This window comes from Malaclemys terrapin, chromosome 1 (genome assembly GCF_027887155.1).
Source record: "Malaclemys terrapin pileata isolate rMalTer1 chromosome 1, rMalTer1.hap1, whole genome shotgun sequence".
In the NCBI taxonomy this organism is placed as follows: domain Eukaryota; kingdom Metazoa; phylum Chordata; order Testudines; family Emydidae; genus Malaclemys; species Malaclemys terrapin.
Genome location: NC_071505.1, coordinates 141,938,432 through 142,077,620, shown reverse-complemented (window position 1 = coordinate 142,077,620; position 139,189 = coordinate 141,938,432). Strand labels below are relative to the sequence as shown.

The window sequence follows — 139,189 nt, the reverse complement described above, 5'->3', positions numbered from 1 at the left end:
GTAGACACTGCATGAGCTGTGTTAGCCCTAACCATCCTCCAGCAACTGTCCCAAAATGCCCCATTCCCTGTGACCGGGACTGCTCTATTCACAATTGTATCTGCCCCATCCCCTGTCCAGCGGTCACAGAGACTGTAAGCCAATCCCTGAGTTTATTTGAAATGCCTGCTCCTGGCAAGCATACCTAGCTGCACTCCTGCCTGGAGCAAACAGGAGGTATTGGATTTCCTGGGCCTGTGGGGAGGCTGTGTAAGCTCAGCTACAGACAAGCTGGAGCAACATGGATCGCTACAAACAGATTGCATGGGGGATGCAGGTAAAGGGGTACCCCAGGGATCAGCAGCAGTGCCGTACAAATGCAAAGGGACTGTGCCAGGGATACCACAAAGCCAGGGAGGCCAACAATCAATCTGAAGCTGAGCTACAGACCTTCTGCTTTTCCAACGAGCTGCATGCCATGCTTGGTGGAGACCCCCATCAGCAGCCTGCACACCACTATGGCTAACACGGAGGAACCCAAGTCAGAGGCCCCTGCCATGAATAGCAATGCGGGGGGATGGGTGTTTGGAATTCAGCCACATCACGAGCCTGTTCAAGACTCTGCCACACTCTACCCAGTCCTGCCAGCCAACCATGAACAAGCCTGAAGAAGGGGAAGGGTCCTCCAGTAAGTGTGTGCATTTAAAAATGACACTTGGCCCAGGATTTTCACTGTTACTTGTACTAGAAGAGGTAGTGGTACAGCAAACAGTGGTAGAGTTATCTGCTTTTCATGCTCTGTAGGGCTAGGAAGGGGGCGGAGGCTGGTGGAGCAGTTTGTTTATGTACATAGACATATATATATGTATATATATCTTCCTACTGTATTTTTCCACTGCATGCATCAGATGAAGTGGGTTTCAGCCCATGAACGCTTATGCTCAAATAAATTTGTTACTCTCTAAGGGTAGGTCTATACTTACCTCCGGGTCCGGCGGTAAGTAATCGATCTGGGATCGATCCTGGAAGTGCTCGCCGTCGATTCCGGTACTCCTGCTCCACGAGAGGAGTACGCAGAGTCGACGGTGGAGCCTGGACCCGCGGTAAGTTTGAACTTAAGGTACTTCGACTTCAGCTACGTTATTCACGTAGCTGAAGTTGCGTGTCTTAGTTCGAAGTGGGGGGTTAGTGTGGACCAGCCCTAAGGTGCCACTAGGGTCTGGTCTATACTACCCGCCTGAATCGACAGGTAGAAATCGACCTCTCGGGGATCGATTTATCGCGTCCCATCGGGACGCGACAATTGATCCCCGAATCGGCGCTCTAACTCCACCAGCGGAGGTGGTAGTAAGCGCCGCCGACAAAAAGCAGCAGAAGTCGATTTTTCCGCCGTCCTCACAACGGGGTAAGTCGGCTGCAATACGTCGAATTCAGCTACGCTATTCACGTAGCTGAATTTGCGTATCTTAAATCGACTCCCCGCTGTAGTGTAGATGTACCCTAGTACTCCTGTTCTTTTTGCTGCTTCAGGGCTGGTCTACACTTAGTCCGGACTTCGGACTAAGGTACGCAAATTCAGCTACGTTAATAACGTAGCTGAATTCGAAGTACCTTACTCCGGACTTACCGCGGTCCAGACGCGGCCGGAAGTCTCCCCCCGTCGACGCCGCGTACTCCTCTCGGCGAGCTGGAGTACCGGCGTCGATTGTGAGCACTTCCGGGATCGATTTATCGTGTCTTAACCAGACGCGATAAATCGATCCCAGAACATCGATGGCGTGCCTCCAGACCAGCCGGTAAGTGAAGACTAGGCCACAGAGTAACAGGCTGCTACTCTGAAATACATCAGCTGTGGTTCTCACAGATCAGTGTACGTGTAGCCACAAGAGACTACATTTGTGCACTGAAACAGTTGTTTGCCAACTTTCCAATTTTAAAGTTTTGTTCCGTTAATTTATGTTAAACGTTTGTATTGCATTGTCTGTTGTTTTTTGCACATTGTTTTCTGCAGTGTTTTTGCCGCTCAATAAAGTTCTATTTTTAAAAACAAAATTATCTTTATTAGTTCACAAGACATATTGCAGAATGCATAGCCATACTCAAAGTACACAATACTACTAACTACATAACTATTGTTTAAATTAGCCTCTGTACCCGATGTAACACTGATTTTTAAAAAAGACTCCATAGGCAATCCTAGCAATTACAGGCCAGAGCCTGGACTTTAAGACCCTGAGATGTGGTCCCAAATGTATGCGCCACAATTATACAGCCTTAGGCTAAACCACAGGCCAGCTGCAGGTGTCTAATTGTAATATAGACCTGCACAAAGGTATCTCACAAAAGTGGGTCATTGAGCAACAAAATGGCAGACAAAATTCAATGTTGATAAACGCAACAAAATAATTCCAACTATACATACAAAATTATGAGGTCTAAGTTGGTTATCATCACTCAAAAAAAAAAAGAGATTTTGAAATATTCATAGATAGTTCTCTGAAAATATCTACACCAGCAGTCAAAAATGCTACTAGAACATTAGGAACCATGAGGAAAAGGGATAGGTAAAACAGAAAATATAATAATGCCATGAGATAATTCAATGGTATGCCCACATCTCAAATACATTGTGCAGTTCTGGTCGCCCCAGCTCAAAAAAAGAGATAGTAGCATGTAAAAAGGTTCAGAGAAAGACAACAAAAAGTATTAGACTGTTCAGCCTGGAAAAGAGATGAGAGGATATGATAAAGGTCTATAAAATCATGAATGATGTGGAGAATGTGAATAAGGAAGTGCTATTTACCCCTTCACTTAACACAAGAATGAGGAGGTCACCTAATGAAATTAATAGGCAGCAGGTTTAAAACAAACATCAAGAAGTGCTTTTTCACGCAATACAGAATCAATTTGTGGAACTCCTTGCCTAGGGATGTTGCAAATGACAGAAGTATAACTGGATTTAAAAAATAGATAAGTTCATAGAGGATAGGTCCAGCAATGGTTATTAACCAAGTTGGTCATGGGATGCAAACCCACATTCTGGGTGTCCCTAAAGCGCTGAATACCAGAAGTTGGGAGTGGATGACATAGGATGAATCACTCAATAATTGCCCTGTTTCCTTCTGAAGCATCTGGCACCAGCCACTGTTGGAGACAGGATACTGGGCCAGGGGGAACCACAGTCCATTCTTATGTTGTAAATGGAGAGCCCCACAGAAATCATAAGATCAGAAACACACCCATTTTATTTCTGTGTTCAGTAAGCACTACACAATTCCTAACCGTACCCAAAGCTTCAGGACAGTCCAGTACAGAATACTACTGTGGCTAATCATTAACGTACCCTTTCAAAACTCTGCTCAGCCACAAAGTTCCACACTGAATTTTTGTAATGTCTAGCTGTTAAAAGTCAGGCGATAGCTGCACAGCCTCCGTCCGTCACCCTGATAGCAGCTGTTCCCCCTTTGCCTCACAGGACATATGCAGGACATAGCAAGCAGTTATAATCTTTCGGAAGGTTTTTTCACTGAGCTCCAATCTATTGAGTAAACGTAACCAATGTATCAAAAGCACATTCAACAGTAATTCGGCACCTGCTGAACTGGTAGTTGAATGTATCTTTGGTGCTGTTGAGCTGTCCAGTGTCCAGTTTCATGAGCCAAGGGAACAAGGGGTTGGCTGGGTCCTGCAGAATTACTACTGGCATTTCCTTCTCACCAATCTGTTGGGAAAGAAGGACCCTGCTTAAACTTTCTGAACTGGTCTATGTTCTTAAAGATACTGCATACACCTTCTCTGACCAGCCCAAACTGATGAAAGTACATTTTCTCTGGTGAGCCAACAATGCTTGCTTAACCCTAGAAGAGGGGATTTTTTGTTGATGTACTCCGTGACAAGGTGGGTTGGTGTCAAAATAAAGAACTGCAGTTTGCAACAAATTCATCCACTGTGTCCTTGTACATTGCCAAATGTCACAGTCCTATGTAGCAGGAGTTGATTAAATGGCCCTTCACACTTACATGACAATGGCCCCTGGTGTGGGTTTTCCAATCCCAAAAATCTGGCACTGGAAGTTTTCAGAGTGCAATTGCCACTCGCTTCGCCACTGTTGGTGTAGCTCTCATTCTGGTGTCCCTGATCTGGCGGGCTGAGGTGAGTTCAGCACATAGCTCCAGGAATGTGGCCTTTCATATCTGAAAGTTTTGTTGCCATATAGTTCTTCCCAAACCTACATACAATGCAATCCTTCTAGTCAGTGTTTGTTTCGCCCAGAAGCAGTGCTCTACCGTCAGCAGCTGCTCCATGAATGCTACAAACAACTTTGAATTGTTTTTTTGCTGTGTCCCTCAGCAAACTGTCCTCCAAGAAATCAGCAAGTCCCCTTTTGTTGTGGTACTTCCTGTGGCTCTGTAAATGCAGGAAAACAATTGATCACAGTCCTCTCAATAACCGCCCTTTACATTTTTGAAGACTAAATAGGGCCAGTTTCTTTAACCAGTCCCCATCGGCCATGTTTTCTAAACCTTTTATATTTCTGTTATTCTTCTCTGGACACTGTAATTTGGCCACATCTTTCCTAATGCCAAATAGAGCAGGACAATTACTTCCTGTATCTTACATATGATACTCCTGTTAATTCAGCCCAAAATTATATTAGCTGTCTAATGAAAGCTCATGTCATCATTATTGTGAGATCTATGTTTAGGTGATGGTTAAGGAGTTATGTATGTGTGCTGAAAGAGCTGTTCATAAAATATGTTTTAGAGGCAGAGTTGACAAACAATTTCTCTGTCAGACGTAGGATGTTTATTCTCCTGCCTCCATTCATATGTAAATTCAGAATTGTACAGCCAATATAATGGAAGCCCTAGTTTCATATGAAAGTCAAGAGGAAAAACAGGTCATTGGGGGAATGTGAAAGAAACAGGACACCGAGAAGATAGTTTGGAACCAGCACCAAAGGAAGGATTCTGTCTTTGAGCATCAATGAGTTTAGGAAAAATGAGGAGAAACAAAATGACATTTTGTCATCCATTTAGGTAGGAAACTCCTTGAAGGCCATGGGGTGTTCATGAAAACTTGGATACTGGTTCTGATTACTAACCATCACCTCTGCCAAAGAGTGACTCCTTGGGAGATAATCTACTCTATTGAAAATATAACCCTTCTGCCAGGTGGAGCAGGCAGCAACCAGGGCCTGGTACAATATCTGGGGGCGGGGGGAGGAGTTCCTGTTCAACAATACAGCACAGAACCGGCTCACGCCCTCAACTCAGTGAACTGTGGAAATTACACACTACCCCAGGCACCTCTGAGAGGCAATACTTCCCCACTCAAAAGCACAGCATCTAGAAAATAAACTTTTAATGAAAGGTGGGAATCACTTGACATTAGGGAAAATGCCACAAGAAGGAGTCATAATCATAAAATTGTGAGTAGGACACCCCCGCTGCAGAGTGTGTGGGGCAGTACCTTCTGCCTCATGTGCATGTGGTCTACAACTGTTTCATTTTCTGTGCCCCGCTCTGCTCTCTCATCACACCCCACTGACAGCGGTTGTTCTGGGTCAGTGAGGACCAAGGATTCAGACGTACAGCTGTGTGACTTCACCTCTCACCCAGGAAGACGACACCTTGCTTGTTCTGCCATATAAGCAACTGCTCAGGCTGGCTGCCACACCCACTGCAATTCATCACTGCCAGTCACCCTGCCATCCACGTTCGTTTCCAACAGCCAACGTGCTGCTCACTGCCTCAAAAGCCACCATTCTACTTGCTGCTCACCTTCTGCCACCTGGCTCTCTGCCGTGACCTCTACAGGTCAGTACATTAAGGTTCCACCCAGTTCTTAGTGCTTTTCAGCTCCCATGTCTACACTACGTAATTAATCCGAATTTATATAATTCGAATTTTGGAAACAGATTATATAAAGTCCACACTAAGCACATTAATTCGGCGGTGTTCGTCCATGTACTGGGGCTAGCATCGATTTCCGGAGACTCAAAGGTCTCCAGTGAGCCCTCACAGGTCAGACTCGGTAATGCGCGTGTCCTTTCTCAGATTGTGACTCGATTCCATGAGTTTTTTTTGCGGGGGGGGGGGGGGGGCGGGGGGGGTTTATGCAGTATAGATATACCCCACCAGGAAAAAAACAGGTGGTTCCAAGTCAGGGCACTTATTAAGATGAAAGAGAGAGCGATAGCGAGCGAGACAGAGAAAGCGCAACAGAAAGGAAGGAAGAAAACATGAAAGAAAGTATAAAAGAGACAAAGCGAGAATGAAAATTGGAGAGGTGGAGATAAAGCGAAAAAAAAAAAAAGAAAAGAAAAGATGACAGTGACCTTCCAGCTGCAAAACACTGGAGTAATCGTACACTATTCTAGGCTGAGATCTCAGTTCCTTATTAATTGAACTGACACGACATGCACTGACGCTCTTACATCTGGGAATTCCTAAATAGTTGTAGATCCAGCAATCTCAAGTGGAGACCTTATTCTTACCCACAAAGCCTTGCTCTTCACTAGTTCTCTCTGTCCATCCCAGAGACTCAAACATGGTCTCTTGTGAGCCACTCACAGGTCAGCTTCGGTTTACGCGTGTGCTTTCTCAGTTTGCCAAGCTGCGCCTGCCTTCCCCCATCCATCTCCCGGGAACACTCGGACAGTACCTGGGGCCCAGAGGAGCAGTGCTAAGATCAGGAGATGTCTCCACCTGGTGGCATGTTTCTCCTGCGCTGTCTCCTCTATACTCTGTGTTGGCTTCTCTCTCTTCCTCAAGGGAGGGAGCCAGAAGAGCAAATACACTACTCAGCAGGAGAGGAAACTCGACGGTGTTATTTCACAGGCGAGATTTACCAGTTTTCCACATCGATCCTCACTGTACTTTCTTACTTGTCACTTTCATGAATGTCCTTGACACTGAGGTCTGTGCCCCCTTCTCCTGGCTGGCACGTGTCATTAGCCCACCACCACTGAGATCACAGATGTTAGAACAGCTCCATTCCGGTCACTGTGGACTATGGAGCTTGAAGGAAATTGCTCGAAGCTATTTTTGGTGGCCTGCATTGGAGAGTGCTATTGAAGAGCAGGCAAGAGCTTGTATGTCATGTCACGGTGTGAGGAATGCACCCCAGTGGGCTCCCCTCCATGTATGGGCCTGGTCCGAAAACCCGTGGCAACGTAGTCACGTTGACTTCGCTGGCCCCCTTGAAGGACGCGTGTTCTTTGGTGGTGGTAGACGCCCCTTCTAAATGGCTATAATGCAGTCCACTACTGCAGAGAGTCCTAGCCAAAAACTTTCGGTCTGCCAGAACAAGTTGTGAGTGACAAGGAACCGCAGTTCGTGTCTCAAGAGTTTCAAAAGTTTAGGAAGGCAAACGAGATACACCACAAAGCTTCATCACCTCAGGCGAGACAGCGAATCAAGCATCACCAAGAGTCACCTGTTCCTGACTTTTCCCCTCCATTACTACCAGCAGCAGAGAAACCCCACTGCCCGGCACACGCTGATACCCCTATCCTCACCCAATCGCTCTACGAACCCTGAGCCCAGTTTCAAGCCCGCGACTCTTTTGGGTGCAACAGCACCAGAAGTCCGCCTTAATCCACCTAGACACAGAAGTCCTCCTCGTCGGCTGACTCTTTAGCCAGGGCGAACCGATGTTTACGGGGAGGCAGTCTAGCCGCCTTCTCAAGTTTAGTGGTTGCTTTATTTAAGGGACATGGTAATCGAATCTTGTGTTGTATGGCAAGTGATTTAGATAAATAGGGGCTAGGCCAGACGGTTTTGGCTGGCTGTTGGTTAGTTCTGTGGGTGGCAATAAATGGCTGCTTCAGGGTTTACGGCACTCTGTATCGCCAGTGATTTCTTCCTAAAACTATTGCCCCCAAGGATATAACACCTTAGACTCACTGCCAAGGTTATTTATTTATTTGCTGTGTTTCTTGTTGCCTTCCAGTTGTGGGTCCCACCTACACAGAGCAGCCACCCTTCTTCACAAATAAAATGTGAAGGTCAGGTCCACAGGGCTACTCTTGATTTACAGCAGAGACATGCATAAAGAGAGAAAGCCAGAAACATGCCGACAGAAACTCACAAATGGAAACGCAAGTGGGGAAAGGAAGCCCCGCTCCTTCTAGAATGTATAGGCCCATCTCCTGCACTCCCCCTAAAGCACAGACAGATGACATCTCACAGCATGGAGCAAACATAATTGGTGGCAACTACTGCTGGGATGTGGCGACATCCTCTCCTCCTTGTGCTGATCAGCTGGGTCGGAGGGATCAGCTGACCAATGCAAGGACTGGGGGATAGGAAAAGTAGGTGCAGAGTCCCTTGTCCAGAAGACACACTCATCTCTGAGACTGAGCGGTAGGGGCTGTCTGGAACTTCTTTCTCGCTTTATCTCCACACACACTAAGCTGTCACGTAGGGCATCATTTAACAGCACTTTAAATGCACGGTTTTCTGCAAGCTTTCTCAAAGTTGCTACAAATTATACAACTGTTTCGTTTTCTTTCTGGTCTCTTTTGTGGAACCGATATCTTTCAGCAATTACCAGTGGTTTTGGAGATGGGACACCGGGATTTCCACAATGGCTCTGTAAGCGTTAGTCGCTGGCTTAACTGTCTTAGTCCCCTACAACACTTAAGAATATTGGCACCTTCTTCTCTTCTGTAATGTCATTTGCAAGAACAAACTGCTCAAAACGATGAGCATATACATGCCATTGCGCTGTAGTCTCCTCAAAAGATTGCAGTACCCCTTCAAGTGGAGCCATGGTTTTAGTTTCAGTTTGCACAGTCAGGGCAAAGAAGCCAGTTCTCACCCCCTTCCACAGCAAAGAAGGGGTTTTTTTTTTGTACCTTAACTTCTTCTTTTGTTGCTCGAGCAGCACAGAGATCCCACCCTCGTCACCACGTTGTTATATCCTTGGAGGGCGGGGGGGCAACAGTTCGAGGAAGAAATCACTGGAGACACAGTAAACATTGAAGCAGCCACCCACAAAACTGGCTGGGCTATCCCCGAATAATCTAACTCAGTTGCCATAGAAACACAAGATTCTATTACCACAACAACCAACTACACAACATCAGAGCCTGGCTCAACCGACTCAGGCTTGTGGGATTAGTACTATAGGGCTGAAAACTTCACTGCAGATCATCCCACTCAGCCTGGAAGCTGGACTCCAAAATTCATCCGGAGACTAAATATACACACCGCTCTTTTTAGCGCTGAAGCACAAAGCTTGCGGTTCTGGGCCTGCCTGTCCCATCCATCTCCCGGGATCACTCGGACAGTACCTGGGGCCCAGAGGAGCAGTGCTAAGATCAGGAGATGTCTCCACCTGGTGGCATCTTTCTCCTGCGCTGGCTCCTCTATACTCTGTGTTGGTTTCTCTCTCTACCTCAAGGGAGGGAGCCAGAAGAGCAAATACACTACTCAGCAGGAGAGGAAACTCGATGGTGTTAATTCACAGGCGAGATTTACCAGTTTTCCACATCGATCCTCACTGAGATCAGCAGTTGGATCGAGTACCGCTCCTTCTCGTCATCGTGTCCAGATCACGAGATCGGCACCAGCACGACCGTAGATGCTCCCGTCGCTTCTATGGCATCGTGTAGTCAACGGCGACCTCGGCCTTGGCACCCAGCCGCCCGTCCCCGAGCCGCTCCAGGCCCCAAGAACAGCCTGCATCACTCAGCACCCAAGGCAGGCTAGGGGCGCCATGGCAGGGCCAATGGTGTCAATGGGCATCGTGTCCACTATTGCCAACTCAGTCAATATCCCGCTCGGTAGCAGGGGCATCCCAGACCCATTCGGTGTCCCCCACTCTACAGAGTCCGAAGTCGCCGGGTACCAAACCAGAGGCACCGGCCTGGACTCGGTTTTGGGAGTCGAACCAGCGTTACCCCCCACGCTCTGGTAGCCAGACCAGACCTCTCACTGGCACCGGAGGATACCATAGTGGCACTTCCGTCCGTTTTTACAAGAGGACTTTAAAGCTCACTAGGAGCTCCTGAAAAAGATAGCCTCAAATCTCCAACTCCAGGCTGAGGAGATGGAGGAGCCGTCGGACACCCTTTTCAATGTTCTGTCCTCCTTGGCACCAGGCCGTGTGGCCTTACCCCTTCACCTAGGTGTGGCCAACATATCGACTGCCCTGTGGCAGACCCCAGCTTCCTTGGTGCCAGGGCCAGCTCCAGGCACCAGCCCACCAAGCTTCTGCTTGGGGCGGCACTTGGAGGGGGCGGCGCGGCGCTCCGGCCCCCGGGGAGAGCAGGACCACGGCCGGGCTTACCGCCCAGCCCCCGGCGCTCTTACCGCCGCGGGGAGATCGGAGCCCCCGCCGGGGCTCGCCGCCCTCCTCCCAGGGCTCCGGCCCCCCTCCCCCCGGCCGCCGGGGGGTTGCCGCCCTCCTCCCAGGGGTCCGGCCGCTCTCCCCCCAGCCGCCGGGAGGTGGGGGCTCGTCGCCCTCTCCCCCCCCCCCGCGGGGGCGGGCGGCCGGCGGCTTTTTTGCCTGGGGCGGCAAAAAAGCCAGAGCCGGCCCTGCTTGGTGCCCATCGCCAAGAAAGCAGAAAAAAAGTACCTTGTTCCGGCTAAGGGACATGAGTACATACTCCCACCCGGCACCTAACTTCCTGGTGGTGGAGTCAGTCAACCATCGGGAACACCACGGCCAGCCTGCACCCACCCCAAGGACAAAGACGCCAAGAGACTTGATTCTTTTGGCAGGAAGTTTATTCTTCTGCTAGTTTTCAACTTCGGGTGGCCAATCACCAAGCCCTGTTGAGCTGCTATGATTTTAACTTGTGGGGGTCTCTACCGAAGCTTGAGCCTCTTCTCCCGTAGCGGGACAAAAAAGAGTTCAAGGCTCTGGTGGAGGAAGGGATAGCAGCGGCGAAAGCAGCCCTCCAAGCCACCTCGGACGCGGTGGACCCGAAAGCCCGTTCTTTGCCATCTACCGTATCCATGCGAAAGGCATCGTGACTTCTCCTGTCTGGTCTGTCTGCAGAGTCAGTCTCACCTTCCCTTCGACAGGAAAGCACTGTTTGGGGACCAAATTGAGGTTTGCCTGCAAGGGATGAAAGACTCCCGTACCACCCTGCAAACTCTGGGCCTATATGTCCCTCCAGCAAAGGACAAACCTAGGCCGCAGACCTCCGCTCCCCCCGCTAGGGGTAGATATGAACCCCCTCCTAAGCAACCGAGGGAGCAGAGATGCAGGTCTCAGCGTCAGTTGCGCTCAGACCCGCGACCAGGCCCCTCGAAGGGCAAGAGGCAGGAGAAGAGGCGGTTTTGACTCTTTGCGGGGTGCCACTGGGCCTGTTGTCATGGATGCCCCCCCAGTTAATAAAGTTTGTGTTCTGCAACCGTTTATCTGCGTTCTGAGTGCAGTGGTCCAGTATAATGCCAGACCAGTGGGTCCTCAGCCCGATTTCCAGGGGCTACACATTGCAGTTCACCTCACCCTCCCTCCATACTCACCGCCCCGGGAGGACCTCGGGGATGAGGAACATGCCACCCTCCTAAACCAAGAGGTGGCGCTCCTTCTCAACCTGGATGCGGTGGAGAGGGTACCGGCGGAATTTCAGGGCAAGGGGTTTTATTCCTGGTACTTCCTGATCCCAAAGGTAAAAGGTGGGCTCCGGCCCATCCTCGACCTGCGGAACCTCAACAGGTCCACTACAAGTTCCGCATGGTATCCCTGACCTCCATCATCCCCTCCCTAGACCCGGGGGATTGGTTTGTGTCCCTGGACTTCGAGGACGTGTATTTCCACATCCATATTTTCGAGGGTCACAGGCACTTCCTCCGCTTCCTGGTAGGGTTGGAGCATTACCAGTTTGCGGTCCTCCCCTTCGGCCTTTCCACGGCCCCCAGGGTTTTTACAAAAATCATGGCAGTGGTGGCAGCCCACCCCCGGAGGAACGGGCTCCAAATTTTCCCTTACGTGGATGATTGGCTCCTCAAGGGCAGCTCTCAGTCCCAGGTGCAGGCCCAGATGCAATTCCTGCTGTCCATGTGCACGGGTCTGGGCCTTGTGGTGAACGAGGCCAAGTCCATATTGGTACCGGCCCAGCGCTTACACTTCATAGGGGCTCTGTTAGCCTCCTTAGAGGCCACAGCCTGTCTTCCCCAGGACAGATTCAAGACACTCAAAAGTCTCGTAGTCTCAGTCACAACCTTTCCCGTGACGACAGTGTGATGCTGTGCAGTCTATATGGTCTTATAAAAATATAAGTGAATATAATGTAACTGGAATATGCTTCATGCAAAAGGTCTCTTGTTAGGTATCATTACAAAGTTTATAATCTACTGAGTATTATCATGCTATTTGTATAAATGTACCACTCTTGTATCTAAAACTAGAAATATAAAACATAACTCTGAGGGCCTATTGTAATTATGTAAAGTGTGGGCCATTAAGGATGGTTTGGAATCTTGATGACTCCCATTGTCTGCAGATGGCTATAGTTACCTGTGAGTCTTCCTGTATATGTGTGTGCTGGCAAGTAAGTAATGAAGTCTTGCAGTGACATGTGATCATGTCACCTGAACTGGAATCCATCTTTAACCTGATGCTTTTCCAGTGAGGGGGGGGTGGAAACCCAGAGGGACAAAGGGTTCCCGCCTTATGCAAAAGATATATAAAGGGGTGGAAGAGAACAAGGGAGAGAGGAGCCAGCATTCTGTTCCATGGTTAAACCAGGAGGAGGGAAGGTATTTGGAGGATGTGTGACGAATCCTGCTGGAGAGCAGAAAGCCATCCACACAGTGGATGTACCTTACCAAATGGTCTAGGTTCTCCAGATGGACGGGGGAGCGGGACGCCTCCCCGTCATCCACATCCCTCCAGCTTATTCTCAATTATCTCATGTCCCTTAGGACCCAAGGGCTAGCTCCTGCCTCCGTCAGGGTTCATTTAGCGGCCATTTCGGCCTTCCACCCTCCGGTGCAAGGTCAATCGGTGTTCTCCCACCAGATGCCCTCCTGTTTTTTAAAGGGACTAGATCATGCATTCCCATATGCCAGGGCCCTGGTCCCGCAATGGGATCTGAAGCTAGTGTTATCCCGCCTCACGGGTCCTCCCTTTGAACCCTTGGCCACGTGTTCCTGGTCCCACCTATCCTGGAAAGTGGCTTTCTTGGTGGCTTTCACCTCAGCCCGTCGGGTCTCGGAGCTTAGGGCATTGAACTTGGAACCCCTGTATACGGTTTTCCACAAAGATAAGGTCCAGCTTCGCCCACACTCCGCTTTTCTCCTTAAGGTGGTCTCCGCCTTCCATATGGATCAAGACATTTTCCTACCGGTACTCTGTCCTAAGCCCCATTCCTCCAATGTACGTAGAGCACTGACCTTCTACCTGGACCGAACCAGGCCGTTCAGAAAGTCCTCACAACTATTCGTTTCATCGGCCGAGCGGATGAGGGAGCAACCAGTTTCCACCGAGCGCATTTCCCGCTGGATCACCTCGTGCATACGCACATGTTACGACTTGGCAGGGGTTCCCCCGCCGCCTATAGTGAAGGTGCATTCTACCAGAACGCAAGACTCGTCGGCTGCCTATGTAGCCCACGTCCCTATCCAGGTCATATGTAGGGCTGCCACGTGGTCCTCTGTCCACACCTTTTCCTCGCACTATGTGATCGTCTCCCAAGCACGGGATGATGCCGGGTTTGGTAGGGTGGTACTCTGTCCCGGTAATCCTTAAACTCCTAACCACCTCCATCAGATATAGCTTGGAGGCACCTACTGTGGAATACACAGGAGCAATCACTTGAAGAAGAAAGGACAGTTACCTGTTCTGTAACTGGCGTTCTTCAAGATGTGTTGCTCCTGTCTATTCCACATCCCGCCCTCCTTCCCCTCTATCGGAGTTGTCTGGCAAGAAGGAAGTGAGGGTGGGGGGAGTCTGCAGCTCCCCTTATAGCGCGCTATAAAGGCGCCACTCCAGGAGTTGCAGCGGTGCTCTGCCACTACGGGTACTGCTAAGGGAAAAACTTCCAGCACCGGTGCACGTGGTGAGCACGCACGTCTACTGTGGAATAGACAGGAGCAACACATCTCGAAGAATGCCAGTTACGGAACAGGTAACTGTCCTTTTTATGTCTAGATTTCTTTCCTGTAGTAACAGAACTGGTGATACGAAAGCAGGAAGAGAGAGAGAGAGGTGTGTGTGTGTGTGTGTGTGTGTATGGGCTGGTCTACACTGGGGGGGGAACGATCCAAGATACGCAACTTCAGCTACGTGAATAGCGTAGCTGAAGTCGAAGTATCTTGGATCGAATTACCTGGGGTCCACACGGCGCGGGATCGACGGCCGCAGCTCCCCCGTCGACTGCGTTACCGCCGCTCGCTCTGGTGGAGTTCCGGAGTCGACGGTGAGCGCGTTTGGGGATCGATATATCGCGTCTTAACGAGATGCGATATATCGATCCTGGATAAATTGATTGCTACTCGCCAATACGGCGGGTAGTGAAGACGTACCCTGTGTGTGTCTTAAGTTGGTTAAATAGCCTAACTTTCAGTACTCAGTGTTTCAAAAATGTTAGACTGCCAACCTGTGTCGTAGAGATGTCTTCTGTTTTAAAAAAAACCCTTGAATAAAGGGAAATTACTGCTTTGTCCCCAAAGCGCTATGAGATCTTTGCTCACCAATTCTCATAAAACTTGTATTTTTAATGCCTTTTTGGTGACTTTAGTATTAATATCTATTATAAATAAAGTGCATTTCATTGATTGATTTTAAAATGAAATTGGTAACTGGAAAAAATGGCCAGTATTTTTTTTAAACCTGTGACAATTATAAACTACTGTATTCTGTCATTTACTTTCTAAAATCGAAAGTATATCTAAGTATAATCTAAAGTTCTCCTGCAAAATGGCGGCTGTGCAAACCCTTCTGTGGCTGGATCGTTCTTGTGTTTTTATTTTAAGTACAAAATAAATATGTATAACGAATTTAAAAGTATGTAATTAGTAATTTGATATGTTGGGTGGTGCCTTGTTTTATGTGTTTGCTCCCCTGATGTTAGAACCTGGCTATGCCGCCGCTGCTGTAGGGGGCTCATCACCCAGCAGCTGGAGGCCACCATGCGGGCTCGGCAGGGCTGCTGGCCACAGGGCCAATGGGTGTGGTTGGGCTGGGTGGGATCTCGGGAGTCATGTCTCAGGGATCTGCCCCGCTCCCCAGCACTGCTCCAGCTCTGAGCTGTCTCCCCTGCCTGGGCCCTATGGGGCCCCACCTGCCTCCCCGGGGGAATAGCCACCTGGCACTGGTGCAGAGGCTGGGGCAGTCTCAGCCAGTCACAGGGGACAGTGGGGGGTGGGGTAAGAGGCTCATCTGGGTCCTGAGGGAGCCTGGCCCGGGTAGGCTCTGCTCCTGCTCCAGCCTAGCTGATTGCACCACTCCCAAGGGGCCGGAGTTATCCTGCTCCAGGACCAGCTCTGGCTGTGCTGCTGGCTCAGCCTGGCAGACACAGTCACCTCCCATCAGGGCAGGTGTATCAGCACGAAACACAACCCTCCCCTTTTGCAACTGGGTGCGGTTTCTGCCGCGCAACGTAGCAGTTTGGTAAACTGTTTGTTAACTTGCTACTGCCTGTCCATGGGGTTGCGAATCAGGAGGGGATGGGGGTATGTGGTCAAAAACGATCCCGAGCTGCTTCCTGACCAGAGTGGCCACTTTCATTGAATTTGTGAAAGGGGAGGTAGGATTTGTGGGTATGGAGCGTGCCCCTGAGCCCAAGTTGAGACCACAGTGGCCCCTTTCATTTTTCCCACTGGAGAGATGGGGTATGCAATGAACATATTTTCGTTTGTAATGTCTCAGTAACCCAGAAGAGAAAAGCATATTGTGAAATCATTGATCAATTCATTACAAAATGTATTCTTCCAAGTTACACTCACAACATAACTTGACAGTAGCATTTTATTTTTAACATTCACATTCCACTTTTATTTGCATGCACTGAACTCACTGAAAACCCACAACATGGGAAATTATATCACTGCTACCATAGTTGGGTTACAAATGTAGATCAATCTCTGATAATTTTCATATGACTTTACATTGTGCCTCTTCATATAACCTTGTGGTGGGTCTACCCACATGTGATCTCTGTTTTCATGGAACTTTGTATCAAAGCCTCATTTAAAAACTTTGCATTGCCCTTGGTATAATATTATAGCCCCTAAGGATAGAATAAGATAGAAGAAAAATTTCTGTTTGCTAGCAGTAGAACAAGAGCTCTTCCCCCCCCCCCACACACTCTTAATCAATTGCCCTGTTGAATGAATGAGGTGTGGATGAGCAAGGCATGGAAGGCAGCACCTCCAGACAGCCTCAACTGTTGGAGAGGGGCTGGGAGCCAGACCCAAGGACATTAAAACGTGTCAAGTGGGCTCATTAAAGACAAGCAGACATACGACGGCCTCGGGGGTTAGAAGCAAGCACCTTCTTTTGGAAACACCCTCTTTGCAGCATTGGGACAACACTCAAAAAAAAGCAGCACAAAGGACCAATGAACACAGACACAGAGTTTAAATCTGGTATAAATTTGCATAAGAGGAAAGCTGCTATAAAAGTGAGGTGTCTTGCAGAGGACCCCGGGTCTCGTCTTGTCAACATGGGAGCATCGATCCGGAACGGCAGAAGCCCGGCTTCACCCCCTTCCCCATCTAACTCACCTGGCCAGTGAAGTTAAGGGGAGCAACTAATTGGTAACAACAAGACGGAATGTGTTTGTGTGTGTGTGTGAGTGTAAGTGTAATATATTATATGCATATAATACAGTGTTAATGAATACATGTATTACTAATAAATGTGGCGTTCTGCCTTATTCCCCCTGAAAAGATCCTGCCCAGTACTTTAAGTACAACACAAATCTCTCATTTATTATAACATTTATTGACCATAATCCACAACTGCAATACAAAACATCTTACCGCAAGAACCCAATGACCTGGTGTGTGGTAAGGAAGCAATAATATATCATTTTGAAGTAATTCACTCAGTACTTATTAAAAAAAATAATTAGAAATGCAATTATAGTTTCCATTGAAGCAAACAATGAAATGTACATTATACTGTATTTCCCAGTTTCATTATATGCATTGTTATTAGACTACTCCTCCACATCAAACACACCATTGTATTTGCTGTTTCACACTGTGTTTAACTCAATGAATGAAATTGTGCTTTACTCATGCTATGTATGAAAGTGTGTTAGCATTTACCTTCACTTTAATTTGTGGAGCTCTGCCTGAGAGAATGACAGTAGAAACTACTGATGAGATGGCTTGTACCTGTTGACATTCAACAAAGTTATTAATGCATTAATAATTGTGACACATGAAGAACATAATGAATGTAATATAGACAGACATGCAAGGGATTCTTAGTGTTACAAATCAGATATGTATATATAAGAGAGTTCTATAAAAAAAAAGATTTGTAATCAATGTGCTCTGTCTTACTTAATGTAAAAACAAACTAAGCTGTTCGCATACTTGTGTTCAATTAATGGACCCACTGAACTGTACAGCAAAACTAATGTGGCCCTGTATTGTATGTCCGATATGTACCTCCAAATACATTTCAGTAAATGTTTGGCAACAGTAAATACACAGAAATGTTGCAATTTCAGGTTTATTTTGATATTTCAAGGATATTTGGTCTTCAATATGTTGTGCCACATATTCACGTGATTGTTTACTTACTGGATCTATGTATACTTTCATGTACCATCACAGTAAGTAGCCTACCTTTCCATCTGCTTTCTCGACCACACAGCTCAAATATGCATCAATAACCTACAACATATGATGAAAGAAAAGGCACAATTTCAATAATATTTGATGAGTTAATCCCATTAACAAATACATGTTTAGTGTTACTTAAATGTACCTCATCACTTATCCAGCTTCTCGGTTTCAGGCAATGAAATGAGGAGCCATACAATTTTATGTTTCTCACTTTGGCCTCCAGTCTCTCTGTGTGTTTGTCGGTCATTACAAATTTGACTAGGAAAAACATATTAACACATATTACATGCATGGTAATACAGTTTCCTTTTTCTGTTTTACTACTGTGAATGCCACCATTTTGTACATGAAAACCTTTAAAATAGTTCTATTTATGAAGTGTTTTAATCTGTTTAAGAAATGTGCAGTAACCAATTACCTTTCAGAATCCATTGCTTGTTTTCCACGTTCTCCATAAGCATGTCATCAAAATGTCATCCGCATCACTTGTATCATTCTTTGAAACATCTTGCCCTATATACTCCTTTTCTTCCATTGCTGTGACCTCTATGTTTTTTAATGTGCTGTCGTGAGATACAGTACCAACCACTTTTCTAATTTCTTCTGTGGGTATTTCTGGTTCAGTGTCACCAACTGCAATTTCAGTTCAGAGTTTTCCCTCTTATGTGCTTTCAGCAGCTAATGTGGGTGGCTCTTTGAATGGTTTTAAGTGTGCAATACTGTACATGGTTCCTAACTGTTTCCCTGAGACGGTTTCTAATTTCACTCTCTTACCCTCAACGGTCATAATTTTGTATGGTCCCCGATAGTTAGATTCCAGTACTGCTCCTTTTCTTGTTCTCTTTCTAACGTTCAGTAACAGAACAGAGTCACCAATAGCAAAGGTTATTTCCTCATATTTAGAAATCTTTCTTTTAGCATAATTTCTTTGTTGTTTTTCTTGTGCTTTAGAAATGTTACTTAGGGCCAGTGCAATGTCAGCCTCATGTCTTGATTTCCTATTGATGCTGTAGTCTTTGCAGCAATCTTCCTCAAGTGTATCCAGATCTGGGAATCTTTGGAAAATTATGGAGAAGGGGTTGTATTTGTAAAATGAAGACACAGTTAATGCCATGTGTACATGAAAGGTGCTGGTAATAACATACACTTACCGTGTAATTCTCTGAGACTTCTTTTGGAAACCGTGGGTCTTCACAAAACATTAGTGGAAAGGTGAAATTTTTGTTGATTTAGTCCTCAAAGAAAACAAAATGGGGTCAAGTAATTTATCCCAATTACTCCCGTTGTCATCAACCATCTTTCGCAATGCTCTGTAACAAATGCAAATTGATTTGATTAAAAAAAAAAGGAACAAGTACAGTCTTGGTTGAAACATATCATACATAATCCAAAAGGTGTAATACATAATGAAAAATACATTCAAGGCAACACATTGATTTTGAAGATTTTTTTGTGAATTGCATCTTCTAACATTGGACACTCTACTTGCCATTAGTTCTGTAATATTCCCACCCATTCACTTACCTTTTTATGGATTTATTAGCGTTTTCAACCGATCCATTGGTTTGTGGGTGGTACGGGCTGGTGAAGCTACGTTCTATTCCCAATCTTTCACAAAGATTCTTGTTTAACTGAAAGAAAATAAGTTACACCATAAACTTACATATAGACTTGTGTTAAGGAATGTTCCTTTTCGTATTTGCCACTACTTTTATATGTAATTAGCAACCGGAATAGCCCATGTTTTCATATTTGTTTTGGAAACAAGTAGTTGTGTGTTTCTTTGTTAGACACCAAAAAATAATGTTATAGCAACACTGACGGTGACCATTAGCAGTTTATAAAAAAAAAGGTTGGTGATTGTTTGAGATCAATGAGTGACCTGATAATGAGTTTGACTACATAGTACAAATAACCAGAAAAAAACCAGTCATTACCTTATTATTGAATTCCTAACCCTGATCTGTCAGTATCCGCTCTGGACATCCATGTCGAACAATCAATTTGTACATGTTCTCTACCACCTCGTATGCTGACTTACTTCTAAGTGGAAAGGCTTCCACCCATCTTGACAGATAATCTATGACTGTCAGTATATACTGGTATCCATCCTTTGTTACTGGTAATGGTCTTATTAAATCCATTCCCAACAATTCCCAGATCCGAGTGACCTACATACAAGGGTACCAGTTACAGTCATATTACACATGTTTATTACTAAATGTTCTCAATAAACCCATATGTCATAAGCATAGTACACAGTGTAATATGGTTACAACAGCCATAGAATTAGAATGAAAGCCCACTCTTAAATACAGAAGAGAAAGAAAGAAAACAAACAAACCAAAAGAAGTACAGGAATGGGTTATGGAAAACAATACAAGAGTAAAGCTGAAGACATATCCCCAGCCAGTGCAAAGGCGCATTAGAGGTAATTGCGGCACTATGCTGCGCCACTTGTACGCATTGGACTCGTTTCAAAATCAAAGCCTCATTGTATTGCAGAAATAACAATGGATAATGATAAACAATAATGTGTCCGATTTCAAAATTCACCTTTATGCTTTTCAAGGTGGTATCTATATTTAATTGCTTTCCCTGTTTGTGGCAAGTAAGACATCGTGCAATCTGTTTTTGATGGAAAAATATGATGACATGAACATTTCGTTATGGAAATAGTATCGCAAGGGAACTGAGTTAACATTTGCACACCAAATATACTTTTATATTTCTTTTATACATTTTGAACTTCTATTTCAATTGTAAATAGCATTCTTCAGGATTAAGTTTCATTACTTTACATACCCAATTGGCAATGTCTCTTGTCATCCCTGGCCAATAGTATTTTGATGTCAGCAAATTCCTCGTATTGAATATTTCTAGATGTCCACCCAATGGACTGTCATGGTAAGTTGCAAAGAGTTGTAGGGATTCTTTCACAGTATGCACAATGACAACCTTTCTTCCTTTTGCTGAATGGAACAATGTCCCCTCTGTTGATCATAGAAGATGGAGCACGGAGGATGATTGAGGTTTATTGGGGCCCTGGGTCAGAGCAATTGTTGGGCCCCTACCCACCCTGTCCGCTGGCTGCACCACATATGGCCCTATCCCTTTAGTCCTCTTCCCCAGGATCTCTGCCATGTTCCATGTAGGCTCCCCAACATTTTGCCTGCCCCACAACTCCTTTGCTCATTTCCCACCCACCCCGCTCTTCCACACAGCACCAGGACTGGAGAAGCTCTGTCTCTGTGTCACGGCCCCAGGGCTGTACCAGGGAGTGAGAGCAGCTCCAGTACCAGGGCTGTGGCAGGGTTTTGGATGCTGCGGTTCTTTAGGGGACCAGAAGCGGGGTGCTGTGGATTCTCCTGCCCCACCAGGCACTTCTGCTGGGGTTCGGGCATAGGGGCTTCCCATGCTGCCACGTGCCTTCTGCCAGGGCTGGGGTGGGGGCAACGTGTTGCACTTAAGATATAACCGGTTATTTGCAAAGCCATTCATTAATTATAAGGCATATGCCTATCAAAGACATATATATACAGTATGGTTCATAATCCCTTGAGTACAAGGATTACATTTCAGTGTATAGTTAGAAATTTTTGCTCATTGAACATATAGTGATTGTTGGTGGTGCTTGCAGCAGACGATAACATACTTAAGAAATGAAGCAAAGTCATGTGGGTTTTTTTTGGTAAAATTTATAGTAATTTCTCATATAACTGCAAAGCACACTACATTTCTTGCACCACTGGCATAGATATCAAGGGAGATTTTCTGGAAAATTTCATTAAAACTAGAGATCTCAATTCCGGTCCCATTGAAGGTAAGGTTAAAACTCCAAATAATCTCAGTGTTGGGACACACAGGCTGAAGTTTCTTGTGTAATAGATTCACAGATTCAAGGACTGGAAGGGACCCCGAGAGGTCATCGAGTCCAGTATCTGCAAGTATCTGCATTTCAGTGCATCCCATAGCTATAGCCGTTTGCATACAGATCACTGCTGTTCCTAGAACACTCCGGCCCTTGATCTATGATCATTACAGTACAGTAGTTGTTGTCATTGTAGGGCACAGGTGATCTGTTGTAAACAAACCAAACAATTTGTTATAACCAGGTGAGTATAACTAAAATCATTATGTAGGAGTACCAGTATCAATAACAAAACTTAATACCGTAACAAAATGCTTAGAGAACCTAACAAAAAATAAACCTGAGGCATTGGGGACCAAAGTCTTTTGGACACAAGTGGTGATTGATAAGTTGGATGGACATGGGGGAAGTAGAGAGAGGAAAAGACATTTGCCCTGTCTAGTGTAGTATCTCCTCTTTCTCTGGACCCAATGCTAGCACAGGACACCACTAGAGACAGACATAGAACATGCAACACAGAACACTGAACACAGACTTTGTCGCGACACTATAACCATTGTATTTTATAACTCTTCAGCTGGCACCAGCTCTCCTGATGTTCTGGTTCAGATCCTGAAAGATAGAATCTTGGAAACAAATTAGCTCAGCTGGGCCTCCAGGTCACCAGGTTGCCGGGGTATCCATTCTCCAGGCCATCGGCTGGGTCCCCAAGTCCTCTCTCCGGTCCTCTGCAAAACACACTCCCTCTCCCCGCACCTTGTTAAACCAGTAACACCCAGGGAAACTGAGTCCCACCCCCCTCCGCATGCAAACCATTGAAACTCCACAGAAAACAAGAAACCCCCCACTTCGTCAGACATGCATCAGAAATATTACTGGAGAGTCAGTATATGGTTTTGTAGAGAAAATTGCTTGAAGAGAGGAGACTAGATTTGTTTATGGGTAAACTAATGACTCAAGGAATTTCTTTAGGATAGACAATAGGAGCTGGTCACTCCTACCTATGGCTGATGTTACTTCAGGGTGCTGACAATGAACTTCGTCTCCTTCAGTATTTTGGATATCAATGCAAGTTTCACTACTAGAATTGGTCTAACTGATGTGGATGAGGGTGTGGATGAGGATAAGGGAGTAGCCAGAAACTTGTCAGCAGGGATATAGGTGTGTCTCACACCTCCATTTAATGCTGTATGCAAGTTTTTTCAAAGATCATTTTTTGTTCAAGCAGTGTGTGTTTGTATGTGTGTGTGTGCGTCTTGCAGACTGGATACTGTGCCCTGATTCCCCAAGAAGACCGTTATTATCTGTGACTGCAGAGATCTTAACACAGCATTGAGCATAAAATGAGCTTTAACAATATGTTGTGACTACTTACATTAAAGAAATCCAGTCCACCTTGGTTTAGGAGAGAGACCACTGATTGACCAATAAGAATCGGTTGTTGCAGATCCCCATAGTGCAATTTTTTTTTCTTTTCCATTGTCAGTGCAGCTTTTATTTTGGTGAGTTTTGCACACAGATGCAGAAATGTGGACTTGCGCATCCAAAAGTTCTGCAGCCACGGTTATGAGCCCAAGCCTTCATTGTTTCAGAAGATTGTTTGCCCTTGGGAAGGATGTAAGATGACACCATATAATACACTACACTGAATATTTGTGAATCAGCTTCTACACACAAGTCCAGCACACAGGCCTTGCTGTCTTTTCACTGCAGTCCTTGATCTTGGTGACAAATCTGTAGAGAATTACTGGAACCATAAACTCCCTGAACATTAAATCTCACCAAATGAGGGTCAATCCATCCTCATCATTATATCTACTCATTATACTCCACACCCGTACGTAGCCACTATATGAACTTCATACCCTCATATCTCAATGCCTGTACTTTGACCCATCAACCTTTTACCCCCAATCGGGGATATTGCAGATTATGTATTCAATTTGCCCCAAGCCCCGGGGGCCCCGCAGGGGCCGCCATGAATATGTCGGAGGCTCCCCCTGCATCCGTCTTGCCCCATCCCCCGGCGTCTCAGTGCGCCGTGTCCGGGAGTGGTCCTGGCGCGCTGCAGCTAAGCAGCTGGTATACATACCATTAAAGCATTTAATGTTTTTAAATAATGTATTTAGTGTATTTTCAAATTATTACAAAGCAAAGCAATTTTTGGGGCCCCTTCCATAAAAAAAAGTTGCAATACTATGGTAACATGTATTTGGAAATGTAAAAAATAACCAGTGAAATACATTTAAAAATTAATTTGTAATAATTTGAAAATACACTAAATCCAGCATTTGAAAACATTAAATGCTTTAATGGGATGTAGAAGTTTGCAGTTACATAATGGGCTGTCGCAGGGTGATGGTGATGGTTGGTGCAAATGGGCTGTCGCTGCCTGGGGGTGGTGCTGCTGTTGCCCAGGGCTCCGGGGGGAGCTGGGCTCTGGGTTGGGGGGTGCCCGGCTCACAGGGGCTGGGCTCAGGGATGTGGGGAGATGGGGTCAGGGGGTGTCCGGCTCAGAGGGGCTGGGCTCCGAGCTGGTGGTTTGGGCTGTGGAGGGGATGGATGGGGTCTGGAGGTGTCCGGCTCAGAGGGGCTGGGCTCGGAGCTGGGGGTCATGGCTGTCGGGGGATGGGGTCAGGGGGTTGTCCGGCCCCTCCCTTACCATGCCGCTTACCCCCTCTACCGGAGCCTCAGCGTGCCACATCCAGGACGCCGGGGGATGGGATGGGGGAAGACGGAAGTGTGGGGAGTCTCCGACATACTCCGGGCCTGGGGCAAATTGCCCCACTTGCCCCCCCCCCACCCCCGGGCGGACCTGCTGAATAGTGGTGACTGGGAATGGGCCGGGGGGGGGGGGGGGGAGGGTAGCAGATGACAATTTGAGGTGAATATTCTCTTGGCCAGATTCTACTGGGTTTATGGTGCTGTGTGCTATGGACTGGAGCAAAGTGGCTGGTGAATAACCAAGAATCTGGTTAATAATTATTCTCTAAATTCAGCTTTCTTCTTTCTCTCTCTGTGAATTATCACTAATTCAAAATAGTGGTGTGCAAGTTGACTGGATCATGCTAATAGCATAATCTCTTGTAAACCCTACTACCTGATTTTTATATAATACACTCACTATACATAATACAAGAAATCCCTGATGTTAGAACCTGGCTATGCCGCTGCTGTAGGGGGCTCATCACCCAGCAGCTGGGGGCCACCATGTGGGCTCGGCAGGGCTGCTGGCCACGGGGCCAATGGGTGTGGGTGGATCTCAGGAGTCATGTCCCAGGGATATGCCCCACTCCCCAGCACTGCTCCAGCTCTGAGCTGTCTCCACTGCCACTGCCTGGAACCTGTGGGGCCCCACCTGCCTCCCCAGAGAAAGAGCCATCTAGGATTGGTGCAGAGGCTGGGTCAGTCTCAGCCAGTCCCAGAGGACGGCTGGGGGAGGGGGAGAGTGTGGGAGGCTCAGCTGGGTCCTGCCAGGCATGTGGGTCCTGAGGGAGCCTGGCCCGGGTAGGCCCTGCTCCTGCTCCAGCCTGGCTGATTGCACCCCCAAGGGGCCGGAGTTATCCTGCCCCAGGACAAGCTCTGGCTGCGCTGCCAGCTCAGCCTGGCAGACACAGTCACCTCCCATCAGGGCCGGGTATTGTGGCTGGGGGTTAGGGTGTGGGAGAGTAGGTCTCTAGTGGGTCTGGGGGGGGGGTGCTGTGCAGTGGGGGGTGGGGAGATCTGTGTGTGTTGGGGCACTGGGAAGTGTGCAGGGGTCTGGGTGGGGCACTGTGCAGTTGTGGGAGGGCTGTGGGGGGTCTACAGCTAGGGGGCACTGGGCAGTGAGAGGATCTGGGGGGGGTTGGAGTGGTCTGTGGGAGGGCACTGGACATGGCGGTTTGTGGGGGTCTTTTCATGTATTCACACACAAAAACGTGAAACAGCGCGCCTCAATTGTCCAATAGATCAATTTGGCACATTAGCCAGGAGGAAGCAGACTGTGAGTGTTTTTGACCACAAACCCCATCCCTCCTGATTCGCAACCCCATGGACCACTGACAGGTGCATGAGCAGACAAGTCATTGGAAATAAGGAAGGCGGAAGCCAGTGGAAAAAATGAAAGGGGCCACTCTGGTATGACCTTGGGCTCAGGGGCATGCTAGCCAGGAGGAAGCAGATCGATGAAAGGGGCCAATCTGGTCTCACCTTGGGGTCATGGGCCCGCCCCGAAGGGGAAGAAGCATGATGGGAGCACAGGGCCGGGCTGGCCAGTGTGCGTCTGGCAGCTCCCGGTTTGTAAACAGTGCCATTGTACTGGGCTGGGTGGAGCAGGGTTGTCCCTGCCGTGCCATGACCCATCTCCCATTGCCCCCGGCCAGCCCGTCGCTCTGAGGACTCTGCCCCCCATGCCCCATGTCCCCATTTCCCCCCTTGGGGACCACAAATATATTTAGCACCAGGCCCACAAAAAGTTAATCCAGCCCTTTTTGGGGTGCAGGCTCTGGGATGGAGTTGGGATGCAGGAGAGTTGCAGGCTATGGGTAGTTTGAGTGAGGGGTGCAGACTCTGACCTGGGGCATGGGATTGGGGTACAGGAGGGGGTGCAGACATGTGGGCTCTGGGAGGGAGTTAGCAACTCAGCATGTTATATAAGAGAAATGAGCTGCAGTGATTTCATATAGGCATAGAAACTGATAGAATAACCGCATTTGCTCCAATCCCTCAGATAGAGATAAGCACCTACAAGAGCTCTATCAAGCATTCTTAAAACTACAATACCCACCTGCTGAAGTGAAAAAACAGATTGACAGAGCCAGACGAGTACTCAGAAGTCACCTCCTACAAGACAGGCCCAACAAAGAAAATAACAGAACACCACTAGCTGTCACCTTCAGCCCCCAACTAAAACCTCTCCAGTGCATCATCAGAGATCTACAACCTCTCCTGAAAGATGATCCTTTACTCTCACAGATCTTGGGAGACAGACCTGTCCTCGCTTACAGACAACCCCCCAACCTAAAGCAAATACTCACCAGCAACCACACATCACTGAACAAAACCACTAACCCAGGAACCTATCCTTGTAACAAACCCCGATGCCAACTCTGTGCACATATCTATTCAAGTGACATCATCATAGGACCTAATCACATCAGCCATACCATCAGGGGCTCATTCACCTGCACATCTACCAATGTGATATATGCCATCATGTGCCAGCAACGCCCCTCTGCCATGTACATTGGCCAAACCGGACAGTCTCTACGCAAAAGAATTAATGGACACAAATCTGACATCAGGAATCATAATACTCAAAAACCAGTGGGAGAACACTTTAACCTGTCTGGTCATTCAGTGACAGACCTGCGGGTGGCTATATTACAACAGAAAAACTTCAAAAACAGACTCCAATGAGAGACTGCTGAGCTGGAATTGATATGCAAACTAGACACAATCAACTCAGGATTGAATAAGGACTGGGAATGGCTGAGCCATTACAAACATTGAATCTATCTCCCCTTGTAAGTATTCTCACACTTCTTATCAAACTGTCTGTACTGGGCTATCTTGATTATAACTTCAAAAATATTTTTTCTCTTACTTAATTGGCCTCTCAGAGTTGGTAAGACTACTCCCACCTGTTTATGCTCTCTGTATGTGTGTGTATATATATCCTCAATATATGTTCCATTCTATATGCATCCGAAGAAGTGGGCTGTAGTCCACGAAAGCTTATGCTCTAATAAATTTGTTAGTCTCTAAGGTGCCACAAATACTCCTGTTCTTTAAACTGATAGAAGACACTTTTACATATTCAAAATGTGAGAGGCAGAGTTGGAGGGAGGGAGTGTCTGTACAATATTTCACCGCATTCAGTCTCCTGGCTGGATCAGTAACGTAGCCGTGTACAGGGCCGCCCAGAGGATTCAGGGGGCCTGGGGCAAAGCAATTTTGGGGGCCCCTTCCATAAAAAAAGTTGCAATACTATAGTAACATGTATTTGGAAATGTAAAAAATAACCAGTGACATACATTCAAAAATTAATTTGTAATAATTTGAAAATACACTAAATACATTATTTAAAAACATTAAATGCTTTAATGGTATGTATACATTTGCAATTACATAATGGGCTGTTGCTGGGTGATGGTGATGGTTAGGATGGGGTCGGGGCCCCACCCCTTACCATGGTGCTTACCCCCTCTCCTGGAGCCTCAGCGTGCTGCGACCAGGAGCGGCCCCGGACAGTGTTGGAGCCACCGCGCTGCAGTGCGCCAGGGCCGCTCCCGGACGCGGCACGCTGAGACACCGGGGGAAGATGGAGGCAGGGGCAGCCTCTGACATATTCGTAGGGGCCCCTGCGGAAAATTGCCCCACTTGGCCCCCCCATCTGGGCGGCCCTGGCCCTGCAACACTTGTATAGGATAGAGAGGAGCTGCGGTGATTAAGCTTTGACAGGCTAGGAATTGGAGGCCTGTGCCTTTAAGACCCCAGTCCCAGGAACCTGCCCCCTGCTCTGAGGCTGACATGCAGCGTCCCTGTGAGAACAACAAAAACAGCCTCTGCCCCTCCCACACCCCTAGATTAGCGAGCACAGTGGGTGGCTCATCCCACGGGGGGTCACTGTTCCCCCTCCCTAAACGGGGGTTTTGTACCCGCACGGGGTCTGGCAGTGTCTCCCCCCCGCCGGCTTAATCCCGGCTTTCACCCCCCACCACCGATTTTTGCCCTTCAGCCCCTCTTCTGCCGCTAGCTACAGTAGCTTGAACCCCCCAGGCCAGTAAAATTCTGCCCCTTGCTCAGACCCTGACAGCCCCCCGCTGCGATTTGCCCCCCTTAATCCTTTTAACCCCCCCCAAAGAGGAGGCAGCAAATCGTAAGTAGAAGTAAGGGCAGAGGCAACAGCAAAGGTTACTGGGCATGCTCAGTTTGGGTAAGCATGCTCAGTACACCCAAAGTAGGGAATTGGGAGCAGGGGTTGTTTGTGTCGTTTCACCGGAGTGATTGCAGTGAATCCACCCGCGCCCTTCGGGCCGAGCGGCGCCCCGGGGGAGCTGGGCAATGGCAGCAGCAGTGGGAGGCTTCGGCGGCCGCAAGAAACTGGTGGAAATCTTCTATGACGTGGTGTCTCCGTATTCCTGGCTTGGATTCGAGGTGAGGGGGGAGAGGCACAGACAGAGAGAAATGCAGGGAGAGGGATGTGGGCAGTAGGGGCTGGGAGGAATAGACTTTAGGCCTGTGGAAGTCCTAGGGCTTCCTCGGTGTTTCCTGAGTCACGGAGCCCCCAGGACCTGCCTTATGTCAGGTGCTTCCCCTCCATGTCATTGCTGAATTTTTCCCTGGCTGGCAGCAGGCTGTAGAAATGGGAGATCATTTCTCCCCTGTCCCCACGCTCCTCTTCAGCCAGAAGTGTTTATAGTAAGAATAGTTTGGAAGGTCACAGCTCCTACCTGTGTGTACTTGCAGCTGGTCATTTAAAGGGCCTCTGTTGGCCAGCTCTCGCTTAGTTTGTTTCATACAGGATTACATCTATTGTTTTCTTTTATAGAGGTAGGTTTGTGTTCTCATACTGACTGTGTTGTGCCTTGCCTGGAACAACTGAAGTTAGTACAATTGGATAAAAGCCAGTGAAGGGTGCTGACTATTCAGTAAAGAAAGTTAGTCATGACTTAAAGAAGATTCATAGAACATCAGGCTTGGAAGGGACCTCAGGAGGTCATCTAGTCCAACTCCCTGCTCAAAGCAGGACTAATCGCCAGATAGATTTTTGTCCCAGATCCCTAAATGGCCCCCTCAAGGATTGAACTCACAACCCTGGGTTTAGCAGGCCAATGCTCAAACCACTGAGCTATCCCCTCCACTGTTCTACAGTTATTACTGGAGCATAGGTTATGAGCCTGATCTTAATCTTAATTACAGGATGGACTAAATTCTGCCCCATGGAATCCCAGTGAAATCAATATCGTTTCAGGAACATGAGGAGCTTCGACCTTATGCCTAAAGCTAGCTGGAACATGCTAATATTTTTTTTTAATTTGAAACAATTTTCATTCCACACATTTTGAAGAGGAACCAGGTTTTGGGAGTGGGTTGTCTTTGTTGTTTTTGGTTGGTTGAAAATGTTGTACACTTTTTAGTTTGTAAAAAGAACAGGAGTACTTGTGGCACCTTAGAGACTAACAAATTTATTAGAGCATAAGCTTTTGTGGGCTACTGCCCACTTCTTCAGATGCATACAGAGTGGAACATATATTGAGGAGATATATATACACACATACAGAGAGCATGAACAGGTGGGAGTTGTCTTACCAACTCTGAGAGGCCAATGAAGTAAGAGAGAAATTTTTTTTGAAGTGATAATCAAGCTAGCCCAGTACAAACAGTTTGATAAGAAGTGTGAGAATACTTACAAGGGGAGATAGATTCAATGTTTGTAATGGCTCAGCCATTCCCAGTCCTTATTCAATCCTGAGTTGATTGTATCTAGTTTGCATATTAATTCCAGCTCAGCAGTCTGCTCTAATAAATTTGTTAGTCTCTAAGGTGCCACAAGTACTCCTGTTCTTTTTGCGGATACAGATTAACACGGCTGCTACTCTGAAACCTGTTTTTAGTTTGTGTTTTCCCCCATTTCTCTCAACTATTTCCTGTTTCCATTTTGGCCAATGAAAGTGGGAGGAAAAGAGAGGAGAAAGGGGCAAGGAAACACATGTTAACAACAAAGCCAAAAAATTCTCACTTTGGTCAAAAATTGAAAATTGCAAAAAAAAAAAAAAAAATTGCAGTAACTTTCATTTTTTTAAAATGGCCTTTTTTGTCAACATTTCAAATGGAAAATTTCAACCCACTCTATTTGTACAAGACTTACAAGGGGGATACACACATTTACATCATACCTGACTAACCTCTGGTTTTTCAGGAATTTCTCAAGACCAATGGTGATGTTTCCAAAGATCTCAGGATTTTTTTTTTATTCGTGTGCATTGGGTGGCATGTATGTTGCTACCATGGAAATGCCTTAATTTTGCCTTGGTTTTAATATCAATCTGAGGCTGCAGATAGACTTCACAAGTGGTCCTTCGTGGTTCTACCCTTATGCCATGGCTCCACCCTTATTTCCGTGCCCCATCCCCCCTAGAGGTGGGAGCAAGCTTCATATTTAAGATGCAATGGCAATTCACACCTTTTGAAGCTACTATTTCAAACTCTCTGTATGCTGTTATCATTGCATTACATGTGTCTATGAGGGAGAGACAAATTTGTAACCCAGATTTAGACCACGCCTACATTAGCAAGCTTACAGCAGCAAAGCTGTACCAATGCAACTGCACTACAGTAAGTTCAGTTGTGTAGCTGCTCTATGCTGGCGGGAGAGAGCTCTCCTGTCACCATAATAAAATCACTTCCAAGAGCAGCAGTAGCAATGTCGGCTCTCCCGCCGGCATAGCGCTTGTCCACACTGGCAGTGCTCAGGGGTGATGGTGCTCAGGGGTGATGGTGGTTGTTTTTTTCACAACCCTGTGTGACATAAGTTATACTGACAAAAGTGGTAGTGTAGACATTGCGCTCTCTCTCCAGTGGCTGGACCATTGAGAAGTTTATATATTGTTTATAGCTTTTGAGCTATTAGTTATGTCTCAAGCAATAGATCCAACTAACCTGGGTTCAGTCTCCACTGCCAGTGACATACCTGGGGCATCACATTACACACTTTTTAAAATAAAAATTGAGATTCTCATTTTATCACATGACTCCATAGCTGGATCCTATAGCATCTATAGCCTTATCTGGTCCTGGATGAAATAGATTAGAGCAGCAATAGACAGAGTTGTTCTGGGAGACAGGCCCAGAGGAAATAGATCTCATTTATACTCATGAAGTGCTTAAAGAAAGGGGAGATGCTATTATTTTCCTGATTTAAAATAAATAAATCTGATGTGTCATTTCTTCTTCCTGCTCCAGAGAGAAACCTGGGTGCAGCGGCACATTTATCTCCATGGCTATCATTGGAGTGCATTTCACAGGGGCTTAGGGCTGCTTGATATTTTAATCCCTGGTCCCTCTGTAGTAATTTACAAACCTTCCCCTCAGTATCGCTGGCATGAAGACCTGAGCTGCCCTGCTGATCCCAGGGTTGATTTCTAATGGTCTCAGACAGATCAGGCTTTATCTGATAGATGTATTTTAGTGCCTAGATTCTGGTTCTGTCAGGCACTGGGCCCCTGGTCCTCATTGCGGGTCTTAGGCGTTGTTTATCCATTATTATTTGTCCCATTGCAGGTGCTTTGCCGGTACCGGCAACACTGGAGCATTGAGTTACGTTTTCGTCCTGCTTTCCTTGGAGGCATAATGAAGGAGACTGGTAGGTGTTCCACTGCTCCTAACCCCCAACAGAGAACATCTGGAACCCACTGCAGTGTGGGGCTATGAGTGTGGCTTGCACTCGGGCTCTGGCAGGGCACTGCTGTGAGGGAGCTCACCACAGACCCCAAAATGGATGCTATGGGGAATATCACAGACCACTGAGACTCCCTGCTGTCATTAGCCAGGCATTGCTGAAGCCCTGCCATTCTACTCAGAGATCTAAGGCTTTGTCTACTCTAGCACTTTTGTTGGTCAGGAAACCCTCCCAACCCCCCCCCCCCCGACAAGTTTCACTGACAACAGCACTGGTGTGGACAGTGCTATGTTGGCGGGAGTGGCTCTCCCACGGACATAGCTACTGCCGGTCGTTAGGGGTGGTTTAATTATGCTAGTAGGAGAGCTCTGTCATGAGTTCTGTTCTGGCTCTGTTGGAGACTTGATTTGACTGAAATTGCAAAGCACTTCATCTTGCTGTGCCTCAGTTTCTCACTTTTAAAATAGGAATAATGATCATCATAAAGCACTTTATTAAGGAGGGTGAGGAACAGCACTTTATCTGTACCCAAAAGTTTATTTATCTTTAAAAACTGATTTAGCTGGTGCAAACCCCTTTGTGGACATTCTTATTGGTTTAAAACTGGTTATGTCAGTTTAGCACCTGCAAATTTACTGATGCAAGTAAAACTGAAGTAAGCCAGGTTTAAACTGATATAACAGTGTCCTCACACAAAGTTGCAACTGTTTTACTAAATCAATATAAAATTACACTTTTAGTTAGACTAGTTTAAATTTGTGTGTAGACCAGGCCTACATTATAACTGGAATCTTCATCTTGTAATTTCACCTTTTCTGTAAGGTAACCAGCCCCCAGCAATGGTGCCAAAACGTGGGGAATACATGATGAAGGATATAAAGAGGATGGCAAAATATTACCAGGTCCCAATGCAGATCCCCAAGGATTTCCTTGGGAGTGTTATCAGAAAAGGTAAGTAGAGGAGGCTGCTTGGTCAGTGAGTTGACCTTTCACCTTAAGGAGATCTGGGTCCAAATCTTACATGACATTGAAGGGGGGAAAATGAGATTAGATGTTCTCTGCTTCTTCCTCCATTTGTGATTTGTATGAAGTCCGTGCATAGCTTCACATGAGTGGAAATTCCTACTCAGGAAAGGGCTGAGAGTGGGATAGCATAGGAGTTTCTGCAGATCGTGACTGAGGTGCTTTGGCAGAGCTGGGAGGGGGAACAGCTCAGAGTAGGAGGCAAGGAGGTAGGAGGCAAGCCAACAAGCTCTGGCACTGTAATATTTTTCATCACTGAATTACATGAGGCACAGATTGTGTTTAAAAATAGCAAATAGTTTTGCAAATAAAAACATTGGGTTCAGATCAGTCCTATTCACAGGATCATGTTATTTGTGACTGTTCAGACGACTGCCAGAAATTCATGACAATGTTCACAAATGCTGAAAATCTCAAATATTCACACAAACAAGTTATTCAATCAAAAATTAATACAGGAAAGTATGTTCTTCATTATTTACAGGGTGGATTTGATTTAAATCACTAGTCAGGAAGACTTGATTTAATCATTAATTTTTACATAAAAGTGCATTCTTGTTGGTTGTTATAACCTTGATACATATTCTTCACAACTCAGAGATTGATGTAGGTTTCATTTTTAAAAGGTACACACTATACATTTTAAAGTGATTTGAAAAAATTTCAGATTAGTTTTACAGCTATATCAGAAAATGAATGATTATTTGGTTATTTCATTTACCTTTGGTAAATGAAGCAGATATTTATGAAGTCATTGGGAGGTGAACTATCTCCAATTCGACAGGTTATTCGTTAATATTTGGAGGATTTTCTTGCCATGCTGTACTAGGAGGAGAACATCACCAGACATTTACATTGTTTTATTTAACTAAAACAACATTATGTCTTCTGGATTTTTTTTTTCTTCAACAGCAAACACATAATATTTTGACAAAACAAGCATATGAATTTTTGAATTTAGTTGAACATTGAAGTTTTTTAATATCAGGTTTGTTTTTGTTAAAATTGTTTTTAACTAAACTAGTTAAATGAAATATTAAAAAAAAAAAAAAACACACACACAAAAATTAGACTATGTCAGCCAGGTCAACATGAGAAACTTAAAATATTGGCTTCTGAAGCTAACTTGGTTGTCTTCACCTTCATTTTCCTGTTTGTTCATAATCTGGAAAAGAAAAACAAGCTTTCCTGCTTTTTCAGGTCCAGAACGTTTTCTCAATTTGGAATGAATTGGTCCAAAGGAAGAAAATATTCTTTCTACACTGGCAGAAGCAGCTACTGCTGTTAAAAGTGAGATTATCCCTTCAACAGTCTCAGAATCCAAGTGTTTAAGTGACTTCCACCAGTTCACCAGTGTGACTTTCTTTAAAACATCATCATAAAACATATATTTCTTGAATGGTTCACCCTTAGCTCTGAAGTTTTATTATAGTTGGCATTATGGAGGGATGATTGCTGGATGTCCATGTCATAGCCAACTCCTCTTCAGCAGTTTAAGGTTTGACCCTGGGACTGAGTATTGAGAATATTTGCAAGAAAATGAGCTGGAAATAGTGCTTGTCCAAGATGTGTGGTTTTTTTTTTTTTTTTTTTTTTAATGCTTGTAATTTAACTCGATCATTGCATATTTCTCTTTTTAAGATCTCACTCAGTTCCTTCTAAATTTCAACAGCGTCAGCAATAAAACAGCTATTTCCCTGCATTTTGTTCAAGGCTGCAGAAATAGGCTTCAGGGTACTCAGCATGTGTTCATTTCTCTTAAGCCCAGTGTTGAACTTTGGCTGTGACAGTGCCATCTATTTTTTCACAATTTTGTTCACAAACTGTCATCAAATTAGGCCAGTTCTTGATATAGTGCTCAAAACAGTCTACAACTGAGTTCCAGCCCACATCTTGTGGGAGGAACCAAGCTAACTCTCCCACTTTTTTTTCAGAGCAGCTGCTGCAAAGTGGTTGTTATGGAAGTATTTTGCAATTTCACAACATTAGCCTTCATTTCTGGAACACTGAAGTCTTTGGCTAGGAGGTGCATCAAATGAGCACTGCAACTGTATGTTATTAGCTTTGGACTCTCTTCTAAATAATCTCTTATCATCTTGGATACATTTGCAGCATTGTCTGTGACCAAGCTGCGTACTAGACGTGTTCTCCCCCCCCCCCCCCGCTCCCTCCCTGCTGTTTCTTATAGCTTTTACTGCTACTTTTGTAAGTATTCTGCTGTGTGTGCATTTCCTGATGTATCAATTGTTTCTGTAAGGAAGACATTCCCTTCTTCTGTTGTCACACAAGCATGTACAACAGGATCATTGTGGACATTGCTCCACCCATCAAGACTCAGGTTAACAATTTTACCCTCTAGACCTTTTGCGCACTGCTCGATTTCTTTCATACACTTCATCCAGCAATTTGCCTGCGACATCTGCTCTGTTGGGTGGACTGTATCCCGGTCTTAGTGACTGAACCATGTTAATGAAGTGTGGGTTCTCAATCATACGGAAAGAAGAATTTGTAAACAAACTGGACAATTTTTTCATCAATTACTACTTTTTGTAATCTGCTGGTTCTTATCACAAACTTATCTATGGTTGTTTCTGGATGATGGATTTTTTTTTCTTTTTTGCTACAGGTGATATATTGTGGCTATGTGATATACATGATGTGATTGAAACACTATCATTGGCAGATAACTCTGAAACTATAGAAAATGATGGTGATCTTGAAGGTGAATAGTCTTCAGAATCCTGTATGTTGAGGGTGGATTCTCCTAAACAAAATAAGTCAATGCAGTTATTTAATTATTACCATACTGCTCATCTAGTATTACTCATTGCATTCACTGACACTCAGTACTACTTTAAAGGTGAAATTGTAAAAGGAAGATCTGCCTATTTCAGCTTTTTTTTTTTTTCCACAGCTGCATCTAAAATGATAGTACCATAGAGTAACAACTATATTTTTTTGTTCAAACGTGGAAATTCAAGAATAGTCCAGAAGGAAGGCAGGCTGTTCTTAAGAAAGAAGTCTGAAATAAAAAAGTTTACCAACCTGAAGATCCTGCATGTTCCGACATGTTCCTTTCATCCTCTTCAACGCAGCTTCCTCCTGAGAAGGAATACTTCTCATGTTTCATTTAAGCAACTAGGCCTTGCATTTATTTGTTGCACACATGCCTGTCTTACCCACAGATAGAGAAACTTCATTAAAATATTCCCAAATTGGCTCTCTCTTACAGCCTGCTGCCATTATAAGTTTTCCCTTCTAGTGAGAGAACGGTATGGTAGATTTCAAATCAATGAAAGCTACACTCAGAAAGACCTCAAGACCTCTGGAATATACTGCTCAAACAGTTTCACTTTTGTTTCTACTGCCTGTCCCTCCCTTCTCACATTTATCTCTAAACATATTCTCCTTGTCCAGATCTATTCTGCCCCCAACAATCTTCTATCCATTGAACTTTTTGAAACTTTGTACTTTTAGAGAGAACTAAGGGAATGACTCCGTGTACATAAATTTGCAGAGGGACAGTAGGGTTGAGGGCTGTTATTTCTCATCTCTATATATTATTTAAAAACATTTTTGCTGTTAACAAGCATGTTATCTCTGGAAACACAAATCCACAGTTTGAGAACTGCAAAAGGAAGAATCTCTGATGGTATCTTCTAGACTGAGCACTGAATCCCATTGGGTAAATAGACAGATTAACCTAAATAATCTATACAGAAGCCCCTGGAACCTCATAAAATTGGGTCCCTAATCCATGAACTATTGGAACTCATTTACAAACCTTTTCTTAAACATTACATGAATATATGGTCTCATACTATAGAATTTATAATCCCTATTCCATGATGAGACAATATAGCTCAAAGATATTCTTAAATAAAACTATATTTAGATAAAATGCTTTTTGAGGAAAATCTGATTTAAATAAAAAATCCAATTCCCCCCCCCCCCATAAAAGTCATTGATTTTTATCCACCCTGGCTATTTATTATACTGCTGCTTTAAAAAAGTTTCCATCAAAGCAGAGTGCAGAACCAATTCCATGTGACTTAGGTGACCAACCACACATAACAGAAACAAATTGCAATTGACTGAAGTGAACAGTTCACAACAACCCTCCATAGGCTGAACATTCTTTATCAAGTTTATTGATTATTTAGAAATAGTGAATAGATCAGTGGGAATCAGGATGGGTTCTTGAATGAGTCACTCAACAGAAATGGGTCTGAATTCAAAACAAGTATTACTGGCAATGAATAGTTTGACCTGCACTAATAGGGTTAAGACCCCAAGGACTGGTTCGTGGACATCCACGAATATAACTAGTGTTCAAGATATTAATACTGCTACTTCTTAGCACTTGTATGAACTGCACATGGCAGATTTCAAGTTATTAGTGAGCTAGTGCCAAATGTGCAGAGAAGCTGAGCACCCACAATTCTGGTTAAAATCAGTGGAATTGAGGGTGTTGAGCACCTCTGAATATCAGGTCCTACTTGTCTCTAGTTGGGCTTCCAATGTTGGAGGCCCCAGAACTAGAAGCAACTCTTGAAAGTTTGGCCCATGATGTTTTTGGCCATAACAAAATTAGAGTCCGCTCTCCATCTGAGACCAGTGCAGACTGTTCAGCAAGCCATTCCCATAGGTGAATCCCAACTAAGTCCCTTTCCTAGAGAACCCTCTCCCTGTTTAGACCCTGCTGCAGGCTTAAGTAGCTAACTCCCTGGGACAGTCCCAAGGAAATCCCATACAGAAGTAGTCTTCTTATGAACATTGGCAAGAGTTTCATTAATGACCTCTACACCTTGGGGATATTCCCAGAGCAGTGGCAGACTAAAAGCCCTGTCCTGGTGTGACATTAGTGCAGACTTCATTGATTGATGCTGTTCCTATACCTCCTCAATGTGTCTTTCTGTCTTTCACACCAAACCCAGGCAGCCTTTCTGCCATGCGCTTTATCACAGCCGTGGATATGACACAGCCACAGTTCCTGGAGCCTGTGTCCAGAGAGCTTTGGATGCGCATCTGGTTCCGGGTGAGTACTTATGCATATCCCCCGTCCAGCTCCTTTCCCCATCTTCCTGCCCCTCCTCTGCCCTCAGTCAAACATGTAGTAGGAGGATTGAAATCTGTGGTTCAGGGTCCAATCCAAGGAAAGCACTAAAGTCCAAGTCAATTTCGCCTTCTTCTGTTCCTTTCAGTGTGTGGCTGCTGCACCAATAGTTAATTCCAGAATCCACATAATCCAGTTCCAGTTTGGGTGAATGGGATCTTTTCCTCTTTCCTGTGGGAAATTCTCCAATGGGATCCCGGTCCTCAGCTGAGCTTTTCTGACTACGTCCCTGCAGGAAGACAGGGTCACTGTGAGAAATTATCTTTGTAGATTCAGCATCTTGTTCATAAACATTTAATCATTTGATTTCCTCCTCCTCCTCTCACCAGGATGAAGATATCACCCAACCAGAGAGTATATTGGCAGTAAGTTTCTCCCTGTTACTACTGCCCCCGCCCTCCCCTGGCACTAGGCCTGGCTGGGGGCACCCTGTGTGTCTGGGGAAAGGCTCATTCCTCACCCAGCCTCCGTCCCCCGGCCAGGGTCCCTCCAGCATTGGGCACGTGTCACCAGCCCCCACCCCACCCCAGGAGGCTGCTGGCGATCTGCAGCCGCTTGCAGCCCCCCAGGGCCATTCCCAGCCCCTCCTCCCAGGCTGGTGGCAGCAGAGAGAGACCCTGGGGTTGCTCCTGGCACTGGGACGCCCCCACGGGATCAGCTGGAGCAGGGGGGGTGGTGCTCTCCCGGGGCGGGCAAGGGCACACTCACTGGGGCGGGGCGCAGGCGGGGGCACGCTCACTGGGGCAGGGCGGGGGGCGCTCTCCCGGGGCGGATGGGGGCACACTCACTGGAGTGGGGGGGGGCTCTCCCGGGGCGGACGGGGGCACACTCACTGGAGCGGGGCAGTGGGGGCTCTCCCGGGGCAGGCGAGGGCACACTCACTGGAGCGCGGTGGGGGGCGGGCGGGGGCACACTCACCGGGGCGGGGTGCGCTCTCCCGGAGCGGGTGGGGGGGGGGGGACACTCACCGGGGGGGGCTCTCCCAGGGCGGGGGAGGGGCACACTCACTGGAGTGGGGTGGGGCTCTCCCGGGGCTGGGGGCGCTCTCCTGGGACGGGGCGGGGGGCACACTCACTGGAGTGGGGGGGCTCTCCAGGGGTGGGGGGACACACTCACTGGAGCGCGGTGGGGGGCGGCTGGGGGCACACTCACCAGGGCAGGGTGTGCTCTCCCGGGGCGGGTGGGGGCACACTCACTGGAGCAGGGCGGTGGGGACTCTTCCGGAGCAGGCGGGGCACACTCACTGGAGTGGGGGGGGGCTCTCCTGGGGCGGGGGGGGGCACACTCACCGGGGCAGGGCAGGGGGCACTCTTTTCATTCATTTGCTGTGATTTATTGGATGTGGGTCTTAGGGTTACCGTCTATGGAGGCAACTTAAATAATTTTCACTGGTTGTGGATTTTTTTAAGGGATCATTTGGAGTTATCAGGAAATTCCCTTAGGGAAAATATGACTCCCATGTCAGTGACTCAATCCCCCAAGTCTGTGGAAATGTGGGGGTAATTTCCCAAGTAACTTTGGTGCATTTTATTGCCAGGCCTATGGTGGATATTTAAGTCACGGTGCCTTCCCTAGCAGGATGCCCCAGAATAGGCAGTGGATACACTATTAATTATATTTTAATTAACAGTAATAAAGCCAGGAGCAATGTTCAGGAGTGAGCTCAGGGAAGGGGATGGGTTTGCTTCTATAAAAGGTTTTTAACTTGAGTTAAAATTTGATTCTGAAGGCAGACTGTGGAGGGGACAGTGGTGGTGTGCCTTTCTTTGAAGTTGCTTTGGAATAGTGTCCGTTCTTCTTTTCCTCAGTTCCACTGTCGGCATCCTGCCTCTTCTCCTTGTTAGATCTCTGGCTATAATGCAGAGATAGGCAGAAGACAGTGTTCAGATTTGAACCACGATTAGTTTTGGGGTTTGTGTTTGAGGCCAAATCAAGGCCACAGTTCCAATTTGATCCCAAACTAGGGTCTCATATTCTAGCCCTAGATGGTAGCCAAGTATTAGCCCCCACCTTAATTTTACAAATACTATTATTACTACTACTACTAATTTTATATAGCACTTTTCATCAGTATATCGCAAAGCAGAGAGGTTGCACAAGATTATTTTAGGCAGTGTTAGCATGAGAATCCATATCTCTGAAAGTCTTAGGCTATGTCTACACTGCCAAGTTTTTTCACCAAAAGTTATGCCACTTTTATTTAAGCGCTTTCATTAAACCGCTGTTGCATGTCCACACTGTGCTCCTTGTGTCACCGGAGCGCATCCAAACTAGCAGCTCTTGCAAAGACGAGAGCAGTGCACTGTGGGTAGCTATCCCACTGTGCAAATGGCTGGGTGCTTTGGGAAGGGTTTGCAGTGCCTCATGGGGCAGGTACAGTGTCACATGATGCAGGTTTCTCAAGCCCATTATTCCATAGGCATCCTAATAGGTTGCCAGTCACTTTTCAACTGATGTGTGGAGGGTAGGGAAGTGTGTGTGTGTGTGGGGGGGAGGGGGAGACAGTGTGTGTTGGGGCAGAGTGAGTGTATCCGCATGCTGTCTCGTAAATTCAGACAGCCGCCAGAAGCAACCAGTCCTGGGGGAGGGCGAAACCCAACATCAGCCCCGCCTCCCACTCTGTGACACACAGAGACACACCCAACCGTGCCTGCCTGCCTCTGTGTTTAGTGTGGGAGACAGCAGGAGCATTCCATGTTAATGATTTGCTCTTTGTTTCCCTGGAGCAGAGCAGCACAGCATGCTGGTTGTCAGAATGGAGCTTTGAAAGGGGAGGGGTGCATGCCTGCAGGGGTACTGAGTTCTAAACAATGAGCAGAGCAGTTACTTCAGGCATTCTGGGACACCTCCAGAGGCCAATTACAGCGATAAAAGCAAGCAAAGTGTTTACACTGGCACTTCGGCGATAAAACCTTTGCGCAAAAAGCCTCATCACTCTCATCTAAGGGCAGGTCTTCACTACGGGGGGGGGGGGGGGTGTCGATTTAAGATACGCAAATTTGACCTATCGGAGCCAACTTACCCCGCTGTGAGGATGGCGGCAAAATCGACCTCCGCGGCTCCCCGTCGACAGCGCTTACTCCCACCTCCGCTGGTGGAGTAAGACCGTCGATTCGGGGATCGATTGTCGCGTCCCGACGAGACGCGATAATTCGATCCCCGAGAGATCGATTTCTACCCGCCGATTCAGGCGGGTAGTGTAGACCTAGCCTAGGTGGTTTTATTGAAGTGCTGCAACTGAGTTTTGTCTCAAAAAGTGGCTTTGCAGTATGTACACCTCTGTTGTTTCATCGCCAAAAGCTGCCTTTTGGTCAAAAAACTTGGCAATGCAGACCAGCCCTTAGCCACGCAGTCACACTACCTTTCAGAATAAATATTCTAGGTATATGTTCTTTGGCTTGTCCTGTCTGTAATCCCTCTCACCCTCCTCCCCTCTTAGACCAGAGCCAGAACTCAGAACCTCAGCTCTCCAATACTGCTACTTCCTAGCAAATGTGAATCCACTGGGAAAAGATGTGTCAAGGCCCCTCTTAGGCCTGGTCTACATTGGGGGGTGGTGGTGTTGATCTAAGATATGCAACTTCAGCTATGAGAATAGTGTAGCTGAAGTCAACATATCTTAGATTGAATTAAAATTACTTATTTTGCGTCCTCGTGGCGCTGGATCGATAGCCGCGGCTCCCCTGTTGACTTTGCTTCCACTTCTCGCACTGCTGGAGTTCAGCAATTGACGGGAGAGCGATCAGGGATCAATTTATCGTGTCTACACTACACGCAATAAATCAATCCCCGATGGATCGATCGCTACCTGCCGATCCAGCGGGTAGTGTAGACGTACCCTCAATGGCTGGACCACATAGTAGTTAGCAGTTACTCCTGTAGCTCAAGCGGTAAAGCTATGTGCTGTTGAACTGAGGCTTTAACTATGTGAGAAAGTTGCACCAGTTAAATATAAGGTGTGAATTTAAAATAAAGTAGCTAAATTGGAGCAAACCCCTGTCTAGACACTTATTTTTGGTTTAGCATTAATTGATTGGGAACAGGTTTAAGCGATTCTCAGAATGAAATAAGTGTCCCCAGATTGGGGAGTTGCACCAGTTTTACTACATTTGGTTTACAAACCAATTTACATTCAACTGGTGCAGCTTATTTGTATAGACAAGACCTGAATGTCCAGGTTCAACCCTGCTGATGGTCCATTTTATGGACTTTTTGGTTACATGTGAGAATTTGTTCTTTTCTTTTTTTTAAAATGAGGTTCTTTCATTGACACAGCGAGATTTTATAGTAAAGATCTTTATAATCTGTACATTATGGTGTGACACAGTAAGATACGTGTGTCCCACATTTGGGCCCTATGTCTCACATTTTGATTGTTGGCATCACACAGTGGCAGATTTGAAGGTTGAGAAGTTCAACAAGGGATGAAGAGCCTCTTTTTATCTCCAATGAAGTAGAACATGCGCTGCCCTTCTGTACCAACATTCCAGTTCTGAAGATCACCCACCAACTTCCAGTTAGGCTTACTGAGTTTGCTCTCTGTCATGCAGTGTCACTCCTTGTTCCTCTATTGCTGTGTTTGGCAGGCTCCTTCCAATACTGTTTAGACACTTTAATACATTAATACTCTTATCTTCTATTCCACTACAGCACTTCATCTGTCTTAGTTCATATGTTGAAAGAGTTAACTTGAACTAAGCATAAACTCCCTTTCCCCCTTTTGCTAGCTAATTGAAAGCCCACCTAACAAGAGCTGCATATTTTGAGCCTGGGAGGTGATATCCCTTCAGCTTCATATTCAGAAGTCACTCAGAATAGATGATATAACCAGGCAATGGGAGAAAGAAGGCCAGACTGTCCTGCCAGAGAAATGTCCTAGGAGGAGTATTTTGTTATCGTTTGACAACAGACCTTCAAGCAATGAAGCTGCATGTAATTATTATGTAACTATCATGATAACAGTGGCTGTTCTTATTTTCTGTCTGTCTGTCTCCTCAGGCTGCTGAGGAGGCTGGGCTACCCTCAGTGCTGGCCCAGAAGCTACTGGCAATGACCTCGACCCCTGAGGTGAAGAATCGTCTGAAGGAGACAACAGAGGAGGCACTGAAATATGGGGTGAGACGCTCCCATTGCCACGTGGGGTTAGAGCTGTGTGTTCCTTTCCCAGCAGTGATATTGTGGGTCAAGGCAGGATGAAAGGGTAGATCAGTATACACAAGGATCCCATTGCTCTCAGACTTTTTTGTATTTTAAACACATCTTGCAAGCCAACTCAATACCCTAAGTATTAGTACAGGAAACTATCTTTTGGGAAAGCCAGGTCTGATTCCTGGCACATTCCAAGGGAGGTGTCAGAGGACCGGTGTGCCAGAGACCAGAGCTAGTGCCTGGGGTCACTGCTCTCCACTACCATGCATGAAGCCCTGGTTAGATTCTGATTCCTTTTCGCTCAGTCCCATAGGATGACAGGGTCATAAGAGTTCTGCAGAATCCAGGCTTGGTGCATGGGACCCAGATTTGAGATAGAGAAAGAAGAAAAGGTAAAGGGAAAAAGAAAGTGAGAGTGCGAGGGAGAAAGAAAAGTGATACAGTTGTTCTTTGTAAAAGTTTCTCTTAGAACTGGTCTTGTGCTTATTCGTCTCTTTGTGACTCTCCCTGTTTTGTCTCCCTGGGGGCATTAGGCATTTGGAATGCCAGCAGTTGTGGCCCATGTTAATGGTGAAGCTCACCTCTTCTTTGGCTCTGATCGTTTAGAGCTACTGGGCAATGTTATAGGTGAGTGTTTCTAGTAACGTTTTCTTCTATTTTTTCTCCCTGGTAATTATCCATCTGCTCTAATGGGATGTGTAATGTGACAAACAAATTAACACTCTGGGGGTATGTCTACATCTACAGTTAAAAACCTGTGGCTGGCATGTGCCAGCTGGCTCAGGCTAAGGGACTGTTTAATTACAGTGTAGACATTCGGGCTCGGACTAGGAACCTGCAAAGGGGGAGATCCCAGACCTTGGGCTGTAGCCTAAGCCCAAGCCCAAATGTCTGCACCACAATTAAACTGTGCTTAACCTGAGCCCTAGTCAGGTGGCATAGGTCAGCCGTGAATGTCTAATTGCAGTGTAGACATATTCAAAGACTCAGAAACTCCTTCCCTCTTGGGCCAGGGGAAGGGAGAGCTATATCTTCGTATCATCTGCATGTTACCAATTATTTTTCACTTTCTTCCAGATCATTGATCAAAATATTAAATCGTATTAGACCAAGAACTGATCCCTGAAGGAGCCCAGTGAAGGCACCCCAAGTACTTAAGTCTCAGTTAGTAACTACATGTTGAAACCTGTCAGTTACCCAGCTTTTAACCCATTGAGCCATATTGATTTTGAATAGCACTCATGTTTGAATCAGAATATCAGGTGGTATTAATTCAAATGTCTTGCATCTCCACAGAGTTACCTTTATCTACCAGACTTGAAATCATTTCAAAGAATTATATAAAATTTGTTTGACAGGATGCTCCATTATTTTTGCCTGGGCTTTGTTAGGCTGAGTAGCCCTTAATTATCCAGGTCATCCTATTTACCCTTTTTAAGTATTGGTCTGACAGTGGCTTTCTTCCACTTCTGTCCCTTTCTAGTTTTCCTAGGGTTCTTAAAAATTAACGTCAGTGGACCAAAGAGCGCCTTGATAAGCTCTTATAAAACTCTTGGTTGCAAATCATCCAGATCAGCTGATTTTACGTTTCACATTAGTAGAAGTTGTGTAACATCCTCCTTAGTTACCACTGTAAAAGAAGGCATGCTTGTCTGATTAACTCCACTTCGGTGGCAAATGCTCCTTTTCCCCATGCCAGCCCCCTCCCCGGTGATGAGGTTACATGTTGAGCTCTCTCTCTGCTGGCAGAATGTCTGGAGACTGACAACCAGATGCTCAGCTGCTGTAAATGGTGCAGCTACACACTATGGGGTAAATCCCCAGCTAAAGATCCAGCCTTTTATTAAAAATAAATAAATAGAAGCCTTCCCAGTCACCTGATGTCCTGTTTTAAGACTGTCGGAATCTCAGAGGTGCCATTCTCACACTACTGTAGCTGATTAATGCGGAATTTTGAAAACTAATTGTAGGTGCTGGACAGTAAATTGCAACTAACTAAGTCAAGCAAAGTTTATTTTTTGGTATGAAGTGGGAAAAAAATTGAGCTCAGGTATTTATTGTATTTATTGGGTGTAATAGCTGTCCAACTCATTTCAAATCTGACAGAAAAATATACCTCAATCCTAGACCTATCCTAGTAAAGGGAAATCAGCCTAAAACTTGTTTATGGATTTTAGCAAGGAGAAAGAGAACAAATTCAGGATTACAATGGAGACCTACTACTACTAGGACTTCATAATCCTACTATAACTAAGCTGAGAGGGGTTCTAGTTACGTTTCCATAGCAGACAGTTCAGCTGGATGTGTATTCTGCTTAGCTTATAGTTTTGTGATTTCTTTTAAAATTTTTGTTCTAAAATAACTTTGATTTTAATTACGAGAACTGGCATAGGTTGTGGTGACTGTTAAAAACAGCATTACCCACTGTTTGATGAGCCAGAAAAAAGGAAACTGAATTTCAACCTCAGATTTGGCAGTGTTTGGGGAGTGGCGTGTCAGTCATGGGAAATGAGTTCATGATCCCTTTTCGACCTAGCCCTGTGAGGAAACTGGCTAAGGAATGCCAGGCTTGATTACAGGCTCCATAGCTCATCCTTAACCCCCAGATCTGTGAGCAGATTTTAAAATTCAAGCTAATCTTTGGTGCTGGGCAGTACATCTCAGCTAGCAGAGTCCAGTAGTCTAGATGTGAAAAGCTCTGTGTCCCATTAATTATATTCCCATTTCAGCACAATTACCCATTCCATGAGGGGGAAGGGCAGCCTTACCCTGCAACCCACCCCCAGTATCAGGATTTAATTTGTTAGCTTTTCTTACAGGAGAGAAATGGCTGGGACCAGTTCCTGCAGCTTCAAAACCCAGGATGTGAGAAATTCAGCTGCACTATGAAACAAGAAGAAAATAAGTGACTAAAATGTGAATGAAGCAGTAACGTCCATGCCTGAGAAATGGCATCTAGGGTCCCAGAGGGGCTGGGAGGAGAGCAGTGATGTTCCCCTGGAATCCTCTGTCAGGACTCCAGTTCTACTCCAGTTCCCGTGATAGACTGAGACTGATTTTTCACTTTTTTCACAATACAGATAGATTTTTTCCAGGCAGGATGGGGGTGACACTTTGGTGAGTGAAATGTTAATACAGGGTCATGGGCAATGGCAGAGCTCTGGCTGGCTGATAAGGGTGATTGAAATCTTGTCTCACTTGTGGTCTGCAGTCTGGAAGCGCGCTACTGAGAATGACTGAATTTGTTTCACCCTGTGAAGTGTAAATGCTTGTCAGGTTTTTTGTCTCCGTCTACCCAAAGTGGGCAGTATTTGGTGATCAGTGGGAACTGCTAAGGGAACTACAGCTGTAAGTTTTTTATATATGCAAAAAAGTCCTGCCCTGGCTACAGGAAATTGTTTTCAGGCTGAGAGCTCAGAGCAGGGTCTGAGTCCTGTCTGTGTCAGTGCCTTGCAGCTCAGCCCATATTGCCAGTCCCCTCATTATCCCTGCATTGCCCTGCACTTCGAATGCCTCTTTGGTTGTCGTATAATGTAATTCTCTCTCTCATATTATCTGAATCCTGCACTTGGAATAAATTTAATCTGATTGTTAGCCTGGACATTTTGCATTGTGGGGACACACTGGCTGATTATCTCCCCCCCTCCCCCCAGTGCAATTTATTCTACTCTGAAAAATGACATTTGAGCTAGATCCCTGCAGCCTAGTGGAATTCTCAGCCCTGAGTTAGGTGCCCGTACAATGCACAAAATAAGTAGGTGCCTCACAAAATAAGAAACAAATACAGCAATATATCAGAACAGATCGATATCTCAAGCGGCACAGTGACTTGTCTGTCTCAGACCCTTGGGCCATTTAACTTGGAATTCTGCCTGAACAGTACCCCAGTAGCTGGTATAAACAAACACAAAGCTAGCCTATTGTCCCATGTTGTACCTGTGTGTGTGGTAGGCAGGGCTAGAGGGAGAGAAAAGCAGGGACTGAAGACTGACATAATTTCTATTACTTTCCCAGGTAATACAGTCACCCCCAGTTGGGGCTAAGCTGGAAGAAGCCTTGATGGGTGAGGCTGTGCTTGTGCTGAAGTAAGAGCTGTGCTAGTGTCTTGGCTGGCAGAGAGAACTCCTAGCAGATTGGTTAGGGAGATATGTTAAATATCTCAACTCTAGGAGTCACCACCTCCTTGGCTGAACATGTTTGGGCTAGGAGACAGCTCTCCCTGGCATGAGTGTGACTTGTCTGGGGCCAGAACTGCCTGGGTGACTGATTTTTCGATCTCCTGGGCAATCTGGGAGATGGGACACATACCAGGGTTGGGGAAAGACTGTTGCTTTGGAATTGGGGACTAGCACTGTGAGAAGTCACCTTTCGTGGGTGGAGCAAGCTCTCGTTCTCTCCTCCTTTCTCACCTCTCTACCCCCCCCCCCCTGCAATGACAACAAAATAAACACTGGCCTAGCATCATGAGTATTTCTAGAGGACTGTAGCGTGAAGGTGAGCGCAACAGCCTCACAGCGCCCAGGGTTGGTTGGTCATAATCTCCTTTTATTGCAAGCCAAGATGCCACACAGACACCACAAGCATGGAGCGAGGGTCAGAGATTCACATTTACACATCCTTCTACTGCAGGGTGCAGAGAGAGAAAAGGGAGACGATAAAGAGGGAAAATGAAATCCTCAAGGACAAGGCTGCGGAACTCATCAGTTACCGTAAAAAGAATGACTCCTAACGGGACAGTGTTTCCTACACTAAGTTTGCAGTGTGATGGAAGATGGGGGAAGGAGAGACCTTCATGTACACACATTCTGAGGGGACAGGCATAGCCCTCAATGGGTTCAGGGCCTGGACCTCTTTTTAATGACAGGGTTACAGTAATGCCCTTGGAGGTCAATGGCAAATTCCATGTCAATTCATAGGGCAGAAATCATGAACTGGATTTCTCTGCCTCAAGAATGGACTCTTAAGTGCTGCCTTCCCAAGAAGAGAAGACCATGAACAGGCTATCTGAACCCTTCTGCACTGGACTCAATGGGGAAAGTTTTATACCAGGAATAAAAACAAACTGGAAGTGCTCCCTTTTCACTCTCTCTCCTCCACGGGATTGTATGGAAATCCCCTAGTGGAATAGCTTGTTCCTGGCCCCAGAGATGGCTGAGCTGGAATGATATACTTGGATGAATTAACGTCACATTTGGTTTCGTGGTTGGTTTTCTGGTTGCTTTTGACACAACCATCACTGGAGGAAGCAGAAGGGCCAGCAGTCTTGGGAATCCAGCTTTTCTCCTCTGAATCTCTAAGGTAAGGAGTAGCCAGGCCCTTCACTTCAGCAGCAAGTCCTGAGAGAGAGACAATCAAACACATAGTAAAAGCAAGTTCCCCTCACCCAAATCTTACAGCTACCACTCTTCTGAAGGGACCATCTGGCCTCACTTGCTCTGTCTACTCCTCAACCTGACCACCTCCCTCCACCCAGAGCTGATCCCTGCCCTAAAGATCTTCGTCTACGTAATGTTTCGTTTAGACATTTTCAAAATGAAATATTTAGATATTTCAATTCTAAATGACTTTGTGCTGACGTATACTTCGACTTTATTTTTAAAAATTGACAAACATTAAAAAAACTCAAAAGCCAGATGAAATGGTTTGTTGAACATGAAACAATTTTTTTTCTGACTTTTCAGAAGGGCCAGCAAACTGAAACTCAGGTATTTGCTCTAAATGCACTGTACTTCCTTCCTTATGGGTACTTCCTCTGCTGCCCATCTTCCCCATGGTTCTATTGCTAAGTCTGCAGTCCCTGGGGGGAGTGTGTCACAGTCTGACATCCACATCACCCATGGGGCACTGTGCTACTTCGCTGTCAAGTCAGAGAGAGGAAGTTTGTCACCTGGATAACTCACTCACCAAGACATTAACAAAACCAGAGAAACTGCTCCCATTGCATCTCAGAACCCCTAGAGACCCTGCTGCTCAGAGTGCTCCCTCTAGCCCTGCCACCACTCACCCCATTATAACTTTGTCTAGTAGCTCATAGTCACATTATGCCTATCTGAATAAGCTGTAACACTGCCACAGAGAAGCACATTCCACCAGTGGACAGACATGGAGACAGACACAAAACTAGCCAGCGAGCAAGAGATGGTTCAGCAAAATAAAACCCTGGGAACCACGGGGCATGTCTGAGCAAAGTGGGAAACTTAAAGAGCATTTTGGGGGGAAAGGGGACAGCGCTAAGAAGGGGCCAGAGTCCGATGAGGCAGGGAGAGGTGGTTGGGAAGGTTATGTTGTTGAGTGGGGTGCAAAGAAGTTCCCAGAAAAGGGGGCTCAGCTAGATGTGTAGGGGCACAGAGAGTTGGCCATGGAAGGGGTGGGAACCACTAGGATGTTGCTTCACTGTGACTCTGCCTCATGGAGGGGTGGGGATGGGGAAAAGGCCCCTTCTCATCCTTCACAGTTCAGCCACCTGTCTCCAACCCTCCATCCATGTGGGCAGGGGACTGGACTCGATGACCTCTCGAGGTCCCTTCCCGTCCTAGAATCTATGAATCCAGGGGCATGAAGGCTCCTAGTGTGTCAGTTACCTGTACATTACCCAGCATGCACCGTGACACCCCTCCAGCGATGACATCACACACAACACAAAATGGAGGCCTGTAGAACAAGGAAATGGCAGTTCTTTAAGCTTCCCTGAAGCATTGTCCCCATGCACCCTGAGCATACAAAGCCCCCTGCACTAAGACCATCTCCTCCCTACCCCATCATCATCTGGGTGGTGGTGAGGATGGAAGCACATGGAGGCCTGGCACATACCGGGCTGTAACGCTGAGCATCTGCCTTGCTGCCTTTCCCCTTCTCCATGGAGCTTGCAGTGTTGCTAGAAGGGAGCAGTCGGGTTACTAGAAGAGAGCCAAGCACACAAGAAAATGAGCTCTTCCAGGAATAGGAAAAGCAGTTCTGTCACCCCAATCTGTGATCCATAATCTGTCTCAACCCTTTAGCCATCACCCCCAGCTGTCTGATCCCTACAACCTCTTGCATTGTCTGGTAAGTTTGCCTGCATGTGGCAAAGCTGCTCTCCAAGAGTTCTTAATTTGATCCAGGGCTTGCTAGAGTTGAACTCCGGCACCTCTAAGCTTGATAGTTCATATCCCCAGCAACTGTGAGGTTGCTGTGTCAGTTATGAAAGTATAAACATTGCTTGAACCCTGGCACTTTTCATTACAAATTAAGCACTGTCTCCAACTACTCCAAATGTGCATAGTTCTGTCCCCTCATTTCAACCCCACTACCCCTGTGTCTCTGTAATAGTATTACACACAGAAAACTATTTTAAAAGAACATTGTTAAAGTTGTAAAGTCAAGCACTTGAAAGTGAGGAAATGCTAGAAGTAAGGCTGCCTGTGCAGCCTTAGTTCAGCCTCCTAGCGCATATGCATAATTATTTAATTACATATTATTTTTTCCACAGGACCCTTGCCTCTTTCAGTACACAGGACAGACAGTGCTCAGTTAATGTTTTGTTTTCTCTGTGTTGTTCAGTGTGTGGCCCCAGGGCTTATTTACTGCTCACTACTCAAACACTGTTCTGAATTCAAAATTATTAATTTCTTCAGGGGCTTTTCTATGGTGTTCTTCACTATAGTACCTGAGTGCCTCACAGACTTTAATCAATTTATCTTTATGATACCCCTGTGAGGTTGTGGGGTGATATTAGCCCCATTTTAGATACTGGGAACTGAGGCACAAAGAGAATAGTCAGAATTGTCCATTAATTTTGGCAGCCCAATTTGAGACTCTTAGCATTATATAGCAGTTCATATGTTCAAAGCACAGCTCTTATAGATTTTAGCCCTTCTGCAAATCAGACCCCAGGATCTCACACTGGGCACCTAGAAAATGAGCAACACACAATCAGTGACCACCTGGGAAAAGTTTGGTTTAAGTGACTTGCCCAGTGTGGGGGAATAGGCCTGGCTGGCCTCCCTTGCACCGATCAGAACATCGGCGAAGAATCGTCATATAGGCCCGCCCTGCAGGTCACAAGCCTGAACTAGGCTAAGTGACACAGCCTCCTGCCAAACTCGGTCAAGAGTCATGACCGGGGGGGTGGGGGTGGGGCAAGGAGGGAAATAATAAAAAGCCCCAGCAGCAGCACTAATGAAATATGTTCATGGCTGATGAAATATAATAACCGCTTGTGTGAAGCAATAGGTAACTTTAGCTGAATGCAAACTGACTAAATGCAGCTTCTCCTTTGGGTGCTCTGTAACACGCCCCCCCTCCGAATTTCTAGCTAAATGCAAACTTCTCCTGTGAGCACCCTGTAATTCCAGCTAAATGCAAAACTAGCCAATTAGATACCTTCTTTGAGCGTCCTGTCAACCCCTCCCTGGTACACTGACCGTAACACCCCGGAAGGTACTATGCACCCTGCCGAGAATATACCCCGAATGAATGCCAAGTCCTGACCAGAATCGGAAACCACCAAAAGCCCTCCACCTAATATGCACCCAATTCTCGGAAAATAATAAGAAAGGTGCCGGGAAACGGAACACCCTAACTCTTTATTTTTTGTAAATGACGTGTAACTTGTAATATGTTTGCGGTTTATAAGAATAAAAAGGAGCCTGCGAGCTCTGCTCAGGGGTGTAGTTTCCAACTGCAACCCCCAACGCTTTGGTATGTATTGCAATAAATTGGCCTCAGGCTTGAGTCTGTGAACTAAAATCAATGCGTTGGTGACTTTTTCCACGACACCAGTATGAAATAGGACAATAATTCCTATAGCATAGCTTTAAAAAAAAAAAAATACAATCTTGGTTTAAAGATTGCCAGTGACGGAGACTCTACTACAACCTTTGGGAAATTGTTCCCATGGTTAATGTTAAAGATTTATGCCTTATTTCCAGTCTGAATTTGTCTAGCTAAAACATCCAGGCATTGGAGCATATTATACCTGTGTCTGCTAAACTGAAGAGCTTATTATTAAATATACAAAAAGTAATTTTCCCTCTGCTGATATTCACACCTTCTTGTCAACGGTTGGAAATGGGCCACCTTGATTGCATTGTTAGCACTACAAAAATAATTTCCCCTCCCTTGTTATTCACCCCTTCTTGTCAACTGTTGAGAATAGATCACTTCCACCTTAACTGAATTGGCTCGTTAGCACTGGCCCCCCACTTGGTAAGGCAACTCCCATCTTTTCATGTACTATAATATATATTCTGCTTATTGTTTTTTTCACTCCATGCATCTGATGAATAAATTTGTTAGTCGCTAAGGTGCCACAAGAACTCCTCACGGTTTTTAATTAAATATTTGTATCCCAAGTAGATACATATAGATTGTGATCAAGTCATCCATTAATCTTATCTTTGTTAAGTTAAATAAATTGAGCTCCTTAAGTCTATCACTATACGGGATGTTTTCTAATATCATTCAAGTGGCACTTCTCTGAACCATCTCCAATTTATCAGCATCCTTCTTGAATTGTGGACACCAGAACAGGACACAGTATTCCAACAGCAGTAGCACCTGTGCCAAATACAGAGGTAAAACAACCTCTCTACCCCTACTCGAGATCCATAGAAGAATCATAGAAGATGAGAGTTGGACAAAACCTCAGGAGATCATCTAGTCCAACACCCTGCTCAAAGTAGGACCAACCCCAACTAAATCACCCCTGCCAGGCCTTCGTCAAGCCAGGCCTTAAAAACCTCTAAGGATGGAGATTCCACCATCTCCCCAGGTAACCCATTCCAGTGCTTCACTGCCCTCCTAGTGAAATAGTTTTTCCTAATAGCCAACCTAGACCTCCACCACTGCAACTTGAGACCATCACTCCTTGTTCTGTCATCTGCCACCACTGAGAACAGCTTAGCTCCATCCTCTTTGGAAACCCCCTTCAGGTAGTTGAAGGTTGCTATCAAATCCCCCCTCACTCTTCTCTTCTGCAGACTAAATAACCCCAGTTCCCTCAGCCTCTCCTCATAAGTCATGTGCTCCACCCCCCTAATCATTTTCATTGCCCTCCGCTGGACTCCCTCCAATTTGTCCCCTGTTTATACATCCCCAGGATTGCATTAGCTCTTTTTGGCCACAGCATTGCACTGGGAGCTCACGTTCAGCTGATTATCCACCCCACCCCCAAATCTTTTTCAGAGTCACTGCTTCCCAGGATAGAGTCACCCATCCTATAAGTATGGCCTACATTCTTTGTTATTAGATGTATACATTTACATTCAGCCATTTTAAAACACATACTGTTTGCTTGCACTCAGCTTACTAAGTGATCCAGACCACTCTCTATCAGTGACCTTCATTATTCCCTTCATTATTTTCCATTCCCCCAATTTTTGTGTTATCTGAAAACTTTATCAGTGATCATTTTATGTTTTCTTCCAAGTCATTAATAAAAATGTTAAATAGCATAGGGCCAAGAACTAATACCTGTGGGACTCCACTAGAAACACACCCGTTCAATGATGATTCCCCATTTACAATTACGTTTTGAGACATATCAGTTAGCCAGCTTTTACTCCATTTAACGTGCACCAGTTTAATTTTATATTTTTCCAGTTTTTTAATCAAAATGTCATGTGGTACCAAGTCAAGTGCCTTACAGAAGTCTGTTACATCAACACTATTACATTTATCAACCAAACTTGTAATCTTATAAATAAAAGATATCAAGTTAGTTAGTTTAACTGGATCTGTTTTCCATAACCCATGTTGATTGGCATTAATTACATTACCCTCCTTTAATTCTTTATGAGGCCTCTATCAGACACTCCATTATCTTGCCTAGGATCACTGTCAGACTAGAATCACCCAAGTCATCCCGTTTACCCTTTTTATTTAATGGCACGTTAGTTTTCTTCCAGTCTTCTGGAACTTTCTCAGTGTTCCAAGACGTTTTGAAAATAAACATTAACAGTCCAGCAAGCTCCTCCGCCAGCTCTTTTAAAACTCTTGCATGAAAGTTATCTGGGCCTGTTGATTTAAAAATGTCCAACTTTAGTAGCCTCTGTTTAAAATCCTCCTGAGATACTAATGGACTGTGAAGTGTGTTATCATATGATATGACTGAATACACCACCCAAATAGAGAACAAATATATTTGAACACTTCTGCCTTTTCTGCATTATTATTGATAATAATCATGATAAGTTATTGTCCTTAATTCTGCTGGCCATAGATTTTTCTTTGTGTCCCTTTGCTTACCTTATCAATTTTCTATATTTGCTAGATTCTGATTTATATTCATTACTGTGAATGTCCCCTTTCTTTCATTATTAATCGCTGCCTTCATTTCCCCTCTAAACCATGTCAGTTTTTTAACCAATATGGTCTTCCTTGTTTGTTGGATTGTGGCTTTTTGGGCATCTAGTAAGGTGTTCTTAAACAATTCCCAATTATAATTCATATTTCTGATTAAACTATTTCTCCCAGCTATTTCTCTCATAATCGTTTTCTGCTTTGTGAAATTGGCCATCTAAAAGCACCAAATATATATTGGACTTTACTCTGTTTGCATATTCTAAATATGATCAAGTCATGATCACTTGTACCTAAAAAGCAACAGAGGGTCTTGCATCTGAAGAAGTGAGGTTCTTACCCACGAAAGCTTATGCTCCCAATACTTCTGTTAGTCTTAAAGGTGCCACAGGACCCTCTGTTGCTTTTTACAGATTCAGACTAACACGGCTACCCCTCTGATACTTGTACCTAAGTTACCATTCATTTTTTAGTTTTGTGATCAATTCTTCATTATCTCTCAAAAGGAGGTCTAATATAGAACTCCCCAGTGTTGGATGCAACACTTTTTAAGTTAGGAAATTGTCATCTATAATATCTAGAAATTCCAGGGATATTTTAGTACTGGCAGTATGAGACCCATAGCATATGTCACTCAAATTGAAATCCCCCATTATCACACAGACTTTTTTCCTCCTACACATTATACATTGGTGTATAAGGAACCAATCGTCCTGTTCCTTATTGTGATTTGGTGGTCTGTAGCAGACACCTACTAATACTCCATCTCATGCTTTACCAGTTAGGACATTCATCCATAAGCACGCAAGATCACTTTCTTTTGAGGTATCAGTGAATTGGAAACAAGTGCCATTTTTGACAGAATGCCACTCCCCCCTCCCCTTTTGCCCACTTAATCATTCCTAAATAGGTTATAACCATCGATTTTTAACATTCCAATTATGGGAATCATCCCACCACATTTCAGTAACATAGTGCTCAGTTTTGGTATAAGTACATCACGCCTGTAACATGGAATATGCTGAATTACTAATATGTGCTCTCAACCTTATCTTTATTTTAATGTCATTTTGTCTGGGAATATTAAATTGTACTGATGCACTCAGGGTATTTTTGTGATGTATTTTTTATGTTCTGTCAAGAGCACCATGTGCTGTTTTTAATCACTTGCATAAATCTAAATAACCCTGCCCCAGTTTTCTCCCCACACTCCCTAGGAAAAGCCCTTCCCCCACTTTTGTTTACTCCCAATCTCAATCTCAAACCCCTCCAGCATCTCTAGGAAAGGCCCCATCCATCCCCAAAAGGTTCAACCCATCCCACAGACCCTTCCTTTCCTTCCTTTCTGCACTATCCTCTATTGCTGTGACAAGACTCAGACTGTTGGGGTGATGACATCACAGATCCTTTTCTGTTTTAATGGAGTCTGCAATCAACAGTCTGCCCCCAGGGACCATTTCTCTCCTGCTTCTGGAGCTATCATTTTTATTATCATTTGGCTGTGATAAGGTCTGCAGGGTTTCCCCGTTTTAACCTTGGATCTCTAATGGTGCAAGGCAACGACTGAGGTACAAATCTGCATTCCCTTCTGCACTTTCACACTGGCTTTCCTGTTCTCTATCTTTTTTACAAACTGTCACTAAATAAGGGAACAAGGTCAGGAGCTGCCTTTAAGACCAAGGATGAGTTCTGAAGTGGTACTAGATCACTGGCCCCTTAGCATGCAGTTGCTAGGTATGGCCACCCATCCCCAGCCAGCAGGAGGGAAATCTCAAAGAAAGTCTTGAGCTGAACATTACCATTAACCATGGAGTGTCTAATCCTGACTGCAAATGTTGGGGCATGATCCACCAGCTTCTGAGAGATTTATCTCTACACAAACAGAGATGGCCAGTGAGTCAACTGACAGGGGACCTACTTGGCCATAGAAGCAGAAACCACTGAAAAAATCTCTGCTTCCACTCCCCTGCTATACGGTCTGAGAGAGGAGCAGGTAAGCAAGACAGCCTGGCTCTTGTTGGCGGAAGGAGATATTGGGTGACAGAGGCTTCCCCAAGTGGGAGGATCAGACAGAGTTGGGCCTGGACAGCCCCATATTCAGGTGTGGTTTGGATCTGAACTTCAGGGCTCTGGCTCAGCGCTAGGATGGGACCAAAGTGAATATGATGAGGCAGCAGGGTATAAAGGAGAGAAGGGGAGATAAATGAGGAGTCTGCAGCAGTTTAATAAAAAGGCTGCTTGGTTGGATGGGACAAGTTCTGCGAGGCAAGAATAGAGGCTGGCTGCGGGGAGGTGACCTGGCTGGATGAAATGGTTGATCCTATTCACTCCCCCTCTGGAAGCAAGGAGGAGTGGGGTTAGTAAAATCATTTCTTCTGCACTGTCCAGGAGTCCTGGACTGTCCACAGATACCACAAGGCCCAGGGAAGAGTCAGGATCACATTTAACCCTAAGGTGCTGGTGCTTTTACTGCCTACACAATACACCTACTGCTCACACAACAAAATTCACTACAAAAGTGAAGTGGGTTAATCAGCTCTTACCCTGGTTCCTCAGTCCCCATGTGTGTCTGTCTCCCCCTGTGGGTGCAGAAATCCCACCAGTTTCCAAACCTTCCTCCTGGGGAGCCAACACCGGGCGGGCCCCTACTCCCTGCCACTTGTGCAGAGGCAGTGTTGACGTACTTAGGGTGTGGCAGGGAGAAGCCTCCTGTCACCTGGGCCAGTTTGGATGCTTTAGAGACCTGCCATGGAGGCACAGTGAAAGCCCTGCCTCCATCAGGTACCAAGAGGGTTCACACTTCTGTGGTGCCTGATACCAAGTCTGAGGGCAGCCACCCCATCTCTCCATGGGGTTAGGGCTTGGCTTCCTGGTGGCCTTCCCAAGCCACAGAGAGCTCCTATATAGCCCTGCAAGGAGGGATGTTTGCCTGCTGTTCTGTCCTTCAGGCCTGACCCTACACATGGCATTGACCTAATTTCTGAGATCCCATGTAGCCCTGTATGGTGGCATGCTGTGTGGGTCCTGGCTCCAACCTCTGTTGATATTGGTGCTGGGCTCCTACATAGACTTGCATGAAGGGATGAACTACTGCTTCAGCAAACATAACACCTGGTTCTAACCTTTCTAGTCCCCAATATCCTGGCTGAGAGAAATGCTTGACTACCGGGAAGAGTCTGGGATCCAAATCCAGAATTCATTCATTGCCATGATGCACTAGGTTAATGGTGTGCTGCCACCTCTGCCACAGAGCACTTGAAGCCTCATTCTACCCCAGTATTAACATTAGGGCCAGATTCCTCTATGCCCCTCCAGGAGGGGATATTTTCCTGCTGTTGATTCCTTGAGGACACATGGAATTGATTCTGTACACATGGAATTGACCTAATTCCTGGGCTCCTTACATAGTCCTGTAGGACGGGATGCTCTGGAGACCCTGCAGCCTGACTCCATCACTGAAAGTGATATGTGGGTTCCTAGCTGGCTGCTGAGGGGAATGTGCTGTTGTGGTAGTTGCTAATTACTCCTAGTCCTCATGTTGCTGCTGGAACTATCCACCACCCCCTCCTATCTGTTGAACTTCAGGGCAGAGGAGAAGAATTAAACAAACAAAACAAAAAATACCCAACCATGAAATTGGCATTTGGAACTGCTCCCCACTTCATCCCTTTGGGGCACCAATCTGCTTGTTTGTTATTGCACTGGAAATCTCTGCCTTGTTTTTCAGTAAAATGTTACTTCCTTTTCCCTCTTAAGGACTCTGCACTGACTGGGATGGGATGGAAGTCCCTAGCTTGTGTTGTATATTTCCCAGACAATCACTGAATTACAATGGAGTAAGGGTTGCAGAGAAGCATTTTAGGGTGAAAAAATATTATAGAGATGATATAATTATCTCCAAAACATTATGTCCCTAGCAGGTTCAGAGTTCAAGTTAAACTTCAAAGACATGCAAACATGTTAAGATCTGAGAATGCTAAATTAGGACTCCCAAACAACTTTAATTCTGCCCTATAGAGAGACACCAGAGGAAACAATATGGAAAAAACTGTCTCCAAAAGTCAGTTTAGTCTAATGTGGGATCACAAACTCTGCTAGGCATCCATCTTAATTGTATGTTTGCTGCATGGCATCACTAGAGGGCAGAATTACTATTCTCTGGGGCTTTACATGAACCAAATCCTACAAAAACTGGTCCACACCATCCCAGTATGAGCTGACACCATGGAGTTTCAGACTTTTACACACTGAATTGTTGACCTACAAATTGGAGTAGTTGTAATAGATCACTAATAGCTCTAGTTTCTCAGGTTCTCCTGCGCCTCCATGTTCTGGAACACCAGCCCCTGTACAAGTCTGTTTTCCTGCCACACATCTCACACCATCTCCTCTTCTCCACTACTCCCAATAACACCAGACCACTCGAGGCAGACACCTGAGTGCCACCCACCATTGCCAGGGCACTACAAGGGATATGATGAAAGGGACACACTGCTGCTGCTATGGAAACTTGAGGCCTGGCTCCATCCCCTAACTTAATATCAGTGTTAGCCTGATACATAGCCCTGCAGGGAGGAAAAAAAACAGTTACTTACCTTCTGTAACTGTTGTTCTTCGAGATGTGTTGTTCACATCCATTACACATTAGGTGTGCGCGCGCTATGCACACGGACGTTGGAAACTTTTTCCCTCAGCGGCTCCCGTCGGGCTGCCAGGGCCCCCCCTCCCGCCAGAGCAGCGCCCCGCTCTAGGGTATATATATCCCTGCAGGCCCGACCCTCCCTCGGTTCCTTCTTGCCGGTGTCTCCGACAGAGGGGAAGGAGGGTGGGAAGTGTAATGGACGTGAACAACACATCTTGAAGAACAACAGTTACAGAAGGTAAGTAACCGTTTTTTATTCTTCGAGTGATTGTTCACGTCCATTACACATTAGGTGACTCACAAGCTTACCATTGGAGGAGGGTAGGAGTCAAGGAACAATTGATTGAAGCACAGCCCTGCCGACCAACGCGTCCTCCCTGGTCTGATGATGGATCGCGTAGTGGGCTGTGAACGTATGCACCTACGACCAGGTGGCCGCTTTACAGATTTCCTGGAGTGGAACCTGCACCAAGAAAGCCGCTGAGGACACTTGGGCCCTAGTCGAGTGAGCCCGGATCTCCGGGGCTGGTACGTTGGCGAGCTCATAGCACGTGCGTATGCAAAGCACAATCCATGCTGACAAGCGTTGCGTCGAGATAGGCTGGCCTCTCATTCGCTCTGCAATGGCAATAATCAGTTGAGTTGATTTGCGGAATGGCCTGGTCCGCTCTAGATAAAATGCCAAGGCCCTACGTACATCGAGGGTATGCAGGCTGCGGTGACTTGGGTCCGTATGGGGCTTAGGGAAGAACACCGGTAGACAAATGTCTTGGCCCATGTGAAAATGCGTGACCACCTTTGGAAGGAATTTAGGTTGTGGCCTCAGTTGCACCTTATCCTTATGAAAAACTGTATAAGGAGGTTCTGAAGTGAGGGCTCTCAATTCCGATACTCTCCTGGCCGATGTGATGGCCACGAGAAACGCTACCTTCCATGAGAGGTGCATGAGGGAGCAAGAGGCTAGGGGTTCAAAGGGTGGCCCCATGAATTTAGTTAGGACCAGGTTGAGATTCCAAGCAGGGACCGGCGGACGCGAATAGGGAAACACCCTTTCCAGTCCCTTGAGGGCTACTGTGGGGTTGGAGAACACTGAAACTCCCAACTCCCCAGGATGGAACGCCGATATGGCAGCCAGATACACTTTAATTGAGGCGGGGGCAAGCCCTTGACGTTTGAGGTCCAGCAAGTAGTCCAGAATTGATGGGACCGAGGCCCGCAGAGGCTGTATGTGATGAGGCTCACACCAGTGGGAGAACCTCCTCCATTTGGCAAGGTAGATTGCTCTTGTGAAGAGCTTCCTACTACCAAGGAGAATTCACTGGACCTGGTGAGAGCACCTGCGCTCCGTATCATTTAGCCAGAGAGATACCACGCCGTGAGATGTAGCGATGGTAGGTTCGGGTGGAGTAGGCGACCCCGGTCCTCTGTGATGAGGTCGCGATGGAGGGGGAGGGCAATCGGGGCGGTTATGGACAGTTCCAGCAGGGTCGTGAACCAATGCTGGCCTGGCCACGCCAGGGCGACTGCCGCCTTGTGGGTCTTGAGGAGGACCTTGTGGATGAGCGGGAATGGAGGGAAGGCATACCTCAGGCTCCCGCCCCACGGAATCGCGAAGGCATCTGCCAACGAGCCTGGGCTGAGGTTCTGGTAAGAACAAAACTGAGGGCATTGGCTGTTGTCCTTGGTGGCGAAGAGATCCCCCACCTCTGGAAGATTGAATGCAGGACGTCCCGTCTCAACGCCCATTCGTGCATGTGGTAGGACCGGCTGAGGCAGTCTGCTAACCTGTTTTGGACCCCTGGGAGATATGTTGCGATTAGGTGGACTGAATGGGCTATACAGAAGTCCCATAGGCGGAGCGCCTCGTGACAGAGGGGAGAGGATCGGGACCCGCCCTGCTTGTTTATGTAGAACATGGCGGTAGTGTTGTCCATCAGAACTGACACGCTGTGGCCTTCTATGGTGGCGTGAAAGGTCTGACAGGCGAGGCGAACCGCCCTTAGCTCCTTCAGATTGATGTGAAGCAATCCCTGGACCATAAGTCCTGGGTCCGCAGGTCCCCCAGGTGCGCCCCCCAACCCAGGTCCGACGCATCTGTTACTAACGTCAGAGTGGGTTGCGGGGCAGCGAAGGGGACCTCCTCGCAAACCTGCTGCTGATCGAGCCACCAACGGAGGGAGTTCAACACCCGAGCCGGGATTGTCACCACCAGGTCTAAAGGGTCTCTGTTGGGGCGATACGTTTGGGCCAGCCACAACTGTAATGGCCTGAGTCTTAGGCAGGCATGTCTGACTACATGTGTGCAGGCTGCCATGTGCACCAAGAGTTGCATGCAGCACCTGGCTGTAGTCGTGGGAAATTGTTGGACGGAGCCTACGATCCTTTGAATGGCCAAGAACCTTGACACTGGAAGACTTGCCCGCGCCACCACCGAGTCCAGGACTGCTCCTATGAAGTCCAGTCTCTGCGTGGGGATCAGTGAGGACTTGGGCACATTGACCAGTAGGCCGAGCTTGCAGAACACCTGTAGAGCCAGCGTCACATGGGAGTGGACCTCGGCCTCCGACCTGCCAGTCGTCCAAGTACGGGTACACACGCATCCTTCTCTTCCGAAGAAAAGCTGCCACCACGGACATGCATTTTGTGAACACTCGTGGGGCCGTTGCCAGGCCGAAGGGCAGGACCGTAAATTGAAAATGGCGCTGGTTGATGGTGAAGTGCAGGAACCGCCGGTGGGCTGGGCGGATGGCGATGTGAAAATATGCATCTTTCATATCGAGGGCAGCGTACCAATCCCCCGGATCCAGGGATGGGATAATAGCTCCAAGGGAGACCATACAGAAACGAGTTTTGATCAGAAATTTGTTTAGTCCGCGTAGGTCCAAAATGGGACGGAGGCTCCCTTTTGCTTTGGGAATCAGGAAATACCTGGAGTAGAATCTTTTCCCCCTTAGGTCCGGGGGGACCTCTTCCACTGCTCCTACTGTGAGGAGGGTCCGCACCTCCTGCATGAGGAGTTGCTCATGAGAGGGGTCCCTGAAGAGGGACGGGGAAGGGGGATGGGAGGGAGGGGGCAAGGAGAACTGAAGGGTATAGCCCGCCTCCACCATGCGCAGGACCCAGCGGTCCGATGTTATATGTGACCAAGCACGGTAAAAACGGGACAGGCGGTCCCTGAAACATAGAGGTAGATCTGGAATAGTGTGGTACGCTGTCATCGATCGCAGCTTCAAAACCCTGGTTTATTTCCTGGTTGCGGCTTGCCTTGGCCATGATTTTGGCCCTGGTTAGGCGTATTGTTACGTCTCCGCCTGTTATCCCTGCCACGTCTGCGGTACGGTTCCTGTCGAGGACGAGGGTGGTACTGCCTCTGTGGTGGTTGGGGTTTGAAGGGTTTCCTCTGTGTCACTGGGGTATGCATTCCCAACGACTTGAGGGTCGCTCGAGAGTCTTTGAGGCTATGTAGTCTGGCATCCGTCTGGTCCGAAAACAAGCCTGACCCCTCGAACGGAAGGTCTTGGAGGGTCTTTTGCACCTCTGGTGGAAGGCCGGAAGCCTGTAACCATGCTGAGCATCTCATTACTACCCCTGACGCGATTGTCCTAGCAGCTGCATCTGCGGAGTCAAGGGAGGCCTGTAGGGAGGTTTTGGCTACTGCCTTCCCTTCGTCCACTAGAGCCGTAAACTCGGGTTGTGAGGCCTGAGGCAGGGATTCCTTAAACTTGGAGACTGATGCCCAAGAATTAAAGTTGTGTCTGTTCAGAATTGCTTGCTGATTAGCGATCCTCAACTGGAGGCCCCCGGACGAGTAGACCTTTCTCCCAAATAAGTCCAAGCATTTTGCCTCCTTGGCCTTGGGGGCCGGGGCTTGCTGGCCATGACGCTCTCGTTTGTTGACCACAGAGACGACCAGCAAACAGGGAGTTGGGTGAGAGAAAAGGAAGTCAAACCCTTTAGATGGGGTGAAGTATTTCCTCTCCACGCCTTTCGCAGTTGGTGCACTGGAGGCCGGTGTTTGCCATACTGTTTTGTAGTTGGACTGGACCGTTTTTATGATCAGGAGCACGATCCTGGAGGGGCCCTCCGGGTTTAAGATGTCGACCATGGGGTCCTCCTGCTCTACCGTCTCCTCTGCCTGCAAGTCCAGATTGAGGACTACCCGGCGGAGCAGTTCCTGGTGCGCCCGATGATCAATCGGAGGAGGGCCAGACACTGTTGTGCCCGCCACGGCTTCGTCTGGTGAGGAGGAAGAGGTCAGGGCCTTTTGCGCATCTTCGTCTTCCTGCAACTCCTCACTGATTGGGCGCTCCTCTGGGGCCCGTTCCATGACGTGGGTCTGAGATGGTACCGGGCTCGGTACTGAGTCTGCCCCTTCTCGCTCCGGTGGTCTGGAGACCGTGGCCTCCTTGCAAGAGGGCGGGTGCCACTGCGGTGTCCCGAGGGCCCAGATCTCGAGGTCCTGGACGGGGGGCCTTGCTGGTGGTAGGCCCAAGGGGTCCAGAATGGCCATTGTCCTGGCTGGCCCCATTGAGGGTGCCAAGCGGCTTCGTGGTCCCTACTGGCCTGTGCCCTGTGGGCATATCCGCCGTACCGGCCTGAGTCTTCCTCCGAAACCACAGACAGTGATCTGGAAGGCCACGGCGGTGCCATGGGACGGTGCCGGTCCGGGGTCGGAGAGTAGTGCCTCCGTGACCGGGACCTGGAGTAGCGTCTTGCCGATCTGGACCTGGATCTGTACCGGTGACCACGGGATCGGGAACGACTACGGGTGGTCGGTCTCGGGGATCATGTAACTGACACGTCCCGGTGCCTACTCGAGTAGGGCTACTGGGTTGGTGCCGGCCGCTTATTGAGGCCCGACAGCTGTGGAGCTCTCTGTGCGGAGGGAAGACGGGAGTCCACCGAGGCGGAGCTTGACCGGGAACGGCGCCCGTGATGGGCACACCATTGCCGGCTTGCCTCTGGATGGCAGTCTCGGTGGAACGTCTTTAGTTTGGATGGGGCCCTCAGCGGACAATTCAATGAGGTCCTTTGCTGCCTCAAATGTGTCCGGGGTGGAGGGCTGTTCCAAAAGCTCCTCCAGCCCTTCCTCCTCACTTGACGCACCTATCCCGGGGCTCGACGGGCCTTTCGGCGCTGGAGCCACTGACACCGGGACCTGTGCCGGGGCCGCAACGGCCTTAGGCGCACTCGAGGTCTTCGTTGGCGCTGCCCTCTTATGCGGGGAGCGTCCTCGGGCCTTGGGTTGGCCCTTCGATTTTGTCGGCGAAGACGACCGATGCCGGAGGTGTTCTCGCTGATTTGGTGCCGTGGGCTTAGGGTGCCCCGGACCGATGCCGGGGCACTCCGCACCGAGGCTGACGGTGCCGTCGAAGTGGAGGGCTGTAACGCCGTCTCCATGAGCAGCTGCTTAAGGCGAAAGTCTCTCTCTTTCTTAGTCCTGGGCTTGAAAGCCTTACAGAACTTGCAGCGCTCTTTTTGGTGTGCTTCCCCCAGGCAACGGCGACACGAGTCGTGTGGATCACTTAATGGCATAGGCTTATGGCACGTGGCACAAGCCTTGAAACCTTGGGCGTGCGGCATGCCCTGCCGCCCAGGGCCGGTGCTGGGGTTGACCAAACATCTAATACAAGAAGTTTGAGTATTTCTAAAGAACTGTTAACTGCTAAGCTTAACACTAGCTACTAGAGAACTGATAACTGTAAAGATAACACTAATGACTATGCTAAGGGACACTCTCAGACGAGAGACAGTTGTTCCAACGCCGCCATGGACGGTAAGAAGGAACTGAGGGAGGCTCGGGCCTGCAGGGATATATATACCCTAGAGCGGGGCGCCGCTCTGGTGTGTGTGTGTGTGTGTGGGGGGGGGGCCCTGCCGGCCCGACGGGAGCCGCTGAGGGAAAAAGTTTCCGACGTCCGTGCACGCGGCGCGTGCACACCTAATGTGTAATAGATGTGAACAATCACTCGAAGAAGAACTACTGTTACTGCAGAGACTCTGATATCTGGTTCCATTCCCCAGGCCCAGTCTCCATTCTTTGGGCTTCTCATCCCAGTCACCTTGCTCAGCCAGTCCTAGTCTCCCTCTCCCAACTCCTCATACAATTTGTCCCTCTCCTCCTTCCCCCATCCCCCCTGCAAACTGGCTTCCAGTTAGGGTGACCAGATTACCAGCATACAATATCGGGACGGGGGCGGAGCCAAAAAAGGGGGGGGACGGAGCAAAAAAAAAAGTTTTAAGGGGCCTGGGGCATTAGCAGGCCCCGCACGCTGCCCTCCCCGCGGAGCCTCCCGCCCCCTGGCCCGCCACGGGCATATGCGGGGCACAGTGGGTCTGGGTGGGGGCAGCGCGGAGCGGGCAGGAGCCGGGTGGGCGGCAGGGTGGCCAGGGAGCCCCGCACCTCTCCCTCCAGCTCGCGGCTGTGGCTCCTTCCTGGCGAGACGCGCCTCCCGCTTCCCCGGGCACATGCGGCGTGCGTCCCCCGCGCCTAGTCTCCCTCCCACCGGGAAGGAGCAGCTGGATGCGCGCCGCATGTGCGTGGGGCAGGCTGGGGGGCGCGTCCCGCCGGGAAGGAGCCACAGCCGCGAGCGGGAGGGAGAGGCGCGGGGCTCCCCAGCAGCAGCAGGGATTCGGCCCACGGCCCCACGCCACCCACCCAGCCCCTGCCCGCTCCGTGCAGCAGCCCTCTGGCGCGGCGGGGGGGCTCACAGCTGAGCTCCCCTGTCTCCCTCCCTTGCCAGCCCCCCTTTGCCCGCCTGATGCCCGGGTGCTGGAGCTGACTCACCAGCTCCAGGATCCAGGCACCGCCGCCACCCCCTTCCTCCAGGCTTGCACCGCCATGCTACAAGCCTGGGAGGGAGGAGGAATGCTGGGGAAGAGGCGGGGCCAGGGCGGGGATTTGGGGAGGGAGCCAATGGGGGAAGGAGAGGGCGGAGCCGGGGCGAGGGGGGCCCGAGCGCCAGAGTGGAAGGGAAAATTTCTTCTTTGTCCAGTGTCCCGACCAAACATTGGTCGGGACGTGGGACAAAGAAGCAAATATCGGGACAGTCCCGATAAAATCGGGACGTCTGGTCACCCTACTTCCAGTCCTAGTCTCCCTCCCTAAGCTACTTATCCCATCTCATGTTCCCCACAAGAGCAGTTCTGAGAAAAAGTCTCACAAATTTTTTTAACATGGGAGAAACAAGGTAATCTAATTGTTAGAAACAGCTGAACCAATTTCACTGAATCCCACCCCACCCCCCAATCAGCCTGAGGCAAACACCCAGCATTGGCAATTTCAGCAGAAACAGTTAAAATCTGGCAAAGTTATAAGCAAATGAAAACAGGGTCTTATAATGGGAAGTGTCAGGCAACCATAATAGCAGACAGGTCTGCTAGCCCTGTCTATAATCTCTCTCTGTATACACATACACCTCTACCCCGATATAACATGAATTCAGATATAACGCGGTAAAACAGCGCTCCGGGTGGGCGGGGCTGCGCACGCTGACGGATCAAAGCAAGTTCGACATAACACAGTTTCACCTATAACGCGGTCAGATTTTTTGGCTCCCGAGGACAGCGTTATATCGGGGTAGAGGTGTATATATATTCTGTCCACAGGAATTACCTAAAGTCCATCCCCCCCCGTTGATCTCCCCACTCCCATATGTATCAAAGCATTTATACTGTGCACATCCTAAGTGCCCCCATCCTAAACTCTCTCTGTACATTTCCCTGTCCCCCTTCTCTACGCTCTCTCACTAGTTTGTGCTCCTCTCCAGCCCTTTGCTACTCCACTTCCCCTCCCTGCACTCCTCCCATTCTGGGTATTGAGAACAGGTGCTACTGCTGTCTCTTTACCTCTCCACTCCCTCACATGTTCTAGAGAGGGAGGTAGGAGCACAGTTTACCTGGTGAGCTAGCACTACTGGGTGTGCCCACACTGTCATCCAGCCACACACTCTGAACCAGGGAATCCCGCTTCTGAGGAACCTCAAGAGAGCACATCAGCTCCTGGAAAGGGGAAAGAAGGGATATTTTAGGAAGGAACTTTGTAAACATGGACAAACCCAGTGGACCCAGAAGAAAGTAGAATTTAAAGAAAGGGGGATCTCTCGGGAGGACACAACTGGATGCGGGGACCCGGAGTGTGTGGGGAGGGGAATCTCTTGTATTAATTTTGATGGAATAAATGGGCCCAAAAAGTCACTGTTAATGTGCCACTGTCCAACATTAAACAGTTCAGGGTTTGGTATACAGAGACCTCAGCCTACTTAGTAACATGGCAAACACACCATTACAAATCTTTTACCTTTTATTAAAGATACAGAAAAGAAGGAAAAATAGTCAAAGCATTTGAAATATAAAGTTTTACATAAGGCTTTCATTTTAATAACATCTCTTGTTCCCTTTCCCTTTAGCTGGAGAGAGTTTTTAGAAGGAAATCCTCCACCTAGCAATCTTAGATGGTATTAAAAAGGATAATAACTATCCTTTATGGGGAAAAAAGAAGTTAGCTGAGGGGAGCTGGAGCTTCCTCTGAAATCTGATCCAGTTTTCTTGAAAACAAAACAACACAGACACATAAAAGGGAACAGAAAAGATAGAAAATGCAGCTTCTATTTCTGGTGCTGACTCTCATTTGCAATCTTGCTGCTGGAGAAACACAGCACATGGTCTAATCACCCAATCTGAGACCTGGCAAACTTGTACCAGCACTGGGCCGTTTAAGACATTGCTTTTTGCTACCTTCCTGGTGGCAGGCCTACAGCAGTGTCGCAAAAATAAATAAATAAATAAATAAAAATGCAGTCTCGGCCAAATAAGCCAGACTGTTATTAAACAGAAGGAGAGAGACAGAAAGAAAAGAAATAAGGTAGGGAAGGAAAAGGATGTTGCTGGGCAGCGGGAGAGAGGGAGACATAAAGTCTCCCATCCCAGGTGGTGGTTGGCATTTAGCTGATGGAGGTGGCAGGGTCACCTGGGTCCTTCTCTCTGGCATAGTCTAATCAGGACATCTCTCAGGATCTGGATGACAAAGGCCCAGCAGTGTCATGGTGATTCCCAGAGTCCCAAGAGACAATGGCGGTGGCAGCCATGATGGTGAAGCTTGCTTCTTCTTGTACTCCAGTCTTTCATTCAGCCACCATCTTCTAACTTTCCCCCAAAAGTCTTTTGGAGGACCCCAAGAGCGATTGATAAGTGGAATTGCTCATCCCCTCATTAAGTGTCCTCCAAATACATTAGAAGAAAGAGGAAGACCAAGGACAGAGTAGGTTGATTACTCAATAGACAATAACAGAAAATGTGGAACTGGCAGAAATGCTAAATTACCTTTTTGTTTCAGTTTTCATCAAAAAGGTTAGTAGTGATCGGATGTCTAACACAATGAATGCCAGTGAAAATGAGGTAGGATCTGCAGCTAGCCTCTGAGTCCCTAGCTTCTGTTTGTCAGAAGCTCGGAGTGGGTAATAGGGGATGGATCACTCAGTGACTTCCTGTTCTGTTCACTCCCTCTGAATCCCACCTGGCATTGGCCACTTGTGGAAGACAGGATACCTGGCTAGTCTGACCCAGTATGGCTGTTTTTATGTTCTTATGTAAAATAGGGAAAGAACAAGTTAAAAATTACTTAGACAAGTTAGATGTTTTCAAGTCAACAGGGCCTGATGAAATATAACTTAGAATGCTCAAGGAGCTGACTGAGGAGATATCTGAGCCATTAGCAATTATCTTTGAAAACTCATGGAAGACTGGAGAGATTCCAGAGGACTGGAAGAAGGCAAATATAGTGCCAATCTATAAAAAAGGGAATAAGGACAACCCAGGGAACCGGGAAAGACAATGGAGCAAATAGTCAACCAATCAATTGCAAACACCTAGAATATAAGAAGATAATAAGTAACAGTCAACATTGATTTGTCACGAACAAATCATGTCAGACCAACTGAATAGCTTTCTTTGACAGAGTAACAAGCCTTGGTGAATGGGAGGAAGTGGCAGATCTGGTATATCTTGACTTTAGTAAGGCATTTAATACTGTCTCACATGACCTTCTCATAAACAAACTAGGGAAATACAACCTAGGTGGAGCTACTATAAGGTGGGTGCATAACTGGTTGGAAAACATTCCCAGAGAGTAGTTATCAGTGGTTCACAATCAAGCTGTAATTGCATATTGAGTGGGGTTCTGCAGGGCTTAGTCCTGGCCCATTCAATATCTTCATCAATTATTTAGATAAAGGCATAGAGAGTACACTTATAAACTTTGCAGGGGATACCAAGCTGAGAGGGGTTGCAAGTGCTTTGGAGGATAGGATTCAAATTCAAAATGATCTGGACAAACGGTCTGAAGTAAATAGGATGAAATTCAATAAGGACAAATGCAAAGTACTCCACTTAGGAAGGAACAATCAGTTGCACACATACAAAATAGGAAATGACTGCCTAGGAAGGAATACTGTAGAAAGGGATCTGGGGGGTCATAGTGGATCACAAGCTAAATATGAGTCAGGAATGTAACACTGTTGCAAAAAAAGCAAACATCATTCTGGGAGGTATCAGCAAGAGTGTTGTAAGCAAGACATGAGAAGTAATTCTTCTGCTCTACTCCGCGCTGATAAGGCCTCAGCTGGATTACCGTGTCCAGTTCTGGGAGCCACATTTCAGGAAAGATGTGGACAAATTGGAGAAAGTCCAGAGGAGAGCAACAAAAATTATTAAAGGTCTAGAAAACATGACCTATGAGGAAAGATTGAAAAAATTGGGTTTGTTTAGTCTGAAGAAGACTGAGGGGGGAACAGTTTTCAAGTACATAAAAGGTTGTTAAAAGGAGATGAAAAAATTGTTCTTAACCTCTGAGGATAGGACAAGAAGCAATGGGCTTAAATTGCAGCAAGGGAGGTTTAGGTTGGACATTAGGAAAAACTTCCTAACTGTCAGGGTAGTTAAGCACTGGAATAAATTGCCTGGGGAAGTTGTGGAATCTCCGTCTGTGATGCTCTGTACCTCGGGGGAACACCCTGCACCCCCATGTTCATCCTTATAATAGATTGTGTGGTATCCATTGCAAAGTTTGTCATGTTGGGTGTCTTCGGAAGGCTCATGATGCACTGAGCATTGTTGTTATTTCATGTATATAGTTATGAGGCTGAAAATGTGACCTCATGGCTTAAAACAAGCCCAGGCAAAACTCTCCAGGAGCAGAGGGGCAGTTCACACCTCATCAAGGCATGTATGAGACAAACCCAGCCCAGCCTCACAGGAACAAAGAACACTGGCCTAGGCAGCAACAATGGATCTGTTGGACTCTTGAGTGAGTCATTCCCCCTTCCCTTGGTCAGTTTGGGACTACGATGAGGATTACCTGACTCTGAAGTGGCGGGGGGGGGGGAGGGCGGGGGAGGTGGCAAAGCCAAGAGGGAAGAAAATACATGATAAAAGGGAGAGACGCTTGCCATGCTCTCTCTCTCTTCCACCTCCATTACAGACACTATTACCAAGCGACTGAAGCGCTGATCAAAGGGGCGAGCCTGGCTGAACGGCAACCAGCCAGCCTGTGGTGAGACGCATCTAAGTTTGTAAGGGCACTGAAAGTGTTAAGATCAGCTTAGAATGCGTTTTGCTTTTATTTCATTTGACCAAATCTGACTTGTGCTTTGACTTATAATCAATTAAAATCTATCGTTTGTAGTTAATAAATATGTTTGTTTATTCTACCTGAACCAGTGCATTTGGTTTGAAGCGTGTCAGAGACTCCCCTTGGGATGAGAAGCCTGGTACATATCAATTTCTTTGTTAAATTGACGAATTCATATAAACTTGCAGTGTCCAGTAGGCATAACTGGATATTGCAAGACGGAGGTTCCTAGGGTTGTGTCTGGGACCGGAGATATTGGCTAGTGTCATTCGGTTGCACAGTCTAAGCAGTGGCTGGCCAAAAGTGCTCACTCACATAGATGGGAGCAGCTTACATGCTAGAGGCTGTGTGTGAACAGCCTGGGAGTGGGGGGTTCTCACAGCAGAACAGGGTAAGGCTGGCTCCCAGAGTTCAGATAACACCAGGGGAATGTCACACCGTCACTGGAGGTTTTTCAGAACACATTAGACAAACATCTGTCAGGAATGGTCTAGTTATTACTCAGTCCTGACTTGAGTGCAGGGGAATGAACTAGATGACCTACTGAGGTCCCTTCCAGTCCTACACTTCTGTATTTCTATTCTATGATTATTTTGCCCACCAATTAGGCCTAATTTCTGATACACTAATTTGGTCCATTGACTTCCAGTCCCACACTTTGTTTTCCAGGCATGAACTTAACATAGTCCTTGAGTTATATCACTGGGTCTTTTCGTTCGGACTAATTCACTCTGTTTGTGTACCTTTTCCAGCTTTTCCTATCAGCATTCATTGTTATAGATTACTGTAATACTTTACAAACTTTTATCCACTTGCCCACAATTAGGCTCACAACCAGGGTAGACCTACTAGGCCCCAATTATCATTACAGGACATAGCTGGTGTTAGGGGTAAGCAGGAGAAGGGGGGACCCGGTGAAGGGGAAGGAATCTCTGTATTTTAGGGCTCATAAATCCTACACTCACCGTCTCATTCTCCTCTTCCTCAGATGTTTCATTTTCCCTCACTCCACTACAGCAGCTGCTCACGTTGGATGAGGAGCGTGAGAGTGGCTGCATCACACAATATCCCAAGGTTTGATTGGAGAGGGTTCTGAAATCCAAGTCCAAAGTTATCACCATCATTGCGATACACAGATCTCATTTTGCACCATCCACCCAAGACCCTTCCAGTGCTTTGCAGACAGTAACAAAGCCTTACAAGTCGCTGTGGGGCAGCTTTATTGTAATCATCCATATTGATGGGGGGATCATCCATCGAGGGGAACTCACTCATCCATGGTCAGTGTCAGAGCCAGGAATAGAACCTGGCAGAACTGGCTCCCGATCCCTGGCTCTAATCACTAGCGACCACATTCAAGGTACCTATGTGAGGGGATAAAAAGTGAGACACCTGCCATGCTGAAGCCTTCCCCAGGGACTCCAAGAGTTTCTCCTGAACAGAAAGACCATTTTCAACTCACTTGTTCTTCCTGTTTGGGAACTCTGGGGAACTGGGACTGGAGGAGCCATCAGACTTCAGGTCTAAAAAGGGTCCTGGACTCTCCAGCACCTTCTGGATTCTGTCAGCAACATCCCTACTGGGGTGAAAGGAAAACCAGCTACATGAGACATGAGTTACCACTGGGTTACTTAATGCTTCCTACAAGAGGAAATACAGAGAGGAATTTCTATGGGGGACACAGGTACAAGGTGCAGGTTGGGGCAGTTTGGAACACAGCAATCTTCTTAAATAGTCTACAAAAGAAGAACATTATCAGGACTGGGCCTTTTTATGCTTCTTTATGATAAAAATAAAAGACCTGAAAGGGTTTAAGATTTCAAAATTTCTTCTCAACTTGCTCCCTCCACCCCCATCCCACTAGAAATTCAGATCTTATCTAACCTGGAAGACTCTACAGTTGACTGGAGATTTAGTATTTTTATAGTGTCAAACATACCAAGGAGGTGACATTTGACTAACTGAGAACAGCAGTGGTTTTTCTTTCAGACTGTATCAAACTTGTGTTTTTGCTGACACCTATTTAACTAATATATTTGTGAGGAAATCTCTTTGTGTGAATTATTCTGCAGTGCAGCCCCTTCAATTAGGAGCTGAGAAAACTGCCAGTCTTCATCTCAAGTCATCTGATGAGTCAACCAGCAAATGCAGGGAAAAGCAGACTTAGCATTCCTGATATATCTAAGGTGAAAACAAGCAGAAGAAAATCTAAAGAAACCCAACACCTTCTTTCTGTATTATAAAGAAGCAAATAAGGGCACAGACCCATTTTTCCACCTTTGCAGGAAATCTTTAAACATCTTTGAAGAGGATAGGGAGGTGAGTAACATATAAAGGGCTGGGCTGAGGAATGTATTTATACAAGATGTAAAATTGGTTAAAGGTAAGCCACAAAAAGTGCGAGTGTTGTGATAGTTTTTTATTTTAGATACATTGTTAAGGGGAACTTGCCTCCATATAATTTATTGTTCTAAAAAAATACATCATTTTAAATAAAAATAAGTCTGTCAGTGTCTCTCTTAAGAAAGGGCAAGAGAAAGAGACATGCAGAGAGACTTCACAGGCACAGATTTTACCCATGGTGATGGTCACAGCTGTCTACATTCTGGGAGAGGGGGTTCTCTTCTCCTCTACACTGAGCCCTTTGACAGATTCCTGGATTTCATGAACAATTGGGAAGGTTTCATGTGGCGTATAGAGCAATTCAAAGGACTGGGCTTTGGATCTGGTATACACTGAACCCCTGGTGCACAGCACCCCTTTAGGGGCCCATTAAGAGCTTAACAAAATAACCTGTACTGCTCAGTGTGCAATTTTCAAATGCTCATAACTCAGCTACACCAAGCCCTGGAAAAAGGCTGTGCTCTGCTCCTCAGTGAAGGCTACTTCTGTGATAGTCGGCAAATCTCAAAATTCAGCCATTTTGATTATAGCATGTTTAGAAAAGTTGCACAATTATTTCTTTTAAAAGTCACAAGATTTAGTTACTATTTTAAAAAAATGGAAAAAAAAATATTTTTCTCCACGCTCCTCTCATATGCGCACAGCAGAACTGTTTTTGTCACAGCAGGGATGGAACAGGACGGGCAGGAATCCTGGATCATCTTCTACTCTGTTTGATGAAGGTCCTGTCATCTACATTCCTGTTCCCCTCTATCCTCCCCTTCACTCTGGTCTTGCCTCCCTCCCGTTTCCCTTGTCTACCCCTCCCCTACTTCTTTCCCTTCCTACTTCCTCTCAGTTCCCCTGGGTCCCAGCCCTATTTTCTCCTGCAGTCTGCTCCCATTCCTGCTCCTTTGATCCCACCTCTCCATCTCCCCTTTTCTTGTCTCCCCCAGCCTTCACCATCCTCCATCTCCCCTTGGTCCCAGTTCCTTCCATCTCTCCTCTCTCTTCCGCTGCCCCAGCACCCTTCATCCCACCCCACCCCACCCCATCCCATCCATTCCCACAGCTCTTACCTCTTCTCCTCCTGGATGTTCTCAATGCCAACGGCACTGCTGCGACGCCCGTGGAAGTGGCTGCCTCGGGTGCGTGATGGGCTCCTCCCAGGCAGGACAAAGGACTAGAGAGAAGGCGAGTAAGGAAGTTATAGGAAGGAGGGAGGGGAGTATGAGAGACAAAGCAGTGGAGTACTGGAGGAGGGGGAGAGGGAGTATGCAACCTGGATCCCAGACCCTCTTCTTGCATCATCTCTGATATGTAATAGTGCTGCCCAGAGCCCCCAAGGAACCAGAATTGAAGGAAGAACTCCTACAAGCTGTCAGTGAGGAAGAGAGGGGAGGAAGTGAGGGTTCAACACAGGCAGGGGTTTTAGGCGCGGGTAGTGCATGGAGACACACTGTCCCCCTCCCCCAGGGGCCGCAGAGACGTACTAGCAGCCAGCCACTTCTGGGAGCAGCGTGGGACCACGGCATGCAGGCAACCTGCTGCGCCGCCGGGCTGGGAGCTGCCTGTGGTAAGCGCCTCCCGGTCAGAGCCTGCACCTCACACCCCTTCTTCCATCCCAACCCCCTGCCCCAGATCAGAATCCCTCTCCTGAACCCAAACTCCATTCCAGACCTCACACCCCCTCCTGCATCCCAATCCCCTGCCCCAGCCCCCTCCTGCACCAAACCTCCTCCCAGGAAAAAGACTTGTATACAGGGCCCACACAAAATCTAATAGTCCCGGGCCCACGTTAATCCAGCCCTGAACACAGATGCTAAGAGAGACAGAGAGGAAGAAAAACAGACAGGCAGAATGAGACGCAGAAAGATAAGAGACAGAGTGAGAGAAATGGAATGAGAGACAGAGGCTCAGGCAAAGAGTTACGTCATAAAGAGAGACACAGAAAGAGTTTGGAAGAGAGGCATAAACTCAGATTGAAAGGAGACACAAAGGTCTTGTCTACACTATGCAGCTTTTAGCGACAAGGCTGTGGCTAAAAAGTCAGTGTGTGCGAATGCTCTCTGTCGGTATTTTGTCGGCACTTTTGCCGACGCAATACTTCCAGCCCAGTGAGCGGCGTTAGCTTTGTAGGCAGGAGAGCACTCCTGCTGACAAAGCTGCATTCACACTGCCACTTGCGTCGGCAAAATTTTTGTCTTTTGCAGGGGGGCTTTTTAAAGTACCCGTAAAAGACAAAAGTTTTGTCGACAATGTCGCAGTGTAGACAAGCCCAAAGAAACAAACAGACATACAGACTCAGAGAGAGAGAGGAAGGGAGAGAGAGAGCTCATCACTACTCTATGGCTTCTTAGTGCAGACATAAAGGATCTGTAAAGCTACAACATCTGTCCCCTGGGCTGCAATTCCCCAAAGAAAGGGACCTCCATGGTTGACATAGAGCTGGTGTTTTTGGCACTACACCAGCCCTGCTGGAGCCCCAGTGCAGAAGCCTTAGGCAGCCAGGTGCGAGTTAGCTAGGGTAACCATATTTTCAGAATCAGAAACCAGGACACTTTTGTGGCAACATTTTCGAGGGTCATGAAATATTCATACAGAAGACATGAGTGCACTTTTTCTTATACAACTAGGTGTTACTTCTGTCAGTGACACAGGCATATTTCTCAGAATGGAGCATTTCTCCTGGAATCTAGTGCTCTGAATGAGTTTATCATGCAACACCAACCAAGTATCCTTAACAGTCACATCAAGTAAAAGAATGGTTTTGGCAGTGCCTGTGCTCATCTAACTTTTCTCTCACTCCAAATACTGTTCATCCCTCTGAGTGCTTGTTCCACTGAACTGTTGTTCCTGACAAGTGAATTCTACTCAGCATAGCAATATGACTGGAACATACATTTTGTAGTTATTAAAAAATGAACATTTGATTGATGAAGTGAAACACTGAAACAGTTCCAGCATCCTGAAGTTCTCAGTTCTCATCATATAAAAAACCGGGACTGTCTTAATAAAAATCAAGGTGTATGGTCTTTTTTCAGTTAGGGCAGCATGCAGATCCACAGCTAGTCCAGGATAAGGGAGGCACAAGGGTGATGTCAAGCCACCTCTACCCTTCCTCTCAAGCCCTGTGCCAAGCTCAGATCCAGTGTGTAGATGAACGGGACCCAGAGACATAAATGAAGACAAAACAGAGACACAGACTCAACACGAGAGAGATGCACAAAGAAACACCCAGTCAGACACACAGAGACAGAAATGGAGTGATATAAACAGAAAAGATTCACAGAGGGACACACTAATAGGGATAGAGGGACAAAATGTGTGGGTGGATCATGGAGGATCAGAGACATGCTTGGCCCTTTCCAATGGCACTCCCTCCCGGTACCTTACCGCAGCAATAGCCTTGGTGCCCTCGGCGACACTCTGGTTGAGAGCAAGGCCGGCAGTAGCCGGGCGGCTGGGCGGGGTTGCCGGCTGCTGTTGTTTCCTCATGGCTATCCCCATGGTATCCAGGCTCTGGCTGCGGCCTCGGATCACCCGCTGGACAGAAGGGAGACAGATAGACAGACGAAGAGACACACACACACACACAGACACACATAAGGACAGTATGAAGAGCACCACGGAGGGGAGTAGAGGGGGGGGGGGGACAGACACCAGTACCAGAAATATCCTCCCTCCCTACTAGAGCTCAGCAGACCAAAAATTACCCATGGGAAAGGCCTGTTTGGTCCCATCTTGTCTATTTGCCCCCGGGTCAGTGAAAGATTGTTCCCTCTGCTTTCAGTTTCCCCCATCCTCCTGCAGGTGATAAAGAGATTCCCCACCAACACTACAACTTTCCTAAAAAGCCAGCATTACCTCACACAGTAATACCCAGTGCAAGAAAAGGGACCAAATCCCTATGTAAGGCTGGAGGGCTCAGTCCCATGCAGGCCTATGCAATGGCCATGAGAGAGAAGCTGCCCCACCGAATCCAGAGTACTCTGAAAAAGCCACTTCACAGGCCCCCTCCCTCTTCTCCAGCTCCTTAAAAGGCTGTCTGAACACAGCGATGTGCAGCAGCTGCCAGAGGCCAGAAAAACAGATTTTGGGGTATATGCGGACAGGCGCTGGACAGAGTCTGAAATTTTCTATTTATCCACTGAACAGATGCTGCAAGGGCAGTAAGCTAATCACTCAAACACACCCTACCAATGGGACTCAGCCATGACCTGCAACAATCACTTCTACAGGTGAGTGGGGAGTTGGCCCATTTTGTCCCCAGCAATTCTGATGAGGGCTGCCAACCAAGGGGGCTGACAGTGCCAAGTGAGATGCTGGTACCTGTGATATGGCTGTCTGTCCCACTAGGCATGTACCACACATGGTGCAAGAAGAAAGGAAGAGAGATGGAGGCAGGGCCGTGCCTAGCTATCTTGGTGCCCTACGCAGCCCCCTCACGGGGGGCTGTGTGGGGCCCCAGGCCTCTGTGGGGGTGCTGTGTGGGGCCCCGCCCCAGGCCTCCATGGGGAGGAGCGGGGGCTGGCCCCAGGTCTCCGTGGGGGACGGGGGGAGGAGGACTGGCCACTTTCTGCGGGAAGTGGAGTGACCCAGCCCCAGCCTGCTCTGCTCCTCTGGCTCCTAGGCGGGGGGGGGGGGGGTGGGGGGCAGGTGGGAACCGCGCCCCAGCACTCGCCAGCGGTGCAGCTGGGAGCCAGGGGAGTGGAGCAGGCTGGGGCCAGGTCGCTCTATTTACCGGTGACTGCAGGCCTGACCACTTCTGGAGTCCTTAGGGGAGTGGGGGTGGGCTGGGGTGGGGCGGGAGCGGGAAGAGGCAGGGCTGAGAAGAGGCGGGGGCGGAGCAGGGGCGGGGGCCTTGAGGAAGAGCCAGAGCAGGGGCTGTAACAGCACACAGCTAAGTACTTTGCGTATGGGTAAGGACGGCCCTGGATGCAGGCAGTGGAGTGAGAACCAGCACACTCATTCCCTCCCATTTGAGTAGGCCAGTGATACTCAGACAGGCGGCTCAGGAGCTGCAAGTTGCTCTTCAATGTGTCTCCTGCAGCTCTTTGCAGCACATGATATTAAAATACCATGATTCAATTATTTATTAACCAAGCTAAGTTATTAATCAATCAGGATGCTTTTATTGTAGAATACTTAGTCAGTCATTTTGCTGTGAGAATAGTATGTATAAAGAGAGAGAAAGAAAGTAAATGAAACAATGAATTCATACTATTGTGGCTCTTTTGGGTAATGCTGATCACTAATTTGGCTTCTGAACCATTGAGATCTGAGTATCACTGGTATATGCGTTCCCTCCTTCACATCACCCTGACCCTGCGCTCCTGGAGATTGGCCATTGATACCACCTCATCATACAAAAAAGAGCTTGTGATTTAGAGGGAAAAAGATGTATCTCAGTATTCCAAAGCATCTAGATACTACAGCAACAGTTGTGTTAGAAACAACCATCAGATGGGACCTTCCCAGCTGCTGCTGCTGTCCTGGAGCTAGGCTGGAGCCAGTGTGCTGCTGGGGGACAAAAGGCTCTGCCACCCAAGCCCATCATACTTCCTTCTGCAAGCTCCTGATCTCTTTTCTATACATCAGGGGAATTGGGTCCTCCTTGCCATTAGATGCCAGCCAGGGCCAAGGCTAGAGCCAGGGGGTCTAGGGCTTCATTTCATCCCACCCAGAGGCCTCACATTAGGAACAGCATGGGATGCTGTACTGTGCCAAGCTGCATCTCCCCTGAGTGGGGAGGGAGAAGCTGCGTTTCTCCTTTTGAGGTATATAAAAATACATTGCAAAATGTGGATGTTAAGAAGGAGACACATTTCCCCCCCACTCCCTGCCACCCCAAGCACACATGCCCAACAGGGCTGATGTATCCTGAACTGGGACTGAGCTGGGTGGCAGCCGCTCTGAAAGAGGGGTTGGTTTAAGAGGCTGCAGCAGTTCTTGATTTCTCACCTTGAAATTTTCAAAGAAGCCACCACCCCCATTCTCCATCTTGTCATCGTCCCCAGAGGCCAGGCCCATCATGCTGCGGCTATGGAGCTGCAGCTCCTCAAAAAGGCTCTCTAGGAGGGCACTGCGAGTCCGCTCCTACACCAGGGCAGAAAGAGAGAGTGGGAGAAAAGGGACAGAATAGAATAACAGAAAAAAGAAAGGACAGAGCACTGAGAGAGGGGGAGAGAGAGAATGAACTCTCCTATATTTCAGATATAATTGATACATCCCACTTTCTCTAGTGTTAAGAGGAATATGATTTCTTCCAAATGTGGACCCTTCTCTAACTTCCTTATTCTCCCCCAACTCTGAAGGCAGATATACTGCCTTAAGCTATTTTTTGTGCCCTTTTTCTTCATTTCTTCTGTTTTCCGTTTCCCTCAGCCCGTCTTAGAAGAGCCTAGGAAATGAAATCAGGGTGGATAAAAACTGATTATTTAAAATAAATAAATAAATAAGTTTCTTCATTTAAATCAGATTTTCTTTCTTTAAATTAAATACATTTTTGTTCTTAAAAATAAACCTATTTGAAATTATGACAACCTATGTTAAAAATAATTTAAACTAAATTTACAAAATATAATCTTAATCAGTACATATTTGCTGCCAAAATTTTAAAGAATGTCACACTGCTGAACTGGTGGAAGACACTGGCTAAGCACCTGGAACCAGAGTTTGTTGAAGTGCTAGCTATTGATAGTCTTTTGCAGGCACAGCATGACTATTTTCTTCATTTCAGTTTATTCAACTAGTTCTGTTCAATGACTAGTTCCTTCAAAGTTAAAAAATGGACGGGGAGTTTAAAAAGCAGGAAAGCTTGTCTCCCTCTTCCAATCTATGAATAAAAACTAGGTGTGAAGATGAGGCCTACTAGTTCTAAAGCCTTGAAGGACATGTTGCCAGAAAAAATAGTACAGTTCACTCACTGCAGAGGATACTTACTTTGTTTAATAAATCAGTTGATTTTAAATGCAAACATGTTCTGATAAACTTACTTTTTTAATTTATTAAAGTAGTTTAAACTATATTCCAATTTCCATCCAAATACAGCTTGACACAAATCACACACAAAAAAATCTAATAAATGAAGAAATGTATAATTCACATCTTCTAACTTAATAAACAAATGTAAAAATTAAGAATTTAAATAAATGCATGTTAAGCAATATAATTGCTTAAATAAATGTGTATAGATATAGTGAATCCTCCTGGCTAGCAAAAAACAAGTATCAAATTTAGTGTAAAAATTATATTTGGTTGCAAATCAATATGCTTTAATGGTTATCAACCAGTGCAAATAAACCTTTCTTAGGAAAATAACTAAAAAGTATAAATGGAAAACAAGATTAAAATTGATTACGGTATTTAAATCAAGATTTTGTACTTGCTGATTTAAATCAATCTACTCTGAATCAAATGCAAAAATCTAAGTTCATGCAACATTAAGATTGGGTGGCTTTCACTGTACAAAGTCAGGTAATGTAACCACTAGAGTTCTAGTAGCAGCCACTTTGCACATATACCAGATATTCTATTCTTGTTTTGGAGTAGGGTTACCATATTTTGTGCCTCCAAAAGGAGGACACTCCACGGGGCCCTGGCCCCGCCCCCAACCCCGCCCCTCCCCCGCCCCCTCCCCAAAGTCTCCGCCCCCTCCCCTGCTTCCCGCGAACATTTAATTCGCGGGAAGCCTGGGCAGGTAAGGGGCGGTGTGGGGGGAGGAGGTGCAGCCCAGGCTGGCCCCCCGGCGGCTCCAGCCTGGGTCGGCTCGGGCCCTGGGGTGCCGGCCCCGGCCTCCGGCCGACCACCCCCGGCCCGCCCAGCACTGCCGGCTGGCCCCTGGCGGCCCAGCACACCCCCCGGCTCCCGGCCCCGGCGGCCCAGCGCACCCCCCGGCTCCCGACCCCGCTGCCCAGCGCACCCCCCCGGCGGCCCGGCTCCCAGCCCCGCGGCCCCGCGCACCCCTCCGGCGGCCCGGCTCCCGGCCCGACCCCCCGGCTCCCGGCCCCGCGGCCCAACGCACCCCCCCCCCCAGCGGCCCGGCTCCCAGCCCGACCCCCCCGCTCCCGGCCCCGCGGCCCAACGCACCCCCCCCCCCGGCGGCCCGGCTCCCGGCCCGACCCCCCGGCTCCCAGCCCCGCGGCCCAACGCACCCCCCCGGCGGCCCGACCCCGCTGCCCAGCGCACCCCCCCGGCGGCCCGGCTCCCGGCCCCGCGCACCCCCCCGGCGGCCCGGCTCCCGGCCCGACCCCCCGGCTCCCGGCCCCGCGCACCCCCTCGGCGGCCCGACCCCGCGGCCCCGGCCCGGCTCCCGGCCCGGCACCGCGCGCCCGGCCCCGCGACCCCGGCCCAGCCCTCCCTCCCGATTTTCCCGGACATGCCCGGCTTTTGGGGGATTTCCCCCCGGACGGGGATTTGAGCCCCCAAAAGCCGGACATGTCCGGGAAAATCCGGACGTATGGTAACCCTATTTTGGAGGGGTTACATGTGTACTTTAATATAGATATATATAATAAAACATACAAGAAACACCACAAGGCTGAGTTAACATTTAATTTACTTTATTTTATTTTTAAGGGACTTTAATTTCCTAAGAGTTTCTATATCTTTCATTAATTGTGCAGCCTTAACCTGGCACTAAAACAGTTTTTTGCATTTATTAAATATTAATGCGAACACTCACATACACAGACCCACCTCTAGTTTGGCAAACTTTTCAGCCTGGTAGCAGCTGTACTCAGCATTAATTAGCTTAGCCAAGAGGAATTCACGAAACTCTGGACCCTGTGGGAAAAAAAGGAAGTCTAGATTGGAAATGGTAACCTAGGAAAGGTTCTGGATATACATTTCCTTAACCCCCCAGGGTTATCCAGCCCCATCCTGAAGCCAGATTGGAAACAGCAACCTACAGGTGAAGGAGTGTGTAAATCACACAACTAATCCCTGCATCGCTTGCTTACAGGACTCATCAGAGACACAAACCTTTTTAAATATGGCTGGATTTGGGAGAGGGGGTCCAAAGAAGGGGACGTCATCTCGAGCTGTTACTGAAACCTGAAACAATACAGAAGAAACCACTTCTACATCATAACAAGAACCAGAATGTCACATCCTCTCACAGCGATGAGCTTGTACAGGAACTCCTCACTTAACATTGTAGTTATGTTCCTTAAAAATGCGACTTTAAGCGAAACGATGTTAAGCAAATCCAATTTCCCCATAAGAATTAATGTAAATGAGGGGGTTAGGTTCCAGGGAAATTTTTTTCACCAGACAAAAGACTATATTTTACACACACACACACACACACACACACACACACACACACACACACGCACAGAGTTTTAAACAAACAATTTAATACTGGTACACAGTGATGATGATTGTGAAGCTTGGTTGCGGTGGAGGAGTCAGAGGGAATGCCTTACTGCTAAATGAACTAGCAATTGACTGAGCCCTCAAGGGTTAACTCTCACAACACTCTACAAGGCAGCAGGAAAGGAGGGAGGGCAGACAGAGACACACACCCTGTGTGTGAGAGACAGAATACACATTTCCCCTTTAAGTAGCTGACCCAGGCTTAAGTACACTGCCTTGTTAATTAAATCAGCTTGCTGAGACCCGCAGCTACTGCCTAGAAGCTCCCTCCATCCGTCTGTCCCCCCCCTGCTCTATGGAAGATGGGGTAAGCGGGGTTCAGGAGCAGGGGGGAGGGGGAGACACCCTGACATTAGCCTCCCGAGCTAGCTGCAACGGGCTGCTCTTCCTGCAAGCAGTGGACAAAACAGGCGGCTGCCAAATGACTAGAAGGGAGCATTTCACAACTTTAAAGGAGCATATTCCCTAACTGATCAGCAACTTAACATTGAAAGGTTAACCAGGACGACTTTAAATGAGGAGTTCCTGTATAAGACCGGAAACAGAAGTCATGGACCCTGAAAACATCCGGTGATGTGAATCAGTCCCATAATACAAAACTAAGGGGCACCTGATTTAATTAAGGGTAAATACATTTCAAATAAATCAAAGGCAATACTTCTCCACAGCATGTAATCTGTAGTGTAGTCAGCAGACGGTTCTATGCCAGCTAAGTCCCAAGTGTATATCCAAATAATATATTATTATACCACAGAAGAACATCAATTTTATGAATCCAGTCTTCTGAACAACCATTTATCCAAATAATTTTCCCTGATAAGGGGAAAATAATATTATGTAACAAAAGTGATGTCGATGAAGAACAAGTCAACATCCCTTCACATCCTGATGCCTTCAATGCAATGGAAATCACTTTACTGTGGTTTGAAGGACAAAAAGAAAGTGATGCAGTGCACCAGACTGAAATTTATGCACTGTATCTGCTGCAGTATTGAGATATTCAATGTAATCAATTCCTCAATCCCCAATTAGTTTCTAACATAGTTCTACCGTAATATATACCCAGTTTATATAGCATTTTTCTTACACACACACACACACACACACACACACACACACACACACACACACACACACAGCCTGCATTACATTAGCTGAGTACCTTACAATCATTAAATTAATGTATTCTTGAAATATAGAGCAGCATTATTCTTATTCCCATTACAGATGGAGAACTGAAGGAGACACATTCAGCAGTGACTCACCCAAGATCACAAAGGAAATCTGTGGCAGAGCCAGGGATTACACACAGACATAGCAGGGTGTCTGTCTCCTTAAGGATTATAAGGACTAGTGGTCAATCAACACCTATTCTTTTTCATGTCCCTTAACTCCTGAGACTTTTTAGAGTAAATGAAGATCTAGAGAAGGCAAAGTTGGTGTTGGGAGAGAGGAGGATGGTCCCAGGAGAACAGTTAAGGCCTGGGGGGAAATCCAGGCTATTGTTTCTTTAAAAGCCTGGGACAGGTCTCTCCCAGCTAATCTGGACAAGCTCTGGGAAGAAGACTGTATATATTGTCTCTTCCCTCAGAACAAGGGAAAAACCAGCAGGGGAGGTCTGGTAAAATGACTAATTGGGAAAAAAGGTGAGCTGGAGGAGAAGCTTGCTAAGGCTCTATATTTGGTTTAATGCTGGGAGCTGGAGCGGATAAAATTTGGACTCTGGGGACTTTATTTTGACTGGAACAGTTTATGAGAATAAACCAGGGTATTACTGGAAAAGAAAAGCTTGTGTGGAGTTTTAAGGAGTCCAAGAGGGGAAATGGAGCCGGACCCCCTGAGCCATGCTTGGCCAGAAGGGGGCAACAGAGGATAGGCACACCCTTCAATGCCTGATCTCTCTTGTCCCAGGCTAGTTCCCTAAGCCATAAGACCATCTCCCACTGGAGACCTGGCTAGTTAAAATCTTGCATTACCTTGGGAGGAGGTTTGAGCATTGACCTGCTAAACCCAGGGTTGTGAGCTCAATCCCTGAGGGGGTCATTTAGGGATCTGGGGCAAAAATCTGTCTGGAGATTGGTCCTGCTCTGAGCAGGGGGTTGGACTAGATGACCTCCTGAGGTCCCTTCCAACACTGATATTCTATGATTTCTTGACTCTGAGGAAAGATTAAAATAACCAAGTACTATGGTCAAAATTTTCAAATATGATTGTCTAACATTAAGCACATAGTATCAGTGCCCAAATGTGGACCTAAGGTAGGGAAAGCATTGACAGAAAAACCTGCCCATAGTGAAATCTATTATGCTGCAGAATAATCTCCCAGGAGAAGTGGTGAAAGGTCCAATGGAAATGTACCGTAGCCTATAGGGAATGATTCTGCAGTGGCTCCTGGGCAATGGCCTGGAGTAAGAACAATCCCACCAGAGACTGTGCAAGGAGGGTTCAACAGCAGGGATGGACTAAGAGACACAGCAGATGCCACCCCTGCTTTCACTTTGATAAGGGCCCACAGTGAATTTCTGTGGCCCCTAAAATGAACTGGGGGAGCAAATGGGGAGTCTCACTCCACAGTGAGCAGCAGTGCTGTGAAGGCTGCCCTTCCCTCTGGCTGGTGGGAGATGAGCAAACAGGAGAAGTCAGCCTGTCCACCCACAGAGCCATGGTTGGCTAGATAGCCAAATCCTCTCCCTACTTCCTTCTGCCAACTCTCCTGGGATTCATAGAAGAGATTGCGATCTGTGATAATCTAGTCTGACCTACATAACACAGGCCACAGAGCTTCTCTGTAATAATTCCTGTTTGGACTAGTGCAGGGTTCTCAAACATGCGGCATGTTATTTCCTGCGGCCCGCCATAGGTGCTGAGGCTGGAGCACCCATGGGGAAAAATTAGTGGGTGCTCTGCACCCACCGGCAGCCAAGCTCACCTCCCCCCCACCCCCTCCTCCTCCCACAGCGTACCACTGACAGCTCCTCCGCTTACCTCCCAGCGCACTGCTGACAGCTCCTCCGCTTACCTCCCAGTGCTTCCCGCTGACAGCTGTTTGGTAGCGCGTAGAACTTTCCAGGAGGGAGGGGGGAGGAGCAGGGACGCGGCGCACTCAGGAGAGGAGGCTGGCGCGGGGATTTGGGGAAGGGGTTGGAATAGGGGCAGGGAGGGGGAGGAGCTGGGACAGGGACGTTGGGGAAGGGGTTGGAATGGGGGTGGGGAAGGGATGGGAAGAGGCGGGGTGGGGGGGGCCTCATGGAAGGGGTGTAGTGGGGGTTTTGCAGTCTGTTACCAACCAATTTTGAAGTTCTCAGCTATTTTACTTGACAATTGGAGTACTAGACCATTGTGATATCCGTGATAACTCAACCAATCACCACCCATACTCAATAGCTAATTTGCATGCTACAGTTTCATTGGTTGTATGAGGGAAACTTCACAGATGGTGGATTACTTGGCCCGACTGCCACCCCCTTGTGCCTAGCTGTCACCTCACATATCAAGACAACCACCTACACAACAACACAACCAACATACAGATAGCCCTTCACCCCAGTACACATCCCTTATTTGCCACCAACACAAATGAACCAAAATCTCCCAGCACAACACAACCCAGGCACAAATCAACACAGCTTTCCATCACAACACACATTTGCCCACCCTCACTCATACTTACCTTAAACTTGAGTGGCTAAGTGGCAAGTCCTTTGCTAGTAAGCATATATTGGGCTACTGTGACAACGCAATAAAAGTCAGCAGAAAAATCACTGTAAGATGCTATACAATTTAAGGGTGTTGAAAAAAGATATATATTATATGAGAAACAGTACGTGACCCTGTAATTAAAAGATTACATGATAACACAGTCTCAAAGGTGCAGAGAAAAAGTTGTGTGTGCAACTCTAATTTTGGCACGTGTGCTTAACTGTGCAGTCTTTACAGTCTCTTAGTGTATTTTTTTGTATGGAATGTGGTACAATTTGCAAACAACACTGAGACTGGTTTTGTCTCAGGATATCAAACCTAATATTGATGCTTTTGTTGATGCAAAACGCTGCTAGCTAAGTGGCCAAAAATGAAATGACTGTCTAAATTAGCACTGACTTTTCGCATTACAGTTTTTAAAAAGTTAATACATTGACTTTTAATAGCATACTATATTACTCTTCATTTTTACTATACTTTTGTATCGTTGTATGAAAAGGTTTCAGTGATGCGGCCCTCGGTCCAATGTACTAGTCCTCATATGGCCCTCGTGGTAATTTGAGTTTGAGATCCCCGGACTAGTGCATATCTTGTTAAATCAATATTGGATGTTTTTTCAAAAATTGTCAGTGATGGAGAATCCACAACAATTCTGGTAAGTTCTTCCAATGGTTAATTACCATAATTTTTCAACATTTGCATCTTATTTCCAATATGAATTTGTCTGGCTTTATCTTCTAGGCATTGGATCTCGTTAGACCTTTCTCTGCTAGACTGAAGAACTCTCTAACTGAATTGCCATTCCTCATGTAGGTACCTATAGAATGTGATCAAATCACCCCTTAACCTTCTCTCTGTTATACTAAATAGAATTGAGGAGCTCAGTCCATCACTATAAAGCAGGTTTTCCAATCCTTTGACTATTCTCATGGCTCTTCTCTGAGCCCTCTCCAGTTTATCAACAGCCTTTGTGAACTGTAGGCACTAGCACTAGACACAGTATTCCAGCAGCAGTTGCACCGGTACCAAATATAAAAGATTGGAGAAGGAACTGTATGGGCTGTACATGCAATGGCTGTGCAGGCCAAGAGCATGAGCTTGACTGCGGGGCAGGAAGCAGCCTGAGAACGTGGCCACTGTGAGCCTGCCTTGTGCAAATCTGACGGTCAGCCAGAGCCCAGAGTGGTGGCCCTGGATCCAGGGCTGGATTTACACCTTACACACCCCTAGGCACAGCATCTTCAGTGCCCCCCCTGTCTCCTTATGTGGCCCTGCCTGGAGCCTCCCTCCCACATCCCCATGTGGCCCCGTGAGCCCCCAGCAGCCCTGTGTGGCCTGCTCTGCCTCCTAACCTGGCTCCAAGAAGGCTGCTGTGCCTGTCACTTTTCACTTGAGGAAAAAATGACACCCGCCTGCTAGGTGTTTGCTGCTGCCCACCTGACCAGTCAGCCTCAGCCAGCTCAGGCTGTTCTGGTGCCACAGCGGCCTCTGGTGGAAGAAAGGCAGAACTGCAGCACATTTTCTGCAGAAAACAAATTCTGCCTCCCTTGGAAAAGAATACTGCACATGCTGCAAACGTCACCTAAGGAGATGGGGCACGATGTGAGACAAGCGGCTTGTGGGGTGTCTCATCACGGGACGGGGCAGATCTGGAGGCTCCCAAGAACTCCGGAGCAATTCGGCCAGCAGCAGTAGGGCAGTAAAATAGGCCAAAATACCACAACTCGCAACTGCTAAAAATCCCTGGCAACAGACAACTAAAAATAGCCCAATTGGGCTAGAAGATCACATACTTGGCAACCCTCCCTGTACACCCCTAGAATGCCTACTGTGCCTAATTGGAAATCCGTCCCTGCCCGGATCGCTGATGTGGGGCCCTGGGACTGTGTGCATGGTGACTGTTATTGATAAAGCAGTTGGAATGATGTTTAGGTGAATTCCTGCCTCCCCAAAAGCTGGAGGAAGGGTCTTGCACTCCAGGCAAGGGGCAGAAGTTTGAACGAACTACCAGCAAGGGGATCCCTGACCAAACAGGGGGCCCATTGGCTGTGTTTACCTTGTAGAGGGTCTCCCCAATGGCACCATGAGCGAGCTGTACCACCACATAGGCATGCAGGAAATTAGATGCTATCATGTCAGGGACAAAGGGAGTGTTTTCATCCTGGAAGACAATGGCCACAATGTCGTTCCCAATGTGACGCTTCCGCTGCAGCTGGAGGGAGCAAATGAAATGAGAGAAACCAGTAAGAGGGGAGATTCCTTCCCCAGCCACCAACCCATCCGGCACTCCCAACCCACACCCCCAGCTGGAAACCCAACCCCAGCCACTAATCTACACCCATCCCTAGCCACTGCCTACTCCAACACACACCCAGTCCCTTGCCCCATCCACCAGTTCACTCTCCCATCCTCCTGAATCACTTGGTGCCTCCCCTTATGGTACCTGCTGGGCATCTCCCTCTGTGAATGGCAGCTTCGTAGATACATGGAACATGATCTCCTTGCCCCGGAAATTGGTATAGACTGATTCGGTGCCAGTTTGACCCCTCATGACATCCAAGCCTCCTCGGAACCTGAATGCATTGGTACCATGTGGTGCGGGGAAGGAAGTAGACACCAGTAATGCTATTCAAGGTTGTCATCAGAGACAGGTTTAAGAGCTCAGTGGTTGAACGGCACCATGCACTCCAAAAATCAATGCAGTAGCTAGACTACAGCTGTACGAAATTCCTATTGGCATCATCCTCTCTCCACTGAGAACTAGAGAGGCATCTATTCTTGCCAAACCAGGCGGCTTTGGAGGAGCAATCATCTCTGCCACTCTCAGGGGAAACATCTCCAGTTGAGAAATGTGGAGAGCACAGGGTACCACACAGAAGCAGATGGTAAGGACCAAGGCTTATCAATGCCCATTAGCACCTCAAAGCAGCACAGGATAGTGTGGATATGGTCAATGTTCTGTCATTCTCTGTTGATCCTTGTGGGCCAGTCCCAGTTGCTGTCAGTCACACAGCTTAACATTTGGGAGAAAAGCATCCCAGGAAAGAGTCCTGAGAATCTCCCATGAGATATCCACAACCATTCAGCCCAGCTCCCAGTCATGAGACACAACCCCAAACACTGCCTATTGGAGAGAGCCAGAGCTGGCAAACCAGACTGGATACTGAGATATGTAAATGCACAGCACCAGCAGGGAATGGAACTCCAATACGATCCCAGGGGAAACGATAGGCCAAGCCTTTCTGGGAATTCCCCACAGGATGCACAGCTGGAGCTCTGTTTAGCCTAAATGGGGGCTGAGTTCTTTTGAAAATCCAACCCATAATGTAGTGTCAGGGATGTGGCCCTCTAACAGATGGACCCACAAAGAGGATATGGGCCTGCCAGCAGAAGGAGACCTGCTTTGTGATTTTTTGGAGCTGAAGACACATGGGTCTACTTTAGGCTCCCCAAGACTGTGCTTCGTACCTTAATTGTGTCTGACTGCAGCCCCCATGCTGTGCTGACTGGTCACTCCCATGTTGTCCCCTGCTTACCCACGGAAATCCTGCAGCTGGATCCTGTCTCCAAGGAACTCCAGGAACTCCAAGAAGGCCAGACTCTCTTCAGTGTTACTGAAGACTTCTTCCTCTGTGGTCTAAAAGGGGAGAGGAGAGATGATAAGCAGAGATTATTCCCCATACACACTCTCACCTCTCCTGGGATCTGGAGAGAAGGAAAAGAGAAAAAATGATATGGGGAAGACTCACTTCCCTTCTCACACACACAGTCTACATCCTCTCACCTCAGTGGGGTCCAGAGCCCTATCCCCCTATATATAATGGAAAATGGTCTCCTTTTCCTTGAAATAAAACAAGGTCTGTCCTCCAGCACTGAGAACTTGGAGAATGCGAATCTCACTCTGGTGCCAACAGGGGGTTCTCTCCCTGTGGACAATACAGAGGGGAGAGAAATCTCTAGGACTCAGAGGGCTTCCTTGGGTCCACAAGGAAGAAGATCTCAAGACAGCACCGAGGGGTCCCCAGAACCAATATGACAGAGAAGGCCAATGCCTGCAGGGGGCACAGTCTCCCAGTTGAGGTGCACTAATGTTGCAGCAAGGAGAGGAGACATTAGGACAGAAAATGATACATAGTACCAGTACTTGGTACCACTAGGAGCTGTTCTCACTAGAGTGGGACTGGGGCTCATAAACAGCAAAGAGAAACTAGAATTATCTAGGGCTAAAATTGCAGGGCATGAACCCTTGGATCCAGAGGAAGGCACTAGGTTTGGCCTCATTGACAGGGTGATGTGAGGAGAGAAGACCCCAAGACTCAAGAGTGACAGGGAATGAAAAAAAATCCTTGACCCCAGGTTGGCTTAAATTGCCTTCTATAGGGTTGGGGTTGAGAAATGTGACCTGGTGTGTTTGGGCCTGAGGGTGCTTGGTTGTGGAGTGCAGAGAGCTCACCTGCCCAGCTTTCTGGTAGATGACCCCAAATTTGAAGTTATTGCTTATGACGTGTTCATCAAAGGCAACAATGAGCTGGGAAGCCTGGGAGGGCGGAAAGCATAAAGTCTCGGTCACATCCCACCAGCAGCCCCTGTCATCAGAGGGACAGGCAGGTGGGAAGCTACTGTAAACATACCTTGGGGTAGAGGACAGGGAAGAATCGGTCAACATTCACGTCCTCACACAGCAGCTGCCGAGAGAGAGAAAGAAGGAAAAGTGGTGATTGATTGCCACTGTTGTGAGCTGTGACTCCCCTTCCTACCCTGACTCGCTACAGGCAGGAGGGTGAGGTGGGCTTTATAATCATCTGGCAGGAGTCTCTTGGTAAGAAAATCTAAAGCAAAGTGAGGAGAAAAGATACATGAGAAAGGGCCAAAAGACTGGAGAAGAAGAAGGGAAAAGAATGGTGAGAGAGAAGTAAGAAAGGAAACTGAAGAGTGAGAGTTAAGCAGAGCTAGACAAAGGGTATGTCTACACTGCAATCAGAAGTGTGATGGCAGCTTCTCTAGACATACCCGAGCTAGCTGTGATCTGTCTAGATCATATAACAGCAATGAAGTTGTGGCAGCACAGGCTAGCCACTCAAATATGTAGGTTCCAGGTGGGCTTGGATAGCCTGTGGCTTCACTGCTATTGTTATTCAATCTAGTTAGATCAAAGCCTGTTCGGATATGTCTACAGATGCTGCATTCTGATTGCAGTGTAGACATACAGGAACTCCTCACTTAACGTTGTAGTTATGTTCCTGAAAAATGCGACTTTAAGCAAAACGATGTTTCATAGATTCATAGATTCTAAGACTGGAAGGGACCTCGAGGTCATCGAGTCCAGTCCCCTGCCCTCATGGCAGGACCAAATACTGTCTAGACCATCCCTGATAGACATTTATCTAACCTACTCTTAAATATCTCCAGAGATGGAGATTCCACAACCTCCTTAGGCAATTTATTCCAGTGTTTAACCACCCTGACAGGAAGTTTTTCCTAATGTCCAACCTAAACCTCCCTTGCTGCAGTTTAAGCTCGTTGCTTCTTGTTCTATCCTTAGAGACTAAGGTGAACAAGTTTTCTCCCTCCTCCTTATGACACCCTTTTAGATACCTGAAAACTGCTATCATGTCCCCTATCAGTCTTCTCTTTTCCAAAATAAACAAACCCAATTCTTTCAGCCTTTCTTCATAGGTCATGTTCTCAAGACCTTTAATCATTCTTGTTGCTCTTCTCTGGACCCTCTCCAATTTCTCCACATCTTTCTTGAAATGTGGTGTCCAGAACTGGACACAATACTCCTGTTGAGGCCTAACCAGCGCAGAGTAGAGCGGAAGAATGACTTCTCGTGTCTTGCTCACAACACACCTGTTAATACATCCCAGAATCACGTTTGCTTTTTTTGCAACAGCATCACACTGTTGACTCATATTTAGCTTGTGGTCCACTATAACCCCTAGATCCCTTTCTGCCGTACTCCTTCCTAGACAGTCTCTTCCCATTCTGTATGTGTGAAACTGATTTTTCCTTCCTAAGTGGAGCACGTTGCATTGGTCTTTGTTAAACTTCATTTTGTTTAACTCAGACCATTTCTCCAATTTGTCCAGATCATTTTGAATTATGACCCTGTCCTCCAAAGCAGTTGCAATCCCTCCCAGTTTGGTATCATCCGCAAACTTAATAAGCGTACTTTCTATGCCAATATCTAAGTCGTTAATGAAGATATTGAACAGAGCCAGTCCCAAAACAGACCCCTGCGGAACCCACTTGTTATGCCTTTCCAGCAGGATTGGGAACCATTAATAACAACTCTCTGAGTACGGTTATCCAGCCAGTTATGCACCCACCTTATAGTAGCCCCATCTAAGTTGTATTTGCCTAGTTTATCGATAAGAATATCATGTGAGACGGTATCAAATGCCTTACTAAAGTCTAGGTATACCACATCCACAGCTTCTCCCTTATCCACAAGACTCGTTATCCTATCAAAGAAAGCTATCAGATTGGTTTGACACGATTTGTTCTTTACAAATCCATGCTGGCTATTCCCTATCACCTTACCACCTTCCAAGTGTTTGCAGATGATTTCCTTAATTACTTGCTCCATTATCTTCCCTAGCACAGAAGTTATACTAACTGGTCTGTAGTTTCCTGGGTTGTTTTTATTTCCCTTTTTATAGATGGGCACTACATTTGCCCTTTTCCAGTCTTCTGGAATCTCTCCCGTCTCCCATGATTTTCCAACGATAATAGCTAGAGGCTCCGATACCTCCTCTATTAACTCCTTGAGTATTCCAGGATGCATTTCATCAGGCCCTGGTGACTTGCAGGCATCTAATTTTTCTAAGTGATTTTTAACTTCTTTTTTTTTTTTATTTTATCTGCTAAACCTACCCCCTTCCCATTAGCATTCACTATGTTAGGCATTCCTTCAGACTTCTCGATGAAGACCGAAACAAAGAAGTCATTAAGCATCTCTGCCATTTCCAAGTTTCCTGTTACTGTTTCTCCCTCTTCACTGAGCAGTGGGCCTACCCTATCTTTGGTATTCCTCTTGCTTCTAGTGTATTGATAAAAAGTCTTCTTGTTTCCCTTTATTCCTGCAGCTAGTTTGAGCTCATTTTGTGCCTTTGCCTTTCTAATCTTGCCCCTGCATTCCTGTGTTGTTTGCCTACCACTGGTCTACAATTTTTGAGAAGTCGTCTGCTTCAGAGATAAAATGTGCTATTTATTATGTATTTTGATGTGCTGAATTCAAATATGACAATTAAAACAACTGATTGGCTACTGTTTCTAAGATATTTAAGTTTTTACATTTTATGTCTATGTATATTGTGTAGATAGTAGAGTTTTAATCATAAATTGTAAACCTAGGTCTTTTCATGTGTTTCTGGTTGCTTTACATGATAATATTTCACCTGTCCTGTTTATGTAACACTTTAAAAATCAGCAAAAGGGTTATATAAATCAAATTTATTATGAAACAAAAGGCAAAAAACTATTATGTACATAGTTTAGTCCTATTCAGTATCTACTCGGCGCTTCTTGGCTTGTCTCTTGTATTCATTAAATGGAGCATCTCTTGTCACTGTCCAGCAATAGTCTGCAAGCATTGATGGGCTCCATTTGCCCTGATAGCGTTTCTCCATTGTTGCAATGTCCTGGTGAAATCGCTTGCTGTGCTCGTCGCTCACTGCTCCGCAGTTCGGTGGAAAAAAAATCTAGATGAGAGTGCAAAAAATGTATCTTTAGTGACATGTTGCAACCAAGGCTTTTGTATGCCTTGAGGAGGTTTTCCACCAACAACTTGTAGTTGTCTGCTTTGTTGTTTCAGAGAAAATGTATTGCCACTAACTGGAAGGCTTTCCATGCCGTCTTTTCCTTGCCATGCAGTGCATGGTCAAATACATCATCTCGAAGAAGTTCACGAATCTGAGGACCAACAAAGACACCTTCCTTTATCTTAGCTTCACTTAACCTTGGAAATTTTCCACAGAGGTACTTGAAAGCTGCTTGTGTTTTGTCAATAGCTTTGACAAAGTTCTTCATCAGACCCAGCTTGATGTGTAAGCGTGGTAACAAAATCTTTCTTGATTCAACAAGTGGTGGATGCTGAACACTTTTCCTCCCAGGCTCCAATGACTGTCGGAGTGGCCAATCTTTCTTGATGTAGTGGGAATCTCTTGCATGACTATCCCATTTGCAGAGAAAAAGACGGTTACTCACCGTTGTAACTGTTGTTCTTCGAGATGTGTTGCTCATATCCATTCCATTAGGTGTGTGCGCGCTGCGTGCACGATCGTCGGAAGATTTTCTACCCTAGCAACACCGGCGGGTCGGCTGTGGAGCCCCCTAGAGTGGCGCCTTCATGGCGCTGAATATATACCCCAGCCGACCCGGCGCCCCCTCAGTTCCTTCTTGCCGGCTACTCCGACAGTGGGGACGGGGGGCGGGTTTGGAATGGATATGAGCAACACATCTCGAAGAACAACAGTTACAACGGTGAGTAACCGTCTTTTCTTCTTCGAGTGCTTGCTCATATCCATTCCATTAGGTGACTCCCAAGCCCAACTTAGGTGGTGGGGTCGGAGTGAGACATTGCTGTGTGCAAAACCGCTGATCCGAAAGCAGCATCGTCTCTGGACTGCTGCACTAGTGCATAGTGAGCTGCAAATGTGTGGACTGATGACCAAACCGCCGCTCTACAAATGTCCTGGATCGGAACATGTGCCAGGAAAGCAGTCGAGGAAGCTTGGGCCCTCGTGGAGTGAGCGGTGAGGTGCGGTGCTGAGACACCTGCCAGGTCATAGCAAGTCCGGATGCAAGACGTAATCCAGGAGGATAGGCGTTGTGAGGAGACCGGTGAGCCTTTCATTCGGTCGGCCACTGCAACGAAGAGTTGCGTCGTCTTTCTAAAGTGCTTTGTGCGGTCAATATAGAAGGCCAGGGCCCTACGTACGTCCAGGGAATGCAAACGTTGATCCTGGCGAGTGGCATGTGGTTTAGGATGAAAGACCGGGAGAAATATATCCTGGTTGATATGAAAAGGAGAAACCACCTTAGGGAGAAAGGCAGGATGTGGACGAAGCTGCACTTTATCCTTGTGAAAAACTGTGTAAGGGGGCTCAGATGTAAGCGCCCTGAGTTCAGAAACACGCCTTGCTGAGGTGATGGCTACGAGGAAGGCTGTCTTCCAGGATAGGTACAGAAGTGAACAGGTGGCCAGTGGCTCGAATGGAGGACCTGTGAGCTTGGAGAGAACCAGGTTGAGGTCCCACGTCGGGACGGGCTGACGTTGTTGTGGGTACATCCGGTCTAAGCCCTTGAGGAATCTAACGACCATCGGGTTAGAGAATACCGAGGACGCGAGTTCCCCTGGGTGAAAGGCCGATATAGCGGCCAGGTGAACTCTAATTGAAGATATCGCCAACCCCTGCTGTTTTAGGGAGAGGAGATATTCCAAAATGAGGGGAATGGGTGCCTGCAACGGGGACTTGGCTCGTTGTTCGCACCAACAGGAGAACCGCTTCCACTTGGCCAGGTACGTGGTGCGTGTTGAGGGCTTCCTACTGCTCAGCAGAATCTGTTGGACAGAGAGCGAGCATTGCTGCTCTGCCTGGGTGAACCATGGAGCAGCCACGCCGTGAGGTGGAGTGATTGCAGGTCGGGGTGACGCAACCGGCCGTGGTCCTGAGAGATGAGATCCGGACATAACGGAAGCGGGATCGGAGTCTGAACCGAGAGTTCCAACAGTGTGGTGTACCAATGTTGTCTCGGCCACGCTGGAGCGATCAGAATTACCTGTGCCTGGTCTCTGCGCAATTTGAGCAGTACCTTGTGGACCAGAGGAAACGGAGGGAAGGCATAAAACAGGTGGTCTTTCCAGGGAAGGAGAAACGCATCCGAGAGGGAGCCCGGAGCTCGACCTTGTAGGGAGCAGAACACGTGGCACTTCCTGTTGTCTCGGGATGCAAACAGGTCTATCTGGGGAAACCCCCACCTCCGGAAGATGGAATGTATGATGTCCGGACGGATAGACCACTCGTGTGTCTGGAAGGACCTGCTGAGTCGGTCCGCTAGAGTGTTCTGGACTCCAGGGAGGAACGATGCCGTGAGATGGATTGAGTGGGCGATGCAGAAGTCCCACAGGCGAATGGCCTCTTGGCATAGAACTGACGAACGTGCTCCTCCTTGCTTGTTGATGTAAAACATGGCCGTGGTGTTGTCGATGAGAACTAACACACAACGGCCACGTAGTTGATTGAGAAATGCCTGGCACGCCAGGCGCACCGCCATCAGCTCCCGAACATTGATGTGCAGGGCTAACTGGGGTGCAGTCCACAGGCCCTGGGTATGGTGTCCGTTGAGATGGGCGCCCCAACCCAGAGATGAAGCGTCTGTGACCAGGTGCAGAGAGGGTTGTGGGGTGTGAAAAGGCATCCCCTCGCAGACCACATTGTGATCTAGCCACCAGGTGAGGGAGGTCAGGACCGAGTTCGGGACCGTGACCACCATGTTCAGGCTGTCCCGATGTGGACGGTATATTGATGACACCCAGGTCTGGAGTGGGCGAAGCCGAAGTCTGGCATGCCTGGTTACGTACGTGCAGGAAGCCATGTGACCCAGCAGGGTAAGGCACGACCTCACCGTGGTAGTTGGGAAGGCCTGGAGCCCTTGAATGAGGCTCGTGATGGTGCCAAAGCGGTTGTCTGGCAGGATGGCTTGTGCACGTCTGGAGTCTAGAACTGCGCCGATGAAATCTATTCTCTGGGTAGGTTCTAGAGTAGATTTGTCCTTGTTGAGTAGGATGCCCAACTCGTTGAATGTGTGCACTATTCTGTGGACGTGAGCTTGAACTTGCTCTTTGGTGCGACCGCGTACCAGCCAGTCGTCTAGGTACGGGAACACCTGTATCCCTTGCCGACGAAGGTACGCTGCCACGACAGCCATACATTTCGTGAACACTCTTGGGGCCGAGGATAGGCCGAAGGGAAGGACTGCAAATTGGTAGTGCACCATGTTTACCATGAATCGCAGGAAGCGTCTGTGAGGTGGGTAAATTGAGATGTGAAAGTATGCGTCTTTCATGTCGAGGGCGGCGAACCAGTCTCCAGGATCGAGGGAGGGGATAATGGCCCCCAAAGAGACCATGCGGAACTTCAACTTTACTACGAATTTGTTGAGTCCGCGCAAGTCCAAGATGGGCCGCAGGCCTCCTTTGGACTTGGGGATCAGGAAGTAACGGGAATAAAATCCCCTGCCCCTTAACTCTACTGGAACCTCCTCTATGGCCCCCATAGCAAGGAGCATGGAAACCTCCTGTATAAGAAGTTGCTCGTGAGAAGGGTCCCTGAAGAGGGACGGGGAAGGGGGGTGGGAGGGGGGAATAGAAGAAAACTGGATAGTGTATCCCCTCTCCACTGTGCGGAGGACCCAACGGTCCGAAGTTATAAGGGACCAAGCACGGTGGAAGTGGGAGAGACGATCCCGAAAGGAGGGGGCTGGATCCTGGGGGATGACTGGGGCGCCGTCCTCGACCGCACCTTCAAAAGTTCTGCCTGGGGCCTGAAGGTGGTCTAGGTGGCCCCTGGTTCTGGCCGGGTTGAGGGCCGGCCCACCTTCTTCTACCACCTCGCCCTCACCTCCGGGTCGAGTCCTGTCTCTGACGAGGCGGGGGGGGGGGGTAGAAGCGCTGAGGCTGCGGCCTAAATGGTCTGCGCTGAGGGCCCACAACATGCATCCCCAGGGAGCGCATGATTGTTCTCGAGTCCTTGAGGCTCTGCAGACGAGAGTCCGTCTTGTCCGAGAACAATCCATGTCCCTCTAAGGGCAGATCCTGTAGGGTTTGCTGCAGCTCCGGAGGCAAACCCGAAACCTGAAGCCAGGAGATCCTCCGCATAGCGATACCCGAAGCCAGGGTCCTCGCAGCTGAGTCTGCTATGTCCAAGGAGGCCTGCAAGGAGGTCCGAGCCACCTTCTTACCCTCCTCTACCATGGCTCCAAACTCTTCCCTGGACTCTTGGGGAATCAACTCCTTAAACTTCCCCATAGAGTTCCAGGAGTTAAAATTGTAACGGCTCAATAGCGCCTGTTGGTTCGCCGCTCTAAGTTGCAGCCCTCCGGCTGAGTAAACCTTACGGCCAAACAAATCGAGCCGCTTAGCCTCTTTTGATTTAGGCGCTGCAGCCTGCTGGCCGTGGCGCTCTCGTGCGTTCACTGATGCCACCACCAGTGAACACGGTTGGGGGTGGGTATACAAGTACCCGTAGTCCTTAGACGGGACAAAGTACTTCCTTTCCACCCCTCTCGCTGTGGGTGGGATAGAGGCAGGAGTTTGCCATATCGTATCCGCATTGGTTTGTATCGTGCGGATCAGGGGTAGCGCCACCCTCGATGGGGCATCCGCTCCTAGGATGTTCACGATAGGGTCCTGTACTTCCACTATCTCCTCCGCCTGCAGGTCCATATTACGGGCCATCCTACACAGGAGATCCTGGTGAGCCCGAAGATCTATCGGAGGGGGACCCGTACATGAAGTGCCCGCCACTGCCTCATCCGGAGAGGAGGAGGAAGACGCCTCCGGTGGTACTGGATCCAAGGGGGGGTCCTGATCCCCCTGCTCTTGGGCCGGAGCATCACCTGTACTCGGGTCTATGGTGTCAGGTGGCGTGGACACGGAAGCCTCCATGCCCCCTGGCGGAGGTCGAGAGATGGTGGATTCTGGGGCCCTTCTAACCGAGTGACCCGAGCGAGAGGTCGATGGTATTGGAGCCCCTTGCTCCTGGTGGTACGCCCACGGGGTCCAAAATGACCAGTGAGATGGTCCATGGGAGTGGTCCTCTGCCAACTCCTGCCAATGGCCCAAGTTCCGTTCCTCGGCTTGCCCTTGAGGGGGGTATGCCGATCTCGACAGGTCCTCCGAGGAGCGAGACACCGATCTTGACGGCCATGGCGGTGCCGAGAGAGATGAAACGATCCCCGTGTGCTGTGGTGCCGCACGGTACCGGTCCAGAGATGATCTATCTCTGCGCGGTGCCGGCGAACGGTGCCGGGACCGCGATCGGTGCCGATGACCTCGTCGGTGCCGGGAGCCGGATCTGGACCTCGACGAGGACCTGGAGTATGCCCGGTGCCGGGAGCGGCCTCTCGACGTCGAGCGTCGACCGTAGCGGTGCCGAGAACTACGTCTCGACGTTGATCGGTGCCGATGATCATATCGGTGCCGAGACGTAGAGCGGTGCCGTGAAGAAGATCTTGGCCGCGAGTACGACCGGTGCCGAGGCGATATTCGGTGCCGGGACTGCGAGCGGCGTGGGGACCTGCTTCGGGACCTGGATCGGTGCCGAGGTTCCAGCCCTTGCGATGGAGGGCGCATCAAGGCAGGTTTCCCCCTCGACTGGACCGGGCGAGTCAACGGTGCAGTCGGTGCTGGTGGTTGAGGCGGTGCCGGCTCCGTGAGAGCTATTAAGTCTCTCGCCGCCGCGAAGGTCTCTGGAGTCGACGGGAGGCACTGTATCACCGCCGGTCTCGGTGGAGACGCTATCTGCACCGGACTCAACGGCCTTGGAGCCGGAGTCGACGGTGCTGGAGGCACCTGTTTCCGGTGCTCCACCGGCGGACGCGTCTCTACCCCCGGCACTGGGGGAGCCGGCGTCTTCGGCACGGATGTTCCCGTCTTATGGGCTTTTTTATGCCCCGGGGATAATGACCGGCGCCGAGGCACTGCTTGCGGTGCCGACGAGGTCCGGTGCCGGGGAGGCTTGTCTGACGCCACTCGCGTGGTCGTCATAGCCGGTGCCACCGGGGCACTGCGCACCGAGGTGCTAGGTGCCGGGGCCTGACTTGTAGATGGAGCGTCCGGACTAAGTGCCGCCTCCATCAGGAGTTGCCGGAGCCGAAAGTCCCGCTCCTTCTTGGTCCTTGGTCTGAAGGCCTTACAGATCTTGCACTTATCTGTTTGATGGGACTCTCCCAGGCACTCCAGACAGGAGTCGTGCGGGTCGCTCGTGGGCATAGGCTTAGCGCAGGAGGCGCACTGCTTGAAGCCGGGAGCGTTGGGCATGAGCCCGGCCCCGCGGCCAGGGGAGAAAGGGGGAGACGACCCCCTTAATCCCCTGAACTACTTAGAACAACTAAAACAACTTTTAAACTATTTAACTATTTAACTATAAACACTAGAACTATAACTATAACTATCACTGTGATACAACAAACTAAGCTAGGGAGAGTGGAGAACAGCTAAGCAGCGCTCCACAGTTCCAACGACCGTCAGGGGCGGTAAGAAGGAACTGAGGGGGCGCCGGGTCAGCTGGGGTATATATTCAGCGCCATGAAGGCGCCACTCTAGGGGGCTCCACAGCCGACCCGCCGGTGTTGCTAGGGTAGAAAATCTTCCGACGATCGTGCACGCAGCGCGCACACACCTAATGGAATGGATATGAGCAAGCACTCGAAGAAGAAACAGCAGTACCTTGTGTAACCAGTCTGCAGACCAAGCAAGAGAGCAACAACCTTCAAGTCACCACAAAGCTGCCACTGATGTTGGTCATAGTTTATGCACCTCAAAAGTTGTTTCATGTTGTCATAGGTTTCCTTCATATGGACTGCATGACCAACTGGAATTGATGGCAAAACATTGCCATTATGCAGTAAAACAGCTTTAAGATGAATCAATGAACAGTCTCCACTCATCTGGATCATGAACGATGTTGAGGGCTGCCATCACACCATCGATGTTGTTGCAGGCTACAAGATCACCTTCCAAGAAGAAGAATGGGACAAGATCCTTTTGACGGTCACGGAACATGGAAACCCTAACATCACCTGCCAGGAGATTCCACTGCTGTAGTCTGGAGCCCAACAGCTCTGCCTTACTCTTGGGTAGTTCCAAATCCCTGACAAGGTCATTCAGTTCACCTTGTGTTATGAGGTGTGGTTCAGAGGAGGAGGATGGGAGAAAATGTGGGTCCTGTGACATTGATGGTTCAGGACTAGAAGTTTCATCCTCTTCCTCTTCCTCGTCTGACTCAAATGAGAATGATTCTAGTGCATCAGGAACCGGCAGTCCTTCTCCGTGGGGTACTGGGCGTATAGCTGATGGAATGTTTGGATAATGCACAGTCCACTTTTTCTTCTTTGATACACCTTTCCCAACTGGAGGCACCATGCAGAAGTAACAATTGCTGGTATGATCTGTTGGCTCTCTGCAAATCATTGGCACTGCAAAAGGCATAGATTTCCTTTTCCTGTTCAACCACTGGTGAAGATTTGTTGCACAAATGTTGCAGCATATGTGTGGGGCCCACCTCTTGTACTGATCTCCAATTTTGCAGCCAAAATAAAGGTGATAGGCTTTCTTAACCACAGTAGTTATACTGCGCTTTTGTGATGCAAAAGTCACTTCACCACAAACATAGCAGAAGTTATCTGCACTGTTCACACAAGTACGAGGCATCTCTGCTCACTTTGGCTAAACAGAAATGTGTCCCTTTGCAAAATCAAACACTGACAAATAAGAGAGCACCACACTGTATGATTTCTAGAGCTGATCTAGGGCAATTTGTTCAGCAGAGTGATGTAAGCTTCGTTATGATTGCATCATCCATGACTTCTAGGAATAACATGATGCAATTCATATCATGTGTGACGCAATACAAGCTTCAGATTGCATCATTCATTGTTTTGCCTAAAAAGCAAGTACTGACCAAACCCAGTCATAGATTTATTCATAGATCAAGTCAAAGATGTATTTTAGTCATTTCTGGTTTAAATTGAGATCCCTTCCCTTTATAACTCACTTATCCTCCGCCATTCCCAAGTCAAGGGTCATATATACTGACCCAATAGCATATCTTGAAAACTAGAGCCAATCAACAATTTTAAGCATCATTTTCGTTCTCAGTGACCTAGAATTAGTAAAGTTTGACTACATTTATTTCAGAAGCATTTTGGCTGTAGAGCAGTGTATTCATCCTTTGTAATCTGTCCTAGTTTCCATTTTTTATATGACTCCTTTTTTATTTTTTAGATCATGCAAGATCTCGTGGTTAAGCCAAGGTGGTCTTTTGCCACATTTTCTATCTTTCCTAATCAGCGGAATACCTACCTTGCCTTCTACCTTTCCTTAGAATTGCAAACTCTATGATTTCATGATCACTTTCAGCTAAGCTACCTTCTACATTCAAATTCTCAATGAGTTCCTCCCTATTTGTTAAAATCAAGTCTAGAACAGCTTCCCCCTAGTAGCTTTTTCAACCTTCTGAAATAAAAAGTTGTCTGCAATGCAGTCCAAGAATTCGTTGGATAGTCTGTGCCCTGCTGTGTTATTTTCCCAACGTATATTTGGATAGTTGAAGTCCCCCATCACCACCAAATCGTGGGCTTTGGATGATTTTGTTAGTTGTTTAAAAAAAGCCTCATCTATCTCTTCCACCTGGTTAGGTGGCCTGTAGTAGACTCCTAGCATGACATCACCCTTGTTTTTTACCCCTTTTAGCCTAACCCAGAGACACTCAACACTTCCGTCTCCTATGTCCATCTCCACCTCAGTCCAAGTGTGTACATTTTTAATATATAAGGGAACACCTCCTCCCTTTTTCCTGTCTGTCCTTCCTGAGCAAGCTGTACCCATCCACACCAACATTCCAATCATGTGTATTATCCCACCAAGTTTCAGTGATGCCAACAATGTCATAGTTGTATTTATTTATTATTTATTTGTTAAGCGAATCCAATTTCCCCATAAGAATTAATGTAAATGAGGGGGTTAGATTCCAGGGAAATTTTTTTCACCAGACAAAAGACTATATTATATATATATATATACACACACACACACACACACACACACACAGAGTATAAGTTTTAAACAAACAATTTAATACTGGTACACAGTGATGATGATTGTGAAGCTTGGTTGCGGTGGAGGAGTCAGAGGATGGGATATTTCCCAGGGAATACCTTACTGCTAAATGAATTAGCAATTGACTGAGCCCTCAAGGGTTAACTCTCACAACACTCTACAAGGCAGCAGGAAAGGAGGGAGGGCAGACAGAGACACACACCGTGTGTGTGAGAGAAAGCATGCACATTTCCCCTTTTAAGTAGCTGACCGCAGGCTTAAGTACACTGCCTTGTTAATTAAATCAGCTTGCTGAGACCTGAGACCGGCAGCTACTGCCTAGAAGCTCCCTCCATCCATCTGTGTCCCCCCTGCTCTATGGAAAATGGGGTAAGCGGAGTGCAGGAGCAGGGGGGAGGAGGAGACACCCTGACATTAGCCCTCCTTTCCCCCCCTCCGGCCAGGAAGCAGAAGTCTCTGGGAGCAGCTCCAAGGCAGAGGGCAAGAGCAGCACATGGCAGTGGGGGGAGGGACAGCTGCTGCACAGGGAACTTAGGGGAGTGGGGAGCGGATAGGGGGGCTGCTGGTCCACCCTGGGTCCAACCACCCACCAGCTAGCTGCAATGGGCTGCTCTTCCTGCAAGCAGTGGACAAAACTGGCGGCTGCCAAACGACTAGAAGGGAGCATTTCACAACTTTAAACGAGCATGTTCCCTAATTGATCAGCAACTTAACATCGAAACAACGTTAACCGGGACGATTTTAAGTGAGGAGTTCCTGTACCATGAGTGTGTGAAAGAAAATGTACTCAGTTAGGGTCTCACCTTCGCCATCTGGACTGCATTGGGGAACTCATTCAGACAAGAAATGGGGATCAGGTCGTGTTTGGTACCAGTTCGAGTCCTGCCACAAACCAAAAAAAGAAGAGAACAAATGATAAAGGGAAATGCAAACAACATCTCTGGCTTAAGGCAACTCCTGCCGCACCTCCAGACCTCTTCTTATGGAGGGAATATTGTTCTTGCATAATATTCTGGTCCAGCGACTAAAGGGTTAATTAGATCCCAAAAGGGTTGTACATGTGCTATGCTAGAGTCTATGTAACTAGTGCCTAATGTCACGGGAAGATGGACACTGTTTAGGGTTCCTGTAGCCCAGTGCTTGGTATTAATTGAGCTGAAAGAAAACAGAGCTGGTTAGGTGGCTACGTGGATCTCCATCACTCCTTAGAGACCTTTTTTGCTTTAATAACAGTTAAGTATATTGCAAAGGAAATCCAGGTGCTGCTTCAACACAGAAGGGAATATTTTGGGACAACAATGGGATTCAAAACCATTACTCCCATACGCAAAACTAACTGCACTAGCCCTAAGGTCATCCTCATAGGTCAGGCAGCATAACTCCCTTCTATCTGGCTTTGGCTGGCCTGCCAACAGCATGCCAGAGTCCCATTAGGAAGGGGCATAGAACCCTCTTCCAACTAGCCACCAGCACTTTCCTATGTGTGTGTCTGTGCTCAATGAAAATATTCCCTGGTACAGCTCAGAGGGCTTTTAGATTCCCCCCTTTTTATGTAAGATTTCTGCTTATCCTTTCACTGTTTCCGTATCTACAGTGGGACAGACACATCAGAAATTCTCTTCTTCCTGACCCCTCCCCACTCCTGGCTGCCCTGCAGCCCTCAGCTTCCTGAGGGTGACAGCTGGGAGAAGCTGGGAGTAAAGAAATATGAACGCTCAAAGATGAGCCAGAAGGAAAAGAGGCTTCCCCAGTCAGGGCTTTCCCTGCAACTATCCCTGGGACAATGACATTAGGTCACAAAATCCACACAGAAAGACTTCCTGGTAAGGTGGGAGACAGAGCATGGTACATGTGTTTCCATGCTGGGTGCTGTTACCTCAGCAGCAGGTGCAAGTTGTCGTGCCTCTCAATCTGCTCATACTTCACAGAAAGGATCAGGTAGCCCAAGGTTGTGTCATTGGAGTAAAAGTTCTGATGCTCCTAAAAACAGGAAGTCAGAGAAGCTCATTCTCCCAAGGTACCACCAGATAATACCTATGCTATTGTCAGTCTCCCATAGTCCCTGAGAAGATACCCCTTCACCATTGGGTGTCTTTCCCACCATCCTCATCATCTGATGCTCACACGTTGATCTGGATAGGCTGTGAACATGATAGAGATTTTCAGGACATTCCTGGAGCATAGCTATTCCTGGAGCATAGCTTCCTCCTTCCCAGGTCCCCTTTGAGGACAGAACCTGGGCTGCACAGCACCAAAAGCAGAGGCCTCTAACACTTTGATCTGAAGGAGTAACTCCGTTGTGAGTATGCTGCAAGCTCTTACTGTTGCTGGTGCTGGTGCTATCCACTACAGGAGTTATGGTCACTGTGAAGATTTCTTGACCCCAAGCTCACTAATACATGTTTCAGCAGTGAACCAAGGAGATCTGTTGGGCTGATCAGAAGAAGGGAGTGCTTAGTGTACAGTGACTCAGTAGTACTGCACTTCAGATGCTTGCTACAGTTGTGCAATACTCCACTCTTGCACATTTTGCAAACTCATTGGGACTATGAATCTCTGCTATACCAGACCAGTCATCCCACATGAGAAGAGGGGAAAGCTCTTACTGCTGCTTGGAGGCGGGTAAGAGTCATATCAGGCTAGCAGTGTCATCTACAGCTAAGCCAAAGATCAGATCCAGCATGTATCTAGCTATGTGGGTGGCTCTGGAAAAACTCTCTGGTTACTCTAACAGATATGGGGTTAACGGTGGCATACCCAGCACTTCGAAAGACTCTCAAGATAATAAATTTCAGTCTCCAGAATCAGATTCAGAACAACATCTCCTTTCATTCAGACAAGAAGCCTCTGGTGCGGGGTCTGTATACTAATATCATTCCTACACTGGCCTTGTCTCTGGTCTCACACACCAGATGAATTTGACTTCTGCCTCAATGAGGCCTCTTCTGCAGTGGAGACCAGATGCACACATTTCCCCCCGTCTGTGGGCTTGTATTGCAAGGGGTAGTCTGTTGAAATAAGCTGAGCCAACTCTGGTTTAGGCACCTGGTCTCCAGAACCGATCATGGTTTTGTTGACAACTGATTATGAGGTGGTCAGCATGATCATGAGATCCACCTGGTGACGCCCAGTACCCCAGAGGAGCCAGTTCAGGTAGAGCCTGTGGGACAGCTAATAAATGCCCATGCTTTGAACCTCACCTGGAGGCTGGTCTCTGCTTCCATGTGTTCCCATACCTGTCATAGCTGGAAATGGCAAGATCAAGGAGTACTTGGCCCCAATCCTGTGTAATACATTGTCTTAGTGCATGCGATTATCGCTCTCACTCTCTCGCTATAACAACTTGTTACTGAGAGCTACTAAAGTTTGTCCTTTAGCTCATCTGGCAGGCCTTCTCCATTTTGTGCTGAAGGGCCTGGGTTTGATCCCCACGTCCAGCTGAGTGTCTGTATGTGGTGGTCACCATGATTCATTACATTTGTTTCCCTTCCATCTCCCAAGGTCTATCTGTGTCCAAAAGTCTCAGCAAAAGATCCCCTTTATATTCATCAGATCTGAGACCTCTTTCTTTTCTAGCACACTGGACACTACACAAGGCGCAAAGGGGCACCCCTGACGTAGCTCTGACTCTAAGTAGCACATTGCTGGGTGTGTAGTGGGACACATCTTATTTAATTATTTTTGGCACTGGGGAGGTGTGGGATCTGGGGGGGAGGAGGTGAGGTCACCCCAAAATCCCTCAGGAGGCCCTTGGGATACAGTTTAGCCATGGAGTGGAATGAGAGGCCATGGGGTTCCCCCTTACCTTCCCCAAGAAGTGCTTGCGGTACAGCTTGGCCGTGGGGTCGCACTCTAGCTTCACTTTACTGCTGCAGGGGGAAGGCAGGTCATGCAGAGCTGAGGTCGATCTGGGGAGGCCATGGCAGGTTCCTTCAATCCAATAGCCCCCAAACTGGGGTAGGATAATGAGGGGGTATGGCCACCCTTTCCGTAACACCTGTCCCAAGAGACAGAGGCATTGCTTTGTGAGATCAATAACATTACTGAGGTGGAGGAAGAGACTGAGCAGAGCAGAGCCAGCTGTGACTCACCTCATGGATGCTGGGGTATGGGATATACTCCTCTTCTCTCTGAAATCACAAGGGACCAGAGACATGAGGGAGCCTTTATAGTACCATCTTCACTTGGTGACCCAGGCTGCGTGTCCTCCACCGCCACTCCTCCCCATCCAACCCTACTTCTTTAGAGTATCTAGGTTAGGGTGCATTTCATAACACACAAAAACTTCAGCAAATAAACTCCAGGGGCCAGATTCCACTCCCCCACCCCAGCTGCACATGGCACAGTCAGGCAAAAACAAAGTAACCAAACTGTGAGCCAGATTGAGGCAAATTAAGCCATGTGTGGCCTGACAGCCTTAGTCCCTTGTCCCATGCCAAGAAGAGTGTTGGAGTGGTGCCATGTTGCTGCATAAAGGGACAGCATGCAGGGACACCTGGGGATGGGGGACAGTGTTTATGCAAGTAGGGTAAAGCTGAGTGCACTGGTATCATTCCTGCATCCTGGGAGCAGGAGGGGTGTCACTTAAACCAGCCTGCAGATGGTCAAAGCTACACTCCAGGGTGTAGTTGAGGCTCCAAGGGTGCTCTGTGAGGTGGAGAGCCATTTGGAGAGCCTGCAATCCCTGATTAGAAGAGGTGACCAGCTCCCAGATAAGGCAGTTCTACCCCTGCTCTCTGAACAGCACTATTACCAAATGAGTGATTATGCTGACACTAAGGGGGCTCTGTGCCATGGAACAGTAGAGGTAGGTGCCTGCCAGATGCCCATTCTCACAATGCTAGGCACACTGAACTTTCTCCCCATCTTTCCTCCGACACCATAAAACAGGGCCCCAGTGCAGTGAGGCTCCATTTTCTGACAGTGAGGGTGGCTGATGCACAACTGCAGGGGCTGCTGAGGCTGTGTAAGAGGATTGGGGGAGAACCCTATGTCGATCCACTTTAATGTTCTTCTAGCCCCCTCCCTTTAATCACGCTTGCCATTGACACGCCCCTCTGTCCTACACACATCCCGCCCACCTTGCTTCCTTGTGGGTTATTTTGTTAGCTCACCAGGTTAGAGCACCAGAGCAGAGACAATAGAAAAAGGGAGAGAGAAAGGTCAGAATTTGAAAAAATGGGACCCAGTTCTTTGTTGGCCAATTAGGTGAGAGTCATGGACTTATTAGGAGGAGCTAGTCAGATTTCAGGTTGACCAGGTGGCACTCACCCTAAGCCCTTACAGGTTCTGGACTCACAATGCTTACTGAAAGATATGTGACTCAGTATAAGTTTCTCTTATAAATGTTATTAAAACTTAAACTAAAATAAAAGCAAGGAAACATCTCACCAGAGCTACTCTATAATTAATAATACGAAAGCGACTGATTGAATCTGCTTGGATTTTGAGAACCCTGATAAAAACACAAAGACTTGAGTTACAAATACAAGACTCCTCACCCCTCAAGAAGGCTGAGGAAGGGCAAGCTGCAAGTAGGAACACTTTATTTGTCATTCTCAATAATATATGAGGCACCAAAGACCTAACCTGACCTTGAGCGGAGTTGGGAGAGAACATCTTTGCTCATCCAGACGACTCCCCTGGAAACACAGAGACAAAGATAGTAAAACCTCACATAGCAGCATGTCTGTTTTCTCTCCCCACTGCCTCACACCCCATGCCCCAGGTGGTGTATTTGAGGAGATCCTTCAATGCTCCCCCTCTAATCCACTGCTTTTGGAGATGTTGTGGGGGAGGTGTGACATTATATGATTAAAATATGACCATGTAGATCATTGTTGCTACCACAATTATACAATTGCAACAAATCTTATACAAATTATGCCGTGTAAGGTGTCAATGGAAAAGTTATTGTTCGCTGAATATGATTATCCTGTTTGTATGCGTGCATCATTTTTGTATCTGAAGTTATGTACCAGTCTTTCAAATGTGTTTACTCCTGGGATAACAGCCAAGTTTGCATCCAGTCTGGCCAGCTGTGACGGAGTAAGGAGTTGGGAATATTAACCTGGTAATGTTGCATGGGAGTTTTACTAGTTTACTGTCTGCATTAATGACTTCACTGAGGGATGATACTTGATGGCCAGCACTTAACCTGAGCCCAGGAGGGGGTTGGGGCCAGGTGACACATTCTGCCTGAGAAACTAAACAAAGGCTGGAGGAGGAGCCAGGGTGTGTGGCTGGGTGAGACTGCTGGAGGGAGTTTTAGTTTGGAGCTGGCTGGAGAGACGGGGGAGGCCCAGAACCTGGGTCTGGGCTCCCCACCCCCCAAGATGGACCTGACTGAGGGGTCCTGTTTTCTGTACCTACAAGCTCTGTTTTAGACTGTGTTCCTGTTGTCTAATAAACCTTCTGTTTTACTGGCTGGCTGAGAGTCACGGTGAATCGCAGGAAGTGGGGGATGAGGGCCCTGACTCCCCTACACTCCGTGACACCAGCACATTGTGAAAGGACGATTCAAGTTGGTGGCCCATCAAAGAACACTTAGCTCTCAGAATGGATATAGAAGAAGCTCGTCTCCACCCCATGGCCCTTCCTGAGTATGGTTTAGCCAGAATATGGGTAATGTATCCTGCTATCGAAGCATACAAGGGTATGTGACCCTGGACTCCATCTTAAGAACAGAAGAACATAAGATCAGACTGGGTCAGACCACAGGTCCATCTAGCCCAGTATCCTGTCTACCGACAGTGGCCAATGCCAGGTGCCCCAGAGGGAGTGAAACTAACAGGTAATGATCAAGTGATCTTTCTCCTGCCGTCCATCTCCACCCTCTGACAAACAGAATCTAGGGACACCATTCTTTACCCATCCTGGCTAATAGCCATTAATGGACTTAACCTCCATGAATTTATCCAGTTCTCTTTTAAACGCTGTTATAGTCCTAGCCTTCACAACCTCCTCAGGTAAGGAGTTCCACAAGTTGACTGCGCCGTGTGAAGAAGAACTTCCTTTTATTTGTTTTAAACCTGCTGCCTATTCATTTCATTTGGTGACCTCTAGTTCTTGTATTATGGGAATAAGTAAATAACTTTTCCTTATCTACTTTCTCCACATCACTCATGATTTTATATACCTCTATCATATCCCCCCTTAGTCTCCTCTTTTCCAAGCTGATCTCTTTTCCAAGCTGATCTCCTCTTTTCCAATCTTGTACCAGTACTTTTCCATAAACTAAGACTGAGAGCTTTTCCCTCCCCTGGGAGAAAGTATAAAAGGCCCTGGAAGAATCTCCATTTTGCCTCTTTCCTGCTCTGATCTCTGGACTATGGACTTAACCTAACAGGAGCATTACAAGCAATGGACTGAGGACCTTCCAATCTTTTGGCAGTTACTGGTGACTGTACAAGACAGCAGTTTATTCCATCACTGCTTCAGGGCTGATACATATAAGAACTTTGCAATGAGTGTATTTCATTCTTTTAACCATTTTAACTCTCTCCTCTTTCTTTTCTTTTATAAATAAGAAGGTATTAGATACTAAAGGAATGGCAATAGCGTGATTATTGGGTAAGATCTGAGTTGGATATTGACCAAGCTGTGTTGCTGATCTCTTGGGATCTTTCTGACTTCTTGTTAACCAGTTTGGTGAAACAGAAGTTTACTTTTGTTACTGGCTTGGTATATCTTATGGGTGAATAACCACCAGTTTGGGGTGGACACCTTATTTCTCAGCAGTTTGTCCTGAATCTGGCATCCTCAGCTGTAACCCACTGGGGTACAGTTACAGGAGGATCGCAGGGAAGACTGTAGGTGGAGAGAAGGGTGATATGGGGAGAAAAAGTTGATAGTTGCCTGCCAAAAGGCCAGAAATTTGGGGTTAAAACTAACACAACCCCAACTTCCATCCCACAGAATGTAGCACTTCTGGTCAGAGAGCAGAGAGATGTGCTCCCAGCCAGCATCTCTCACCTCTAACTCTCCAATCCCTCCACCTGCCTTTCTGCCCACTCCAAACAAGTGGGAAAGGGGGAAAAGAAAGTCAAAGAATGGAGTTCAAAACTTACATTCCTTTCTTACTTCCCCCTTCCCCACAAAACTTTGGCAGGGTGGCATCCCTTTGATGCAGAGACTGCCTCAGACTTTACAGCAGTGAAGAGTGAGCCCTGAAATGCTGATTCTCTCAGTTGAGATAAGCAGCCAAAATTTGCTTTGCGGATTGAGGCTCAGAGACTTTAAGTTCAGAAGGGAACATTGTGATCATCTAGTCTGACCTCCTGCACATTGTAGGCCAGAGAACCTCTCTCCCTCACTGGGACAAGAACTGTCTTTTCCTCATGAAATGGACAGTCCATCTTACTCCCTTCCAGGTCATGGAATTAATCCATGTTCTACAGATAACAGACACAATTGTTAGTTGAATATCTCACACACACATACAAGGAGCCAGAAGTAGACAATCCCAACATGGAGGTGAACTTCACATTTAAATCAGGCTCATAAACAGTTAAGTAAGCCCTCAGAGTGGATCTCCAACTATCCCTGTTTTCCCCTCGCTTCCTGTATAAAAAAAGATGTAGCAGATAAAATCAAGCTCACACAATTCTCAGGATTGAGACAAAATATAACACTGGAAGTCAGGAGAGAAAAAAGAAAGTCTGCTGTAGCATTGAATGGCCACATAGTAGCACCAGAGAGACATCAGTAACAGCAATGATAATGAATGACATTTCTCCAGCTCATGTCCAATAGAGCCATACATAAATAGTTTCTTGTAGCACCCCCAAAGTTCTGGTGCTGTACAGACATATAGAAAAGCACAGACCCTGCCCCAAAACTCCCACAATCTAAAAAGGCAAACAGAAAAAAGGAAAGAGTGCACCAAAGTGCCGAAGGTGATGAACAACACAACTTGATAATGTAGATGTTTCTGGGATAGGCCTGATTTTCCTTCTCTCTAGCCATCATTAGCTGGCTAATTTCTTCTAGACATCACAGAAGAAGGACTTTAGGAAGGACTTGACCATGGACAAGAGAGTGGCTTTGAGAATGAGCTCCAGGAGGGTGCTCATGTACAAGGAGCAGTGTGGAAGAAGACATTGAGATGGTTGTGGGAGAAGCAGACAAATGGGATGCTGATGTTGGCATCATTGCAGATGGGGTGAAGGTGGCAGATGAGAAGGGAGGGCAAGGTTATGCAGGCTCTTGAAAAGAAGGCTCATCTCATTTTGGTGACTGAAATCAGATTTACTTGATTTTTACTCCTGTTAGCCCTGCAGAGCCAGCACAGCTCAGAGACCATGAGCTGAAGTTTATCCTACCTGTGCATTAGCCATGGAATTGGCTACTAAGTTCCACCTGTGCAAACTCATTGAAGACAGTGGAGTCACACAGTGGAGTCATGGCAGGGTATTCTGGCAGTGATGATGTTTGAAATGGAAAAAAGCCTAGCTTCATTCTCAGATCCCAGAGGGAATTTTCAGTTAAAACAACATCATTTTACCTGTAAATTGAGCAGATCTAATGGGGTGTGGCCAAATTAATTTCCATCCAGAGAATTACACTGAGATGACTTGGGGAGGTTTAGGTTGGATATTAGGAAAAACTTTTTCACTAGCAGGGTGGTGAAGCACTGGAATGGGTTGTGGTGGAATCTCCTTCCTTAGAGGTTTTTAAGGTCAGGCTTGACAAAGCCCTGGCTGGGATGATTTAGTTGGGAATTGGTCCTGCTTTGAGCAGGGGGTTGGACTAGATGACCTCCTGAGGTCCCTTCCAACCCTGATATTCTATGATTCTATGACATTAAGACTGTAACTGCACTCAATGATCAGGAAATGCCAAAGTTGAGGTTGGACATGCACTCTTAGCACTTGGGAATATGCACTCTTACCCCAGTGCCCACATATTACATTACATGCTTTAGTTACATATTCACATGCTATTTTTCATATAATATCATATACTACACTATTTTGGTACAGTCTCAGGTACAATTTATAATATTTTGATTTCCTGTTTAATTGCACTAATTTAATTATCATAACACTCCAATTTATCTTTATAAACTTCGGCTCAAGTTGTCTGCTGATGGAAACAGACTTGGCTCCATTGATTTCAGTGGCACTGCGCCCAATTACATCTAGAAAAACTTTGGTCTTTACACTTTTTATTGATAGTTTCCTTCTCTCTACTGTATATATTGTAATAACAGTCAGCCATAGCCATAAATTTCCTTTTTAACCACCAGTAGAGCTGCTTGAAATATTTTTTTAAATTGAAAAAAAATGATGAAATTAGTTTTGTTTTGAAGGGTTTCAAATGAACCCATTTTCCATTTTTTTTAAAGTTTATCTTCTGTTGTTTTGCTTTCTTTCCCTGTTAATTTTTTTTTTTAAATTCACTGTTGGATTTTCAACAGTGCCTACATCCCTCACTTGTGCTCCCTAAATCTCTTGGGTGCTTTTGAAAATCCAAACTTCAATTTTCAAAAACTAATTGGGGAAAAAGGAAAAGAGAAAAGAAAGGGAAAAAACAAAAAATGAAAAATAGTAAATGAAATTTTTTTTTTAAATCATAAAAAAGATATAGTGAAAACTCAAAAAAAAAATAAAACAATTTTGCTATATATATTAATTTTAAAAAGGTAATTTTTCTATAAAAAAAGCTGTGTATTCAAAAAATTTTGACCAGCTCTATCCAGCAGCATAGCCTTCCTTAGTGCAATTCTGGGGATGAGGCAGTTAGCTACAATGCTAATTTAGTTACACACACATGCACAGTAGTCTTCATTACATGCAACAAAGAAGCTAATTTAGCTGCAAAATCAGGTGCCTTATATATGCAAGCAAATTCTCACCAGCTTTCTGTGTGGTTATGCACAATCTCTGGCACATAAGTGGATGAAATCCCCTTCATAAGAAGGGCTGCACCCTAGGCAGCCATTAATGTGCTAAGGTGTTCTCCTCCTACAGAGTTTAGGAGGCACTTGAGCTAGGCAAAGAGCTCTGCATGTCCTTCCAACACAGAGTTGCATAAGACCTTCACTCATGTACAGCATGTCCTTCCATAGCTATGAGAAAATCTTCTGCAAAGTGTACTGTGCCATTTTCAAATCTTTTCTCCCCACTCTGGCTGAAGGGGGAATTAAAGCTGTTCTCCCATATCCCCGGCAAGTGCTCTAACCACTGGGATGAAAGTTATAAGGTGGGGAGCTGTCACCTCCACCTCCAGCCACTTTGTGTGGCAGAAGGCAGGCCCAGTTGTGGACTGCTAACAGAGCTAGGCTCCTAAATCCAGGCTGCCAGGAGGCACTTGAGAGGGGTGGGACTTAGGACACACCCTTCTCTTTGGCACCTCCATTTGGCTAGCTTATGCAGTTCCCCGCCTAGGGCACTGGCATTTGTGAACAGGGCCGGCTCCAGGCACCAACCCACCAAGCTTGTGCTTGGGGCGGCACCTGGAGGGGGGCGGTGCGGTGCTCCGGCCCCCGGGGAGAGCGGGGCCACGGCCAGGCTCACCGCCCTCCCCCCGGCGCTCTGGCCGCCCTCCCCCCCGGCGCCCTCCCCCTGGCTGCCGGGGGGAGAGCGGCGAGCCCTGGCTGGGGCTCGCCGCCCTCCCCCCTGCACTCTCCCCCCGGGGCTCCGGCCGCCCTCCCCCCCCCGCCACCGCAGGGGGGGGGGGGGGGCAGGGGCGGCCGGCGGCTTTTTTGCCTGGGGCGGCAAAAAAGCCAGAGCCGGCCCTGTTTGTGAATCACATTCTGAGGTGTCTCTCTCCATGAATTGAAGAGGTGCCTGTGACGTTGTGCAGTCTATATGGTTTTATAAAAACATGATAATAAGTGAATATAATGTAACTGGGATAGTTTTAGAAAAAATATGGTAATAAGTGAATATAACGTAACTGGGATATGCTTCATGCAAAAGGTCTCTTGTAAGGTATCATTACAAAGCTCATAATCTACTGAGTGTGATCATCCTATTTGTAGAAATGTACCACTCTTGTATGTAAAACTAGAAATATAAAACATAACTTTGAGGGCCTATTGTAATTATGTAAAGTGTGGGCCATTAAGGATGGTTTGGAATCTTGATGACTCCCATTGTCTGCAGATGGCTGTTTTACCTGTGAGTCTTCCTGTATATGTGTGTGCTGGCAAGTGAGTAATGAAGTCTTGCAGTGACGTGATCATGTCACCTGAACTGGAATCCATCTTTAACCTGATGCTTTTCCAGTGAGGGGGGGTGGAAACCCAGAGGGACAAAGGGTTCCCGCCTTATGCAAAAGATATATAAAGGGGTGGAAGAGAACAAGGGAGAGAGGAGCCATCATGAAGAATCCCCTAGTTATCACCTGAGCTGCAACAAGAGCTGTACCAGGGGAAAGAATTGTGCCCAGGCCTGGAAGGTGTCCAGGCTGAGAAAAAACTTACTGAAGCATCTCTGAGGGTGAGATTATCTGTATTCGGTTTGATTAGGCATAGATTTGCGCATTTTATTTTCTTTTGCTTGGTGACTTACTTTGTTCTGTCTGTTACTACTTGGAACCACTTAAATCCTACTGTCTGTATTTAATAAAATCACTTTTTATTTAGTAATTTACTCAGAGTATGTATTAATACCTGGGGGAGCAAACAATTGTGCATATCTCTCTATCAGTGTTATAGAGGGCGAACAATTTATGAGTTTGCCCTGTATAAGCTTTATGCAGGGTAAAACGGATTTATCTGGGTTTAGACCCCATTGGGAGTTGGGCATCTGAGTGCTAGAGACAAATACACTTCTGTAAGCTGTTTTCGGGTAAACTTGCAGCTTTGGGACAAGTGATTCAGACACCCTGGGTCTGTGCTGCAGCAGACGGGAGTGTCTGGCTCAGCAAGACAGGGTGCTGGAGTCCTGAGCTGGCAGGGAAAACAGGAGCAGGGGTAGTCTTTTGCACATCAGGTGGCAGCTCCCAAGGGGGTTTCTGTGATCCAACCCGTCACAGTGAATCACATTCTGAGGTGCCTCTCTCTCTCCATGAATTGAAGAGGTGCCTAAAGGCTTGTCTACACATACAGAACCACTGCAGTGCATCTGGTGAAGATGCTCAACGCTGACGGGCATATGCCAATGGGAACTCTCTTCCGTCGGCCTAATAAAACCATCTCCATAAAAGGTGATAGCTATGTCAGCAGAAGTTCTCCTGCCAACATAGTGCTGTCCACACCAGTGCTTATGTCGGTGCAACTTATGTCGCTCAGGGGTGCAGCTTATTCACACCCCTGAGTGACATAAATTATGACATAAATTATGCCGACATAAGCTGTAGTGTATACATAGCCATAGGCACTTTTGTCACTAAAACTTTTGTTTTAGTTTTGTGAAAAAACACCCCCCGAACAACAAAAGTTTTAGCAATGAAAAGCACCGGTGTGGACAGCACTTCGGCGGCAGGAGCTGCATTCCCATCGACAAAGCTACTTCCCCTCATTGGGGGTGTTTTTATTTAAAGAGTTGCCACACAGCGCACCTTACAAGGGCACAACTGCGCCATTATAAGGTGTGCTGTGTAGACATAGCCTAACTCAGGCTTTGTGAATCACAATGTTGTTCCTATGATTTTCTAAATGCCTAAAAGTTAGGCATTACAACGCTTAGCCCTGGTCTACACTACAAACTTATGTCAGTATAACTACGTCGCTCAGGGATGTAGATTTTCCACACCTCTGAGCGATGTAGTTATACCAACTGAACTTCCAGTGTAGACAGCGCTATGTTAATGGGAGGGCTTCTCCTGTCAACATAGCTACTGCCTCTCAGGGAGGTGGAGTACCTACGCCAGTGGGAAAGCTTCTCCCATCAGCATAGGTAGCGTTATCATTAAGGGCTTGTCTACATTACCTGCTAGCTCGACGGACAACGATTGATCCAGCAGGGGTCGATTTATCGCATTTAGTCTAGACGCGATAAATTGACTGCAGAGCGCTCTCCTGTACTCCACCAGGGCGAGAGGCGCAGGCGGAGTCATTAGGAGAGTGTCAGCTGTCGACTTACCACACTGAAGACACTGCGGTAAGTAGATCTAAGTACGTCAACTTCAGCTGCGTTATTCACATAGCTGAAGTTGCGTAACTTAGATCGATCCCCTCCCAGTGTAGACCTAGGGTGACCAGACAGCAAATGTGAAAAATCGGGACAGGGGTTGGGGGGTAATAGGCGCCTGTATAAGAAAAAGTCTCAAAAATCGGGACTGTCCCTATAAAATCGGGACATCTGGTCACCCTATGTAGACCAGGCCTAAGTGATATAATGGCACAGCTGCACTGCTGCAAGTGTAGACAAGCCCTTAGAGTTACAATGCCTATGTCCCTTTTTGGATCCAGGCCACTATCAACAATGCTGCATAATACACTATTATTACTTAATATAGCTCAATACTTTGCACCTGGAAACATCATAAATATTACGTCAGTTTATGGGACAATTAGTTTCCAATTTAACTTGTACTTTTCCATTTAGAAAAGGGCTGATAGCTGAAGGTCAGATTTTGCCACCTTTACTCGCACTGAATCATTCCTTACTCTGCAAATAATCCCACTAACACTGTTCACAGAGTAAAGTGCTACTCGTCATGCACGAAGGTGGCAGAACCTGCCCCTTACAGCTTAGAGGTGTATACATATAAATACTGCACACAACTTCTCACTCACTAAGGGCTAGCATGTACCTTTAATTACAGCCCTGAGTATGGGGTGGCACATAGATGCAGGAGAAGCACTGGGAAGAGAAGCACAATTCTTCTCTGAATTCCCCTCTTCTGTTGGAGCAGGGAGTTATTTATTATACTGTGTTTCAGGGTACAGCATCTTCTCCCTTACGGCCTAGCCAGCTCTGTTGCCTAGGCAATTAGATTGTAAGTGCTTTCGGGCAGGGTCTGTCTTTTTGTTCTGTAAACCACAGCACCCAGCACATTGGGGTCGTGGTTTACAACTGGGGCTCCTAGGTACCATGGTAACACAAATAACAACATATGTGGAGGCGGAGCCACCCAGTCCCTTCCCCTCCCCTACTTGCAGGGAGTGTACTGGAAGTGCAACCCCTGCTCCCCCTGATAATGCTGCACCAGCTAAGCAGTAATCATTACTATTCACAACCATCAAGTAAAGCAGTTTCCCAAGGGACATCCTTCTAATACAGCCACCCTGATAGTCTATCTCAATTAAGTACCCTTAAAAATCACCCTTAAAAATATATAAAGGGCAGAATTAAGGTTTCACATTAACTTTGGCATTTTCTGACATTTGAATGCTGAACTCTGCACCCTTAATGTTCTCTAAGGGACATATATTTGCATTTAAATTAACTGTGGGTGTACCCCCAGATTGTTTGAGCCCCTGAACCTGAGGGAGGCGACAGTGAAGCCACACTACCAGAGAGTCAAAGGGGGCTGGGTAGAGCCAGGAGAGCCAAGACTAGGAGAGCAGACCATGCTGGCCAGGATTGAAGGGCACAAGTGAAGATGCTGTGAAGGTGCAGGGACAGGACAGGAATAGGAGCTGACAATTATCAGTTACCAGAAATTAAGGATCCCAAAGTTTGATTGAATAACTGCTCCTCACCTGCATTTTTTCAATCATTTCAAACAAATCCACAGTCTGTGAAGAGAAAAGGATGACATAGAAAGAGATCTGACATTTCTATGAGAGAGAATGTCATCTGCAGTAACACCAGCTATGACAAAAATAATAAGGGTCCTCATGCTTCAGGGCAGAAATTATTCATCTGCTGAAGTCAGGAAGGAATCCCTCTCCCTACATGGATGGCACAGTATTGAACAACTGGCCAGGTGCATTGTTTTCACCTTGCACTGTTAAAGGCAGAATAGCAGCCGGATCTGGTATTGGATGAGCCAGGATTCTGGACTAGATGGACCATTAGTTGCATCTGAGTGGCCAAGATAATGGCCTGCTCTGTTATGTCAAGAGATGGGAATTAAACTAGATGGACCAGTTTTTAGGGCACTCACTGAGAAATACATATCTGTGCCCACAATACACACACACCCACTGTTCTAATGCACATTGCCTGCCTCTCTCCCCTGTTCTCAGATGCTCTAGGTATATTCCCATTCTGGACAGGGAGGATGCAGCTCCTTACCTTGTTGTGAACAGCAGAGGTAAGTGCAGTCTGGGGGTCCTGGACAGGAGAGTCTAGGATGTCACTGATGCAGCGCTCCACTTCATCAGATCTCCTGAAGGGAGACAATTGCCATTAACCCTTATAGCATCCAGGATGCCAATACTCATATACAGTCTCTCCAGTGGTTCTCCCTGCCACTGGATCCCTCTCTGCCCACCTGTACCAGCTCCCTGACAATTCCCTTCCCTGTGGATACACATGCTCGGCCAAACCACTTCTGTGCTCCAGGCTCCTGATTCAATGGCTGGGTTGCAGCGACAAGACGGGTAGGTCCTAGATGGAACAAATGCTGGGAAGCGGGAAGGGGAGGGGGGGTTTCCAACAGGGGGGACAGGACCCAGGACTAGCCTCTGAACTATTAAAAACTGTCAGGCTCCCAGGAATCAGCCGCCTTGAGACTGCTCAGTATCTGAAGAGCTAAAAGCCCTTGGAGTCACTGAAACCAGAACCTAAAGACAGACCCACTTGCTACAGCCTTGCTGCCAGACCCAGGGATGGGAATATGCCCGAGCCAGGGCAAGGAAAGAAGAAAAGCAGTGGTCAGAACTATCACTGCTAAGGGGGTGAGCAGAACAGAGCAGAGGAGGGGTTGCTGCCTTGTAAAGTTGCCAACTGTCACAAATTTATCATAATTTTGGCCCCTGCTACAGGCCATCTTGTGATGACGTGAAAAGCTGCAGCCGTCATGCAATCTGGGGGAAGAAAACTCAAACAGCAACCCTAACGATGTCTAGCTGTCTAGGGGAAGCTGTATTACACTGCAAGCTCAGCTGACAGCATCGATAAGATTTAGCCCCAGCACTCTTACTAGCAGCTGTTAGCATTTCTGTGCCATTCACAATACTTATTAAAGGCCAAAGTTGGAGAGGGAGAGAACTATTATTTCATAGGTAACAGAGGCTGCACAGTCAGAGCTGGGAATAGAAGCCAGGTCTCTAATGTAACAGTGTCCACTTTGTCATACAACCTTGCAGAAAAGACATGCAAAAGTAAGTAGTTCTATAACTCATGCTAACACAGTGTGGCTCTGTGTCCCCCTCTAGTAGGTAAACCACACAGAGGTTTAGGACTCTCCTGATATTTCCAAGCTAAGAGCTCTGTAAAAGGTTCATGCTTTAACATCAGTGGTCCCAGGTTCATAGCCCACAGATGACCCAAATAGGGGTGGTGTTTGTTGTTACATTTCTCTACACTGTCTGTAACCACCAGGGCACAAGCAGCTTTGAGGGCCAAGAATCCTGATGCCCCACATTCTACTGCTGTCTCATGAGTACTGGTGCAACCCACTGGCAATGTGCATTTGGTGTCTGACTCTGTGGGCTGATCCACATAGAGGGTAATGGCATGTTTCCCCCATTAGTTACTCCTACAGTTGAAGTAGACGAGATCTGTGTTGTGCATCTGAAGGTTGAAACCCTGCTAATGACAGATATGGGAGTAAAACAGTATAAAAGTTAGTCTAAGGAGCCTGGAGTAATTGTTGGCATGTCTATATGCAAACCACTGTAGTTAATTTGAATGTTGTACTAATATTCATTTTATTTTTTATTTTTTTGTACTTGGTTAATAGGTTTAAGAACAGGGCCAGGCAAACAGAGTGCATCTGAGACTGACAGCACAGTGCGGCGGATTTACATTGTGTGTCCAGAGAGCAGATGACTCTGCCTGTGTAAGCTCCAAAGGAGATCAGAATTTCATTTAATAAACTCATCTCTCCAGAAAGAAGCCTCATTCTCAAAGGTGCAAGATTACTGCTTTTGCGGGACTGAATGCCTCAGTCATTTGTAATGCCGTATAGACTCAGCATCTTCCACCTGCAGATCACCAGTTTGAATCTTTCCCTGCTCAACAAGGATTAAAAGTTGTTCCCATCTAATGGATCTTCAGTGGCCCCTCTATGAGATGAGTCTGGCTGAGTCCCAGTTCCAAACTCACCACATCACAAACTCACCACCATGCTTTGCACTCAATTGCAAGCTCTTGGGGCCAGGGACTGTCCCTTACTGTGCAAATGGAAAATGCATGGCACAATCAGACCCCTGTTTTGGTTGGATCCTCTAGTAAGAGTTCCTTCAGCAAAATCACCTACCTTACTATACATCTGCCAGGGCTGGCAACAAGACAAACACATTGCGGGTGGGCAGGGGGAATTAAAAAAAATCAGAAGACAGGACAAAAATGGGACTTAAACTTTTAAAACAAATTTCATGATTTTTGGGAGACTGACTCATGAATTATGAGCTTTGGGGCTTGGCAGTACTGCAGGCCCACAAGGAAGGACCGTTTCTCTGCATATGCGTTTGTAGGAGATTAAAAAAACTTCTACCCCCAACGAGCGGCTCTCCTGCCAACAAAGTGCTGTTCACCCCGGCGCTTGTCCTCGGCAAAACTTTGTCTTTTGGGGGCAGGGTGTGTTTTTTTAACACCTCTGAAAGACAAAACTTTTGTCATTCAATTGCCAGTGTAAGCCGCAAGTTCTTCTATCAAGGAAGAACAAAGTGTCCCAGGCCAAACAAAATTACAAAGGAAACTGGGCTGGAAAGAGAAGTAGCAGAGGGACAGGGGAGGACACTCAATGCTATATTAAAACTTACTGAGAACTGTTTAAATTCATGCCACTTTTTAAAGAGATATTTCTTTATGCAGAAATGTTTCTTAACCATACAGCTGTACTACCTTTAAACAGAAAAACAGGAACCCATCCCTGGAATTATTCTCACTATCTACTGCTTACATTTTAAAATAGAAAAGTAGCTAGGCAATCCTGACCTGCAGCATGCACTGCTATTCCAATCCTTCAATCTCCACACTCAGCCCTGAAATCCTGTGGAAGACCCTTTACAACCCTCTCAGCTATCCATCTCCACATATACTCTGCCAGTGCTTCTCCATCCTGAAAATAAAACCTGCACATCCACTTTGACAGATGTCACAAGCCTTTTAATTCCCCTTCCACAGGCATTCGTAGGAGTGATTTGTTGTTCTCTGGAAGGGAAAGTGTCCAAATCCTCATGAAACTATTCTCATAGGGGCTCATGGTTGAAGGGTGCATGTGGCTATCTTGAAGGCTCATCATGGGCTTAGGAGTCCAGCCCAGGAGCAGAAACAACACTATGTGACTTCAGGGACTAGTCAAATAGCCATGAATAGCAAATTACAGATGACTCAATGTAATAGCCATGGCCAATAGTTGGCAAGTGACCCTCTTAAGCTGAAGTATGTTCATGGGAACCGTTCCCTGAAACATTTAGAAGAATCACCGAATTCATAAGAATTCGAATCTGTCTGCAGGTAATTCACAGCTAGAAAATAGGTCTGAAGAAATCAAATAAAATGTTTGCTGAGGAACATTTGTCTTGACCTGCAGCAGCCCCTGCTATTCCAGTCCTGGGCCTCTCTCCAGTGCCCAGCTCTGCCAATCATGCTCTTTGGGGTTTTGGTGATCACATCCTAATCACAACACCAGAGCATGTAGTAGCTGGAGCTTTGCATTTCACATCACTGCATCACAGATTGATTCCTGAACTCCAAAGGAAAGAGAGCAAGACAGAGGTAGAGAAGTGAGAGTGAGCAGCTGCCACTGATAAGGCTAACACTCTTGCTCAGTGGTTCTCAACATATTTACCACTGTAGGCCACATATGTGGCCCACAATGTGTTATGTGGGCTGCATCCAGTACTATCTGTATGGCCCTGAGGATGTGACATGGGCCGCAGCTCTGTGCTGATTGGCCCGCAAGCGACCCATGGTCCGCAGGTTGAGAACTACTGTGTCCTCATTCTTTGTTTAGGATTTCCTCTAAATGCCTCTGCCTCCTTTTGTCTCTGGAACAGACAGAAAAGGCATATTGGGTCACCTAGCAAACTGCCCAAGCTCTCACTTCAAGCTCTATCAGTCATTTGGTCCACAGCTATGGTCCATGCCTTGCAAGCACACCAGGTGTTACACTTTAAAGTTTGAGAATAGGTTGAGATCGTTTCGGCCCCAACTGTTTGTTCTGAAAGGAGAAGTCCTGAGGAAAATGCACCCGTCCTCAAACACCCATCGCCATCTCCAGAAACATCAGAACTGGGGAACTGCGTCTCCTTCTAAGGGGAGGGAGGGAGGAGGGAAGAAATTGAAGTCTCAGCCTTTGAAGAAGAGCTCATCCTGAAGAAAACAATCAGTCACTCCCCCACCCCAGCCCACAGGCCAGGGAAAGCCTTCTCTCTGCTGGAGAAAGGAGAGGAGATTGTCCCAATATCAGAAGGATGGAGATGAGGCTGCAGTGATGGAGCAGAGATGCATATGTGAATTTCCCTGGAGGTTTCCCTCTCTAGTTTTAACCCACTCCCACAGCTTCGCCAGGGTTCTGGCAGGAAGAGGCTGCATAATGCAAGGTCTGTGAGAGGGAGCCAGGGGCTGGTACAGGTACATACCCTCCATAGGCTCCGAAGGTGAAACTGCGCTTCCGAGAAAACATTCTCTACTCTTCTCCCTGCTGATGGTGGATTCCTTGCTCTCCTGCTTGCCAGCTTCCTCTCCTCTCGTCTCGTCATGCAGCAGGGTATAGACTCACCTCCCTGTCTCTGGAGGGCACAGGCTCCCTCCTCTGCCCCCCAAACCCCAACCCCCATCTGCTTCTCTTTCCCGAGACACACTTCAAATGAGCAAAAGGAAAGAGCTGCTCACAGCTAGGGCCAGGCATGAGCCACATGAGGGCAGGAAGCTCCCAGGGAGACGCTGCGGGACACCCTGTGAGCAGCAGAGAGTGAGAGCGTCGCAGAGAGAGACTGAGAAACAGGAGGCAGGGAGAGAGCAGAAATTAATGTGAGACTGTTCCTTTTCCATGGCTTGGAGAGCTCAGCTCTCCCCGCACATCCTCTCCTGCCAGGCTGTTGAGATGAGGACCTCCAGGAAGGGGAATCTTAGGTGGGAGTAACAGAGGGACCTGATGATTGGCTGAGGAATTTCAGGGGTTCCCAGAATTTTCTGCCAGTGGGTAAAGTGGCAGCAGAACCTGAGAGGGGAAGAAGAGTCCCCTATTTCCCTCCCCTCCTCTAATGTAGGGTATTTCCCTCCCAGCCAGATTGCCATACCCTACAGGAAGAGAGGGTCACAGGAGCAATCCCGTACTGCCTCCCATTCCCTACACAGGGAGGGAAAGGCTGTACCAACCCCTTCTAGCTCCACCCACTCTAGGCAGTAAATAATACATAATGAGAAGACTTGGCATAAAAATCTCTCTTGTGAAATGTCTAGCCGTTGGAGTGCGCAAGCTATGGTATCAGGCATTTCACACCTTTGGCGGGTCAGAATCGCCCAGGCCTACCCACATTTCTTTGCTTTCACATCAGTATAGATTCTCCATCCTGGTAGAGACTGTGGTCGGGGGCACTGTCCCCCACCCCACAGACATACACACATGGTTGTGTTTACCTGTCTGTGGCCCTGTTGCTTGGGGACTTGGAGCCCTTTCAGATACATTTCCTCTCTGTCCCCAATCTCTTCCCCTTGCTATGTGAGTCCCAATGCCACAAAATGATGTAATGCTTTGTCACCACATAACATCAAGACCCTGTGACAGCAGCCACTACAGCTAGTGAGCTCCCGTGCTCAACTTGAGCTACTTTAATCACTGGGGGAGAAAGAGAAAGAAAGAGAGAATGGCAAAAAGTGAAAGGAGAGACAGAGAGAAAGAGAACAAAAAGGGAGACAAACAGAGGTAGGAGGAGGAGCAGTAATGAAAAGAAAGTCACAGAGGGGTAGGAAGGAGCAGAGGAAATGAGAGGGTAGGAGAGACACACAGAGTATGGCTGCATGTACTATACAGGAAATACCAGATATAGATGGGGTAGAAAGAAAGAAAAGGAGAGAAGGTGGTATAATGCCTCCTGTTGGGGACATGAGTGTGGGAATGTTGTTCTACTGCCTCCAAAATGTTCTTGTCATGAAAGGCCAATGGAATTGCAAGTGACCTGGCTGTGCATCATTGTCCAGGTCAAGCACAGATCCCCCCCACAAGCAACTCCAATCTCATAATGATGGGAACATATAGAGAAGAGAGAACAAAACAAGTGATGAAAGCTAGCTAGTGTGCCTTCCTGTGTTCAGAGCAGAACCTGAGGCACCACATACAATGAGGAACTGAAGCTGGCTGGAAGCTTTAGGACCCGGCAAGAACAGATCATGGCTATTCTCTCTGTCCCTCCATCTCTGTTGCTGGGGAATGAGAGGAACTGTGTACTCACAATGTGGGAATTTCTGAGTGGGAAGGGGAGATTAGCTAAACTAGAACAAAGAGGGCGAATATGGGAAAATGAAATTTGGACAAGTGAAGGGTCTTGTACTCTGAGGAGAATTGCCTCATGGGGAGTGGAGATTAGAGCTCTCTTATTACTGGTTCTCTAGGTATGTTAGGCCTGGCTTTCATTTCACTGCATCACAACTTTATAGAACCAAAGTACACAACCCCAATATACAACTGCAAAACAGCTCCCTCAGCAACTCAGCACCCATGGGTCCCCAGCACACAATCTAGTTACAAACAGCTTCCCTCCTCAAACAAGCCTCACTTCAACATGTAGTCACAACTCCCTGGCACTCGCTGCCCCTCAGTATACTACTAATACACAATCACTCTCAAAAACCACTGCCCTCAACTTGCACTCAAGCCAAAGATTGCCTGTGGGTACACACTAAATACAATGATGCCACCTGACTGTATGGGCATATGCATCCAGTTGTGTTAATGAGTATGTTTCAGGATGTATGGGTCAGTGTGTTAGGTCATTCATTCTGAATATGTGTAAGTTTGAGCTGGAAAGGTTTGGATTTACTCTAACACAAATTGATTTCAGCACGATGCATCTATTAATTGAGTCACTATAAGCACATCTGATGTGAGACATTAGCTCACAGAAGGGAATGCATGCACAGAAACACACAGGCACAGGCAATCACACAAACATAACCCTTCAGACTGTAAACTCGTCCTCACAGAAACTGTCTCTCTCTGTACTTATTAATACTGTGCAACATTAATAAATCAGCAAACAGCTTCACAGGTGCAGCCACGCACACACACAAAGACACACAAAGCCACATCTGCGCACACAAGCATGTCCACACAAACGCAGACACACACACCAACACACAGTCCCCTGTGCCAGTGCCAGATGTGCACAGATGGCACCTCCCACGGTCCATCAATTCTGGGCTCAAGATTTGATGCCATGAGGTTGGGAGGATTAAGGTGAAATCCCTCAGACAAACCCCTTTAACCCCCCCTCCCTCTCCACGTAGCCTACCCTACCACGTTCTCTGCCTCTGGCCAACCCCTGCCTCTCTGAGCACTGCATTACAGCACAATTTCTTTACAAAATACCCCAGAGCCACCTCCCCCTTGTAACTGAAACTCCCTCAGTCAAGCTCCGTTCCCTGCACCGTGCCTGGGGGATCTGTGTCAGCTCCCTGCCCAACTGCCTCTATCCCCCCCTCCGGATCACAAAACACATTTAATTGGCATTGCAGGAGAGGAGAGAATGAAAAGCAGCTGCGCTCCCCTACCTGAGCTGGGCTCTCTCATCCCTGGCTGGTGAGCGGATGGAAACACAGGGAGTCCAGCTGCTCCTGCATACGCTCCCCGCTCCTCGCGCTATCAATTATTCAAGTAGGTTGTAGTGTCCTCTTCCTATTGCTCTCTCTGCCTTGCCCTCCCCTTCCGCTGCCCCCACCTGCGGAGAGAGGGAATAGAGCGGTCACACTCTACAACAAAGAGATCCTCCTTCAGGGGAAGAGCTCCGCTGTGCTCTTATACTAGGAACGTGGATCCTAAGGAAAGGGGTCAGCTTGGCAGTTCCCTGGGGACTGGCCTTGCAAACCCTCCAGGATTGTGCTGGAGTCTCCAGGAATTAATCTGTATTTAAAGATTGTCATGTGATGGAACCTCCAGGAATATGTCCAACCAAAACTAGCAACCCTACAAGGGACTGGCATTCACAAGGCAGGTACAGCACTGGCAATGGTACCCTCCCGCAGGCACCCTGGCCCCTTCCAACACCATAACCTCAGCCCTACAGAAATGACCCAGGGTTTTTTTTTTTTTGGAGGGGGGGGGGGAATGCTTTGCTCTGTGGCCCACTCAATCATAGTCTGATTAGTGTCAATTGCAGTGAATTTGGTACATAGATTGATTGAAAACCCAGCTCATTTCATGTGGTGGCCAAGGAACAGAGACTAACTACTTACAGTTAATACTATCGTGGGACTTGTGCCCTATAGGTGAAAAGCTCTGTACCCATTGATTTCACTCCCCCATCTAAAACAGCCAGCCCCACTTCCCCCCATCATAGGGCTGGATTGTAACTACTGCAGTGGAGGGGAAAGGCTCTGTATTCCCTTCCCATGAGCCAATCAGTCCTCCTGACCTTTTCCCCATTGAAGTAATTTGGATTTACTAAGATCTCATCTCACACCCCACTGTATAGGTCAGAAGGTGCCCTCAGTGTCTAGACTGAGATATTCCTTTATTGCTAAGCTCTGATTAAAAGATGTGGCTTGGTTCCACAATATGAGCCAGTAGAGAATGAAGCCCTATACCTCCTCTCAAGTATTTGTGTAAGTGTGGTGGGGGCTCCTTGAGGAGCCTCCATGCTCTGATCAAAGACTGAATGAGTAACTTAACTTGGTCTAGAAAGGCACTAAGGCCCAGATCGTCAAAGGTATTTAGGTGCCCAAACCCCATTGATTCCAACTCCCATCTCATAATGCTGGGAACATACAGAGAAGAGAGAACAAAACAAGTGATGAAAGCTAGCTAGTGTGCCTTCCTGTGTTCAGAGCAGAACCTGAGGCGCCTTGGAGCTCAAGCTCACTGAATGGGGTTTGATCAGGATACAGCCAGTTAAAAAAAACCTCTCCTTACAAACCATCCCAACCTACTACCTCCACTGAAAATGACAGACTGGGTGTGAGCGTGGCAGAAATTACACACACTGGGCTTGAGACAGATTCCAATCACTCTCATTCCAGCAATTACTGGATCAGGAGAAAGTAAATCGGGGAGGAGGGGTAGAATGGAGGCAGGCAGCAGCAGGCGGCTGAGGTGCACATAGGCAGATTGAAGAAGAAGCAGAATGTGGAAAGACGTGTATTATACTTCTTACACCCCAACTCAAGTGATTTTATTTTAGCTTTCCATACAAATTGCCTTTTGGGCTATGATAAAAGCTGGAGAAAATGTGACTCAAAAAGGCCATTTGCGAGAACATTAATGAAGCAGCGAAAATAGGCGGGGTCAGCTGGGATGGGTTGACTCTGTGTTTATGGTGAGAGGGATATAGTTCATTGTAATAAAGGATACAGAACATCTGGAACTCAGATATAGGGATCTAATGAAGGCAGCAGTTAGTCTGCAAAACTTTTATTCCTGGTGTTGATTATATGTGAGAAGCAAAGAGCCCAGCTTGATTCTCAAAGCCCAGAATCATAGAAATGTAGGGCTGGCAGGGACCACAAGAGATCCTCAAGTCCAGCCCCCTGCACTGAGGTAGGACCAAGGAAACCTAGACCATCCCTGACAGTCTGCCCAACTGTTCTTAAAAACCTCCAGTAACAGGTATTTCACAACCTCCCTTGGAAGCCTGTTCCAGAGCTTAACTATCCTTATGGTTAGAAAATTTTCCTAATATTTAACCTAAATCTCCCTTGCAGCACATTAAGCCCATTGCTTCTTGTTCTTCCTTCAGTGGACATGGCGAACAACCAGATCCGGCTCTAGATTTTTTGCCGCCCCAAGCAAAAAAAATGTTGGCTGCCCCCCTCCCAGCTCTGGGCTTCTTGCTGCACCCCCCTGCCGCCCCAGCCCTGGGCTCTTCTCCACAAACACACACACACCCTGCCGCCCCAGCTCTGGGTTCCCCCTACCGCCCCACCATTGCCCCCCCACACCTCCTGCCGCCCCAGCCCTGGGCTCACCTCCCCCCCACCTGCACCCTTCTTCTGCCGCAGCCCTGGGTCACTGGTAACTCGCTCCCAGGGCAGGTCATTCAGCAGGAATTTTAGATGTGCACAGAACACAGAAAGGATTGGTTCCCATATGGTTACAGAACTGCAGTAAAGTGGAACAATTTTCAGCTTGTGTAATTGGAGGATATCTGGATGCATATTATAAGACTATTCCTACATAAATGAGGAAAAGTTGAGGTGCCTTTATTATTCTTTTGTTCCACGCTTTCTTTCTATGGGGAATTTGCCAATGCAATATCACTGTCTTCCTTTTAAACAAACAAACAAACAAACAAACAAACAAACAAAAAGGCAATGGCTGTTGAAAATAGCAATTCCAGTCCTAATAACCACTGGGAAACATTTCTTGCTCAATTTTATCCTACTTTTTCTACAGCAAGTTACAGTGGATCAGTATATTTGATTTGGGAGAAATGAAGTAACAGCTGCCCAAACTGAGCTTGAGCACTCCTGAATTTTGAGGTGTTCAAATCTGGAAGGCGGGTGCTGGGGGGGAGGAGGGGCAGGGGGCCTGTGGCTCTGCAGGGGAGCACGGTAACATGTATGCAGTAGCGTGTCTGGCGCTGCGCAAAGCCATACACGCTGGTCTGAGTGGCACGGTAAGGGGGCTGGGGGGTTGGAGAAGGGGTAGGGGGTTCGGGGGGGGGGAAGTCAAGGGACAGGCAGCAGTTGGATAGGCATGGGAGTCTCAGGGATTTGTCAGGGACAGGTAGGGGGTGGAGTTAGGGTTACCATACGTCCGGATTTTCCCGGACATGTCCGGCTTTTGGGGGCTCAAATCCCCGTCTGGGGGGAAATCCCCAAAAGCCGGGCATGTCCGGGAAAATTGGGAGGGCTCGGTGGTGCTCGGCCGGGGCCAGCGGTGCGGGGCCGGGGCCGGTGCGGGGCCGGGGGCATGGTGCCGGGCCGGGAACCAGGGGCGCAGTGCCGGGCCAGGGTCACAGTGCCGGGCCGGGCGCGGGGCCGGGCGGGGAGCCGGGGGCGCAGTGCCGGGCCGGGGTCCGGGGAGCCGGTCAGCCGGGGCCGGGGAGCCAGTCAGCCGAGCCAGCGGGGCCGGGAGCCGGGGAGCCAAGCCCACGGGGCGGGGAGCCAGGAGCCGGGCCGGGAGCCGGGGAGCTGGGCCCGCGGGGCCGGGAGCCGAGCCCGTGGGGCCGGGAGCCGGGGAGCCGAGCCCGCGGGGCTGGGAGCCGGGCCGGGAGCCGGGGAGCCGAGCCCGCGGGGCCGGGAGCCGGGGAGCCGGGAGCCGGGCCGGGAGCCGGGGAGCCGAGCCTGTGGGGCTGGGGAGCCGGGCCGGGGTCGCGGGGCTGGGAGCCGGGGGGTGCGCCAGGCTGCCGGGGGCCGGCAGTGCTGGGCGGGCCGGGGGTGGTCAGCCAGGGCCGGCACCCCAGGGCCCGAGCCGACCCAGGCTGGAAACGCCGGGGGGCCAGCCTGGGCCGCGCCTCCTCCCCCCACACCCCCCTTACCTGCTTCAGGCTTCCCGCGAATATTTGATTCGCGGGAAGCAGGGGAGGGGGCGGAGACTTTGGGGAGGGGGCGGGATTGGGGCGGGGGTATAGGCGGGGCTGGGGGCGGGGCCGTGGGGCCGTGGAGTGTCCTCCATTTGGAGGCACAAAATATGGTAACCCTAGTGGAGTCCTAGGGTGGAAGTTGGGGACAAGGACCATTGGGGCTTAGATAGGGGGAGGGGTCCTGGGGGGCAGTTGGGGCAGGGGTCCCAGGAGGGGGTGATCAGGGGACAGGGAGCAAGGGTATTGGATGGGTTGGGGTTTCTGTAGGGGGCAGTTGGAGGGAGTGGACGGGGGCAGGGTGAGGCTACTCTCCCTCCCTGTGAAGTGTCCTATTTTTTGAATGTTAAAATATGGAATCCCTACTCACAGTGCAGCTCTCCATTCATAGCAGGCTGCAGCATGAGGTCTCAGCTTCCTCACTCCCTCCCCCTTTCCTGTTGGTAGTGGCCAACAGAGTGCTGGGAAATGTAGTTCTTTCCCTGCTCCAGGACTGGCTCTATAGGCAGGGAGGCTAACCAAGGAGCTACAGCTCCCAGGGCCCCCTGTTGGTTCTTAGCTCCCATGCTGGATCCCTGCCACCCCTGCAAATGGGCTGCCCCAAGCACGTGCTTGCTTTGCTGGTGCCTAGAGACCGGGCGGGCTCCAGGCACCAGCCTGGCAAGCAGGTGCTTGGGGTGGCCACTCCGGAGGGGGCGGCGCATCCAGCTATTCAGCGGCAATTCAGTGGACGGTCCCTCACTCCCGCTCGGAGCAAAGGACCTCCCGCCGAATTGCTGCTGCAGATCGTGATCACCGCTTTTTTTTTTTTTTTTGGCTGCTTGGGGCGGCCAAAACCCTGGAGCCGGCCCTGCCTAGAGAGAGCCGCTCCTGCAAACAACTGATCACCATCCTCTTTATAACAGCCCTTAACATATTTTAAGCCTATCAGGTTCCCCTTCAGTCTTCTTTTCTCCAGACTAAATATCCCCAGTTAATTTAACCTTTCCTCATAGATCAGGTTTTCTAAACCTTTTATCATCTTTATTGTTCTCCTCTGGGCTCTCTCCAATTTGTCCACATCTTTCCTAAAGCATGGAGACCAGAATTGTACATAGTACTCCAGCTGAGGCCTCACCAATGATGAGTAGAGCAGGACAATTACCTTTAGAGTCTTATATACAACACTCTTGTTAATACACTCCACAATTATATTAGCTTTTTTCACAGCTGCATCACATTGTTGACTTATATTCAATTTATGATGCACTGTAATCCCCAGATCCTTGTCAGCAGCATTACCATGTAGCCAGTTATTCCCCATTTTGTATTTGTGCATTTGATTTTTCTTTCCTAAGTGAAGTATTTTGCACTTATCTTTATTGAATTTCATCTTGTCGAATTCAGACCAATTCTCCAATTTGTCAAGGCCACTTTGAATTCTAATCTTGTCCACCAAACTGCTTGCAATGTAAAGCACAGTCAGAATCAGAAAGAAGACTCTGACAACCAGTCCCTGGCCTTCTATCTCATTAATGTCAACTTTTTCAAAAGCTTGTGCATGTGCACACGGCCATTTGAGTGCCCACCTCTGGATACAAGTTGGATTTGGGTTTCCATGGGGTTTTAAAGATTGGATTTGGTCATGGCCATGTGCTCTGAGTGTTCTGGGCCTCCTATGCTCCAGATGGGTGAAGTCAGGATGTGATTTTTGGGTGAGTCCTTAGTAAGGATTTTTCAGGCAAGCAGGGATGTTCAATAGCAGCACCAGATTCAGCCAGGTCAAAGATGTCACTAAGCCAGGAACTGCAGTTACTCAAGAACCATCTCTGCACTAGGTTCCTGCAGCCATTCTCCCAGCAACATATAATCCCCCTATGCCCCAACCAACACTCACTGATAGGGGATGAGCCAGAGAGAGAAAAAGAGAGTTTGATATGATCAGACTAGGAAAGATAAGTTAGTTAGATTTAGGAATTGGTTTTGGGAGAGCTGGGGGAGGGGACAGGAAGTTGGCAAGGACACAGGCACACATACAGGGTGCAGAAGAAGGGAGTATTGGGGTTTTCAGTATTGCCAACCCTAACGGTATGTCTGTCTACACTAGGAAATTAGGTCGAATTTATAGAAGTCAATCGTGTATGTCCCCACTAAAAGCAGTAGGTCAGCGGAGTGCGTCCTCAATACGGTGGCTAGTATCGACTCATGGAGGGTGCACTGTGGGTAGCTATCCCACAGTTCCCGCAGTCTCCGCCGCCCATTGGAATTCTGGGTTAAGCTCCCAATGCCTGATGGGGCAAAAACATTGTTGCGGGTGGTTTTGGATAGATGTCGTCAGTCGCCCCTCCCTCTGTGAAAACAACGGCAGAGAATCATTTCGTGCCTCTTTTCCATGCAGACGCCATACCACGGCAAGCATGGAGCCTGCTCAGCTCAGCTCACTGTCACCGCTGCTGTTGTGTCCTGGGTGCTGCTGGCAGCAGATGGTGCAGTAGGTCTGCAAACCATCGTCATCCACTGCTCTCGCTGCAACTCTGCTCTCCTGCTGTTGTAAATGAGCTCAGTCTCAATGGAGTAAATGATGACTGAGCTCAATAGAGTAAATGAGCTCAGTCATCTACCACTTCCACTGCAAGTCTGCTTTCCTGGTGCCATGAATCCACCTCGCAGGTCCTCTCATTGTTTGGTATAAATATCTATTCTTGTGGCATCTGTCGTCATCCACTGCTTCCGCTGCAACTCTGCTCTCTTGCTCTCCTGCAGAGGCCATACCACGGCAAGCATGGAGCCTGCTCAGCTCACTGCTGCTGTTGTGAGCATTGTAAACACCTCGCACATTATCCTGCAGTATGTGCAGAACCTGCAAAAGAAGGCGAGGAGGCGATGACAGCTCCATCATGATAGTGATGAGGACACGGACACAGACTTCTCTCAAAGCACAAGCCCTGGCAATTTGGACATCATGGTGGTAATAGGGCAGGTTCATGCTGTGGAACGCCGATTCTGGGTCCGGGAAACAAGCACAGACTGATGGGACCGCATAATGTTGTGGGGCTGGGATGATTCCCAGTGACTGTGAAACTTTCATATGTGTAAGGGCACTTTCATGGAACTTTGTGACTTGCTTTCCCCTGCCCTGAAGCGCAAGAATATCAAGATGAGAGCAGCCCTCACAGTTGAGAAATGAGTGGTGATAAGCCCTCTGGAAGCTTGCAACGCCAGACAGCTCAGTCGGGAATCAATTTGGAGTGAGTAAATCTACTGTGGGGGCTGCTGTGATCCAAGTAGCCAACGCGATCACTGAGCTGCTGCTATCAAGGGTAGTTGACTCTGGGAAATGGGCAGGTCATAGTGGATGGCTTTGCTGCAATGGGATTCCCTAACTGTGGTGGGGCAATAGACAGAACACATATCCCTATCTTGGGACCGGACCACGTTGGCAGCCAGTACATAAACGGCAAGGGGTACTTTTCAACGGTGCTGCAAGCACTGGTGGATCACAAGGGACGTTTCACCGACATCAATGTGGGATGGCTGGGAAAGGTACATGACATTCGCATCTTCAGGAACTCTGGTCTGTTTGAATGGCTGCAGGAAGGGACTTACTTCCCAGACCAAAAAATAAACTGTTGGGGATGTTGAAATGCCTATAGTTATCCTTGGGGACCCAGCCTACCCCTTAATGCCCTGGCTCATGAAGCCATACACAGGCAGCCTGGACAGTAGTAAGGAGCTGTTCAACTATAGACTGAGCAAGTGCAGAATGGTGGTAGAATGTGCATTTGGACATTTAAAAGCATGCTGGTGCAGTTTATTGACTCAGTTAGACCTCAGCAAAACCATTATTCCAATTGTTATTGCTGCTTGCTGTGTGCTCCACAATACCTGTGGGACGTTGAGGCAAATCACCTGGCCACTGATTACGTGCAGCCAGACACCAGGGCGGTTAGAAGAGCGCAGCAGGGCGCACTGCGCAACAGAGAAGCTTTGAAAACCAGCTTCATGACTGGCCAGGCTCCGGTGTGACAGTTCTGTTTGTTTCTCCTTGATGAAAATCCTCCCCCTTGGTTCACTTTACTTCCAGGTAAGCCAACCGCCCTCCCCCTTCAATCACCCCTTGCAGATGCAATAAAGTCATTATTGTTTCAAAATCATGCATTCTTTATTAATTCATCACACAAATAGGGGGATAACTGCCAAGGTAGCCTGGGAGAGGTTGGGGAGGAGGGAAGCACCGGGTGGGATGGTGGATGAGGTGAGGAGGGAAGGACAAGGCCCACTGCACTTCAAAACTTATTGAATGCCAGCCTTCTGTTGCTTGGGCAGTCCTCTGGGGTAGAGTGGTTGGGTGCCCGGAGGGCCCCCCTCCCCGCATTCTTGGGAGTCTGGGTGAGGAGGCTATGGAACTTGGGGAGGAGGGCGGTTGGTTACACAGGGGCTGCAGCGGCGGTCTGTGTTCCTGCTGCCTTTCCTGCAGCTCCATCAGATGCCGGAGCATATCAGTTTGATCCCCCAGTAGCCTCAGCATTGCATCCTGCCTCTCTCATCGCGCTGCCGCCACCTCTCATCTTGCTCCTTCCGCCTCTCATCTCGCTCGTCCCTCCTGTCCTCGTGTTCATTTTCTGATTTCCTGGACTCTGACATTGTTTGCCTCCATGCATTCTGCTGAGCTCTTTCAGTGCGGGAGGACTGCATGAGCTCAGAGAACATTTCATCGCGAGTGCATTTCTTTGGCCTTCTTATCTGCACTAGCCTCTGGGACGGAGATGATAGGGGGAGCGTTGAAACATTTGCAGCTGTGGGAGGAAAGAAAGGGAGAGTAGTATTTAAAAAGACATGTGCTATGTAATGTTAACAGCTTGGTTCACCATGAAAGAGAAACAATGGGTACATTTTAGAGAACAATGTACCCATTGTTTCTCTTTCATGGTGAACCAAGCTGTTAACATTACATAGCACATGTGCTTTTGGTACAAGGTTGCATTTTGCCTCGTATATTGAAGGCCTGCTGGTTTGGTGTGAGAGATCACACAGGCAGGGCCGGGCAACAGAATTCGGCTTGCAGGCAGCCACGGTAAGCCACAGTCTTTCGGTTTCTTCAATCTTCATAACATGTGGAAATGGTTTCAAACAGCAGCGCCCTCCTTTCCCATATCAAGCATCCGTTGGGTTGGCCATTTAAAAGGAGGGGCTGTACTGGCTGTGAATGCATCCCAAGTCTTCAGGGCAAATTAATCATTAAACACGCTTGCTTTTAAACCATGCATTATATTTACAAAGGTACACTCACCAGAGGTGCCTTCATGTTCCGTGAGCCCACCTTGGGAGGGTATTGACTTCAGGGTGATAAACAGTTCCTGGCTGTCGGGGAGAATGGTTTCTCCGCTTGCGTGCTGTGCGCTATCCTCCTCCTCCTCATCTTCCTCATCCCCAAAATCCCCATCCCTGTTGCATGAGACTCCCCCCTTGCAAGTCTCCACGGACAGGGGTGAGGTAGTGGTAGGGCCCCCGCCTAGAATTGCATGCAGCTCATCATAGAAGCGGCATGTCTGGGGCTCTGACCCGGAGTGGCCGTTTGCCTTTTTGATAGGCTTGCCCGAGCTCCTTAATTTTCACGCAGCAGTGCTGTGGGTCCCTGTTGTAGCCTCTGTCCATCATGCCCTTGGAGATTTTTTCAAATATTTTGGCATTTCGTCTTTTGGAACGGAGTTCTGATAGCATGGATTCGTCTCGCCAAACAACGATCAGATCCAGTACCTCCCATTCGGTCCATGCTCTAGCTCTTTTGCGATTCTGGGACTGCATGGTCACCTGTGCTGATGAGCTCGCTACGCTGGCCAAACAGGAAATGAACTTCAAAAATTCCCGGGGCTTTTGCTGTGTACTTGGCTAGTGCATCTGAGTTGAAAGTGCTGTCCAGAGCATTCACAATGGAGCACTCTGGGATAGCTCCCGGAGGCCAATACCATCGAAATGCGTCCACACGACCCCAAATTCGACCTGGCGATGTCGATTTCAGCACTAATCCCCTCATTGAGGAGGAGTACAGAAATCGATTTTAAGAGCCCTTTAAGTCGACAAAAATGGCTTCGCCATGTGGACGGGTGTAGGGTTAAATCGATCTAATGCTGCTAAATTCGATCTAAACTCGTAGTGTAGACCAGGGCTAAGTACAAATCAGGAGTCAGGCCCAAAAAATTCATGAGATTTAAAAAAAATACATTATAACACTTTTTATTTGATTTCTCTTTTTTGAGCCTTAGGGGGTTAAATTTTCAAGATTTTCTTCACAACTATGAGAGCTAGAAACTCAAAGAAAGAAAGAAAGAAAGTCTCACATAATCACATGACTCCAGGAGCTGAGGCTTTAAGAAAACCCTGATTTTGGTGAGACTCACAATAAAATCATGAGAGCTGGCAATGCAAGTTTTCAGATACTTGGTTGAAAAGCAACCATGCTGGGCTTGCGACTTGATTCAGCTCAGAGAAAGGAAGAGGCATTTGGACAAGTGAGCCTTAGAATCAGAAGTGGAGACACCTGATCTGTGAGTCACGGAGTTACCCAGAGGAACAAGCTCACCTCTGAACTATCCAGCTTCTCTGTGATAAGATGTAGAGGCCTACTCACAGGAAAGAGGCCCTCTTTGTGGCACTCGGAGTCACCATTGCATTAGGCTCTTTAGCCACTGGATTCTTTTAAGTACTCTGTTGATGATATATTTGGCATCAACCAAACAGTGGCCTCTATGTGACTTGAAGAATTCTTACTGCTATGTAGAGCAGTGTAACACAGTGTGTCAGCTACTGCATGGACAAGCCAAATCAGCTTGAAATGGTGCAGGAATTGTATGCCGTAGCACCATTTCTTTTGGTGCTTGGCATCCTGTGTGGGCATCCAGAAACAGAGAACATACCTACTGAACACATATGATGTTCCCATGGTACATGATCCCAAACTGGTCTTCGTAGCTATTGAGGAGAGATACTCTTGTTACTGCCACAGTTCATTTGTCTTGGAGCATTCTGGGCTGCCTGAACTCTTGGAGAGGGGACACATCGCTCCGGATGCATATTTGGGGCAATGTATAGTTGTGGCAGTGCCCCAGGAGCAGAGGATGGACCAACGTGTGACTCTGAGCCACAGTCTAGTTTCTGGTTTCCTCCTTGCTCCAAGGAAGAAGTAATGTGTGTGCCTATCCAACATCTGGTGCAGCTTTGGATGTCACCAGCCATTGTAGTCTGGACAAGGAAGTTAATTAAACAGGAGCTAATTTTTCAAATATGTTATTGGGAATGTAAATTTATTTGGAATTTGATACCGTAGATAATGGGAAATAAATGGCAAGGTTTGGTTCCAAACACCACGGGTCCATGAGTGCTGCAACATCACAGGCATTGACGCTTTTACAATGAGAGCACAGGCAAGAGGGTGCGATTATGTGGTCTGAAGGTCTGACAGTAGAATATCAAAGGCGGTCTTTTACCGAGAATTTCAGACTGGAAGTTGTTTTTGGGACAAACCATAGGACTCTCTCAAAGCTTACCTCCAAATTTGCAATGTTGACCTCAACACCTGGGATCTCTTAGCCATGAGTGACAAAATCCGATAGTGGCAGCTCTGCTACCTCAGACTGAAATGTGAGAGCTTGAGGATTCCTGCAATCAAGGAGAGTCGTGCGAGATGTAAAGCTAAAAGCAGTTCACATTCATCTACAATTGTCATCCCCTGTCATACTTGCAGACAGGGCTGCAGGTCAGAAATTGTTTTTTGGTCTCATCTCAGGACCCACATAAGTGACTGTAGCTCCTCCATTGAACTCAATGGGAGACTCCATCATGTGCCTAAATACAGATGTAGGTGCCTAACTTTAGGCATCCAAGTCTGAAAATGAGACCGATACAGCATATATCCTGTGAATGATTTGATATCTTGTATTAATCATAACCTGTATAATAAAATCATTGCTCCTATCCTTCATTTTAGATCTTTGTATCATCTGTTTAGATTATAAACTCATTAGGGCAGGGCCCTTGTCTTCATATCTGTCTGTAAAGACTCTGGCACACATTTGGTGCTATATAGATTATAATGCATTATATACTTACTTGGCACTTTTCAACTAAAAACCTCAACATTTTTTACTGAGGTTGGTCTCTGTTATTATCCCCATTCTACAGATGGGAAAACTGGCACAGAGAGGTTAATCAACCCACTCAGGGTCACCCAATGAGTCAAGGGCAGAGCCAGTAGAGCTGGGTGGGAAACTTTTTTCTTGTCCTGTGAGATTCAATTTTTCCCCCGTTCTGCACTGGGACAAAACTGAAACCTTTCATACTTTTTTTGTGAAAAATGAGAGCAATCTAATCCCTTCCCAGAAGA

At 47.5% G+C, this 139,189-nt stretch overlaps 2 protein-coding genes across 6 annotated transcripts; one reads left to right on the top strand and one right to left on the bottom strand.

Annotated features, from left to right (window-relative positions):
- Positions 1–28,162: 28,162 nt before the first annotated feature.
- On the top strand, positions 28,163–46,880 carry GSTK1 (glutathione S-transferase kappa 1). Of its 2 annotated transcripts, none has more exons than XM_054041245.1 (8): positions 28,163–28,755; positions 31,882–31,963; positions 32,822–32,950; positions 37,960–38,060; positions 38,468–38,503; positions 43,137–43,253; positions 43,820–43,913; positions 44,364–45,154. In XM_054041245.1, exons 1-8 carry the CDS (start codon positions 28,663–28,665, stop codon positions 44,369–44,371), a joined length of 660 nt encoding a protein of 219 aa, XP_053897220.1. In that variant the 5' UTR covers positions 28,163–28,662; the 3' UTR covers positions 44,372–45,154. The 2 variants fall into 2 exon arrangements, with proteins under 2 accessions (XP_053897220.1, XP_053897212.1); XM_054041237.1 differs by lacking the exon at positions 44,364–45,154 and adding an exon at positions 46,106–46,880 and having other exon boundaries at positions 28,167–28,755.
- On the bottom strand, positions 46,575–119,358 carry LOC128843988 (rap1 GTPase-activating protein 1-like). Of its 4 annotated transcripts, XM_054041196.1 has the most exons (23): positions 119,276–119,358; positions 118,738–118,773; positions 108,734–108,781; positions 107,231–107,269; positions 106,945–107,136; positions 105,016–105,119; positions 103,943–104,021; positions 90,928–90,981; positions 90,750–90,833; positions 89,833–89,933; positions 88,740–88,869; positions 88,353–88,508; positions 82,202–82,273; positions 81,917–82,003; positions 79,181–79,315; positions 76,613–76,762; positions 74,296–74,399; positions 72,297–72,410; positions 71,800–71,926; positions 67,107–67,209; positions 50,097–50,182; positions 49,868–49,937; positions 46,575–48,622 (listed from the first exon to the last, which is right to left on the bottom strand). In XM_054041196.1, the coding sequence occupies exons 2-22, from the start codon at positions 118,753–118,755 to the stop codon at positions 49,914–49,916; spliced, it is 2,007 nt and encodes a 668-aa protein (XP_053897171.1). In that variant the 5' UTR covers positions 118,756–118,773; positions 119,276–119,358; the 3' UTR covers positions 46,575–48,622; positions 49,868–49,913. The 4 variants fall into 4 exon arrangements, with proteins under 4 accessions (XP_053897171.1, XP_053897182.1, XP_053897200.1 ...); XM_054041207.1 differs by lacking the exon at positions 49,868–49,937 and having other exon boundaries at positions 72,297–72,413; XM_054041225.1 differs by lacking the exon at positions 76,613–76,762 and having other exon boundaries at positions 72,297–72,413.
- Between the last annotated feature and the right edge of the window lie 19,831 nt (positions 119,359–139,189).

Bases quoted from the DNA above. Each gene is read 5' to 3' on its own strand.
- GSTK1 (XM_054041237.1), top strand. From the start codon at position 28,663: ATGGCAGCAGCAGTGGGAGGCTTCGGCGGCCGCAAGAAACTGGTGGAA. The intron at 32,951-37,959 runs GTAAGTAGAGGA...CACCAAACCCAG, and splicing joins TGGGAGTGTTATCAGAAAAG to GCAGCCTTTCTGCCATGCGC. The intron at 43,914-46,105 runs GTGAGTGTTTCT...CTTTTCTTACAG, and splicing joins GCTACTGGGCAATGTTATAG to GAGAGAAATGGCTGGGACCA.
- LOC128843988 (XM_054041196.1), bottom strand. The intron at 107,270-108,733 runs GTCAGGTTAGGT...TTGTGATTTCAG, and splicing joins CTCTCCCAACTCCGCTCAAG to AGAGAAGAGGAGTATATCCC. The intron at 79,316-81,916 runs GTGGGTCTGTGT...GCCCTGGTGTAG, and splicing joins AAAAGTTTGCCAAACTAGAG to GAGCGGACTCGCAGTGCCCT.